Source organism: Lynx canadensis, chromosome A1 (assembly GCF_007474595.2).
Source record: "Lynx canadensis isolate LIC74 chromosome A1, mLynCan4.pri.v2, whole genome shotgun sequence".
Lineage (NCBI taxonomy): Eukaryota > Metazoa > Chordata > Mammalia > Carnivora > Felidae > Lynx > Lynx canadensis.
This window is the reverse complement of record NC_044303.2, coordinates 157,920,314-158,064,492: the sequence shown is the minus strand read 5'-3', so window position 1 is coordinate 158,064,492 and position 144,179 is coordinate 157,920,314. Positions and strand designations below refer to the sequence as shown.

General features: G+C 40.1%; 2 protein-coding genes across 2 annotated transcripts; one reads left to right on the top strand and one right to left on the bottom strand.

Annotated features, from left to right (window-relative positions):
• The first annotated feature begins 21,511 nt into the window (after positions 1-21,511).
• Positions 21,512-29,617, top strand: GLRX (glutaredoxin). Its single transcript, XM_030325204.1, has 3 exons — positions 21,512-21,790; positions 26,187-26,306; positions 28,358-29,617. The coding sequence occupies exons 1-2, from the start codon at positions 21,584-21,586 to the stop codon at positions 26,298-26,300; spliced, it is 321 nt and encodes a 106-aa protein (XP_030181064.1). The 5' UTR covers positions 21,512-21,583; the 3' UTR covers positions 26,301-26,306; positions 28,358-29,617.
• Positions 29,618-53,376: 23,759 nt separating this feature from the next.
• On the bottom strand, positions 53,377-108,427 carry RHOBTB3 (Rho related BTB domain containing 3). Its single transcript, XM_030325191.1, has 12 exons — positions 108,290-108,427; positions 107,884-108,109; positions 102,832-103,018; positions 93,786-93,940; positions 90,161-90,272; positions 86,382-86,747; positions 79,073-79,185; positions 75,988-76,108; positions 71,137-71,310; positions 67,355-67,521; positions 61,790-61,886; positions 53,377-56,295 (listed from the first exon to the last, which is right to left on the bottom strand). Coding segments are annotated over exons 1-12 (1,836 nt in total). The 5' UTR covers positions 108,292-108,427; the 3' UTR covers positions 53,377-56,179.
• Between the last annotated feature and the right edge of the window lie 35,752 nt (positions 108,428-144,179).

Sequence of the window (144,179 nt, the reverse complement as noted above, 5' to 3'; positions counted from 1 at the left end):
CACGTTGAATATTTTATGATGAAAAGAATATATTTGCCTTTTAATTTTTGCATCTTCTGTCTCTCTACAATTTTACACATTATACCAAAACCATCTGGAAGGAGTGAGTGGGGTTCCTCTTTTTACAGACTTTCTCATTGGCATCCCCTCCACCCATCCTAGACTTACCCACTCCACCATTTTAAAGCCCTACATGAGGAACATCTTCTAAGTGGAAATTTATTGCACTTGTTTGCCCGTCTATCCCTTTCCTTGCATCTTAAACTCCTTCTCTTGAAGCATCTGTTGGAGTTGGAGGAACAGTTCCATTGCCTCATTTGGGGAGATTGAATTTTTAGAAATAAACAATCTCTAATAAATGTGATGACTAAGAAAGTTGGCCAAGTTGCATAACGGAGTTTTTAGCTCCAAAGGAGTATGGCCCAAAGTAATGTGATTTTCGCCTCACCAGTGAAAACTGATAAAGAGGCAATTCCAAAAGAGGAGTCCCCAAATTTTAAAGATCAATGACATGCCATTGGAGTAAATGAAGTGCCTCTCAAGATAATTACTTTAATGATAATTATTATATACATCAGTATGTTTGTTGTAAAACTCTGATGCAGCACAAGATATACCTCATATGTACACTGAATTCAAACAGACAGACAACTGCATAGCTTCCCCTCTTGCAAACGCTATGGGTTACAAACCTAAATATAGAGTGCAGAATAAGATTTCATTAGAAAAGAGTTCCATGGCCAAGAAAACAATAAGTACAGGACTGTATTAACTTTGAGACTTTTTACAACACAAGGATTCTAAGATTCGATATTTCAGAAGAGCTTCTGGCAGCCTGACTTATTTTTGAGCTGTGAATTTCCATTGAATCAGCTATATCCTTTCTCCTAATTTCTCTTATAAATGATGATAGTCATTTATAGGCTGGTATTAAGAATCTTGTCACTGAGAACCCTTTCCTTAGACTCATTAACATTGAGCTCTAGGCAATTGAATTAATTAGCTTGGAAAGTATCTTCAACCCCACTTCTCCAGGATGCAAATAACCAAAGAGCTCAAAGAATCGGATTTATTTTCTGCATACAGCTTTTCTAGGAGGAAGTGAAAACTGACAATATTATGACTATTGCTAATACTGCTACTACCAATAACCATAATAATGGCTACTATTTATTGATAAGTACTATTAAGCACTTTATATTTAAGTTTTTTCTTTATTCGATATGTAACATATTATCTGCCAGAATACAAAAGTTATAAAAGAAACAAAGCATCAACAAATTAAATGTGTGTGTGTGTGTGTGTGTGTGTGTGTGTTATGTATGTGTGTGTTTTCTTTCAGTTCCTTTCCTCAGTCCCTTGGTTCCTTTCCCCAGAGACCACCACAATTATTGGTTCATTAGGTATCCTTCCAGGATAACAAAACAAGTATGTATTAATATATTGTAAATCCCACATATATACACATAAATATATATGTGTGTATATAGTATATATGTATGTATGGATTTCTATACATATATATTTTTTCTGTGCTTCCCATGTGAATTGCAACGTTCTATTGATACTGTTCTACATCTTACATCTATCTTTTAATATCTCTTAGTCAGCTCTTTATATAAGCCTCTTTTTTTCAATGGTTACATGGTACATTATTTCTGGAAGTAAAATTTTTTTAAAAAATAAAACCTTAGATGGGATGGCATTTCTTATAGATTTTTTCCCCAATCTGTTACATTTACAGCATTCTATAATAATAACCGGTCTTCATTATGGACACTCATATGTCTTTGGAATCATTCAGGAAAAACTAAAATTATGTTTATGTTTAGTATAACTAGTGTATATAATTTAGTATGCTTATTATAATTTTTCTTTAAAGCATATTCTCAACACAACTGTTTTTACGGATCAAAGATCCCTGAATACTATTTATCTTACTATCCACCCATTGGCAAGATTCCTCAGATTCATTCATCGCACACATTATTCTTCACCACCACTAGGTGGTGCTCACACATTAACGTCTCTACCTGAGCATCTGCCTTTCACCAGGTCCTAGGTTAGTCCCCACACTGGACACGGCCAGATTTTAATGAAACTGCACCATATACCCTATGAAGTATGTTTCTAAGCCCGATAAACTTGACCCAGATCCCCAGAGCGAGGACGATAGTGGTAAGGTACTCTATTCAGAAAAGCAGACATCTACCCACAGTGGTAAGGAAATGACTAAGGCGGGTGGGGTAGAAGTGACTGGCCCGGGCTGTTCTTCCTGGTCATGCTTTCAATAGTAAGTTAATCTCCCACTCCAGGGACTGGCCCAGTGATGCTGAACGGTGAGGCCAGCACCCAGCTCACAAAGAGCTCTTCCATGACCTTCCAACTACCACAGCCTGGCTGGCATGCGCACTAGGGAAAGAAGGTCTAGGCAAAGGACCACTGTGGGAGCCTCCAGTAGGATGGCCCTGCTCTGCCCTGGTATGTGGTCTGGGGTAGAAGCTCAGCCTCTGCCAGGACAGGCGGCTTGCCACAGGAGGCAAAAATCCAGATTGCCCCAATCTGTGAACAAAGCTTCTCTCCCCATTTCCTGGAGTTCTTTCCATTACATTCAGTCTCTCAAGTAACTTCTGAGCCACTTCCTGAAAGAAACACAAGGACATACTAACTTCAAAAAAAGACAGACCTCCATATCTAGGTCAGGGTACAAACATGGGCCACGGTGTGTGTGCTATACTCCCAAATGCTACAGCAACACAGAAAAAGATGTGATCTGCATGGACCAGGGCAAGAAAGAAGTCTCATGGGAGGTGGCACTTAGAATGACAGAAGTGTAATGCTTGGAGCTGGAAAGGCCTTGGCAAACATCTGGGGGGAGGAGGCATCCCAAACAGTCCCTCAGAGTCCTAGGGCTTCGAGGAGTTACCTCAGGAGCCCCCTGGGAAGGCTGAGTTCTGCACAAGCCATGTTTGAAGAACCCTGACGCTTGTTTCTGGTTTTTGTTTGTTTGTTTGTTGTTTGTTTGCTTGCTTTTTAAGCTGGAACCACTGGTCTAATCCAAACTTCTCATTTTACAAATGAGAACACTTAGGATAGGAACCTTCCCTAAGTCACACACAGTAGGGAACATTTTGGATATGATGAAAAAGAGAGAAGAAGGAACAAGAAAGAACCAAATTTCTTCTGACCCACGGGCTAAAAAAGAATATTTTGGGGGGCACCCGGGTGGCTCAGTCGGTTAAGTGTCCGACTTTGGCTCAGGTCATGATCTCACGGTTTGTGAGTTCAAGCCCCACATCGGGTTCTGTGCTGACAGCTCAGAACCTGGAGCCTGCTTCAGATTCTGTGTCTCCTTCTCTCTGCCCCTCCCCAACTTGTGCTTTCTCTATGTCTCTCAAAAAATAAATAAACCTCAAAAAAAATTTAAAAAAAAAGAATATTTGTCAAGCCAGGTGAACCTAAAGGCAGTTTACAGTTGCCTCACAGGTTCAATTAAGATATACATTTTTTCTTAGCAGAGACACAGGCATGGAACCTCAGATGCAACATATATTTCATACTTACTAAACCCAAACACACAGCCATAGAACTTGAAAAGTAACAGAATACTCACGTCCACAGTCCAGATGCATTTTTTTTTTCTTTTTCATCTTTTTCACTTACTTTCTTAAAGCCATTTCCTACTCTTTGTCAAAATACAATGAAGAAAAAGGCAACATTCCTTCCTGGGAGCCTGATCCAAGCTTGATCAAGACCCTGAACCAGGCTTGGCAGTGAATACACTAGCAGACATTGGCAAAAAACAAACAAACAAACAAACAAACAAACAAAACAAAACAAAAAAACAACCTATCTCAGTTTGAATTTTTTTCCTCATTCTCACCAACTTCTGTTTCCCCTTAGTTTGGAAAATGTGAAATTATTTCCAGAGTAGGTTCAAGACTTTAAGTCAAGACATGAGTTTGGAAAACCAAGAATGAGCACAGAAAGATCAACTCTTTAAAAAGGGTGGGAAATCTATTATCTAGGTCGCAAGGAAAAGGACCCTGTTGCTTTTCTATTACCCTTGTGAAAAGAAAACAGAAAGTTCCTCCTAAGTTTCCTGCTATACTTAGGTGAAAGAAGCCCACCTCAAACCAACTTCAGCCAAAAAGAGACTTGATAAGCCCAGGCAATGGAAAGGTTCAGGGTTGGATCATGCTGAACCAGAGGCAGGTGTTCCAATAAGTTTATCAGGTATGTATTTCTCCCTCTCTTGTCTCCACTTCATTCTGGCTGATTTCATCATCACTCAGACTTTCCTGAAGGGAAGGCAAAATGTCAACAGTTGGAGGTATACAAATGTAAAGCCTTCCAGGAACAGAACACCTGTATCCCAATAGCTCCAGGGAGTTGCATCTCATTGGCTCTGGTGGTATCACGTGCCTCACTTTGGACATACTGGTTTGGTTCTGATGGGCCAGCCTGTGTCGCATGCCCACCCCCACAGTGGGATTTGAGAACTCACCAGAGGTCGTGTCCTGCTGGAACCGAGTCTTAAAGGGTAGAACCTAAACCAAGGGCCACTAGTAGGACAGGGGCAGTTCTCCAAAAGGGAAAGATAGGTTCTGCTGCTGGAAGAAGGGACTCCGAGCAAGCAAACACCACAGCTGGCCACTCCCACCACCTGCCCAGCTCTGCTGCTCCCTCTGCTGATTGGATAATACACACCTGATGCCTTTGGCAGTCAACAGAACCATTAGCTAAGCTACCCTGCCCATTCAACTATGCGATCATTAAACAAACGTTTTTTTTTTTTTTGTAGTAAGCGCTGAACTTGGACTGAGCTCATGTGGGGAGGCTTACTTCCAGGATCCACTGTGTCAGGAAGTACCACAGACTGACCAGATCCTCAGGGCCACATTTTGAGCCTTGACTGATTGTCAGCTACTTTTTCTTCCTTCCTATAGGTCCCGGTTCCCAGCTGTTTCGTTTTTCTTTCTGTTTCCTGGGAGTTTTTTCCTCTGCTAATTTTGGGCCTAGGACACATCTTTCCAGCTACCTTTGACACTCTTGAAGATGAGGAGCAAGATTTTCTTCTTCATTAGAACTAGAGATATACTGAGGACTGGGAACTATCAAAGATTCAGAAGTCTTGGGGCGCCTGGGTGGCTGTCAATTGAGCATCTGACTTTGGCTTGGGTCATGATCTCATGGCTCAGAGCCCCCTTTGGAGACCCCGTCTCCCTCTCTCTGCCCCTCCTCACTAGTGCTTTCTCTCTCCCAAAAATAAATAAACAAGCTAAGATTCAGAAGTCTTAGTCTTCTCACGCTCATTATTCCTGATCACCACCCTTTGCAGGTCCCTAAACTTAAGAAGTTCCAGAACCTTCATAACATTTCTGTCTCTTCTTACATGCATGAAAGTGGAACCCCCAGAATCTCTCTCCCACCCTGGATATTAGCAGTACCAGCTACCACTTACTGAGCACTTACTGTGGGCCGGGCACTATGGAAAATACTTCAGTATATTATGTCATGTAATCCTCACCTCTCCTCTGAGGGAGGATCCCATATTGTCCAATCTAATATTGTCCATCAAAGAGGACACTGGGGGCTGGAGAGATGAAGTCACCTGGCTGAATTCACATGACCAGTCAGTGACGGCAAGGGACTGAAACTAGGTATGCCTGACACTCAAACCATGCTCCTGCCCACTATGCACTGTCCTCCATGGATCTCTGCTTCAGAAAGCCCCTTTTCAGCATGGAAGCCTAAAGGCACAGAATGACAAGACCAGACAAGGGTATATTGGAAGACCACTTAGGAGCCCCCAGACTCAAGAACACCATTTGCACCTCCAGTGGTTACAGGGATGAGTGATTTCAATCCCGATGTCTGACAATGTACCCCTCCCCCACAGTCAACATACACAGAAGAGGTTATTATAATAAGGTTACTTTCCACCTGTTACTCCAGCTGATGCCTAGCCAAAATCACCTCTGTTTTATGTAATTGAGAGTTTCTCAACCTTATTGCATTCAAGTGCCCTTCTGATAAGTGCAAAATTCTTACTACCACTGTCCCAAAGTCTGGATTGGTCCCCAGTAGTCTCTTCCCTTCCATCTGTCTTTTGCTTTACCCCAATGTCACCATTGTCATCAGCCAAAGGATTTCACTGAACTTCACTTCCTGTAGTTTGAATTACAAGAGAAATCCCCTTTTCTATTTTCCATCTATAAAACTATTGTGTAAAATTGAATATGATTTTCACAATATGCCCAACTATACCTAAAATATTTAACAGCTCAGATGGCATGGGGCCCAACCAATCAGAACTGCTCCTGGTCCTTACAGCATGCTGATGACTACCACCAGAACATCTGTCCGTCCACCCAGCCAGGAGTCCTGCAGTACTACCTGAGGGCACCGCTCCCACCACCACAAATGGAAACAACTAAAACAGGTCCTAGTGTTTCTGTGAATATAGCCACAGACCTCCACCAAGTAAGGAAGAAAAAAAACTGGAGGTTGCATGATTCTCTTTCTCCTTTCTTTTACATAAAACTTCCTTCCTTAACAATTTCTTCTTGTACGAGGGAATGGAATTTTCCACCATGAGTAACAACAGCCAAGAGGGCTACTGTGTGTCAGAATGAGGACCTACACTCCATTGTGTTTCTATCAGGGGGCATCACCCTGCTACTCATCTCAAAATTCAACTATTAGGAAACTTAGTGGGTTTCTATATAGCATACACCCACTTAGTCCTCCCAAAGGAAGCTTGTGAAGTCATGAGGGGGTGTGCCATTTGGTTTCATAATCCACGAACATTGACCCAGTCCTGAGAGAAGCCAACACCCAAACCTGAGCACTTCTGCTCTTGTATGGATGAAACGAGGAGCTTGGTGACATGGCTGGGACCTTGGCCCCTCCTGTGAACATGCCGGCATTGAGCCTTCAGGTCATGTCAGAAGTGAGGAGCACTGCTCAGTCCAGAGCAGGGGCACCTAGGTGGCTCAGTGGTTGGGTGTCTGACTTCAGCTCAGGTCACGATCTCAGGGTTTGTGAATCTGAGCCCAGCGTCGGGCTCTGTGCTGACAGCTCAGAGCCTGGAGCCTGCTTCGGATTCTGTGTGTCCCTCTCTCTCTGCCCCTCCTCCGCTTGCACTCTGTGTGTGTGTCTCTCTCTCAAAAATAAACATTAAAAAAAAAAAAAAAAAAAGAGCAGAAGGGCTCCAAAGAGGTGGGGCCAGAGTCAGAAGGAAGGTTAAAAACTTTCATGGATACAATGTGGCTGCTGAAAGGATTTATTATTAAGTCCATGTGAAGAACCCTTTGTTGATTCCCAGAAATAACTAGAAGGTCTTCACAAGGACCACTTCTCCACTGGTAGATTCAGAGAAAAAGAAATAAATAAAAACACTAAAACAGATGCTGTATTTTTGTTCACAAAAAATAAGGTATATTTAATGCCATCAAACTGTATGGAGAATCTGTGGGTAAGCGTTCCCGGGAATGTAAAGGCGAGCTCCCTTCCTCGAGATCCAACTACAGGCATGTTAGAGGAAGGTAGTCAAGGTACTTCTGGGATTCTGAGGAAGCAGGAACCTGAACAATCAGCTCTTGAGATCTCTTTAGGATGACGTCAAATCTCCAATTTCTGGGCTTTTGAAAAAGCCCCAAAGTTCCCCAATATTAACAATTCCTGGGTTTAATCTCTCTCAGTCGTCTGACTGCAAGCTCCCGACTCCCCTCCCACTGTGGGTGCAAAACCCCAGCTCCCTTTCAGTTCTGGGAAAGAACACACTCATGTGACCAAGAAATAAAATAACCCAAAAACTCCAACTGTAGGAAAATGGTTACGTGTGTTAGGGTTCATTCATTAAATGGAACTAAGTAGCCTTTACAAAGCTGAGTTGGAGGGACAGAAGTATAGTCTTCCTGACCCAAGCAAGGGCAGAACAGTGAGCTTACTCACAGTCCTATGCTACTGTTTAAGAAAAAAATACATAAACAACTATCTCCAGAAATGTAGTTGCACTTAGAGAGAGGCACTTGAGGCTTGGGGTCAGGAGTAGGAGGAAGCATGTCTTTTTAAATGATTTTTGGTAGCAATGAACGAGAGTTAACTTTGAAACATTTCTAATGAGGAAGAAGGGGAAGCAGCTGCCCACACAAAAGCATTAGGGAACAAGTTGCAACTTCACTGAAGATGTCCTGGAAGAGGCAGAGGAGGGCTCTCCATATCTACACCCTGCAGAAAACTGTAGAGATTTCTGGTCCCACAGTCCCTCTTTGAACACCTGCTATCAGGAGCTCCTCTGCCAGCCTTTCCCAATCACACCGTTAGCTCTGCGGGCTCTGTTCATGCATCCTCCTTTCTCTGCACATCAAACGTCAATTCTACCCCCTCTTTTAAAGCCACAGATGGAAACTTCCTCCCTCAATGACCTACCAGTAAACCAATAAATCTCTGTGCACGGTGGGAATCATCCCACTACCTTAGGGCATAAGAATTGCCACGTCGCTTAGTTTCTCTAATGAAAATGAAATCTGGATGTGCCCCATCCCTCCTTTGGGATCATCAAAGAACTCTAGAGTTCTAAAGTTTCTAGGATCCAGGAACATTGGGCAGGAGCCCTGAGGGCACCATGGTAGCCATCCCCATCTCCCTGCACATTGTCCCAGGCCCTCGGCTCCGTCTGTAGCATCCTCAAATGGGCTCAACACCTCCAGGCCACCTTCCTGCACTTCACACTGGTGTATCACAGCTGAGGATGCTGGATGGTGAGAGGCACACAGGTTCCCAATTCTCAAGACCTGCCACCCTCCCCCTGCCATCAGAGCCAGGCCCCTCCCTTCTTCCCTTCAAAGCCCACTTCCCATCCCCTCCTTTTTCCAGCTTCTAATGTTTCAAAACTAGTACTTCCATCATAAAACCCAATAGAGCATACGCTGACCCCTTCCCAATCCAGGACAAGATAATCCGGAACTCAGAACACAAAGGCCTGATTGTCCTGCCTATAAGGGGGGAAAGGAAGTTAACTGCACCACAGAAAATCTCTCCACGGTGGTTATTAACCCAGTACGCTGGATGAATGTACTCAATCTTTGCTTGATAAAAAGAGGGAAATACTTTCGATAAATAAATAGGGATACTTTCACAAGGAGGTAAGGGCACTTCTTAGCTAGGGTAGCTGAGACCCATTTTCCTGAATTTAGTGCCAATTTACTATTGACTTAAGGGAGAAATTTCCACTGTAAAAAAAGCACCTCACAGGGGAGGTAAGCTTCCCAACGTCTGGCAAGTGAGCCTGAACGCAAAGAGGATTTCCTGCCTCCTGGAAGGGACATATCTCTGAGTCTTCCTCTGAGGAAGGAAGGTCTTGAGTGGGAGCATAAACCCAAGCAGTTCTGATTCAACTAGTCCGGGGTGGGACCCAGGCAGGTATATTTTTAAAGCTCCTCAGGTGCATCTTATGTGCAGACAGACCCATATAAGCCTAAAGCTGTTAATTTCACCAGTGCCATAGATTGGTTTCCTAATCCCAATCTCTATATCCCCCCAGCATATCCTCAAGTAAACATTCTGTGCATGTTCTCCAAGAATTCATGCTCTACACAGTCTCCAGAGCAACACATTTAGATGCCAATGTCCCCTTTTTAGTGTTAGGGCCCTTTTTCCTCCTGTGTCTCCCTTTCAGTACCAGGTGTTGGAAGTGGAGGTCCCAGTCACCCTCATTAGGACTTTAGAGGAAAGCTGAGACCCTTCTGCTTCGGTAGCTAGATAGGACGTGGCAGAGCAGGGCAGTGATGAAATGGCAGAGCAGGGTTGCAGAAAGCTGTGCACTGGGGATCCAGGATCTCGACAACTGAGATGCACACCCTCATCTCCCCAGCTGGCCAGGCCCAGACTTCCCTTCTGTGCTGCACTCCCCACATCCACAGAGACAGATAAGCATGCCAGCTCTCTCCCCTTCCTTCACCAGTTCCGCCAGCTGTGAGTTCTACACCAACTCCCCTGCTGTTGACACGATGTGACTATTTACTCATGAGGCAATGAAGACCTTAGGAAGGGTTTGAAGTCAATCAGGCTTGTGGAGGATGGAGACATCACTCAAGTTGTCCCTCTCTGTTCTACTATAAATGGACAAGGCTTGTCCCTCCCCTAACCTTCCCTAATGACAATGCTCTGCACCAATATTTCTAATCTATGTGCTCTAACAAGCACATTCCCCAGACTTTCAGAAGGGATTCAGAAGACTTCTATGTAGCCCTTTCCAGTTCCCAGCTCTCCGTGTGCCTGAGGGGTCCCAGAAATCCAGTTAGAGTAAGGTGATGCTCACCCTGAGCACAAGAAAGGCCTTGAAGGCTGGGTCTCCAAGCCATTTCATCAGTGCTATTTTTTGAGACCCTTGAGACCAGCCACTCATGCAACATCGTAGTTTGAGCCAAGACTCAGATGTTCCCTCTTGCGGGATGACTTTTTCATTTTCACAAAATACCCTCAGTTTCTGAGCATGTGCTATTTCTATCACACACAAACTGGCCTTTGTTGGCACCTGTCCCTACACTACAGGACCACAGGACAGCCTCATGTTCTGGCTCCAGCACTGCAAAGCCATGGGTGACAATCTGCCTTCTCCAAAAATAGTTCGATTTTTTAGTAATTGAGAGTCCAAAAGAGAATTCTTAAAATTCCATATTCTGAAAACTGTACAGAAATTACTCTTCCACAGTCCTGATAAGGGTGCAGTTGGTTTCTCTTCCTTTCCCCACTGCCCTCTAGCTGCTGAGGGATTCTGACTGTTTGATCCAGACTTTGTCATTTAGCCTCTTCGCAGCTTTCTGGTAGCCTCATAACTGAGGAAGTGAGGGATTTTGGCCTGGGGCATTCCCTGTCCCTTTTATGACCCTCTATTCGTCAGTTCCCACCACAGTCGTGATTAATAAATGTGGGATGTGTCCCCTCATGTCTGTATTATCACCTTTCAGTTCTCCAAGTTCCCAAGAGGGTTTCAAGAGTGATCACACAGTTTTCATTTTTGGTCTTTGTTCTTCCTTATTTTTCTTACATCAGTAAGACATGAAACAAGTTTCAAATAATACAGACATCTACAGAGCAAGGCTGAGGACCTGCGCCATCCTTCCCCTGACCTTCCCCCTCAGAGGCTACTCTACCCACCATTTGCAATGCATCCTACGACCCTCCTTTCTAGGCATTGACATCATACGTAGTGGATGGATCCATGCACCGATATCATTTATTTCTTATATTTTATATACAGATATTATTTTGCATCTTGTAATACTTGATTATGTTTTTCACTCAGAAATCTTTCATGTTAGGATACATAGATATATCTCATTCATATATATGTGTATATATCACACACAAACATATAATACTCCCATAGCCTACACTTTTATATTTGTACAGAAGACACTGTCTTATATATATGATTCTGCCATTGGGTTTTCAGACTCCAGAAAACTCAGCACATACGTAGCTCCCTCTTCATTGTTAACAGCTGCACCCTCTTCCAGCCTATGGATGTGCCAAAATTGACCAGAAGCCCAATGAAGAACGTTCTTATTACAAATAGACTTGCCGTGTATCTTCAGTCAAGCCTCATGTTCTGCGGAGGAAGTCTGAACCCTGCAGGCTGTTGTGTGGGGCAGGATGCAGAGCAGAAGGGGATGACAGGAGGGCCCGCAGGCAAGGAAGGGCCAAGGGGCAGCTGTTTCCTCTTGATTCATCTCCTACCATTCCGGTGATTTTGCTCAATCTTTACTGTCAGCTCAGATCTTTATTTGCCAGTTTTAGCTCCTTTTAGGTTTACCCCAAGCGCCCTGGACGAGTCCTTCCCAATGGCACTCCATACACTTGTGCCCAGCAGTGGCCTCTGCATGGGCGCAGCAGCTGTCCTCCCATTACAGGGGTTCCGGCCCTGTGACTCACTGCCTTTGGGGCTTGTCCCTCAGGGCTCAGGAATGTTTTTCACAACCGGTTAAACCTGAATGTAGCTTCTACAGCTACAGAAGGCAGGTGCTGTACATCTGATAATCCAAAAACATTAATTTAAGATTTTGACGTATTGGTGACTAATTGATCTAGGAGGTTTGCTTTCCTCTAGTACTGCCTCCTTGGTCAAACAGACCTCAGACCTCAGTTCGTTGTAGGGTCATTTTAGCCAAAGAAAAGTGGGTTTCCCAAGAATGGCATGAAACTGCTTTTTTGTTGTTGTTGTTGTTGTTGTTGTTGTTGTTTTTAAATTTTGTTTTGTTTCAGCTACTCATACTTAGTCATGCTTTCAAGTATCGACCAGGTGTCCAGGAGCCAGAATTCCCTGTCACTGAGCATAAACTTCTTTTTTATTTAAATATGATTCTTAATCTCTGCTAACCACAACCAGTTTTTCATCTTCATTTTGCCATTAATTCCTCCCATTCTGCTCCTTCGTGATCTACTGGCTTCACCTGGCTCCTCGACAGCCTGGAGGCCATGGTTCGCTGTTGCAGCCAAGTGTCAGAGTCGAGAGTCCCTGTCTCTTGGGCTCTCACTGTGGTCCCCTGACTTGCCCATTCTTGGCCCCAGAAGCACCCCTCAAGTCGGTCCCTGTCACCCCAGCACTCTCCCTGGAGATGCGCCCCTTCTTCTTGCCAAGGTTAACTCCACTGCCTGCCCTCTGTCCCTGATCCTCAGTTCTGGTCTGTGACCTTGCTCCATCAACCACCCTCTCTTTCACTCATATTTTCCTCCTTCAACTGGTTCCTTCCTCTGCAAAAACAGACAAACAAATGTACTTAATGCTCCCTCATACTAAACACTTTTTCTCAACCCTGCTATTTCCTTAAACTATTGCCCTATTGTCACTTCTCTTTCTGCCAAAGGTCTTGAAAGGTTACTTTGCACTGCCTTTCTTCACTTCCTTACTGCCAATCACTACTTTAAATAAGTAAAAAATTAAACATAAGAACAATACCTTCAGGGGCACCTGGGTGGCTCAGTTGGTTGAGCGTCGGACTTCGGCTCAGGTCATGATCTCGCAGTCTGTGAGTTCGAGCCCCGCATCGGGCTCTGTGCTGGCCGCTCAGAGCCTGGAGCCTGCTTTCGATTCTGTGTCTCCCTCTCTCTCTGCCCCTCCCCTGCTCATGCTCTGTCTCTCTGTCAAAAATAAATAAACATTAAAAATTTTTTTTTTAATAAAAAAAAAAGAACAATACCTTCATACAGTAAAGATTCAATGAAGAAGGTATGGAATGGAAAATAAACAGCCTTTGCCCGGGAGGGAGATGAATAAGCAGAGCATAGAGGATTCTCTGGGCAATGAAACTTCTCTGCATGGTAGACATAAGCGATTATACACCTGTTAAACCACATTCAATGGGTTGAATGTGCAGTACCAAGAGAGAGGCCTAATGTGAACTATGGGCTTTAGGTGATCATAATGTGTTTATGTAGGTTCATCAATTGTAAGAAATGTATTCATCACTCTGGTGGGGGATGTTGATAATGGGGAGGTTATGCATGTGGAAGGGCAGGGAGCATATAAGAAATTTCTGTATCTTCTACCCATTTTTTTTCTGTGGAATTAAAACTGCTCTAAAAAATAAAATATATTTTTAAAAAACATACACTTGAAACTTATATAATGTTACATGTCAATTATCCCTAAAAAATAAACAAACAAACCTGAGGAGGTGTCATAAATAAAGTAGGGTTCATGGTTACCGTGGAGGCAAAAGGCAGAGAAAACAGGCCTTTTTTCCCTTATGGAGGACACAAGGAAACAGCATGAATTCACATACCCACATATACACACTCCACGTGTATGTGTACACACACACATACTGCCCCATCTCTTCCCCGCTGTATGCGCTGAGGATCTTTAGGCTGAATGTTGACCAAACCCTAGGTTAATCCCATGTGAGCAGCTTAGCAGAAGACTTACCCTGACCTGAAAATGATGCTGGAGTCATCTTGGAGACATATTGATGCTGTCCAGTCCCACTCTGGTATGTGGGGTGGGGTGCCTAGACCTCTGTGTTAGTTCTCCATTTCAGTGCAAAAATTCCCCCAAATTTATCCACCTAAAACAACAAACATTTTTTCTTTTATTTCATATAGTTTTTGAGAAGCCAGAAACACTGGGTGGCTCAGAGTCTGTCATGAGATTGCAGTTAAGATGTTGGCTGAGATTTAAGTCATCTGAAGGCTTGACTGGGGCTGGAGGATCTACTTTCAAGATGGCCTCCTCAGTGGTTATTGACTAGAGACCTTGGCTTTACTAGAGACTTATGACCTACTCTCAGAAGTCACATACCTCATCTCCACAACATTCTGTTGGTTCATAAATGTCAACCCTATTCAATGCAAGAGGGAGCCACACAGGACACCCATTCCAGGACCCCAGTATCACTGAGGGCCAGCTTGATAATGGGGAGGTTATACATGTGGAAGGGCAGGGAGTATATAAGAAATTTCTGTATCTTATACCCGTTTTTTTTTCCTGTTCTAAAAAATAAAATCTGTTATTAAAACTGTTCTAAAAAATAAAATCCCTCCCTCAGCTTTACAACTGTACTTCTGTATGGTTCCTAGTGTTCCACCAGTCCTTGCTGATTCTTGGGTGGCATCCTTGCTCTCTCTAGTGGACCTCAAACTGCCAACTCAACAGTCATCACTTGAGACTTTAAATAGTCTTCACACCTCCCTAAGTCTGCTTTCCTACCCGCAAGTGGCAGATACCTACCATAGGGGGATACTCATTGGTTAAATTGTTTTGATAACCTACCTTGGGAAAGGCATAAATGACAGATATGAAACTGCTAAAAACAGTTAGGCCTGGAAGGCATTGCACTCAATCAAAGAAGTAGATAAAACAATCTGTGGAACAAGAGAGACAGCCATGTTTTCTTTCAGTGTTTGACTAAGCAAGATAGTTCCTACTGGTGACTCACTGCTTTTAAGAAGTTTGCCCTGAGAGTTGGTCATGAATACTGTTTGTTGCCTCCCTGACATGCCTTTTCTCCTTCCTTCTTCTAGAGAACTCCAGCTTTCCTAGGGAATCTACTCCTCCTCAACATAGCCCATTCCCTCAGGAGAAGCTAAAACCATCTCCACTCCAGGTGTGGACCAGATCTTCTCCAAAAGTAGAGTTATCCCATTCCTTTTCATAATCTTCAAGTCAGGAGTGATCCTGTGAAGAATTTGGACCAGTAGCACAAGGTGAGGTTTACTGTGGGAACACTTCAGAAGTGACCCTCACTAGCTTCCTCGGAACATTTTTGTTCAGAGATGAGGCATCCCACCATCAGGCTGAGGGCGAACCCATCACATGGATAAGGGCAGCGAAATGGAGAATGGATCAGGGAAAAGCAGACCCCTGCTCTTGGTGGTGAAAGGGGATAGTAGACAATAAAATCAGAGTGCCACATGTGGTACAGAATAAGGTTGACTGACTATCCAACAACCTTACAACCAACTGTGCTGTCTCGTCTTGCTGGCCAAGAGAACTCAGCTATCAAGCACACAGCAATGTGCTTAGGCAAGAGAGACCCTGACTTTGGGGTGGGCATTTGAACCAGTCCCAGCTCAGGAGATATAAGGGAAGTCTGCTGGGGGAAAAGCATGAAAGGAGGAATGCCCTGCCTGTGCCACCCTCTGCCTTCCACCTTCGAACACAGCTGTGTAAAGATGGGTGCTTGCACCTGCTACAGCATGTTCACATGATTCTCTGAAATATCAATCTATGTGCTTTTTCTCAAACTACCCTAGAATTCCTTAGAGGAAATCCAAGTCACAGCCTGAGGGGAGTCCTCAACCTTCCATCCCCTTCCAGCCACATCCATCCCAAAGGAAATAGGCATAATGCTCTATGAGATATCCTACCTTGGTACCAAGGGCTGGGAAAGAAAGAAACCTAATATCACTTCCTTATTGGTTCCCCTAATAAAGAGATTCCTAATAAAAAGCTTGGTGTGGTTTGACATGATTAGGTTGAAGAGATCAGAGGAATAGGGCTTATTCCTTCCCATGAAGCCAATAGCCAGAGTAAGATTACCTGTGGTAAAACACCTGCAAAGGTCAAAGAACCAGTTTTGAACTTAAATGATAATAATAAACCTCAGTGGGACAAGGGGACTCTTCAGTCACCAGTATTAATAGATGATACACTATTAATACTATACAGAGACTGGGCCTGGATCTTAGAAAAAGTGGCAACAAGGGAGACTTTCCAAATATAATATGGTGGAGCCTGTTGGAAAGCAGCCTAGTCTTCTGACCTTGGTTGAACTTCAAGTCCTCCAAGTTGGGGACCATCTCCTTATTCCTCTAGTCATTTGGGATCCAAAAGTATCCAAAGTATCTGCCTTTAAAAGTTGCTGTGAAGATTAGAGATGATGTATGTACAGCCCCTAATGCTGAGCCTGGCACACAGTAGGTACAAAGTAAGTGGTAGCTATCTGTGCTACTGAGTTCAGCACTGAGCAGCCCTGCATAGAGGTGGAAGGTGAAGAAACAATCCAACCAAAGGGACTACAGTTAGAATCAAAGTCAGTGGTCCTTTGTGGTCAAATCTAGAGAGTCCAGAGAGAGAACACCAAACAGGATCAGACTAGACTCTGATAAGGGACACAGCTTCACACCGGAATTTGGATGTGTCTGAGTTTGGAAAGGGCTGCTGGTAACATGGCTCATTCACCTGAACTGCTACAGTGGCACATCACAAGGGCTGAGAGCAGCCATGATTAACCTGGGAAGTCTTGAGAGCAGCTCAGAACCATGGTAGCCTGCTAAGCTGCCCCTTTTCACCACCTCAAGCCCTGGAGAAGCCAGGACTGGTCCCAGGGTGAGCTCTGAGAGACCCTAGAAGGTTTGACTGCTTCAAAGCATTCCTTGGAGCTTTTCTGTAGTCAAACTGCATTCAGGTACCCACTGTGTTACTTGGGAGATATGATATAGTCATTAATTGATCATTTAACTGCAAATCTAGCCATGCTTAAAATACACCTATCATGGCTCTTCACTGCCCATGTGTAAAGTCCTCAATATTTAGCTTGGTAAAGGACACCCATCATCTGCCCATCATCAGCTGCTCTGCAGCTGTCTCCCTCCCTTTCCCCCACCTCACAATCCTTATGCTCTATCCACACACAACTACATTCAATACCAAATGCTATTTATGTCTTTTTTTGCTTTTCCTGCTTCCTCTGCTTGCAACACCCTTTCCTCCCTTGTAGACTCACAAACACCTCATCTCTCAAGATTCAGCCTAGCTCACCTTTGTCAACATTTCCCTAAGCACACTCAAGGCAGGAATAACCACTCTCTTTTGGTCAGTCTCATGCCCATACATACTTCTATTACACAACCTAGAATACTTTACAATACTTGTGTCCATTTATTGTGTCTGTATTCCCTACTGGACTATAAACTCCTAGGGACTGGGGCTGTATGAAATGGATGCTTGTGTCTGGCCCAGAGTAGTTGATTTAAAACATTTGTTGGATGGAGGCATGGGTGAATGGATAAGGGCCAGTGTGGATCTGTTAATCTTCTCAATTAGGGTAATACAAGGATGAAAGCCCTTTCCCTACCCTCAAAGAGCTCACTGCAGATGGTAGAAAAGGGGAACAAAGGACAATGAGAGGAAATTAAGTCAGGGCACAGCATGAGAGCCCAGCTCTGGGGGTTACCAGCTCAGGCTGCGGTAAAGAGGTGGGTGCTCATGGATACTTCCTAACGAAGATAACACATCATCTGGATCCTGTTGGACCAGGGGAGTCAGCCATATAGGGGAGGAGGAGCACTTTAGGCAGAGAGATTAGCAGGTCCAAAGCAATGTGGGTGTGTGCAGCAGAAGTGTGGAAATGGCTCAGTTTCCACAGAGCTTGAATAAAGGAGAAATGTGGGGGAAAGGCAGGGATACAGCTAAAGAGGCAGGGAGGACCAATCACACGGGTCCATAACCCCACTAGGGAATCTGGAGTCTTTCCTAAAGAAAAATGTAAAGCTTCTAAGAAAAAGAGAGAACATGGTAGGATTTGCAAATACAAAGAGCACCCCAGGATCTGTGTGGGGCCAGGCCTTGAGTCGAAGATGGAAATTCTAATAAGATATAGCTGAGAACTGATGAGGGCTGGTCCAAGACAGGGCAGTCAGGATGAAAAGGGTGCTCAGACCAGAGGGGTACAGAGGATGCAAAATTTGTTAGCATTTGGACACTCGGCATAAACAAAAGCAGGAGGTTGGGGGGAAGTAGCAGCACAAATGCCCACGGTTTTCTGCCCTGGTCGACACGGCAGATGATGGTACTCATGGGAGCATGCACAGGTATGGAAAAGAGGAGGGTGGCTCCAATTTTGTTCACACTGAGGCTGACATGCCTTAGGAGCCCCTGGATGGGTCTTCTCAGTAGGCAATGAGCTATCCATTTCTGAGGTTTAGGAGAGGAGTCTGGACAAGAAAAATAAATACAGTACTCATCAGCAAACAAGTAACAGCTGAAGCCACATGGACAGATGAAATCTTTCAAGGAGATTCACTAGTGTGTACCTAGTGAGAAGAGGATCAAGCCCCAGGATACATCACATGAGTGGGCAAAATTCTTGAGAAAGAGTCTGAGACAGAATACCCAGGGATACACGAAGAATTAAAAAAAAAAAAAAAAGAGCAAGCTGCAAATGACCTTTTGAAGCGGAGAGCTTCAAGACAGGGCAGTTTCTTGTGTGGTCAAGTTCTCCAAAGCGGGCAAGTCATGAAAAAGCCTGAAAAATGTTCATTTGTGGCCAAATTTTCCCAGCCCTCATCAGCCTGTGGGTACACATGAAGCCACACTAATAGAACTAGCCACTGTTTCACACACATCACTAGCTTCTTGCCAACCATCTGCATTAGCAGGACTTCTACTCCCTGAATAAAAGTCCTCACTTCCCATTATTTCTGGGAGTGCCTGGGAGTGTGGCGCCCAAGCCCAAGAAACGTGCTCACGTGCTCTTCCATACACACCGCCTCTTGATGTCCAGAGCACTCGAGGACAGGCCTCCCCAGAGCCCCGACACCCACCGCCGAGATGGCCCCGAGGTCCACAGGTTCCATCTCTTCACGTGCCAAAGCTACACACCTTCATGATGCCAACACACAGAGTATTCTATGCTCTTCTTCCCTGAGCTGAAGCCACAGAATTTTCTGAGGAATTAAGAGGACACCCACTCTTTGCCATCTGTTTGTGTTCCATGTCTCACATAGTTCCTCGTGAAAATACCTTCTCCAGCTAGGGGGGCCGTCTGTCCTAAGGCTTCAGACACCAGCTGCTGGGACTGAGCTATGGAGCAGATGACAGAGTCCTCCCCCACCCCACGTACCCCAGTCTCTGCCCTAGGTACCCAACCCCCAGGGGACCCTGTGTACACAGATCTTTGGGAAGATCACTCCACCAATTAACAAAAATTCCACACCCACATTTTTGAGTTAGTCGGTCAGGACACCTGGCCACACAGTGACTTAGCAAAGGAGTTTGAGCAGAATGTCTGATAAGAGTTTGATAAGGAGGTCAGATTGCAAGGACATGAGGAAGGAGTGGGAGGTGGGGAAACTAAAGACAGCAAACATAACAGCAAGTTTCATACAACTTGGCTGTTGAGAAAGGGCAGACGCAAGAGAGTAGGGTCAAAGGAGATGAAAGGTGGTGGTGGTGGTTTTTAACAAGGAGGGACTTGAACAGAATCACACACTGGCGAAAAAGAGCCAGAAGCGAGGGCCAGGCGAATCCCAGACACTGAGAAGACACAGGCTCTGAGGGAATAGCCAGGTACAAGGCCTGCTGATGAACCTTGGGCCCAGGGAACAGAAGGTGGCTGCCCTGAGGTCCCTGAAGAGACCCAGGACCTGAGGGAGGAGGGAGGCCACAGGAGTGGGAGCTAAAGGAAGGGGAAAAACAGAGGTAACCAATTCTGGGTTCTGCCCCTTGCTTATGCAGGAGGGAAGTGAAGGGCTGGGCTGGGCAGTTCCAAGCCCAGAGCAGGACAAGTTCCCTCAGGCCTCTGGAGCCTAAACACATTCTTTTTGTTGACAGAGATCTCACTTATCAGCTCCCTGTCTGTGACTCAAAATCTGGGTTCTTCATTTTGCCATTTAACCTTAGTGATATTTAGAACTGCTTCTAGGAGCCCATCTTCTTCCCTCTGTCAGTCACACGATGTTGGGGATCCCACCAACAAAACAATCAGTGGAGGTGTCCAGCACAGGCCCCAGTCCCACCTCTTGGAAAAACATTTCAGTATAAAACTTCCTAGGGGCACTGGGTGGCTCAGTCAATTGAGCATCTGACTTCGACTTCGGCACGATCTCCCGGTTTGTGAGTTCGAGCCCCACATTGGGCTCACTGAAGTCAGCCTGTCCGCATAGAGCCTACTTCCCATCCTCTGTCCCCCTCTTCCTCCCTCTCCCCAACTTGTGCTCTTCCAAAAGTGAATAAGTATTTTAAAAATAAATAAAATAAGATAATAAATAAATAACTTACTTCCCGGGGAAAAGGATGATTCACCTTCAAAGGTGGCTTTTCCTTGATTTATGTATTTAACTTACTGCACACAGAGGGGTCAGAACTGAACCTAGAACAGAAGACTCCACTCCCCCCCACTAGGGACTGTGGGGTGTGCAAAGAACATCACAACTTCCTGTCTTACAGCCCTTGCTTCATATCTTCGTGTCTTCATATGCTTCAGGTGAAGGTGGTAGGAAGGGTCACAAACAGAGGGTTAAACAGAGAAATACACCCTCATTAAGCCTGCAGTTGAAATCAGGGCGGATGTTGGAATTTGCTTTCATGGAAAACTGATGTTCAAGGGTCACAAAAGCAAATGCTTCTGGCGGTCAAGGAGCTAGCCGTCGGTAGTAAACCAGAGTCCCTATCTGCCCTGTGGGGATGGAACGCAGTTACTCAGCCCCAGCAGCTGCCACAGGTCACTGAGACCAGACTTTTCAGAGAAAGGTTGCAAGTCCAGACTCTTTTGTGAAATCTCTGGATTTCTATGTGTTGGGAACTAATAACCATCAACCAGACCAAGCAAAATGCCCAGGGGAGCAACCTCAAGATGGATGCAATTCACAATTTCAGTTTCACTTCCTCTAAAGTGATTTCACTGTGTTCTGTTTCATGAAAGATTCTGTCTCTGTGTGAGTTTTTGCCATCTCTGGGAGGGAAAACAATGATTTGACTCTAAGGAGTCACTGCTGGCTCGGCCCCCTCCCTGGGGCTGGTCTGCATACTTTATATGCTTCTCCAAAGGGTAATTTGACTGTGCTCTCTGCCAAAGGGCAGGTGCTCCTGAAAGAGCTGAGGTCACACTGCCACCCTGGGCACAGCCACTGATTAAACAGAAGTATGCATTCTTCTCTGCATCTCTAGCTGATGAATCATACGAGACTGACATGACATTGGATCTGTCCCTTTAAAAATCCAGCACGCTGCTGGGCAAACTCCTCCTCCAGGGAGGTTCCTTTAAATAAGCGCCAGCTGGCCAGGCCACCGGTTTACACTCGGAGCATTACCTGCCATTGAGGATTCCTCCCCTGGAGGCGGCTGCCTGTCAGCATGGCTGAAGAGTTTGTGAACTGCAAAATCCAGCCCGGGAAGGTGGTTGTGTTCATCAAGCCCTCCTGCCCCTACTGCAAGAGGACCCAAGAGCTCCTCAGCCAATTGCCCTTCAAACAAGGGGCTTTGGAATTTGTCGATATCACAGCCACCAGTGACACTAGCAAGATTCAAGATTATTTGCAACAGCTCACTGGAGCCAGAACAGTGAGTTCTCAAAGGCTGGGCGAAAGCTCTCAGATTCCTTTATCTTGTGGGGGCTGTGCACAGGATATGCCTGCCTGTGCCTTTCTCTAGGACACCGCTAGGGCTCCGTCACTCAGTCGTCACTCAAGGCGCGGGAGGGCTCTGCGGGGTGGGGGAGGGCGCCAGAGAGAAGACACTGCTCCAGGGACCAGGCAGCTGGACTGCAGCCAAAGGTCCTCGCAGACCCTGTGCTGTGCGTCTGGGAGCGCGGGTCCAGCAGCTGTCTGGGGAGTTGTTGAGCCATCCCGAGTCTTTGTTTCAAGCACTGCCGGGGAAATGACAGTTTTCAGCTTGCAGGGCTGGGGCTAGAAGGTGGGGTGGAGGGGCCGAGTGTGATCCGTACGGTTCTTTTATGAACATGGGAATCGTGTGCGCTCTTTGTTCTGTGTTCACTTGGCCAAGTGGGATTTGCTGTCCTTCAATCTTTTCTCTAAGCTCTCTTTATTACCCAATTAGCTCATTCTTCCATATCTTCTCTAACTCCTCCCACTGGAAAAATCTAAAGGCTCATTATTTGTCCCTTCTTCTGAACTACAGAAGTTTCCAGGCCTGTCCTGGTAGGAAGTTCAGGGGCCAGAGTTTCAGGCTGGCTCTCACAATGGCTTGCTGCGTGACCCTGGGCAAGACCCCACCTCGATGATCCTCAAGGACCTCCCTGGCTGCAAGATCAGTCTAGCGCAAGGCACCTCCAAGTCCCCTTTGCTCTTAGACCGTGAGCCCCACTAAGAACTGCTGTTCTCTACCTCAAAAGGTTTCCTCTTCCTCAGCACCCATGGCTTCTGGTGGGATGGACAGCCAACCAGGTAGCTTCTACCAGTTGTGGTACTGGGTGTGGTAACTGCCTGTCCACCAGCTCACGCCAGCCCTTCTCGGGATGCACGTTCTCAGACACAGCATTTGCAGAAGCACGTACCCTAGTTCCGTTCTAGTTTGACTCAGGATTTTCTCTGGGTTCTGAGTATAAAGCGTTAGAGGCTGTTTCTCCTTTCCTCTCCTGTCAGAAATCAGTATTTTGGTACAGAGGGAGGCTAAACATGTTAGCCTATTGCTTTCAGGGTGCCAGTTGTGAGCTGAGAACTCTTGTCTCTGCAGCGGGAGGGCTCAGTGGTCAGAGACTCTTGCTGCTAGGCTGGACCTCCAGCTGTGCAGGCTGCCTGGAGTCCGAAGAGAAAGTGGTGCCCAGGACCCCGCAGCGATGGGTGGATCCCTCTCAGCCAGTGGTTCCCAAATGTTGCTGCACATGAGAATCACATGAGGAGCTTTTTACAAAATCTAGATGCCCGAGTCGTTCCTCATACATGTTAAATCACATGTCAGAAGAAGCAGCCAGCAATAGTTTTAAATCCCCAGATGAAAGGGTATAAACTCTCGGTCTTAAGACGGGTAAGTTCTGAGGATCTCGTGGACAGCATGCTGACTGCAGTTAAGAATACTGTACTGTGCTCTTGCAATCTGCTGTGGGAGGAGATCTAAAGTGTTTTCACCACACGGATGCAAAAGTTAACTATGTGAGGTGATGGATGTGTTCATCAACTTGATTGTGGTAATCATTGCACAGTGTATATGTATATCAAAACATAATATTGGAGACCTTAAATATGTACACATTTATTTTTCAATCACACCTCAATAAGGCCGGGAGGGGAAAATGTTTGTGATCCTCAGGTAATTCCAAAGTCCAGCAAATCTTGGGAGCTACTTCTCAGCCTGGCATCCTCTATTCTTTAGCAGGAGAAACCTCTTCATTCAACACATTTTTTTTTTCCATTTCTTCATAGAGCAACACTTTTTCATGTGGTCTTAAGTCTATTTTTGAAGTTTTAAAAATACTTCTCACAGGTTCTTGAGTCCTGAATGCATTCCTCCAAGGTAAAGAACAGATCCTTTTAAGGCGTATGCTTCCTGTTCCCTAAGAGTGAAGGGTTTATATGCGAAGAGGCTGGAGACCTGGAAATAGTTGCTATCTTACTTACCCTGTAATGACCTGTAGTGACTGCCCACAGTAAGAGCCGAGCAGGACTTGACTGATGACAGAAACCTAGGTCTTCAATCAGGCCCTGTACCTGAGCAATTGTTTTGGTCTTACTCTGGCCAAAGCTCCTAGATCGGCATCTTGGCTTATTCTTTCTCTAATGCCCTTCTTTACTTTAAGTAGATCCAAGTTCATGAAGTTGATCATTTTCCTTCTCTCTGAAGAACTTCTTTGAACATTTCTTGCAAGGCAGATCTATTGGCAACGCATTTCCTTAATTTTTGCTTGTGTGACCAAGTATCTCTCCGTCACTTTTGAAGGAGAGTTTTGTTGGGTACAGCAATTTTGAAACCACCAACCACATACTAGACACTCTACTAGACATTGGAAAACTGTTGTGAACAGAACAAACGAAAACTGTTGCCTTTGTGGAACTGACATTCTAGTATACGTGAGAAGTAAAACAGTATGGCAGAGGGTGGTCAGTGATAAGTGCTATGGGGAAAAACTAGGTAAGAAAGGGAGATAGACAGTAGGCAGCAAGGGACAGCTTTCAATGGAGTCATCAGGGCCTCACTGATGTTAGTAGATCTCAAAAGGAGGTGAGAGAGCAAGGCATGCAGAAATTCAGCAGTAGAGTATTCCGGGCAGTGGGAACAGCACATGCAGAGGTCCTGTGGTGGCTGCATGCCTGGCAAGCAGGTCTGTGTGTCTGGAGCAGTGTTGAGTTAGTAGGAAAGTAGGAGGAGATGAGGTTGGAGAGGTAATGAGCGACAGGCTGGGAAGGCCTTTTCAAGCTATCATAAGGACTGTGGCTTTTAAAGTGCAATGAGATTCCACTGAAGAGTTGTCAGCAGAAGAATAACCTAATGTTCGTTTTGAAAGGGTCACTGGTGGCTGGGGGGGAAAAGTGACTGTAGGAAGGCCAGCATGAAGGCTGAAGCTGGGAGACATCTGGAGGCTAGAGCAGTTCCTCAGATGAGAAATAATGGTGGCTTGTCCCAGGGACTTAGCCAAGGAGGTGGTGACGAGTTTCGGCAGTTGCCGAGCTGGGTCTGAGCAGCCTGGAGCACAGAGGAGGAGCCGAGCTGGGGCTGGGGCCCCTAGAAAGGTGTGCCAGGAGAGTACAGGCCCCAGTAACAGCAAGCTTGCTTTCATGGTGGCAGTTTACTTTCTGCTCCTTGACGGTAAGAGACTCTCAGGTTCCTGGAAGAGGCGGCTGGGGCCAGGAGGGGTGCGCACAGAGCACGTGCTTCTCCTTCCTCAACTGAATCAACAGATTGTGGTTCTGTCACCACTGCCCCCCACGCTGTCACATGCAGCCTGCAGTCAGCTCTGCGTGTGGGTTCCAGTCAGTCACTGCTGTGCCTCAGGTGGTTTTGTTCTTGCCTAGACGGTGGGTGTAAGGGCAGAGGGGCCTCTCAGCTCTCGGGCAAACCCCCGTCTTTGCCAGATGGTGTGCAAAAACTCCACCCTGGAGACAGCCCGATCATATTTCAGAACCTGTCTCAGGTGGCTGGGGGCTGTTGCTGAGCTTTGGGTTTTCAAAGCCTCACTTACTGGGGAGGAATAAACTGCTCAGTGTCTACCAGTCATTTGCAAATATGATCCCTGAAGCAGAGGAGTCCACATTACCTGGGAACTTGTCAGAAATGCAAATTCTTGCACCCTACCCTAGACCTTCTGTATGAGAAATTTGGGCAGGTGGGGGAAAGGTAGTAGAAACCTATGTTTTAACCAACCCTTCGTCAGTTATGATGCCTTCGATAACTCATATGTGTCAGAGGGATACCAAAACAGGTGAGCTACAGCATTTAAACATCTTATGATAGGCCAGGAATGAAGGGAGAGTCAGATATCACCACCCCTTCACCAGCTGAGGACAGAGCACACAACAGAGAGAAATGACTCTAATATACTGTGAATCTGAACATCAGGGACAGAGATCTAATGCAAATACTTGTCTGGCTGTATTTAGAAAAAACTCCTTCCTGGTTGTCCTGGCTCAGTCTGCATAAGGGCTCAGGTGTGGCGCCAACTGCAGAGAAACCAGCATTCAATCAGGGTGGTCTCCCTGCAGCCAGCTGAAATTCGTTTCCTGAAATGTGTTTATGTGGAGTGAAATTTTTAGGTCATGGGGACGAGCTAGACAAACCTGTGCACAGCATTCTCCAGCTGACAGACTTGTTGGCTTGAAAATAATTGTTTAGTGAATAATTTCATGCTTCTAACCAAGTTCTAACCGGAAAGAATATACATGAGGAGGTTGTAAAGTGATTTTAAAAGCTTTGGGTCATGGGAAATGTTAGAGGAAGGATAAGATGCCATTCTTTCTAACCTAATGATGAAGGGCCTTACCTATCTTGGTTCGTTTGCTTTCTTTAGGTACCTCGGGTCTTTATCGGTAAAGACTGTATAGGTGGATGCACTGACCTAATGGATATGCATCAGAGTGGGGAGCTGCTGAAGCGGCTAAAACAGATTGGAGCTCTACAGTAATTACAGGTGAGTGAAGGGCAGCACGCCCGGCCAGGAACAGTGAGAGATGGTGTAATTCTGCTGTGGTTTTTTTTGAAGTTTATTTATTTATTTTGAGAGAGAGAGAACACCTGTGCATAAGTGGGGAAGGGGCGAAGAGAAGGAAGGACAGAATCCCAAGCAGGCTCTGCACCCTCAGCGCAGATCCCGCCATGCAGCTCAAAGGGACTCAGACCCACAAACCTGGAGATCATGAGCAGAGCCAAGATCTAGAGTCCAATGCTTAACTGACTGAGCTACCCAGGTGCCCCTGCTATGTTTTATTATAATCCAGAAAGACACTTTGGCTAGAGAAAGAGTGATGTGGGGTGATCTCAACAACTGTGATGTTGGGGCACCTGGGTGGCTCCGTCGGTTGAGTATCTGACTTCGGCTCAGGTCATGATCTCACAGTTCCTGGGTTCGAGTCCTATGTCGGGCTCTGTGCTGATAGCTCAGAGCCTGGAGACTGCTTCAGATTCTGTGTCTCCCTTTCTCTCTCTGCCCCTTCCCTGCTTACACTGTCTGTCTCTCTCTCAGAAATAAATAAGCATTAAAAAAAATTAATTAAAAAAAAAGAACTGTGATGTCATTTATGAGCTTCCCATTTTACAAAGAGATTGTGTCAGTGGGAGGAAATGCTTTCACTCGCTCTTCATTTAACAAATACTTATTGAGCACTTACTACATGCCAGACACTGTACTAGGCCCTGGGAATATGGTGACAAACAAAAAGGTAACATGGAACTTACATTCTAGAGAGGTAAACCAACCAAAAACAAGTAAGTAAATAATTCCTGAAACAAATTAATAGAATAATGTGATAGAATGAGGCAGGGGGTAGGGAGCCAATTTAGCTAATAAGCTAAGGGAAGGCCTTTCTCAGCTGGTGGAGCTGAGACCTGGTTGACCAGAAGGGGACAGCCATGTAAATATAAAGCCAAAAAGGTTTTCAGGCAGAGGGAAGAGCAAGTGCAAAGGCCCCTGGGTGACAAGTATGGAATATTCAAGGAGCAGAAAGCAAGCAAGAACAGATTGAGTGAAGTGCATGAGAATGAGTAGCAGCAAGAAATGTGGGTGGGGGCAGGGTGCACAGGCCCTGGTAAGTAATTTGATTATTTTACATGCAATGTGAAAGCAAGGTTGTTTTGCATTGCGTATGTTCGCACTGAAAATCAATTCAATTTAATTGGCTTCCCAAACATCGAAACAAAGCTTTCTACAGCTGTCACCCAAAGGAAATCATTGGCTGAATGGAAAGCCAGAGGGTGATGACCTCCTGAAAAAGGAACCCGGGTACTTGTGGGGTCTGACAAGCTCCTCTTTCCCCCAGCTCTTGTTACTGTTAGCTAGCTGTTAGGTAGGCCACACAGAGAGACTCGGTGGTTTTGATCAGTCAAAGGAGACTTTGACTAATGTATAGTTCTTAGACCAAATATTCTTTGAGGGGTGTTTATTAAAAACTTACATTTGAGCAATGCACATATGTAATTTGTGGTGGTTACTCAAAATAGAAACAATTTTTAAAAAAAAGTCTGAAAAAGTGTAATTGAATACCTTGAAATAAAGTGGCCAATATCAGAAAGCTCCTAATCACAATTCTACTGCATCACCACAGCCAATGAACACTACGTCTGTTTGTGTTAGCCTTCTGGCCTCACCCCGTGTACCAAAGCACTTAAAAGCCAACTAACTGTGGTGCCAAATGTTTCCTACTCCGGAACACTTTTTAGCAATGTAGGCTTAGATTAAAAATAGAAGAAAACTAATGACTTACCTGGAGAGATATGAAAGACCACTGCCCCCACTACGTCTGTGTAGGGGTGGGGATTCGAGTCCCTTTTATTCACAAGGTCTCTTTATTTGCATTGTCCTTCAGCATTATATGATCTCAGCATTTTGGTGCCAACTGTATCTCAAGGCTATCTGTAACAGATGTGCTTAAATAGCAAGAGTAATTGTTCTGGTAATGAAAGAAAAATGAAGGGAATTTACCTTTCCAAGAAAATCCACTTCTTTGTATTTTGTTTTCCCGGCAGGGCAGACGCCAGGATGATACCCCCTTGAGAGCTGGATGGCATTTCAAAGGAGGACCACACTTCCTGGCAGATGGATCTGGGGCTAACGGCCACAGCAACTGTTTACTTAAAATTCTGAAATGTGTTCACCCAAAAAAAGGGGGGGGTGGATTTTTTGGCAAAAACAGCTTTTCCTTCTTTTGACTCAGTATTAAAAGTGGACCAACTTGCCCCAAACCACAGGTTGGAGAAGGTTGATAGACATTTTGGGTTTCTTCTCCATTGGCACTTTGGGTTCCAAAAGACCATGACAAGTTATAGCTTAGGATTGACTCAGTGACCCAAAAGACGTTCTTTCTCTTGGGCACATGTCTCTTATGTTCTCCATATGCTAGGACCCCTCTACCTCTAAGCCAGTGTTTCTCAACCAAGATTACTCCAATCCTCTTTAGGATTAATCTATAATTGGTTTCCTGCTATTGCCTGAAAGTTACTTGGTTGAGTTTAGCTTGATAGAATTTGCATTACAAAAACAATAGGTATTTTGAATGTGCTTTTTCAAGTTATATGTGTCTCCCAGTCATTATCCCCAACCCACCCCATCCTATCTTGGGAATCACTGCTCTGAATCCGTGTTCTAACCTTGACAACTCACAGATCTCATAGGACATGTTCAACAATTCTGTTGAACCAGTACAGAGACTCTGTACTGGGTCTTAAGGACCCAACTTGGGAAACACCACATGAAACGTTAAGCACTGTTGGTCTTCACTTGGTGCCACAGGGATCAGAGGTATCAGTGTAGCTGCTGCAATCACAGGTCTCCTCTGTTATGGAAGATGGTCATCCAGGCAATCCGGAAGAAGAGTGTATTGTTTAGATTATGAACAGAAGTGAAATGCAACATTTAAAATGTTACCACAGGAAATTTACAAACCCCTTCCCCAAAAGTATGTCTGTAAAAGGGGCCAAATTTGAGAAACATGGTCCTAAATGATTGTCTCTCCCTCCTTTGTCCTTCACTCTGAAAACTTAAGAGTTCTTCATTGTGAAGTTTGATCTAGAACTGCAATATTAAGTTAATTTCCTTCTGTGGTCTCTAGTGGGAATGGTTAATTTCTTTTCTAATATCCAGAGATGACAGTGATTTTTGCCTAATTCTTTTCTATGTTCCCAGTATCTTAAGGAATGGTATTGTGAAATACACCAAATTAAAACTTTATTCATGTTTGTTCTCAATCATTATAAATAAAGGCACATGCTATTATCCTTCACTAAGTACAGATGGTTGATGTGATTTTTAGATTTCATATTGAAATGACAAATAGTTTGAATATGTCAACACTAACCTATTGAATAATGTTTAGAATTCAAAAACAGTCTTTTTCATTTCACATTCTATTTTTCCATTTCTTACCTAATACCCTTCAACCAGATTGCTGTCCATGATTGTGCAAGTTACACACTGCACAACACTGTGCCCTCCAGAGGTTGTGCAGTATTCAACCTGCAGTCTGTGATCCACTCCAGACCATTTGCTAACACTTTCTTTCACACTTCATCCTAAGATGCCCTTTCTTCCCCTTTGATTTACTTTCAAACTTCTCCTTCAAGGCCTGATTAACAGACCATCTCCCCTGTACATACCCTCTCTTCTCACTGCCTTTTGACTATAAAAAACTATTGCTCTCTCTTCTGTATCCCAAAGCACTCTGCATATAGGTACTTCAAAATTCTCACTGGGTTGAATTGAAGTTAATCCTCTGTACTGGTCTTGCCACATTCAGAAATACTCAAAGGGAGGAGTCCCAACTTAAATATCTTTGTCCAGACTCTAGCACAGAAGATCTATTTTATCAAAGCAATATATGCATGAGGTTTAAAATCTCAAACAATACTGAAACACTTAGGTGGCTCAGTCGGTTAAGTACCTGACTCTCGATTTCAACTCAGGTCATGATCTCACGGTTCAGGGGATCAAGCCCCACATTGGGCTCTGCACTGACAGTGAGGAGCCGGGTTGGGATTCTCTGTCTCTCTCTCTCTCAAAATAAATAAACTTAAAACAATGTCAATACCTAAAGTACTCCTGACTCCACCCATCACAAAAACCCCTGTCTGACCACATATTTATCTGTTTCATTTAAGCCTATCTAGAAATACTGTAAGACATATTAGACATATATAAGAGTGTATAGAATGCATAGCTCTATTTAAATTACAGCCATGTATCTGCCTCCTAGGTAAAGAAATAAAGCACCTATATAACAGAGTATTTCTAAGGTACTGATAAAGCACCAGAGAGGCCCATGTGCCCCTTCCTAACATATCCCCTTCCTCTCTCCACAGAGGTAATCACTAGCTCACTCTTGTTGTAATCATTCTGATATTTCCCTATGGTTTTACTCCCTAAATATCCCTAAGCGACACATTTTAGTTTTGAAAAGCAGTAACAAACACCAACCCAGCTGAGTAAGGCAAGGACAACATTATCATAATCAGGTGAATGGCCCCAGGAGAAGATAAGCTGAATAGAGGCTCTGGGTCCTAGACTGGCTTCAGCTTCCCTAGGAGTTTACCAAAGGGGCAGCCCCTGAATACTGGGCACCCCATGGTTGGGAAAGCTAGTGTGTGAACAAATACTGGGCATCCTCTAGAAATAGAGTCAATGGAAGGGGGCTGCTCTGCCTTCTCTCCTTCCATGGCCCAACTCCATTTGTCAGGAGCAGGTCAAAGCACACCACTTCTATGTGAGTGTGGCACGCCTGTGCCCTCTCCTAGTCAAGTGTGTGGTCTGAAGAAATGTCATCAGCACAAGGCAAGCTAAGTACAGTTAAGGATCTACTTCAGGCTCATTTGGGTACTCTGTGCTCAAGTTAGGGGAAAAAAAAAGGATACAAACTGGAGAACCACCAAATGGATAATTACACTGCTCTGGTCTGGGCTGGTTGCCCTCTATGTCTGGGCACACCTCTCTTCCCTGTGAAGGAAGGATCTCCTTTGCTGTCATTCTGGGTACTCTGTTTCTCTCCTGGGATGGATCTCCTATTTCCCACTCTCCGTACATATTTGTTACAGCTAAACTGCTTTAACAACGATGTAGTATTATTATAGATAGAAGCTTGTTTCTCTCTCTCATGACACTCAAGAGACAGGCAGGTGGCTTTACTCCACAAAGTCACAATCAGCCAAGGGTTGAATGCACCATTTCTCCTCACATCCCATTGGCCAGAATTGATCTATGGTCCCTGTTAGCTGCAAGGGAGGCCAAACAATGGTGTCCCCAATGGGAACCCCTTGCTCCGCTATAATTCAGAGGTGTCTACACCAAAAGAAAGAAGGGGAGAATGGTTATAAAAAGCAAGTTATCAGATTGTGACTTTCTCTTTTTTCAGTCTTTTTTATTTGGGAAGGCCGAATATCCTCCATGGTTTTTAAGAAAGAGAATGGGAAGTAAAGTTGTAAAACCTTGCTTGGCTAAAAATGCTTTTATCCTACGCTTATATTTGATTGATAGTTCATCTGGCTATAGCTGCTAGTTGGAAATCATTTTCCTCCAAAAGTTTGAAGACACTGATCATTGTCTATTGTTTTCAGTGCTGCTGTTTAGAAGTCTGTTAGGAATCATTTTGATTCCTAAACCTTTATAGATGACCTGCTTGGTTTTCTTACTTGTTTTGTACTGTGGAAGCTTATAGAATCTTCCTTTTAAGACCTGTGCTCTGAAATATTACGGTGATATGCTTTGGTAAGGGTCTATTTATCTTCATTCATTTTGGGGGCTCCTTGAAGGTTTGAAGGGTCCATCCACAGTTTTATTGGATTATTTCATAGATACTTTCCTCCCCTCCATTTTCTCTGTATACTCTTTCTGGAACTCCTAGCAGTCAAACATTGGCTTTCCTGGACTCGTCCTTTAATTTTTGTTATATTTTCTCTTATTCTTTCCCTGAGGGATTTACTCATCTTCATCTTACTTTTCTATTGAGTTTTTAATTTCTAATATTATGTTTTTAATTGCCAACAGCTCTTCAGTATTGTCTGAATGTTTCTTTTTTGTAGAAATGTTTTTGTTTCATGAATGCGATATCTTATCTCTCTGAGGTTATTGTGTTTTTTTTTTTTAACTTTTACTGAACTTTTTCCAACTATGATTTTTTCTTATTTCCCAGAGTTCTTTCTTGTTCTTAGTTGTTTTCATTTTTTCTTTTTCCTCTTGTTCTTGTTTATGAATGCAAATTTTTTTTTTAATCTCTCAAAGATACTAATTATAGTTGTGACTTATTTATTTACTTATTGACAGAGAGTGTGAGCCAGGGAGGAGCAGAAGAAGAGAGAGAGAGAGAGAGAGAGAGAGAGAGAGAGAGAGAGAGAGAGAGAGAATCTTAAGCAGGCTCCATACCCAGAATGGAGCCCGATGTGGGGCTCCATCTTACAACCATGAAATCATGACCTGAGCTGAAATCGAGTTGGACTCTTAATCAACTGAGCCACCCAGGTGCCCCCAGTTAGGGTTTTTTTAAAAAGCTCTCTCCTGATTCTTACATTTTCTCTTTTCCCTCTGAGTCCCTATTTTCCATTTCTGCTTTACATTTGAAGGCCATTCAATGTTCTGCTCTGAACAGGTGACATCTGGCCATCTGTGCATATTTAAGAATGAGGCACCAAAACCTGGTTAGACGATTTGTGTGCACAGATTGGGCTCATCAACTGGTGGCCTTCACCACAGTCTTAGTTCAAATGCTACCTTCTCAACAAGGCCTCCCACAACACCTGACTTAAAATTTCACGTGGCATTCCCTATGCCTCTTCCTTGTTTTGTTTTTCTTTACAGCATTCATCCCCTAATACAATGCATAATTTATTTTGTTTACAGTCTGTATTCACTAAAATATAAGCCCCTTGAGACCAGGATATTGTGTCTGTTGATTTACTGCTCTATCTACAGCATCGAGAAAACTGGCTGCACGTAGTGGGCATTTTGATAAATATCTGTCAGATGTTAGGATAAATACATCAATGAATAAATGACTCAATCAATGAATGAACGATCATGTGCAGATCCCTCAATGGTGAGTTCCTGGGTGTTTTTCTTTTAAGCTGTTCGGTTTCCCCAGTGTCAAAGCTGGGGCATTGGGTCTTGCTGCCAGGTGCTGGCTGCCGAGCAGGGGAAAGGGATTTGGCAGCTTCTGGGCCAGGGTGCAGTCTCTCATGTCCTTTCCTGGTTTCTGTCAGCTCCTGGCCAAATAATTCTCTGTGATACTCAGGGAGAAAAAGGAGTATCATCCAAAGGACACCAAGACATTGGCACAAGGGGTTTGCAAAGAAGGCAACAAGAATAACCAGGCAAAAAAAAAAAAAATCTTAGCCAAAGCTCTACTCCTTCTGTTTACTTTAAAAAGAAAGCGATTCAATCTTCTGCGGGTGTCTCATTTTCATAACGGCCTGCGGTCTGCTGCTTCCAGCCTGGGCCCTGGAGTGGGACACCTAACAGCCATTCCTCCAAATTCCAGGGCTGTCCAAAGATGGTCCTTATGGGGAGACAACTCGCAGGGTGACAGTGTGGTCTGTATGGCCCAGACCACACTATTTATATCCCCAGTGACTATTTTTAGGCCATTATCTTAATATTTGGTTGTAAGAGAAAGCCACACGCCCTAATGCACTGTACCATAGCAATTGTTAGTAGGTCCTGGGATGTATGTTACAGAACCTGGCTCCTGAAATGTTTTAAGTAAAATTTCTTTCTTTTCTTAATAGTCTTTTCTTATTAAATACATTAAACATTTGAAAGAGTAGAATTTAATCTTGCCAATTAATGGGAGAGAATTCTAGCCTGGTCGCTTTAAACACAGATGATATTTAAATTCAGGTCTATATTTATACACAGATTTCTATTTTCTGTCCCCAGGGGACTTTTCTGGTGAGCTGTGCAGAGCTGAGGGGGGAGAGGAGAAGAAGGGGTGTTAGGAGAGCCAATGAAAGTGCGGAGCTTCGTGTCACCCTCTGGGGTTGCCCCTAGTGCACCTGGGGTTTGATTCTTTATGGCTCTTCCTGCCCAGTCAAGGCCCCCTCCCTGCTAGCAGGGCTGACGTAGCCTCCGGGTGCCTGCAGCTGAGCTCACTCAGGGAGAGAGAACTGCCTTCTCGATTTTCTCTTGTGTGCCTCATAAGACTTCAACTACTTTATACATAAAATTACAAGTTGTTTTTAAGGTGGGGTATGAAGGTATTTATTTTTGAGAGAGAGGGAGAGAGCACACAGGCAGGTGAGGGGCAGAGAGACAGGGAGGTACAGAATCTGAATCTGAAGCAGGCTCCAGGCTCTGAGCTATCAGGACAGAGCCTGACGTAGGGCTTGAACCTGTGAGCTGTGAGATCATGACCAGAGCTGAAGTCGGATGCTTAAGCAACTGAGCCATCCAGGCGCACCCCCCCCACCCCGCCCCTTATTCTTTGTTAAAAAAAAAAAATTAATGTTTATTTTTGAGAGAGAGAACGCAAGCAGAGGAGGGGGCAGAGAGAGAGGAAGATAGAAAATCCAAAACAGGCTCCAGGCTCTTTGCTGTCAGCACAGACAGCCCCAACATGGGGCTCGAACCCACAGAGGTGAGATTATGACCCGAGCCAAGCCAGATGTCCAACTGACTTAGCCACCCAGGCACTCTATTTGTCTTTTGCTATTATTCTTCCAAGTCATTCTAAGGATCGGGTATGAATGTTCTTTAAGACAATCTGCCCTGCCTTCTAACCAGAGGTGTCAGACACAGACCAGATGATCCACTCTGGGAAGGAAAAACCAACAACTCCTGGGAAGACCAAATCAGAGACTCTGGCTGGAAGCTGTGGCCACAAGGCCTGTCCCCTAGCATCTAGAATGCAATCCCCCTCTGTGGCAAGAGTGTGCACACAGGGTTGACTCTGATTGCCTTTAACCAGTCACCTGAGTGGAAGATGTCACTCACAAACACAGTCATTGGATGACCAGAGAGTGCAGAGTGTGAGGGAAGAAAAGGATGGATTACAGGCTGCCCTCTCAAAAGAGAAGAATGTGAGTAGCCTGAGACAGAAAAAATGTAAGCTAACCTGAAAGTTGCTGTGGTTCTTTTCCCAACCCAGAAAGCCTGAGACAGGCAGCACCAGAGAAGGGATAAATGTGGCTCTGGGCCATTTTTGATGACAACTTATCCCACTCAGGTATGTCCCAATAGACTGTCCTTAATATAACAAGGAAAACTCCCCTTGTCCAAGTGAGGGTTGGAGGAATGAACATAAAGTGCCCCTTCACGCACACCTGAGCTGGCATAAGAGAAATATCCCTTTGTGAGAATCTGGGGAGTGAGGGCTATGTGCTCCCCATAATGAGATGATCTTTAGTGTGAGGCCTCTTCTCTCCACTGATTATTCTTTGGCTTGTGGAGAGTGGACCCTGTGACCTACAGAAACCTGGCATGGTCTCAGGGCTGTTGACAGGGTCAGAACATCCACAGATGTTCCCATTTTCCACAGGTATATACAAAGACGTACCTTTCTATGTATCTTTTACTACATCTATTTTTTTCTAGTATTTCAAAAAAGGTGAACAATTGGTCTACCTAGTTAGAAGTTTTTCTTGGTTTATTTTCTTGTATGGCAACAGCAGCAGGGAATAAAAGCTAAATTCATTTAAAGGATCACTGCATGTACATAGAATTATCTCTTCAAAATAGTTAATTTACTTAAAAAGAAAAAAAGCATCTCAGCAGTTATAGTAGCTTTTGACCATTACTGTTTTCTCAGTGGCTAAAGCATAACCACTATATGTGGAGAGGCTGTGGTCTGTCCCATCTTTTAATATCGAAAAAATGGGGAGGGGAGTATCCAGAAGTTTGGAAATATCAGAAGCTATTGTCCTATACCAAAGAGATGGCTAACACCTGGTTCTCAACCTTCCTATTTGCACAGATCAGAATCTAGAAAACAGCCACAGACTAAAGGTAGTAGCAAATAATGGTTAACTCCTATCAAAGTCAGTGTATAATGAATTTTATCCCATGTTTCCCAGGCATGGGAAGAGCGTGGGGCAAGCTGAGGGCAAAGTACAGGCTAACAGCACCCCCAACCCCAAGGTGTTATATGTGATGTTCCTCGGACACTCCTGGCTACCCAAGAACATAGGAAAGAGCTTTAAGTGCTTGCCATGGTGATGCAAGAAACAAAAGCAAATGAAAAATTAAATTCCCTTACTGCGAACAGCCCACTGACAAGTCCTTGAAACCAGCAGAGTGACCTCCCTCTAGGAGCTCGTTGTCTTGATAACATTTTGCTAGGGGCAAAAGAGCATCTTGGCTTCACATTATCCCAACCTTGAGCATACTGTAAGTCTACTTTAACATATAAAAATTCCACTGGAAACTTCCTTTATCTCAACTCCCCCAGGGTATATGCTGGCAATCACACTCCAAGCCTATGGCCCCCTGATATACATCTGAAAGTCTCATGACTGAGGTTTTACCAAACTGTAATAAATGGTGCTTCCCTAGCAACAGCTCACCCCCCTCAAGATCCTGGAAACCTCGTTTCCAAAATAGCTTAGAGACCTACTCTATCCCTGACCCCCTCCCAACCTGAGGGCACATAATCAGTTACCCATCATGACCCCAGTGCAGCTCTTTCTGGCCACGGGTCCTGTCCCCATGCTTTAATAAAATCACCTTTTTGGATGTAAAATATCTGCATGCTGAAAACTATAGAAAGCTTATGAAGGAAATTGAAGAAGATATAAAGAAATGGAAAAACATTCCATGCTCACGGATTGGAAGAATAAATATTGTTAAAATGTCAATACTACCCAAAGCTATCTACACATTCAATGCAATCCCAATAAAAATTGCACCAGCATTCTTCTCAAAGCTAGAACAAGCAATCCTAAAATTTGTATAGAACCACAAAAGACCCCGAATAGCCAAAGTAATTTTGAAGAAGAGGACCAAAGCGGGAGGCATCACAATCCCAGACTTTAGCCTCTACTACAAAGCTGTCATCATCAAGACAGCATGGTATTGGCACAAAAACAGACACATAGACCAATGGAATAGAATAGAGACTCCAGAGTTGGACCCACAAAAGTACGGCCAACTGATCTTTGACAAAGCAGGAAAGAATATCCCATGGAAGAAAGACAGTCTGTTTAACAAATGGTGCTGGGAGAACTGGACAGCAACATGCAGAAGATTGAAACTAGACCACTTTCTCACACCATTCACAAAAACAAACTCAAAATGGATAAAGGACCTGAATGTGACACAGGAAACCATCAAAACCCTAGAAGAGAAAGCAGGAAAAAGCCTCTCTGACCTCAGCCGCAGCAATTTCGTACTTGACACATCCCCAAAGGCAAGGGAATTAAAAGCAAAGATGAACTATTGGGACCTCATGAAGATAAAAAGCTTCTGTACTGCAAAGGAAACAATCAACAAAACTAAAAGGCAACCAACGGAATGGGAAAAGATATTTGCAAATGACATATCGGACAAAGGGCTAGTATCCAAAATCTATAAAGAACTCCTCAAACTCCACACCCAAAAAACAAGAAATCCAGTGAAGAAATGGGCAGAAAACATGAATAGACACTTCTCTAAAGAAGACATCTGGATGGCCAACAGGCACATGAAAAGATGCTCAACGTCGCTCCTCATCAGGGAAATACAAATCAAAACCACACTCACATATCACCTCACGCCAGTCAGAGTGGCCAAAATGAACAAATCAGGAGACTATAGATGCTGGAGAGGATGTGGAGAAACGGGAACCCTCTTGCACTGTTGGTGGGAATGCAAATTGTTGCAGCCACGCTGGAACACAGTGTAGAGGTTCCTCAAAAAATTAAAAATAGACCTACCCTATGACCCAGCAATAGCACTGCTAGGAATTTACCCAAGGGATACAGGAGTACTGATGCATAGGGGCACTTGTACCCCAATGTTTATAGCAGCACTCTCAACAATAGCCAAATTATGGAAAGAGCCTAAATGTCCATCAACTGATAAATGGATAAAGAAATTGTGGTTTATATACACAATGGAATACTATGTGACAATGAGAAAGAATGAAATATGGCCTTTTGCAGCAACGTAGATGGAACTGGAGAGTGTGATGCTAAGTGAAATAAGTCATACAGAGAAAGACAGATACCATATGTTTTCACTCTTATGTGGATCCTGAGAAACTTAACAGAAGACTATAGGGGAGGGGAAGGAAAAAAAAAAAGTTAGAGAGGGAGGGAGCCAAAGCATAAGAGACTCTTAAAAACTGAGAACAAACTGAGGGTTGATGGGGGGTGGGAGGGAGGGGAGGGTGGGTGATGGGCATTGAGGAGGGCACCTGTTGGGATGAGCACTGGGTGTTGTATGGAAACCAATTTGACAATAAATTTCATATTAAAATAAAATAAAATCACCTTTTTGTACCAAAGACATCTTCAAGAATTCTTTCTTGGCCATCGGCTCCAGACCACTCCACCATCACCCCAAAACTTCATCACTATCACCATCATTTCTGTTCTAAAGATGCAACACACAGAGAGGTTAAGTAGATTACCCAGGATCTCTCAGCAGAGCCAGGATTTGAGTCCAGCAGGCTTCCAGGAGCACATGTGCACATACTTAGAACCACACTGTCCTTCACTAGGCCTTTCACCGTGAGGAAGACCTACAGGTATTTCCTGGTCCAAAGGAATGACTGAAGGGCCTTCGCAGGCCTCTGGGTGCTGAGCCACAACCACAAGAAATGATCTGATACTTCTCCAGCATGACTGTCTCTTAGCTCAGGGTTTCCCAGAATAGATTCTTCAGAACACTGGCTCCATGCCACATTGATAAATGTTACATGAAAAACTGGGTCTGATGGTCAAATTAGTTTGGGGAATGCTGGGCTGCACAACTGGCTGGCTGCAGGAGTTGCACTCATTTTCAAAGTCTATGCATTTTATCTGATAAACATTAAGAATTTACGCACTTGAGGACTTCCAGCGTCCAATTCAATATGTAAGAAGCCTAGAAGTTGACACTCCACTTTAACAAGTGAAAAGCTGAATAAACCGAAACATTAACGGTGTTTCTTAGATCCGTAAGAGAAATGAAGTCACAGGTTAAACCACTGCCCTCCACATTGGAGAGACTGACAGGCAGATACAGAGAATCACAACTGACCAGAGCAGGGAGCTCCATGAGGATTAGTGTCGGTGCAGGGAGACCTGAACTATAATCGGTGATTTGCTGGAGGCCTAGTGTGGACAATCTAAGAGTTAAAAACTCCAGGGAGCCCCCACTTTTTGTGAGGTATGCTTCCTATTTTTCTAAAGAGATTCTCACAGTGAATATTGGAGAAAAGTCCCCTCATGCTTCCAGCAGGGGGAGGGGAGAAAAACAAAAACAAAAACAAAAACAACTTTGACACGTGCCACTGTCAGTGCCACATGAACACTGTTTTTCTTAACAAGGTCTATTCTCTCGGGAGTTAACTCTTTAATTTGGGCCTAAACTGCTGGGCTTTTATCAGAAACTAACTGACCTGGGGGAGGCGAAAACCCACCTGTACTCCCTGTAGTCTTCGACAAAGGAAAAAGGAAATGCCTATCTCCATCCTAGCCGTCCTATTGTACCCGGCTAGGGGAGGGGGGATGACGTGTGAACCTTACAGTCCAGAAGCACAGGCTCACTAAAAACTGACACCTACCAAAAGGACTGTGGAAGGCTTCCCCTCCCCCCACACATCATATAACCACATTATTGAAGTCTCATTTACAACATTTACCCAGGACCTCGTGAAAAATGATAAGGTGTATTAAAAGGCAAAAAGCACAGCTGGAAGAGAGAGAGAGAAATCCTCAGAACCAGATTTAGATATGGCAGGGATGTGGGATTATCAGGCTGGGAATTTGGAACAACTATGATTAATATGCTAAGGGTTTTAGTAGATAAAGTAGACAGCACACAAGAACAAATGGCAATGTACACAATGAGTTGGAAATTCCAAGAAAGAAACAAAAAGAAATGCTAGAGATAAAAAACACTGTAACAAAAATAAAGAATGCCTTTGATGGGCTCATTAGTAGACTGACATTTGCTATGGTCTCAATGACCCTATCCCCCAAATGTACATGTAGGAATTCTTGTACCCAATGTGAAGGTGTTAGAAGGTGGGGCTTTGGGGAGGTTATTAGGTCATGGGAGTGGAGTCCTCATGAGTGGGATTAGTGCTCTTATAAAAGAACCCACAGAGCTCACTAACCCCTTCCACCATGTAAGGACACAGTGAGAAGCCAGGACCAAGGAACAAGGCATCTTGACCTTTCTAGCCTCCAGAAATGTGAGATACAAATCTCACTGTTATTGATAAGATACTCAGTCTATGGTAATTTGTTAAGCAGTTCAAACAAACTAAGATGGAGGAAAGAATCTCTGAGTTTGAGAATATCTCAAAGGGAACTTCCCAAGCTGAAAAGCAAAGAAATAAAAGACAGGGGGAAAAAAATAGAGAGCAGGATATCAAAAAACTATGGGACAATTATAAAAAATGAAATATATGCAAAATGGGAACAACAGAAAGAGAAGAAAAAGGAACAAAAGAAATACTGGAAACAATAAGGACTAAGAATTTCCCAAAATTAATATCAGACACCAAGCCACAGATCCAGGAAGCTCAGAGAACATCAAGCAAGGTAAATGCCAAAAAACTGTCTCTAGGCGTATAATTTCGAACTACAGAAATATAAGATAAAGAGAAAACCCTGTAAGAAGGCAGAGGAAAAAAATATCTAACCTATAGAAGAACAAACATAAAAATTACATCTGACTTCTTTTCATAACCCATGCAAAGCAGTAGGCTGAAATACTTAAAATGTTGAGAGAAAAATCCCACCAAGTTAGAATTCTGTGCCCTGTAAAGTTACCTTTCAAAAGTGAAAGAGAAATAAAGATTTCCTCAGACACACAAAAATGGAAGGAATTTGTTGCCAGTATTCATAACTGAACCAAGAGATAGCAATTTATCCAAAATAAAAATAGCAACAATGTATTTGATTGCACGTGCTTAGGTATATAGTATATGGACATACGTAGGCTTATGTGTAAGTGAAACAAGTGACAGCAATGATACAAGGGAGGGAAGGGAGAATGAGGATTTGTTTGTTACTTATGTGTGAAGCAATACAGTGTTCTTTGAAAGTGGATTTGGATTAGTTGTGAAATGCATACTCAAACTCTAACACAACCACTAGAAAAGGTAAGAAAAAAAATTGATATGCTATGAAAGGAGAAAAAACTAAATCTTATAAAATGCTCAATTAAAACTACAACAAACAAACAAAACAACAACAGAAAAAGAATGGAAGACAAAAAAATAGTAACAAAGAACTGGGCAAAAAATAAAAAGTAGTAACAAATCCAAGTATACCAGTAATCACTTTGAATGTCGATGGTCAAAATGCACTGATTTAAAGACATTGTCAAAGTGGATCAAAAAACAAGGCATATATTTAAAATGTAAAGATACATACGTTAAAACTAAATGGATGGAGAAAGATATGTCATGCTAACACTAATCAAAAGAAAACAGATAAAAGCTATACTAATTTTAGGCAGAGCAGACTTCAAAGACAAGAAAGTTACCAAGGATAAAAAAGGGCATTACATAAGTATAAGGGGTCAATTCTCCAAGAAGACACAACAGTCTTTAACATATAGATAGATAGAACAACAATTAGATAAAGCTACCATTATTTTTTTAAGTTTATTTATTTAGATAGAGAGGGAGAGCACGAGTGGGAGAGCAGCAGAGAGAGAGGGAGAGAGAGAGAATTTCAAGCAGGCTCCACGCTCTGTGCTGAGCCCAATTTGGGGTTCAGTCTCATAACCATAAGATCATGATCTGAGCCGAAATCAAGAGTCAGACACTTAACCAACTTAACCATGCAGAAACCCCAATAAATCTACTACTATAATTGAAGAATTCAATACCCCTCTACCAGAAATAGATCCAGTTGGCAAAAAGTCAGTAAGGACATAGTTTAACTCAAATCACATTCAAGCAACTGGATATAATCAACATCTATAGACTACATTCAAAACAGCAGAATACATATTCTTCTCAAGTTTACATGAAGCATTCATGAAGATAAACCATAAAACACACTTTAACAAACTTAAAAGAATAGAAATCATAAAATATCTGCTCTCATACCAAAGTGGAATTAAATTAGAAATCAATAACAGAGGGGTACCTGGGTGGTTTAGTCAGTTGAGTGTCCGACTTTGGCTCTGATAATGATCTCACGGTTCATGAGTTTGAGCCCCAAGTCGGGCTCTGTGCTGGCAGCTCAGGGCCTAGAGCCTGCTTCAGATTCTGTGTCTCCCTCTCTCTCTGCCCCTCTCCTGCTCACACTCTGTCTCTCTTTCCCTCAAAATAAATAAACATTAAAAAAAAAAAAGAAATCAATAAAAGATACCTAGATAATTTCAAAATACATGGGGATTAAACAACACACTTCCCAATAACACATCATTCAAAGAAGAAATCTCAAGAGAAACTTAAAATATTTTTGACATATATAAAAATAAAAAAGAAAAATGATTCATCAAAACTTGTGGGATGCAGCAAAAATGGTATTTAGAGGCAAATTTATAGCATTGAATATATATGTATATATATATATATATATATATATATATATATATATATATATATAAAGAGGCAAAGATCTAAAACCCATCATCTAAGCTTCTATCTTAGGAAACTAGAAAAGATGAGGAAATTAAAGCCAAATAAAGCAGAAGATAAGAACAATACAAATAAGAGCAGAAACCAATGACACTGAAAATAAAATCAATAGACAAAATCAACAAAATCAGAAGTCTGTTCTGTGAAAGATTTGTAAAATCAGTAAGCCTCTAGCCAATCTGCCCATGAAAAAGAGAGGACACAAATTACTAATATCAGAAATGAAAGACAGTACATTACTACAGAGCCCATAAATGAATACTATGAGCAACTCTATGCCTGCACCTTTGATAATCTAGATGAAATGGGCCAATTCCTTAAAAGACACAATTTGCCAAAATTGACACAAGAAGAAATGGACAATCTGAATAGGCCTATATCTGTTTCAGAAACTGAATCAATAATTAATAACCTTCAAAACAGAAAGCATCAGGCCCACATGGGTTCACTGGTGAATTCTACCAAACAAGTTTCTACAATCTCTTTGAGCATAAAAACTGAGGGAATATACTTCCTAACTCATTCTATGAGGCCAGAATTACCCTAATAACAACAAATACATCATAAGAAAACTACAGGTCAATATCATTCATGAACACAAATGCAAAAGTCCTCAACAAATTATTGGCAAATCAAGTCCAACAGCGCATAAAAAGAATTATATACTTTGACCAAGTGGATTTATCTATCCCAGGTATGCAAGGCTGATTCAACATCTGAAAGTCAATTAACATAATCAATCACATTTACAAGCTAAAAGAGAAATCACATGATCATATCAATAAATTCAGAAAAAGCATCTGGCAAAATCCAGCATCAATTCATGATAAAAACTCTCAGTAAACTAAGGATACAGGTGAACCTCCTCAACTTGATAAAGTATATGCACAAAAAGCCCACAGTTAACATCATACTTAATGGTGACAAACTTGAAACTTTCCCACTAAGATCAAGTACAAGACAAGGATGTCCCCTCTCACTACTCCTTTTCAACATCTTCCTAGAAATTCAATAAGACATGAAAAGAAATTGAAAGTATACACATTGGGAGACCCAAAAAGTCCTGAAATTAATAAGCAATTATAGCAAATTTGCAGGATACAAGATTAAAATACAAAAGTCAATCACTTTCCTATATACCAGCGATGAACAAAAGGAATTTGAAATTAAAAACACAATACTATTTATATTAGCACCCCTCAAAAATACTTATGTATACGTGTCACAAAATATGTAAAAATCTACATGAGGAAAACTATAAAAGTCTGATTAAAAAAAAAAAACAAGAAGAACTAAACAAATGGAGAGATATTCTATGTTCATGGATAGAAAGATTCAATATTGTCAAGGTGTCATTTCTTCCCAACTTCATATATGGATTCAATGCAATCCAGTCAAAATCCCAGCAAATTTCTTCTTGGATATCAACAAACTCATTCTAAAAGTTTATGCAGAGAGGCAAAAGATTCAGAATACTGAATAAAATATTGAAGAACAAAGCTGGAGGACTGACACCATTTGACTTCAAGGCTTACTTACAAAGCAATAGTAATCAAGATGGTATTGTTAAAAGAATAGACAAATAGATTAATGGAACACAACAGACAGCCCAGAAATTGACCCACATAAATGTAGACAACTGATTTTTGACAAAGGAGCAAAGGCAATGAAATGGAACAAAAACTGTCTTTTAAGCAGATGGTTATGGGACAACTGGACCTTGTTTTGCACATGCAAAACAAAGAATCTCGACACAAACTTTGTAATCCTCACAAAACTTAACTCAGAATGGCTCACAGGCCTAGATGCAAAATACAAAATTATAAAACTCCTAGAAGATAACATGGTAGAAAACTAGATGACCCTGGGTTTGGGTATGACTTTTTATTTTTTTATTTTTTCATCTTTGTGATGGGAGGAGATGACTTCAGATACAACACCAAAGGCACAACCTATAGGGGAAAAAGTGATAAGCAGGACTTAATTAAAATTAAAAATTCTGTTCTGTGAAAGACACTGTCAAAAGAATGAAAAAGCAAGCCACAGACTGGGAGAAAATATTAGCAAACAATGTATCTGATAAAAGATTGTTACCCAAAATATATAAAGAACTCTTAAAACTCAATGTTCAGAAAACAATCTGATTTTTAAATGTTCCAAAGAACTTAACAAATACCTCACCAAAGAAAATATACAAATGGGAAATATGCATATGAAATGCTTCTTCACATCATCTGTGATCAGGACAATACAAATCAAAATTAGATACAACTACACACCCATTAGAATGGCCCAAATCCAGAAAGCCGATACCACCAAATGCAGGTAAGGATATGGAGCAAGAACCCTCATTCATTGCTGGTGGGAATGCAAAATGGCCTAGTCACTTTGGAAGACAGTTTGGTGGCATCTGACAAAACTAAATATACTTGTAACATATAATCCAGTAATTGCACTCCTTGGTATTTACCCAAAGAAGTTGAAAACTGATGTCCACACAAAACCTGCACATGAATGTTTATGGCAGCTTTATTCATAACTGCCAAAATTTGAAAGCAATCAAGATGTCCTTCAGTAGGTGGTAGTGAAACTAAACTGTGGTATATATAGACAATGGAATATTACTCATTGCTAAAAAGAAACGAGCTATCAAGTCATGAAAAGACAGAGGAACTTTAGAAGCATAATACTAAGGAAAAGAAGCCAATATGAAAAGGCTACATACTATAGGATTCCAAATATATGACATTCTGGAAAAGGTAAAACTATGAGGCAGTAAAAATATCAGTAGTTGCCAGGGGTTGCAAAAGAGGGATGAATAGGCAAAGTGCAGAGAACTTTTAGAGCAGTGAAACGATTCTGTATGATACTATAATAATGGATGCATATTATATTTGTACCAACCCACAGCAAGTACAATACCAAGAGTGAGCCCTAATATAAACTATGGACTTTGCGTGATTATAACATATCAATGTAGGTTCATCAACTGTAACAAATGCACCACTCTGGTGAGGGATATTGATAATGGGGAAGGTTGTCTATGTGTGAAAGCAGGAGTATATGGGAAATCTCTGTCCCTTCTGCTCAATTTTACTGTGAACCTAAAACTGCTCTAAAAAATAAAGTGTATTTAAAAAAAATATGCTCTTAGCCTCACCAAATCCTACCTACATACAAACTTACAACGTCTCTCCCTTTGCCAAGCTATAGGAAGGGGACAACAAAGGATAAATGGTAGGGAAACAGCCTCCCTGAAAGGCATCTCCAGCTTGGAGGATATGGGGTAGGTCACTTAGGGTCCTAAGTAGGTGGGCTCAACCACACTCTAAACCCAGTCTGACACCCTGGACCATCCAGATGTACTAGATCAGCATCTGTGACGTGTTAGATGTGGAAGTTTGATTTGTCCTGCGCATTAGCAGCAGAGCAGCGGCAATAACATGGAAAGAAAGGCTCTCAGGCTATCAAATCTCTCCAAGAGACACCCATACAGACACCCATACAGACTCTGCCAGCCCTTAAGGCCTGGCAGTTTTACCTCAGAACTTGTCAGAGCCTTTAATATACCAATGTACATTTTGAATTTCCAAAGTAATAATAAAGTACTCATTACTTCTCAAAGCTTTTAACCAGCAGTCCTTTCCTCAAGAAGCACCTCTCAGAATTTAAGTCACAAGCATTGAGAATGCTGATTTATTACCCTTTCACTTATCCTCCCCTGATTTTGCCAATTCTCATGTGCTTTTCTGTGCATTGCACGTAAAGGATGCTCAACTGGTACATCACGTCAATGATATCTTCCATGTTAGTGTCCTCTAACCTATTTATGCCTTTACGGATAAATGGCATAAATCCTGAAGTTCTCAATAGTGAAACAAAATCCATCAAAATCCTCATCTGCTAGAGCAATTCAAGCATCATTGTAACTCAGTCTGTGCCGAGAGTTGTTAGACCCTATGATAGCTGATTTATCAACATAGTCTTAGGCATTAGCAACTGTATAAATGGCATCGTTAAGGCTGAAATCTTTCAGATTTCTGTTAACTGCAGCAAGCATGCCACTACCAAACATACACACACACACACACACACACACACACACACACACACAGGTGTTTATGATTTTTCTTCATGGAATGTAAAACACCCTGGTCACAAGGCTGTGTTGCAGGTATGACATGGAAGGGAGGGTTAATAACTTCACTAGGGGCATGGAAATCATTTCTCCAGAAACAAAATTTTTCTGTTTTTATCCAGTTTTGCTGCTCTTCACTGAACTCATGTCACAGGTTTACAGTGGTTACTGAACCAGTTGGAAAACATTTTTCTAGCTACTCATGTTTTATTTTCTTTCCTTCCTTCCTTCTTCCTCCCCTCTCTCCATTCCCAACTTAACTTCTTTTCTGCCTTTCTTTCTATCTTTCTTCCTTCCTTTCTTGTTTTTTATTTATATGACTTTATTCAGGCATATATTATAGGCCATGTAATTCATCCACTTCACTTGTATAGTTCAGTAAAAGATTGTTCATCAAAGCTGTATAGCTCCTGGGGCACCAGGGTGGCTCAGTTGGTTAAACGTCCGACTCTATATTGGCTAAGGTCATGATCTCTAACTTGTGGCATACAGCCCCACATGGGGCTCTGCACTGACATCTCTGAGAACGGCTTGGGGTTCTCTCTCTTCTTCTCTCTCTGTCCCTCTACCATTCGTTCTCTCTCTCTCTCTCTCCCTCAAAATGAATACACATTTTTAAAAAATGCTATAAATTTTATGAAAACTGACTGAGAAAACTGGTTATTTTTATCCAGCTTTAAACTTATTAAAGTAAAAGTAAAAATAAGACTTCCAATCAGGAGGAGGAAGGGAAAAGCATGAAGTCCAAAGTAAGCCCACGTGAAGGGGACAGTTGGTTACTCAGTAACTCCCTGCCACCTGTGGTAAAAATTCCTGAGGCCCATAAAACTGGTTTAACCAAACTTTGTCCTTCTAGGACCTTCAGTTTAAAGTAGATTATTTGTGATTATGCTCTAATGCTGTTTCCAATTCTTACAGGACAACTGAATTTTTTTTTTTTAAATCAGAAGATAACAAAAAGGTAGGTAATTTTCAGGAAAAAATGCATACTGTGAGACTAGCAAAATCTGTCATTGTAAACAAAATAGATCTAGGGACTCACATTTCCTACTTAAACTCTCTCAAGAGTACACATACAGACTGTCTAAGGCTTTCTGAAAGTTAATTTTACTTTAAATCATTGAGAAGTCAGAGCCCTGCATCACCTCTTGGGCAAGAGAGTCAAAGGTCCAGCACACAGCATCAGCCCAGGGAAACCTCAAGCTCAAGAGGAGACTGGAAGGCCAACAGTCGTGTGAAATGAGGCCTGCAGGAGGCTTAGTGGGTGACCCTGAGTGTCTGAGTCCAGCCTCCCTCCCCTGACTCACCACCCTCAAACTCTCCCACCCGCACTAGGCAGAAATAGTCCTAGGAGTCTCTGCTCTGCCTGGCTGCCCCATAGGCCGAGGCTTAGGGGGAAACTCTTGGCTTTTGGACAAACTCTTGTGAAGCAAAAACAGAAAATGAGGAAATGGTGAAAGAGCTAGAAAAACTATCAAGGAGACAGGGGAGGGACTTGGGTCTAGAGGTCAACGTTCAAACTGAAAAAGGAAGGGGAGGGGATAGGCTCTCAAGTAGTCAGGTGCTTCAGATCCAAGAGAAATGAATTGTTTAATGGGTTCTCAAAGCATGTTCTGTGGACCAGCAGTATCAGCATCACCTAGGAACTTGTTTCAGATGGAAATTCTCAGGCCCCAACCAAGACCAGCAAAGTCAGAACTTTGGGGCTGAGGCCTAGCATTTTGCTTTTAAAAGCCCTTCAGGTAATTCTGGTAACTGCTACAGTTTGAGAACAACTGGTTTAATGAACTACTGAGTTAAAGGTACTGGACTCTACTCAACCCCCCCCTTAAATGGTTTTGAGAACAAAGGATGTAATTCATGACACCTTTGTATGAAGGAAAAGGGTATATTAGTTTCCTACTGCTGCTGTAACAAATGAGCACAAACTTAGTGGCTTAAAGTGACACAAATTTATTTTCTTATAGTTCTGGAGGTCAGAAGTTCAAAATCAGTCTGACGGGGCTGAAGTTGTCAGCAGGGCTGTTGCCCTCTGAAGGCTCAGGGGAAAATCCATTTCCTTGCCTTTTTCAGCTTCTAGCGACTACCCTTCTTCCTTGGCGCGTGACCCCTTCATCTTCAAATCCTTCCTCTCTACCTTGCCTCCTGTTGTAACTCTTACTGTACTGCCTCCCTCTCATAAGGGCACTTGAGGTTATAAGGGACCCATTCAGGGTAATCTTTCCATCTCAAGATCTTTAACTTAATCATTACCTGCAAAATCCCTTTGCTGTGGAAAGTAACATTCTCAGGTTCTAGGGATAAGAATGTGGATATTTTGGAGGCAGGGGGGCATTATTCTGTCTACCACAGGAGGAAAATGAGAATGTACATTTTCATTGCTCATATTCACATAAGTAAACACTGTAATGACACCTAAGAAACTAATGTAAATGATTACCTATGGGGAATGTGGGAAATAGGGCAAAGGGAAAGAGATGGGAGCAAGGCCTCTTTTCCCAGAGTATACTCTATGTTGTTTTGAACTTTCAGCCCCACAGACATATTACCTATTAGAAAAAGTTAACACTAAACAACAAAAAGAATGAGAAACTTTTTAAAAACTCTTGGCCGTTGAAATGTTCTACTTGAACATGGGACATCAGAGACTAAACCATGGCAACTCTGTAATCACAGAAGTTGTAAGTATTAAAAGAAAAGTGTTCTAATGGTGATGTGGTTACTAGAGGAAAAGGAATTAAGATATCAGAACACCCATTCTTGGGAACAAAAACAAGACAGGCATGAAGAAATAGATGAGGGGCTAAGCTCAGCCTTTAAGAACATCAAGCTCTGACAGTTAAGCAGGGCAACCAAGAGTTTGAGAACACAGCTTCACATGCCAGGAAAATCACTTACATGCAGTTATAGGATCATTCGCATACAAACATGCGCAACACTGGGAGCTGCTTCCCCTCTGTTATTCACAACAGAAACCCTTTCTGCTGACCTCCAATGGCAACTCCCGGGCAGGACCATTGTGTGTATGTTCTGCATCCCCCTCAATGGTCCAGTACTTCTCTCTCTTCCATTTTGTTCATCAAGTCCCCAGAGAGTCAACCACCATGGTCACTCCAAGTCCCACATGCCAGCTGACTCTGCCTACTCCTGGACAAACAAAGCCTCAAGTGTGAGGGTACTACTCACTTGCAATAACAAGTTTTTGATTATTGTTCCAACAGAAGCAATTTGGCCTTCTCAAGGGCCATTTATTATATAGAGTCTATGTCAGTCCCATGCTTGTTGGAGGGTTTGGGAAGGGGTCACAAAGATAAATCAAGACATGGTCCTTGTTCTTAAGTTCTAGCCAAGTTTAAGCCACCAATATATTAATATCTAAAATGCAATAAGTGCCATAAAAAAGGTATGAGTAAAGAGCTATGGAAAGACACATGTAGAAGCAATTACTTCTTACTCACATGCAGAAGCAATTCTCAAGTCCTAGAAAGCAAAAGAGATATGATGTGTAAGTGGGGTTTTACAGGATCTGCAGAAGTCTGCACAATAGGGAATGGCAACCCAATCCAAGCCATGAGAAGAGTATGAGCTGTGTAAGTACACAGGTGATGTGGATGGATTCCACGTGTCCAGGCAGGACAATGGGGCTGGTTATGAAAGGCCATGATGGCAGTAAAAACTGTGGAAGTTCTTCTATAGGTAGTACGGGTCCTCTGGAAGAGAGTGTTGCCAGGTCAGGTTTGTGGTAGGACCATAATTCCAAGGGAATTGTAGAAGCCTTTATTTGTTTAGACTTCACTGGCAATTTAGTAACCTGGGGAGGGACTGTATTATATAACACACACTCCATTTTCATGTTATGATTGCCTCATCTTTCTCCTCCTCCTATCTGACCTCCTCAGCCCTGAAAAGTTCCACACTCTTTTTCTTTTTCATTTTTTTTTTAATTTACATCGAAATTAGCATATTGTGCAACAATGATTTCAGGAGATTCCTTAATGCCCCTTACCCATTTGGCCCATCCTCCCCCACAACCCCTCCAGTAACCCTCAGTTTGTTCTCCATATTTATGAGTCTCTTCTGTTTTGTCCCCCTCCCTGTTTTTATATTATTTTTGTTTCCCTTCCCTTATGTTCATCTGTTTTGTCTCTTAAAGTCCTCATATAAGTGAAGTTATGATTTTTGTCTTTCTCTAATTGCACTTAGCATAATACCCTCCAGTTCCATCCACGTAGTTGCAAATGGCAAGACTTCATTCTTTTGAATTGCTGAGTAATACTCCATTGTGTGTGTGTGTGTGTGTGTGTGTGTGTGTGTGTGTGTGTGTGTATATATATATATATATATATATATATATATATATACCACAACTTCTTTATCCATTCATCCATCAATGGACATTTGGGCTCTTTCCATACTTTGGCTATTGTTGATAGTGCTGCTATCAACATGGGGGTGCACGTGTCCCTTCGAAACATCACACCTGTATCCCTTGGATAAATGCCTAGTAGTGCAACTGCTGGGTCATAGGGTAGTTATATTTTTAGTTTTTTTGAGGAACCTCCATACCGTTTTCCAGAGTGGCTGAACCAGCTTGCATTCCCATCTTTTTCTTTTTTAAATTGAGATATAGCTGACATGTAACATCCTGTTAGTGTCAGGTATACAAATAACGATTCAGTATTTGTATACATTATGAAATGATCACCACAGTAAGTCTAGTTACCATGCATCACCACATAGTCGTAATTTTTTTTCTTATGATGAGACCTTTTAAGATCTATTCTCTTAGTAACTTTCAGAGAATACAGTATTAACTAGCCACCATACTGTGCATTACATCTGATGATGACATGTTATAACTAGAAGTTTATATCTTTGGGCTTCCCTTTACCCATTTCACCCATCCCCAGTCCCCAACCTCCCTCTGGTAAACACCAGTCTGTTATATGTATCTACGAGCTTGGTGGCTTCTGTTGTTAAGATTCAACATATAAGTGAGATCGCGTCATATTTGTCCTTCTCAGTCCGACTTGTTTCGATTAATGTAATGCCCTTAAGGTCTATCCATATTGTCACAAATGGCAAGATTTCATACTTTTTATGGCTGAATAATATTCCACTGTGTATATACAACATTATTTTCTTTATCCATTCATTCACTGACACTTAGGTTGTTTCCATGTCTTGGCTGTTGTAAATAATGCTGCAGTGAACATGGAGGTACAGATATCTTTTCAAGTTGCTATTTTCCTTCTTTTCTTTCAGATAAATACCCAAATATGGAATTGCAACATCATATGGTAGTTCTATTTTTAATTTTTTTAGGAACCTCTACACTGTTTTCCACAGTGGCCGCACCAATCTACATTCCCACCAGCACCACATGAGGGTTACCTTTTCTCCACATCCTCACCAATATTAGTTATCTCATCTTTTTGATAATAGTCATTCTGACAGGTGTGAGGTGATACTTCATTGTGGTTTTGTTTGCATTTCTCTGATGATGAGTGATGCTGAGCATCTTATCATGTTCCTGTTGACCATCTCTATGTCTTCTTTGGAAAAAAAAATCTCTATTTAGATTCTCTGCCCATTTTTCAATCACATTGTTTTATTTTGTTTTGTTGCTATTAAGACATAGGAGTTCTTTACATATTTTGGATATTAACTCATAAGATAAATGATTTGCAAATATTTTCTCCCATTCAGTGGCTTGCCTTTTCATTTTGTTGGAAAGTTCCAATTTCTTAACCCTATATTATGCAGAACGGCTTCATATTTCTCAAAAGTATTGGCCTCAGCCAACACTCAAGCCACAGGGCTTACTTCTATGCTAAATAATTATCAAAGCATTTTTCTAAATAAAGGCAGTTATTTTGGTAAGAGAAATGCCAGTAGCAGCTGTTAAAGGGAAATATAAATTTCTTTATCTCATCATAGGCATCAGCAACATCAGCAATATTCTAAGTATCTTCTATGTAATGGAAATTATCTGTGAAACATAATTATGCGTGAGAAACACAGGCAGTATTCCCAAATTTATTTCAGCATTTCAACATCCAAGGTAAAATAATTGCAGGACGCTATGTTAAACTTGTTTTAAAAAAAGTTTATTTGTTACAAAATGTTAAATACTAAAACTAAAAACATATAAATCCAGGTCAGGCTATATTAAAATACACACATACCCTTCTTAGCAAAATTATTAAAGATTGAATTAAACAGATGCTTTAAATAAAATAAAGTACTCTTGAGGAAATTTTTTTTCTAATTAACTATGTCAGTGTAGTGTAGTTTTTAAAATTACAATTGAAAAGTTCAGCTGTCTTAGAAGTTAAATTTATCCAATTCTTCAGTTTTCTGTTACTGTCCAATATGAAGCCACCATGCTGGCTTGGACAGGGTGAATTTCAGTTATGTTACTGAAACGTCTATTTTACAAGCCTACTCTCTTATAATATGAACAGAGAGTGGTCAGAAGTATACAAAGGGTTATATAAGGTGAAAACTTGGCCCATAAAGAAAAGGCCTTAGTTCTACCACACAGTATCTTCTCTAATTAAAATGATTGGTAAATATACTGAAGCAGAGATGTGCACAAAGCATACATTCATCTAGAAATAATCTTTCAATTTAAAAAAAATTCAAAAAGAGCACTCATTTCTCCAAGATAGTTGATATTTTTAAATTTCCTGTTATTTTAAATTGAGTTAATTCAAAGGTATTGAAGAGTCTAGGTTTAAAAACTAATTTGATTACTGTTCTGACTAGTTCTGAAGAGCCATGACATCAGTGTGTCTGAGTCACTCACACAGGTGGTAAAGCACTTTCATAATAAAAACTACATGCTCAACACTAACAGAGCACCAGCTTCCAAACCTAACTTCCACTCAGGTCAAACAACCTAAAATAGTATCTATGGTCTAGGTAAATGTTAGATTTACAAGTATTTTCAAGAAATACTTTCTTTTGCTTTAGAACTTAATGTTTTTTCAATTTCCTAGATTAAAAGTTACTGATTTAGAACATTAAGTGCTGTAATTCACACAGGGTAAGACTACGCTTAGGAAGAACATAAGACTATTGTGTTTTAAAAGACCTTAAATATGATGAATTTCTAGAAATCTACTGTAGTATTTATTCTTTACAATGCTTATCCTTGTCAAGTGGGATTTGCCAATAGTTGATGAACCCAAGTGATTAACATACAAAAAACATAAAATGCATTCCAGTAACCTTCATCAATACAATCTAATTAAAAATATATATAGGGCATTTTTACTGTCTTACTCTAACAGTGCTGATATACCTCCAAGGACTAACTATATAGTACTTTGTCTAATACTATGGTATAAAACCATTTAATTAAACCTTTGAATAGCTGGAAAAATTAGGTGTCCTCGAAAGTCCTTAGAAATTAAAAGAAAATTATATCCCAATACTGAATTACAAATGAAAATGATGTTAACAATAAATAGTAATCTGATCTTCCATCGCTCGGCTTGTGAGCTTCTAATGTAATTATTTCTGTTGACATTTGATACAAGAGACACTATAATTCTATCCTAGTACCATTTTCTCTACATGTAATGAGTCTCTGATTTATATCCTTTCTTTTAACTTACTGGGTTATCTTGAAGGTCAAAATTCATGCTACTCCTCATTAAATAACCTTGCGGTCCTCAGAATTCAAACAATTCAAGCTGCTGACATCCTAAGCTTAGTAAGTTACTAAACAAAAAACTCTTGAGCCTTTGCTTACAAATTCTCCAGAAAGCATCTCTTCCTATGAACATCTTTATAAATGATGCATTAAAGTCACACTGGTCAGTCACTTTTATTAACATCCTGGTCTCACAATGATCAAGAAAGCATTTGTTCACCTGTTATGGAACCAGAGCTATGAGCGTCCTAATGCTGAGACACCACAAGGCACATCTCCCTTGCCTGAGGAGGTGGCAGCAGAGGCAGGAGAGACTTCCCCAAGGATGGGAAACCCCATGTGATTTCTTCCTTCCAGCATGCCTCCTTCTCTTCCCTTGATGTCAATGACTCTTTTTTGCTTTCAGAGAGAATGATGTTTGAGCGATGAAATACAGTACATATCCTGCCAGGAGATACACATAATTTGGGGGCCCCAGTACAAAGTGAAAATGCAGGGCCTTTCTTTAAATATTATGAAGAATATCAAGATGGCAATGGCAGAGCATTGAACCAAGCATGGGCCCCTGTGTTAACACACGTTACATGGCCTTAAAGCCAGCTCTGTTTAGATCTCCTGCCCAGTCAGAATCCAGAGAAGAGACAAGGTGGCACAGTTGGGTTGTCCACATAAAAAAATAATTTTTTTTCATGATGGTTTAAACATTGTCACTGATTTGAATCCATGTGGCATTTCACTTTCAAAATTCCATGCAAATTTCTATTCCTTAAAATTTCAGACTGATCAGCTCTACCTTAGATTTTTTCATTATTGAAATAGTCATACCAGGTCTTTAAAATGCCCATTATTTTAATAGAGCAATTAATCAGACATGATGAAATTTTAAAATTAATCCTACATGATTTTTTTCTTAATTTAAACATTTCTTAACTGGGAGGGGTACTAGTATCACTAAAGCAACAGGGCATCTTAAAGGGAAAAAATAGCTGTATAACAACTTTATATATTAGGATGGTGACGCCTTAGTTTTAGCCTATGGTATATTTTGTTCCCTTTTAAGATCACAATAGTAGTTTTTTGTTTGTTTGTTTGTTTGGTTTGTTTGTTTTCCAAAGGACTAACAAACACATTAAGCTGTATGATAATTCTTTTTAACGCCCATATTGGTTTCAGTCACAGAATTTTACTGGAACACAGAGGTATCCCATTCTTCATAATAATAATAATAATAACAATAATAATAATAATAATAATAATAAAAAGTGTATGTATATAAAAGCTCTGGGTTACATTACTAAGCAACGACACTTCCGGGAGTGAATATACTTCCTGTATTCTGCAAGCTGCTTCAAGTACATATTCGATGGCCATCTGTGCTTTTCAACAAAACTGCGTTCTTCCACTAAAATTTTTAGAAAAAACAATGTTAATTGCAAATATTTTATTTTGGATCAAGTTTAGACATTAACTATTGATTCCTTATTTAACAGATGGGATCCAAGCTCTGCTCTGTATCCTCGGCCCTTCACTCAATGCTTCCAAAATTGTTTAACATAATTTTGGTCAAATCAGTCATCAGGATTTATATTACATAATTTACGATAATATACATCTTGCCCACTTCTTCATCAAGTAGTATTTATGTTCTTTTTGTTTTTCTCCCAAATAAGACTTATTTTTCTTGGAGATGACAACAGACTTGCTTTTCATTTAATTAGTTTTCTTTATAGCTGACTTATTCTTCCAAACTCTTTAACATCCTCTCAATTCCATTCTCCACCCAACCACAGTCACCGGATAATCTAACTACTCTGGTAGCAGCTGCCGGTCTTGTCATGGCCCTGGAGACGTCCCTTCCTCAGAGCCCTGTACCCTCTTGCTTTCTAGGCCTGCTTCATTCTTTTGTGTTGGATCCCTCCACTTGTAGACTCTAGGTCCTTCACTCAGTTTCTTTTCTAGTTTTAGTGAAGCACAACCTTTATTAGCTCCCTGAAAAAGGGGGTACATATGAAGTACTTTTGAGACCATGCTTGTGATGAAACATCTTTATCCTCTTTACACACAATTGTAATTTGGTTTGGTACCAAATTCGAGGTTGAAAACTTCCCTCAAGATGTCGAAGACAGAATTCCACTGCATTCTAGTTTCCAAAGTTATTGAAAACTCTGTTACCATTAAGATTCATAGTTCTTGGCAAGTGATCTGTGTTCTTTTAAAACTTTTAGATTTTTCTATTTGTAGTCAGTGTTCTTGCATGTCCCAGTGATGGACCTTGTTCATTCATAAAGCTGAGCACTTAGTAGATCCTTTCAATCTGAAGACTTGGGTCCACTGGTACTAGGAAAACTTCGTGTATTACTTCTTTGCTAATTTCCTCTCTCCAATTTTATTCTGTATTAACTTCTATTACTCAGATACTTCATCTCCTGGACTGAGCCCCCAGTTTTTTAAAAATCTTTCTCTCTTGTCTCTTTAGCTGTTTGTCTTCCTTTTTATGAGATGTCCTTATCTTTATTTTTCAACTCTTATGTAGTTGTTTCAACTCCTTTATTTACTTAGGGTTTTTTGTTTTGTTTTTACTATCATATTTGTAATTTCCAAGAACTATTTCTTGTTCCTGTATTGTTTTAAATTTATGGTAAAACACAGCATAAAATTTATTATCTTAACGATTTTTAGGTATATAGTTAAGCACATTCACATTGTTGTGCAACCAATCTCCAGAACTCTTTTCATCTTGCAAAACTAAAACTCTATTAACTATTGTTTTTTTTTATAACTATCCTGCTTTATAGGATATGGATATATATATGGATTTATATCTCTTATTCTTTCAAGATATTAATTTACAATTTTTAAAGTTTTTTCCCTATTTTTTGTGCCTCTAAATTCTTTCTCTTGTGTGTTTATTAATTTTATTTTGGTTTTGGTTTCTGTCTTCCATGTTGGACACTGCCTCAAGTAATTGCAGATCCCTGGTTATCTCCTTACATTTAAGAGTGAGACACTAGAAAGTTACTTGGATATCTTGTGGTCATGGGTAGGACTTACTGACTGGTAGAATAACTGAGCAGATACTTGTTGGGTTCACTGAAAGAATTCCCAAATGAATGCACCTATATATTTTTTTTTCTCTGAGGCCAGAGAAAGATGCTTCAATTTCATGCCCAGAGTATGGGAGCCAGGCAAACACCTGGCTGCCACAAATCCTAGAAGGAGCCTGGAGGCTAAATATACAACATGCACAATTTCACATGACCCCTAAGTTTTCAGTCCAGCTCCTTAACCCATTCTCAGCTATACCTGGAGTTTGTGCTTCTATAACATTTTTGGTTTAATTTCTCCAGTAATAAACCTCCCATTCCAGGATGATGAGGGAGAAGGAGTTGTCTGCCTGGGTGGGATGGAGTGCAGCAAAAGCTTCTTCATCAACTTTCAACTAAGTACTGCTTTCAGCCCCAACCCTTATTCTGCTTTCTGAAATACCTGGTCCCTCAGGTTTCTAAGGCTTCTTGGTATTCTGCTGGCTGAATCAGCTTGTTTCTCATAGTACTCCCTTCTGTGGGTACTTAGGTTTCTTTCTGCTAAGTCAGTTCCCACTTCTCCATCTACTGTTTGACCTCATATATTATAATTCAGATTAATGAGGACCTGATCCAGGCTGCAGGACACAGATATAAAGAAACAATCTAGCAGCTCAAGGAAGTTAGCTGTAGTTTCATTAGGAAGAAAAGGTGACCTAAGACTACTCCCTTGGTTAAGATTTAAAAAAATAGAAAAGTTATCACAGGTGAGCTCTGGCAGCCAACAAAAACCAAAACAAGACAAAAAAAAACTTCGCAGTATATAATATGTAACACAATATTGGGCCAAATTAAACTGTGGGAATAATGAATCCATAAATGCCAAGGGTAACTCATATTCCTGTGTAGTGCTATTTGTTTTCAAAACAGTCCAGCATATAAAATGTATCTAACATTTAAAAGCTATTTAACTAAGTTCTGTTGCATCAATGCCAGCATTAACATGACATCTTGTCTATTCTCACCTTTCAATTTCTTTTTTTTTAATGTTTATTTACTTTTGAAGGAGAGAGAGACAGTGTTGAGTGGGGGAGGGGCAGAGAGAGAAACACACGCACGCGCACACACACACACACACACACACACACACACAGAATCTGAAGCAGGGTCCAGGCTCTGAGCTGTCAGCACAGAGCCCAACGCCGATGTGGGGCTCGAACTCATGAACCGCGAGATCATAAGCTGAGCCAAAGTTGGATGCTCAACCAACTGAGCCACCCAGGCGCCCCTCACCTTTCAATTTCTAAACACGCTCAAAGAAGAATTTTTAGTCGAGAGAAAACAGTTCACATAATTCCAATAATAATTTGATAATATCTGAAACCGAAAATGGGAAATTATTTAAGGGAGCTGTAAATTGATGGTGACAAGAACCCTTCCAACTTCAAGTGACACTGTGAAGTACGTCCAGTATAAGGCAACAGGGAGGAGGAGAGGTGACTAGGATACTCTGGAGGGGACACGGTCCTTTAAAAGGGCAGCTACTTGCTCAGTTCCAGGTTGCTGCCATGTGGGAAGAGGGGCTGAGAGTAACCAGGTCTTCCAACTTTTCAAAAGAAGACAGAAATGGAAACTGTTACAATTTTTACATGATGACCACTAAAAAAAAGTAATACCACGTGGTCCAAATAAGACACTTGGCAGACTATATTCAGCTACATTCAACCCACAGATTTCCAGTTTGTGACTACTAAGTTAGATTAGCAAATTCTCCCTTATCCACCAGGGGCTTTTTTCACTGCCTACAATGACACACCACAGCAGGTCCTAAACATAAACAGGTACCAGTGAATCAGAACATTCGTGATACCTTAACTCCCATCCAAGGAACATAAGACAGTCACTGACATTGCCTCATCTTCTCACCTGCCTTCTTAAAGCACACCCTGGAGTCCTGCTTCTCACTCTGCCAGGCAGTCATAACATACTTCACAGTCAATTGTATAAGTGATAAAATAAAATAAAAATTTATAACCCAACAGATTTATAGAGCACCTTTCTCCTAAGGTTGTTAATAGTACTCCCTTGTGTGGCATACTTCTATACAAGATAGTAAGTGGAAAATAATCTTATCCTTTTTTTTTTTTTTTACAAATGAAGGGGACCTAAGGCAGAATAATGAAGATGGTTCTAAAATCACAATGTTCACTCGTTTCATTTTGAAAGAACTTCTTAAAGAATAACTATAAGAATGTCCCCACTAACAGCAAGAAGCAGGCTTTATCTTTATGAATGGAAGGGGTTTCTTTTTTGCACAAAGTATATGGTTAGTAAATCTCTATATTCTGCTTTAATTTATTATGTTGCCCCACTGCACTAATAGTTAAATTACATGTAAGAAGGCTCCCAATAGGTATACAGTGTTTGTCACCTAACTGAATACAGCTGCCAAAAATAGACTATGTGTTTCCTAGTTTCCTATACTGTGCAAGAAGCTGAAAGAAACCAGAGATTTTCAAACCTGTTAGCAGCAAATTATCTTTTACAAGTAAAACTTTATGGAAAACTCTAAGATATAAAAGCAGGGGCATCCAAGAAGTACAAATTCCAGCCTTCTCTTCTTCCTTCCCTCTTCCCTCAGCTACTTCCAGGTCTCTGCCCCCACTTCAGGAAACCTTCAGGCATCTCAAGGACACGTCCCTGTTTAGAGTTTGAAACTACTTAACTAGGTGATCTTTAATTCCCTTTGCCTTTTAACTTGATTATTCCTTGAGCCTATTCTAGGTAACATGAGCAAACCATTGGATCTAAACTGTCTACTCTGATGACTGTTCTGTTCTCATTTTCTTTTTTCTTATGCAGTACTCAGAAACTCACACTGTGATTGGTTTTAAAGTTTATAATTTATCTTACAGATCACATTATGTATACTCTCTGTTCAGTAAGTTTTGCAACATTTATCAACAAAAAACCCTGTTATTCCCAAGTAATATAATGGATTCCTATATAGATATACTTAAATATAGATATCAGAACAATAGAACTGATATAAACAGTAAATGATAGTTTCAATTCTTTCACAAGAAAAATTTTTGAAATCTGTACTATTTAAATTTTGCTTCTGACTTAGGTGATTAAAACCAAGATCTCGTTTATCACAACCAAATACCACCTGAGGTCACCTTATCTCTCTACTTCAGGAAAAAAGGTGCATTTAAAAATGGATGGAGCTATAAAACAATCATTAGAGTGAAACCATATAACAGGAACCGATGGGGGAGGGGAAGGAAAAAAAAAAAAAAAGAGGTTAGAGTGGGAGAGAGCCAAAGCATAAGAGACTGTTAAAAACTGAGAACAAACTGAGGATTGATGGGGGGTGGGAGGGAGGGGAGGGTGGGTGATGGGTATTGAGGAGGGCACCTTTTGGGATGAGCACTGGGTGTTGTATGGAAACCAATTTGTCAATAAATTTCATAAAAAAAAAAAAAAAAAAAAACAATCATTAGAAAACTTCTTGTGTAACACAGGTCAAGCTACTTATATAGCCAGCTGATTCTAAGTTAGAGAGTCCTCAATTACCACACTGTGTTTTTGTTTTGTTTTTTTTTTCTAAATAGGCTTACACCCAGCGCAGAGCCCAACATGTGGCTTGAACCCACCGCCCTGTGATCAAGACCTGAGCTGAGATCAAGAGTCAGACGCTTTACCAACTGAGCCACCCAGGAGCCCCTGCACCGCATATTTAGAGGACTATATGAGGCTGACTTATTTTTTTTAACTTTTTGTTTTTTAACAGCTACAATTCCTACACGTTATGTCTCAAATCTAAGAACAAAAACAGTTTTCTTTTCAAAACAGTAATTAGCAACCTACCTGAAAGATCCTGAAACTCAGGCTTTTGGCTGAAGATGAGGTAGTTCGTGGCGATGAAATGGAGCAGCCAGGTTGAGAGGCACTCGGAGTGGTGAAACTGCAAGAGAAATGGAGCGTGAAACCATGCAGGGACCATGCACGGACACCAGGCGGGGAGCGCAGTCTGCGACGAGAACCCCACTGGGAGCTCACTGTGTCCATGTTTCCGCCTACTCTGAGAGCAGAAAGGAAAGGGGGGGAATTGCCAACGTGTAACCATAAAGTTATAGCAGTGAAGACACCAAATCAAATGAACAACAAGCTCCAGTTGCTGGAGCGGCTAAACGTCTGAAGCAGGGGCACCTGCACCAGGAGTTAACAAGACTGGCTGAGGTTCCTGAGGATTTGGTTTAAGCTTTTAATCTAAGGTCACGGCCTTCACCAATTGCACTTCTGTCTGGGTTGCAGAGATAAGATTCTGGTTAGCAAAGGTACACACTTGGCCAAATATGAACCCGTGCACCTGAGGAGCAAACCAAAAAATAGTTTGTGAAGGAAATGTCATCAACCTAAAGTATGAGTTTCAACGTGTACATATGTCTCTGAGAAGGTTCTATCTGAACAGTTGCTTCAAACTAGGATATACTGTAACAGTGAGCAGGATTTCCAGCATATTTCTCACTCTGAGTTTCAACAGCTAATGGAAGGGAAACTCGGAGCAACACAGCTATGACATCATCACCTTTGTGCCAGTCCAGTGAGATCCATCTAACCACTCAATTCAGATTACAGTAACTTGCTGGCAGACAGCTTCGATACAGGAGTATAGTTCTGTTTGTTATTACTGCAGTAAAATATACGTAACATAAAATTTACCATTTTAACCTTCTTTAAGGAAACCAGAGGCATTAAGTGCATTCATGTTACTCTGCAACCGTCACCACTATCTGTTTCCAGAATGTTTTTACCATCCCAAACTGAAACTCTGTACTCAGTAAATAGTAACTCCCCTTTTACCCCTGCCCCTAGTCCCTGGTAACCACTACTCTATTTTCTATGAATTTGACTATTCTAGGTACCTCATAAGCACTGAATTAGACAGTAGTTATGCTTTCTCTGTTTATTTTACTTAGAATAATGTCCTCAAGGTTCATCTATGTTGCAGCATGGATTAAAATTTCATACCTTTTTAAAGCTGAGTAATATTCCACCGTATGTCCATGCCACATTTTATTTATTCACTCATCTATTGATGGGCATTTAGGTTGTTCCCACCTTTATGCTAAATATAGCTCTTAAAAGGGAAGCTCAGGGGCGCCTGGGTGGCTCAGTCGGTTGAGCTTCCGACTTCGGCTCAGGTCATGATCTCACCGTCTGTGAGTTTGAGCCCCGCGTCGGGCTCTGTGCTAACAGCTCAGAGCCTGGAGCCTGCTTCAGATTCTGTATCTCCCTCTCTCTCTAACCCTCCCCTGCTCATGCTCTGTCTCTCTCTGTCTCAAAAATAAAATAAAAAACATAAAAAAAAAATAAAAAAAAGGGAAGCTCAAAAATATAAGCAATAAGTAATGAGAAATTGAAGAAAAATTTATAATCTCAAATCTTAAGGAGGAAACTCCAGTATTGCTCTTCTAAAAAGTTATAACGTGGGAATATTTTCACATGTAAACCCACAGGTCCCTCTGATTTTCATTATACAAAATCACAAATTCTGACACTTTGTGCAAGACACTTTAATTCATCTATGATGTCACATTTTAACAATTTTTATTCACCTTATCTTTTAGCAAATGTGAGTGATCTCAAGGAGATAGAATAAGAATGTGCAGCTATTTTAACAGAAGCCAGCAGACTATCAGATGATTAACCCTGAGAAGATAACTCACAAATAAAGGTTCAGAAAATGACCTAAGGGCTATGACTTTAATTTTTTTTTTTTAACGTTTATTTATTTTTGGGACAGAGAGAGACAGAGCATGAACGGGGGAGGGGCAGAGAGAGAGGGAGACACAGAATTGGAAACAGGCTCCAGGCTCCAAGCCATCAGCCCAGAGCCTGACGCGGGGCTCGAACTCACGGACCGCGAGATCGTGACCTGGCTGAAGTCGGACGCTTAACCGACTGCGCCACCCAGGCGCCCCAGGGCTGTGACTTTAAATAGAATGAAGATCACTGAAATGAATAGCTGGCTATAAAAACATGGTTATAATGCAGAATTTTATTTTTGACCAAGATTTAAGATGTCACAATTGTAGGCTTTTAGCCAGAGACAGAATGCATTTCACTGTAAGAACTACTTTTCTGGAAAAATATGTGCTAGGTTTAAACTGAAATAAATAACAGAATAAAAATACTATAAATCAAATGCTATAGCATTTAATAGTTCTGTGAAGAATAATAATGGTGGAGAAAACACCCAGAAACTCACAAGGAAAAGGCCAGAAACCAAACTGGTGGCCTAAAGCAGCCGAATATTAATGCATAGATCATAAGTAAGATAAGGAGTTTAAAACTTTAAGATGAGAGTTAACAGGACTTCACAGGAATCACCAATGTTTGGCTAGATAGGATTTCCTTCAACGTTTATTTATTTTTGGGACAGAGAGAGACAGAGCGTGAACGGGGGAGGGGCAGAGAGAGAGGGAGACACAGAATCGGAAACAGGCTCCAGGCTCTGAGCCATCAGCCCAGAGCCTGACGCGGGGCTCGAACTCACGGACCGCGAGATCGTGACCTGGCTGAAGTCGGACGCTTAACCGACTGCGCCACCCAGGCGCCCCTGGCTAGATAGGATTTAAAAGGGAGTAGGGCTAAGGAGATCTTTACTTCAATTCAGAGAAATTAATCTGATTTAGGGAAAGAAGCTTCTTTTGTATTTTAGAGTCCAACTTGATGGACAGATACTAACCTGAAGGTAGAATCATGGTAACGAACCCAGAAAGGTTAGAGAAGGCCAAGTAACAGAACACCAAACTGCTCCACCACATGGAAGGTATGAAGGACGCTTTCCTGATAAACACTACAAAACTAGCAGAGAGGATAACAGAGTGATCGGAAACCTTGCTTATTCAGAAAGCTACTCAAAGTCTAATTCTGCTAAAAGACAGTTTCCCCTTCTATTAGAGAAACAATGAAGCAAAGTTTAACTAAATTTTGACCAACAGTATGAACTGGTTGGTGAACTAAAGCCTCAAACTAGGAACTTCAAAGACAACTGAGCAAGAAAATTATCCTATTACCTTGGATTTGTAAATCGCCAAGTTAGGGACCAGAATAGAATAGACTAGAATAAAGGAAGACTGGTAAATGGAGACTTAATCCTAGAAAATAGAATAGTCTTCAGAAACAAAGAATAGAATTCCAAAGGAGTTGGTATCTTACACTTTTATTTTTATTTTCATTCTTTTTAACGTTTATTCATTTTTGAGAGACAGAGAGACAGTGTGAGTTGGGGAAGGGCAGAGAGAGGGAGACACAGAATCCAAATCGGGCTCCAGACTCTGGGCAGTCAGCTCAGCGCCTGATGAGGGGCTCGAACCCACAAACTGTGAGATCATGGCCTGAGCTGAAGTCAGACGCTTAACCGACTGAGCCACTCAGGCACCTCTGGTATCTTACACTTTTAAAACTGAAGAGAAATAAGTAAAGATAATTACATAATCAAAACCACACAGTCAGGGAAAAAATGTCTGACAAAACAATCATCAATGACACTGGTGAGGAAACATATACGTATGTGCATGTGTGCATGTGTTTGTGTGTGTTTGGGGGACGGAGGCACCTAAAAAATCCATGCAAGCATACAAGAAGTTCTTTGAACTAACAGGATACTACAAGATAAGGAAAGAGAAGCTCATGAGCATGTTTTTTGTCTCACAGACTTCTTAGAATAGTATGAAAATGACACACCAGAAATGAACTGAGGTTGTGAAAATACTAAAAAGGACAAAAGAGAATTTTTAAACTAAATCTAGAGGGTAGCTATTTATCCCACACTCAGTGTAAAGATTATTACAAAGATCAAAGTTACTCGGTGTTGTGGGGTTTTTTTCTTTTCTTTTTGTTTTGTTCTCTTTTACTTGCAATAGGAATTACTACCGAAGTCTACTCACTGGGCTAGAGACCCTTGCGGTGTTGGCAAGACTTGCCCTCACGCAGCATACAGCACTTGTGCATGCATCGGCCAGCCAACAGCCTCGGCCCCAAGCTCCAACCATGTGCAAAAGGTTACTCGGTTTCGTAAATTCGTTTTTATTTTTAAAATTAACTACATACAATGTTGAGATTTGATTATGAAAGAAATGAACCCCCAAATCATTAAGGAGACAGTAAGATGCTTTAAATGAATTCCATCTATACCCAGAAATATATACGTTGCTTAAATGAATTCATCCCAACCTGGAGGCAAGCGTTTAGCTGTCAGTCTGTCCTTGGCCCCATTATGTGGCTCCATTTTAGCAACCTGAAAACAAAGTGATTATATTTTTCTAATTTTGGATATCAAAACTGATAGGGATAGCCAATATGTTGTATGCCAGATAATATTTTACAAAGTCCTGATAGTCTCCAAAGATGGGTCAGATATATTCCTGTAAAAGAGACCAGAAGGTTCAGCTCACTGTAAGTTCAATATATACCATTATATCCCATGACTGCTGTAAGCCCTAAAAATCTCATAAAACAGGGGATAGAATGGTAGAATAACCAAGGGTAGGTTGACATGTCTGGATACATTTCTTACTCCTAGGAATAAAAGAGTTGCAATGAGGAAACAGCAGATTTCTGACTGTAACAGTATCTCCAAGTTCCAGAAGGAGATTTCAAAAAGGCAGACTGAGTTTATTTATAGATCTGAGTTTATTTATAGATCACATTGTAGGATCTTTGTACCTGCAGTTATTCATAATTAGCTTAACTATGTAAACTCTGTTCCCTAGAATGTGTAGGAATACAGTCCTTAAAAACAAAATGGCTCTAAGCTTAGAAGAAGCCAGAAAGTACAGTGTGCTGGAGTGACTGTCAACTGAAACATTTTTACTGAATATATTCATGATACCACGAGCCAGATCAACAAAAGGCATTTGCAAAGATTAATGAAGTAAACCAATACTTCCTACAAACAACTGGGAACTTCAAAACATGTCCATGAAGTGGAAGGATGGATGAATGAACAAATAAATGAGTTTAGCCTAACTATCTCTATCAGTGTGTACAGACCAATTCTATCATTTGTCTTTCATGAACCCTAAGATGTGATTGGGGGAAATGCAATGTAAATTCCATTTCCTATAATGCCTATATGGCATAGTAAAGCAACACATTTAAATGACTCTAATAGAGGCTGCCATTCAGTTGAAACATTTCCTATCAGCAAATTCGACCTCCTTAGAAAAGGACTGTGCAAAAATCGTATGCTTCAAAATTGTCTAGCCACAGAAACTGCTGTGAGGGCACTTTACCCTCATTTCACCAAACTTCCAGACTAAGACAAACACTAATAAATCTCTCCATAAGCAGAAACATTTTTTAAGTATAATTTTTAGAAGATTTTTTTTTTAAACCAACAACCAGATGCATAGGGCCAATTACCTTGGCTTTCTTGAGCAGGTCAACTATATCCAGGTTCATGGATGCCAGTTCCCTGCTTGGCATGCTCTGCAGCTGTGTGATGATGAACAGCTCACAGATGTGCTGCAGTCTGGACACCTGATACATCTCAGCACAGATCAGAAGACACATAGCCTGAAAAATGCCAGCTGATGTGGGAAGGGAAATAAGAGAAAATGGACAATAAAGCCATTTCTTTTATGACCTGAAACAAAATAACAACAACAGGCAAACCACCACCACCAACAAAAAAATGCTGACCGTATCATCCAATGCACAATAGAATGCACAGAAAAGCTTTGAGGGAGTGAGTCTGCATTATACACTATTATGCCATTTTATTTATTTATTTTTTTAATTTTAAGATTTTGTTTTTAAGTAATCTCTACGCCCAACACGGCTTGAACTCACAACACTGAGATCAAGAGTCCCACTCTCCACCCACTGAGAGCCAGGCACCCCTATTAGACTGTTTAAAAAAAAAAAAATTAATTTAAACCTTTACACTCCAGAGTGAATCTTTTCGATGTTTTTTTTGTTTGTTTTAAGTTTATTTATTTATTTTGAGAGAGAGCACAGGCAGGAGAAGGGCAGAGAGAGAGGGAGAGAGAGAATCCCAAACAGGCTTCACACTGTCAGCGCAGAGCCCCCACAGGGCTCTATCTCAAGAACTGTGAGATCATGATCTGAGCCGAAATCAAGAGTTAGAAGCTTAACTGAATGAGCCATCCAGGCGCCCCCATTGTTTTTTCGTTTTTTGTTTTTGTTTGTTTTTTTTTAATTCTTCAGAGAAGGGGAATCTACAATTGCCCTTAATAACCAATTCACAGGCTACTGTGTAATTCCTTCTGCTAGCTAAACTAAATCCTTGCAAATTTTTCCTCTCTTGCCTTTACTCCCAGGTTTGTTTGTTTATATTGTGGTAAAACAAACATATCATAAAATTTATCATTAACCATTTTAAAGTGTACGGCTCAGTGGCATTGAAGTACATCCACATTGTTATCTAACCATCATCATCATCCTTCTCTAGAACCTTGTTCTTCCCAAACCAAAACTCCACACCCATTAAGCAATAACTCCCCATTTCCCCCTTCCCTTAGCCCCTGGAAATCACTCAAGTTATGCTATTTTAATTAATTATTAAAAAAAATTTTTTAATGTTTTTTTTTTATTTTTGAGAGAGACACAGAGACAGAGTACGAGCAGGGGAGAGGCAGAGAGAGAAAGGGAAACAGAATCCAAAGCAGGCTCCAGGCCCTGAGCTGTCAGCACAGAGCCCGACATGGGGCTTGAACTCAGGAAAACAAACCATGAGACCATGACCCTAGGTGAAGTCAGCACTTAACCAACTGAGCCACCTAGGCGCCTCTTGTTATTATTGTTGTTTTTTAAACTCTTCCTTCTAAGTGATTTTTCAGGTAATTCTCTTTCTAATCCCTCCTTAAATTCCTCACATTGTTTTGTAGCTAGGAAACAAGAACACTGTGTATGATCAATACTTAACTTAGATTACCTTTCTTTCCCAATGCAAACATTTTAGTATCTGATCGACTTTTTGACTGTTCATTTTGACTCACTTTCTCCCCACACCTTTTACCGACTTTTAAAGTGCTTTGTCCTATAGTTATTCGCACTTCTCTGAGCATTTTTGTAATTAGTAAGAGAAAACCTAAAATTTGAAGCTTCAATTACTCTAGTGGGAGGATGGTTGAGAAACGAACTTTTCTTTTTTTTATTTATTTATTTTTAAATTTTTTCTTTTATAACGTTTATTTATTTTTGAGACAGAGAGAGACAGAGCATGAACGGGGGAGGGTCAGAGAGAGAGAGGGAGACACAGAATGTGAAACAGGCTCCAGGCTCTGGGCGGTCAGCACAAAGCCCGACGCAGGGCTAGAACTCACGGACCATGAGATCATGACCTGAGCCGAAGTCGGCCACGTAACCGACTGAGCCACCCAGGCGCCCCAAAACGAACTTTTCTTATTTTAAATGTGGGTCCAAGTTTTTATTTAATATACAAATTTGCCAGTACTAAAATAATGAAGTAAACAATAACACACATTCTGATGAGAGTTGATCTTTCCTTTTTATCAAGCAAAAATGCTAAGCCAGTCTTTAACACTGACAGTAGCAACTATAACTGGCTCCAAAGTACTGTACAGCTCGCTGCAAGACCAGAATTAATTCAGTTAAAAAAAGGAATTTTCTGGGGCGCCTGGGTGGCTCAGTCGGGTGAACACTGGACTTCGGCTCAGGTCATAGTCTCAAGGTTTGTGAGCTGGATTCCCGTGTCGGGTTCTGGCCTGACAGCTCAGAGCCTGGAGTCTGCCTCAGATTCTGTGTCTCCCTCTCTCTCTCTCTCTCTCTCTGCCCCTCCTCCACTTGTTCTCTCTAAAAAATAAACAAACATTAAAAAATTTTTTTTTCTTTTTAAAAAAGGAATTTTCTTTTTTTTTATCTTCTAAACCTTTCACTAGAGGGCTCATGACTTGTTTAAAACTTAAGAGATTTTAATAACACACTGGGAAATCTTCCCAAATCTAAAAATGAAAGCAATAAATCTGAAGAGAGGGATGGTCTGAAATGTGTGTTTTCTTTTTTTTTTTTTTTTTAATTTTTTTTTCAACGTTTTTATTTATTTTTGGGACAGAGAGAGACAGAGCATGAACGGGGGAGGGGCAGAGAGAGAGGGAGACACAGAATCGGAAACAGGCTGCAGGCTCCGAGCCATCCGCCCAGAGCCCGACGCGGGGCTCGAACTCACGGACCGCGAGATCATGACCTGGCTGAAGTCGGACGCTCAACCGACTGCGCCACCCAGGCGCCCCTGTGTTTTCTTTTTATCTTCGCTAGGCCAGGTTCTGTTATCAAGGTCACGGGCTCCTGAATGAAGTAAACCACCAGAGATTTACTCTAGTCCTGTTTGTGGTGGGAGCCATCTGGTGGCCAGAGGACGAAGACTAATTAAAGGGGCTTCCTGCATCCCAAGGCTCTAGGCTTTTTGAAAGGATTTTGCAATTTCTCCAAGGACCCCCTCCCCTCTGCTTCCCCACCACCACCACCACCACTGCAGCTGGAAAAAACCTACAAGATCTGTTCCAACCTGCAGCTGCCAAAGATGATTAGTTCTTAGACAAATATAGTCTTAAGTCAGTGAGTAGGGAAATAAATCCTATAGTCCACTAGGCATCCTAAACATCTTAGATAAAGTTTTTGGACAAGTTAGCTTAAGGAGAATATGACTTTAAAAGTCAGAAGAAGGCCTTAAAAAAAAACCCACATTCTCTGGGCCACAGATAACTAAGGGGGTGGGGGGGGGTCTCAGAATATCCAAAGTCCTTGAAAGTGCCTCAATCAGAAGTTAGAGCCATAAAAGCAACTACCTAACCCTCTTCTCTTTATGGAAGGACAGTCTCCAAGGAGCTCTCTGTCCCAATCTATAGAATTAGAGTGGTCACTGGGGACCATCAGACACCTCCATTTCTAGGGTGCCCACAGAATCACCACACTATTGGTGCTGGCTGGGACTTATGCCTGAGTCTGAAAGCCTGAAAGAGGTATCCAACCACTGCTCCTCCACCTGAGCTGACTGAAAACTCACTGTTATCCCAACACCACTTCCACCTGATTAGCACATGCCATGATGTCAACTCTGATAAGTCTTACACAAAAACAAATTTCACAGAATGCAATTTATCAAAATGAGTGACAAGGAAATAAAGAATTAGGAGATATGACTCAATATTTATACTGCTCACCTGGGCAACAGGAGTCTGTGTATAGATATTCTAAGAATGACAAGAAAGTCTCTTTGGAAACTCCATAAACTGGAATCAGAACACTCTTTGCTTCCATGTAATTCCCATTAAACATAGCTGCCATCACTTCACAACGGGCCACCAGGATAGCCCTGTGGGCTGGCACTGTTGTACCTGCAAGGTTCAAAGGGGAAACAAAGTTAAGTTACATAAACTTGCAGAATTCTTAGTCTAGCAATTGTCTTTTGATGACAGTGGTATTGCATTCAGCACAGCTAAGCTGATGTCAGAAAGCAAATTTTGGGGAGATGACCAGCATTAACCAGAAACGTTTTAGTTTTTATTTGAAAAACAAAGAGTTCAAAAATGACTTTGAAACCAACAATTAGAAGACAGGAAATTAAGACTGGCAATTATTTGCTACTTCGTTCATATTTTCTGAAGACAGAAACACTGACATGAAATATTTTGCTTCCTATTTTTATAATGAAACATGTATCCTTTGCAATTGGCTTGAAATACCATCACCCATTCTTACCCATGTGCCTCCCAAGAAAACACTGCCATTGCCCGTCTTGGACACACTCAAAGAGCAGGTCCTGGCCAGGCTTCCTCTTATCAGAAACAAGAAACTGTAGAAAGTGAACTATCCCTCGGCTTAAGCAGTCCATGTGTTACATACAGCAAATATGGTGAGGGCATCTTTTATGGAGTCAAGGGGAGCATTTCAGACCTTCTGGAAGATGGGAATGACCTAGTCCCCAGGTGTCTCCCCAGGGTACCACCTCCTCAGGGAAGAGTGCTGCTTCTGGGAGAACTGGAGCTCCTTTAACTTTTAAAGGCCCCTCAGCCCATACCCTTCACTGAAACTCAGGAGACTACACCGGCTCTCTAGCGAAAGCCTGCTAAGGTCTGCAGCTACTGTGCCACCACACCAAGGCAGCACCAGATGGCACGTGGGTGGAGAAGCACTTGTCACCACTCCCACCACCTTAGAAGACCACGAATCCACAGCAGCCTTCAGTTCAGTCTAGATCAGCTTCACACACCATTTCTGAGCAGCCACCATGAGCCAATCACCGTGTTAAGTATTAAAGATACAAAGATGAGGAAGACAAAACTACCCTGCTTTCAGGCAGTCAAGCTTTTAGTTTGGTGCAAGACACCACAGCCGGTGTGAATGAGAAAGACTTCGAAAAAGTATGAGCCAAACCACTCCACTCTGCCCAAGAGTTTTCGCCTATACGTCCTTAAAGTCTCCTACCTCTCAGGAGCATATATTCTTCTCTAAAATATTTATAATGATTGGATTACTCAGCCTCTTCAGGTCCAAGCAAAACACCTTCAGGTTCAGAAAAGAAGGGAAGAGTTCCACCTAAGCCCAGTGACTTTCTCCAAAGTCAGTACGATTCACAAACAATGAATGCCCACCATTGCCAATTCTGAGCTCAGTGCTTAGAGCTATGATTTGCACAAATGCACCTCCCACAGGAGCAGGGAGAAGAGGCTACATAATAGCGAGCATTGCTACCGGGCCATCACACACCTGCTAGCAGGCATCATCCCCTCTTTGCTCCTTCCCTTCCCTGCCCTTTTGCCATTAGGTGGCCTGTGTCCACCGATGGGTGGTTTCCATGATTAAACATGCTGGAGAGCTCTGTACACAGCAATTGACAAAGAATTCAAACAGGTAATACAATTGCACTTGTAATTCTAAGGTTTAAAAATATTAAGTAGTGAACTATTGAAGAAAAAGAGAAGGAAAATGAGAAGTATTGCTTAATTTTATAATATTTGGGTTGAGAGGAGGGATTTAAGATTGACCAAAAATGCCAAGTGGACAGGAGATGGGGAAAGAATTTGATAAGTAACCTTGTAATTTTAACAGAAATTTTCCATTGATAGTATAGTTCCAACAGAGTTACAAAACTAGCAACAAAACACTCATTAAAGCATTTTCAGCCCATTTCAAGCTTGGAATTTGGTTTGGAAAACTGTTATATCTCCAGTTAAGAAAACCACAACTTCTGTTTCTCACCTTTTCAAACTACTGTTCGGTATTATAAATTGTTCTACTGTGAAACTGTAACACTATACCTCAGTACAGTCACATTTTTCAACATAGTATATAAACTGTATAAATATAGAAACACTGTATAAAATATGCTGAATGAACACAATCCAGGGCTTTTATACCAACCAGCAGTAAGATAAAGCTGAACAATTAAAGGAGAAAAAAAGCATCAATTTTCTAGTTAAAAGATAAACATGTTCTTTGAAAATATCAAGGCCTAAAGTAACTTTCCTTTTGTAGTATTTAATTTCTGTTAGTTTTAGACTTAAAAAAACCTTTTTTTAATGTTTATTTATTTTGAGCACGAGTAGGGGAGGGGCAGAGAGAGAGGGAGACACAGAATCTGAAGAAGGCTCCAGGCTCTGAACTGTCAGCACAGAGCCGGACTCGGGGCTCAAATTCATGAACCGTCAGATCATGACCTGAGCCAAAGTAGGACACTCAATCAACTGAACCACCCAGGATCCCCAAAACTTTTTTTTAAGAAAGAATGTTTAAGACTGAAATAAAATTTAAAATCCCAAGTTTTCTAATAACGCAGATTATCAAAGATCTTTGTTTTTATTATTTATTAAAGTAAAATCCTACATTTGTCATACCTTCTTCACATTACTTTCCAGGTTTCAAAAATCAAATTTTTAGAATGTTTCTGTTTTACTATGAAAACACGAAACTTGCCTAGGACAAGAGAGACTTAGAGTATGTACCATCAGGCCTTTAAATATACCTTTATAATAATGCACCATCTCAATCCTCATGACTGCTGTACCAGGTAGAAATGAGTATCCCCATGTTATAGGCAAGGAAACAAGAGACCAGATATAAAGTAAAGCAGCCACACCAATATGGCAAATATGCACCCATGCAAGATCCCAACCGGGTCTTTCTAGTCCTGACCACTACCCCCTCCACAAGCTTAACACTAAAAATGACCTTTTAGAACCTTATGGTTTACCTTCATCACTCTGGAAACGAAAAGACTTAACGATGCAAGCCACGTTAAGTGACTGCCCTAAGAACACACTCTTGTGGGAATGCAGAGCCAAGGCTAAAGCTCGAGTTGCAGACCTCAGGTTCAGCCTTTCTCCAGAGGGGACAACACTGCTCCCTTCTGCATGCTAGAGCTCCCCTCCTCAAACTCTTCAGAAGCTAAGCTTGCCTCTCCTCCCACAGGTGGCCAGATGGCAGAGAAGCTGTTGCTAGACCCTGCTTCCACTCATGCCTGCTTGTTCTCAGCTCCTGACTCCTTGGGAGGCCTTGGTTTTTGAGCTGATGAGAGACAAAGGACAGCCCAGGAGCTGAGCATCAGCACAGCCCACAGTGGGCCCTCCTGCACCCAGCCTCCACATAGGCAGGGGCCATGGGCAGATGCCCACAAAAGGGTTAGGAGGTAGAATTGTGAGAGAAAAGCAAGAGACTATAAGCAGAAAGAATTCTCCACATCATTGCTTTTCTTTTCTCTTTTTTTAAATTTAAAAAAAAATTTTTTTTTTCAACGTTTATTTATTTTTGGGACAGAGAGAGACAGAGCATGAACGGGGGAGGGGCAGAGAGAGAGGGAGACACAGAATCAGAAACAGGCTCCAGGCTCTGAGCCGTCAGCCCAGAGCCTGACTCGGGGCTCGAACTCACGGACCGTGAGATCGTGACCTGGCTGAAGTCGGACGCTTAACCGACTGCGCCACCCAGGCGCCCCTTTTCTTTTCTCTTAACATATGTTTTCATATGTTGCATATTCCCTTCGAACATCTTTTCAGTGGGTTACATTAACATGATATTTGGTGTGAAGGCTTCCTAGGCAAATTATAAGTAAATGCGGTCTCTTGTTAGCTTCCTCCCCCCCAAATCATTCTTTATGTATTTCAAGGTCACTCTTATTGTCCCATTCTCAATGTCTCATCTCACATTTCAAACAGCACTGACTGTAGCTTATCTGAAGGCACTTGGGAAAGTTTCCAATTCTGTCTTGGCCAGTGGCCAAAGTTAAAATGAATCTTTCTGGGGGAAAATTTTAAAAGGCAAGTGACTATTAGCTGCCATCCATTTCTATCATAAAATTAGCATCATATCTTGCTTTTAGTAATAGCCCACCTGAAGTTCTATTTAATACATCTGGAAACAACCCCTAGCCTTCTTGCACAGTTAAAGGTACCTGACTCTTCATTTTTATGATTATGCTTTTAATCTACTCAAGTGGCAAAATCATCCAAGCGAATAATAATAATGGGCATTAAAACAGCTTACCGTTATTAAAATTAGGCAGCATTACTTTCCTACAGAGATAAAAAGCAACTCTCAGTTGCTCTGGTGATAATTCTCAGAGTACTGTGACGAATAAGTGTAGCAATATCTACCAATGCCTAATGTAAGCCGGGCATGACCCTCAATGCACAGTTAGTTCCTTTTGCTCAAATAAAAAGAACCGAACCAGTTACAGGTAATACAATGTAAAGGGGGCTGGTTTCAGGTGACTCAAGAAGTAGCATCTTAAAGAAATACACAGACAAAAATACACAATGAGGTGATATTACAATTCATTCCATTGCACACTGGTCCCTAAAAGTTAATGAAGCATATGTTAAGGGTAAAAAAAAGTAGGAAAATATAATTTTCTTTCACTTCCCTAGATTCTGCTGCAATTCAAACAGTACTAATCTATATCTGCATTACAGAATAGTCATTTCTTCATCTAAAATATTCAAAGCTGAAATAGAGAGTTAGGTAAGAAAATAAGGAATAAAAACAAGTAATGAACTTTGCAAAAAAATTAACCATACCTTGTATTTCAAAGACAACATCAGCAAGCATTGGTTTATTAAGGAAAAACTTCAGGGAAGTGTTATAAAACCACAGAGGTTTTCTGGCTTGATAAGTTTTGCAATTCCTTAGACAATTTATCTATAAAGGAAGACAAAAAAAAAAAAAAAGGAAATGTACAATATGCTTTGGTAATATATATAGGTTGGTTAGAGAGTCTGGAAAACTGTACTGAAATGTCTGAAGAAATAAGGATTACCTAGTCTACGGCATCTCTGATCATAGCTGTCAGGGGAACTTGCCCTCAAGTATGGCATGTGCTACATGAGAATAAGCCCTGTGCAGTATTCTCAGCAGTGAGTGAACCGGCTAAATGAAAACTCACTTCGCTGGCTGAGACACGTGGGGTCCCAAATCCATGCAGGCCTCTCTTACCTGGGAAACAGACAACAGTCCAACCTCCTATGAATGCCTAGTAAAATATGTTTACATACAACCTGTGTGTTTGTTCACTTTAAGAAGGTACATACACAAAAATTTGTTTGTAATTTAAAAGAATACACATTTCCCCCATCAAATCATGTCCTACTAGGATCAACATTAAAATACCTGAGAGTAATGAATAGGTTCATCTCCATCTTAATGTATAATCTTATAATCCTAAGTGTCTTTCTACCCACAGCTGGGACTCCTGGAATCTATAAAAGGTTGCCTGGATCTCCTATCCAGAGTTCCAGAGAACCTCTTCCATGACTACACCTATCTGCACTCTCACATCTGCTTGCTCTAGATGGTGGCCTCCAATAATAGTGGTCGTGTGACTTAGCAGTCTCCAACCCGTCTCTAGCCTCCACCTAGGATTTAGCACTTGGTTTATCCTTTCTGTAATCTTTCAGACATTTCTTTGTTCCAACCCCAGAATTCGAGAGCCAGCCCCTCTCCCCTCACCCTCCACCCATTTTCCTTGCTGAATCTCAGAACCTCTGCTTGGCTATCTAGGGAATACAGAAAGCTTTATCCCTAAGAAATAACCAAGCATACAACTGGAACAATAAGAATAAATGATACCTAGTCTCCATTCTGGATTAATCCACTATGGTGGGAAGTTAAAATCTTTGGTAAGAGGAAAACAAAAATATTATCCTTACTCACAAGGAGAAAGAAAACACACTCCAGAATGATTTCCACTAGCAAGGCAGAGAAGCAAAACAGGATCATACAAATCCTAGTCTTATAAAGTCTATTCTCAGATTCTACATACAACATACCTTAATACATATCTAAGGAATTGGTGGAGAGGATTCAGGGAGAGCCACACACAAAGCAGAGCAAGTCAGAGAGCATCAAAGAATTTGGTAACTAGCAAGGGCTTTAAAAATCATAATTTATCCCTCATTGTAAGAAAGTCCTGAGGAGACATGCTTAAAGCCAGGGACAATTTATGGCCAACTCACAATTTAAATGTACATTTCCTGATTCCTAATTCTGGAATATATTTCTGTGTTGTACTCAGTTAATAAGAGAGACCCTGACCCCGGGAAAGCACAAGAAGAAAGCATAGAACTCCTCTCTCCTCCTGTGCAAAGGAGAAAATTTAGCTCAATATCATGGAATCCCATAGTCCCCAGCCTCCTCTTCCCCAACAATTTTTTTTTTTTTTTTTTACCTCAATACTCAAAGCAATGACTGTGTTCAGAATCACACCCAAGGAAAGGCTTGGGTTTAGAACAAAAGGCAACACTTCTGTCCTAACCATTCATATAAAGATTATAAGTCTATATATCATAAATAATATGTAGATGTATATTATATATGGATGGATGGAGATAGATAACAGATAGATAGATAATCTTATAAACAGATTCCTGTGTGATCAATGCCTTGAATTTGAAGAAAAAAATATTGAAGGATAGTTGTTTGGACAGAACACTGATAAACGTATTATACATTTTCACTAGTCTATAAACAAGTAATCTAGAGAAATTTTGAAAAACAGAATATAGCTTTATGCGCACATTTCTACAAAAGCGTTAGTTGGGTTAGACTGCAAGAGCTACCACTCTGCCATACCCTTGTAGAATTGGACAGCTTCTGTATACCAGCTTCAGTGTGTTATTGAAACAAGAAAAGTCTTGCTCCTTAATTCCATGTTACTTCATTTACAAATTTTTTTCCCCAACTCAATAAGCCAGGAATCTTCATTAAAAGCTAGTACAGTTTTAAAATCTTAACTTAAAAAATAAAATATTAACTTAAAACATCATTAACTTAGGTTATAGAATTGACAGTCATCTGTATAAAAAAAATTAAAGGAATAATATTTTTTCTTACATTTTTTTCTTATATTTTCTTACATTTCTTACATTTACATGTCTATATTCTGCTAGGCATTGCACATACTTACCTTTTTATCTACTGTAGCCAATTTGTTTATCACAGAATCTGAAATAAGAATACACTGGCTAAATTGTATAATGTAGTTGTCTTAAAATAAATTTATTTTTGAAGCCCTTCAGACTCTTTACAGTCTAAGTGACTGGAGTTTTAACATGCACATGTTTATGACTTGTTACAAAGTCTCCATTTTACAACCTTTGACTTAACTTACAATTTTAAACCTGTACAAGATGAGAAACAAATCCCTAACTGTCCACCTGATGAAAGAGGTTTCTTAGGACTCTTGAAAAGGGTACACAAAGAAACAGCCTTGCTCCAGAAAACTATCTGGACTTAAATTCTGAGAAGTGAGAAAGCATTCCCTTTAACAAGCTTAACCGTAACCGGACAAATTCAACAGCGCTTCATTCTTGACATAGATTGCATATTCCTGGAGCTCTAGGGAAATGTTTCAGAGGATGGAATTCACAAGTCAACATTTTAAAGACATGACTCACACATATTCTAATTCTTATATGAATTAAAATCTGAGATAGTGAGAAATAATACAAGTTTGTGTTTAAAATATTTAATGGCAAAAACAGATTCAAGAAAAACTTATTTATAAGTTATTGACTCTTCTAATGACTCAATATTATATTATCATAGTATATCTGTTAAAATTCAGAGAACATCAAGGTAAACTGATTTGCAATAAAGTAGTTTTACCTTTCCTGGTGTTTTCAAAATGCATTTAACTTTCTCGATTACATTTGAAACATCCCCAGAATCTTTCAATTTCTTCCTGATATCTTCTTCCAATTCTTCCCACTGAAAAGCACCTATAAACAAATTAATATATGATGGATTTTTAGGTAAAAACAGGAAGTACAGAAAGTAAATCTCTTATTAGATATCAATATGCCTTCTTTATTTAGTATTTTCTTTTAATTTTTCTTTGCCAAATATATATCCTTGTAATTACACTAATACATTTAAACAGTTCTCACATTAAAAAAAAAAAAAAATCAGTTTGCCTTCCCCTAAAGTATTTCTCCAAACCTGAAGTCTTCCTTCCTAAACAGATGCCACCTCTTTGTAATAGACAGTCAGCTAAAAATGACAGTAATGGCCAGAATATCATTTTCCATCACAAGTAGTCCTTCCTACACTCAAATTATTTACTTGCTCTAAGTAAGAAAGCAGATGTGTTTTGTTTTTTTCCAAGATTGAATTAAATCATACTAATCATGGACAGCAGTGACTACCATCAGGTAGAAGAATAAGCAGTAGGAACAGAATGCATTCAAAAGGTCTCACACATTGTCAGGGTCAGATAAGGATGTTCTATAGCCAACTCTACAGAACCAACCTGAAGAAGGGAGGTAAATAATGACCTGATGAGCTATATGACCACGGCAATGGAGCAAAATCACTGCACTTGGTCCCTCCTCCCCTTGTCCTCATCCCAACCCACTTCCAAGCTATCTCTCCCTAGGCTCATTTCACATCTGTCTCACACTGTTAGCCCCTTTCCTCTGTATGTTACAAAACTCCTGTGTGATGGTCAGTGAAAGTTCACCTTTCTCTAAGCACCCTCTTGCTTGGCTTATAGCAGCCTCCTATCCAGCCTACCTACTCCTCCGTGGCTTTGTCCACATTGAATTGATCCCAATACTCAATGACCATAAGTTTCTAAAAGTATGATTCTGATGATGATATCTGAAGAGATTACTCCCATCTATCCCTGACTTACAGAAAGTCCTAACTCCTTAAAATATAGTTCACCCAGGTGTAGTGAGGGTGTGCATAGTTGGGAGACTCAGGCTCCGGTTCTCTCTCTGCCATTACTGGTGTGACTTTAAGCAACTCATTTCACATATAAGTAACTCAAAACCCTTTTCTATCAGTTCTCAATCTATTTCTTCTGATGTTTCCCTTTATGTATCCAGAACTTCTCCAGATGCCTTCATAGACATTAGGGATGGGGAGAGCACATGATAGACATTTATTGAAGCAGTGAGATTGGGCAATTGCAGCCAGCCTGAACAACCAGATCCAAGCTGCTCTGAAGAGTCAATTGGTAGTCTGGTGGCTCCCAGGTGTCACTGCAGTCGACCTCTGTGGCACTTGGCACTCTTGAGTATCTTTAAACTTCTCCTCACCTGACCCTCAGCATCACTACAGTGTATCCTGAGGAGAGGGGAAGGGGGAAGGAGAGCCCTGATCAGGGCCTTCCGCTACCTCTGTGGTGTAAAGACTCCTATCATGGCCACACTCAAGCCACCAACATGGAATCACAGAGCACGGAGCTGGGAATAAACATAATCGGCTCTCACGAGCTGGTGCCAGCCAGCTCCAGCTCATCACTGCTTCTTCCTACCTTTCATATTCTTTTTCTGACTTCACTGTCAGCTCCCCTTCCTCCTCAGATTCCCAAAGGTGTGCTGTCTAGAAAAGCCCATGTTTTTTTGTTTTAATTTTTCTGCACTAAGGATTTTTAAATTTAAGGTCACATACTCTTTCAAAATCTGATAAATTCTTTGGACTATCTCTCTAGAAAATTTCCCATGCACACATAAAAATTACAATCCACCTTAAAATGTTAGAAGAAGAAGAACCTGTGAGAAGCCAACGGACCCCACTTTAGAATGATTTACTCTATGCCAGTGATTCTCAACTATAGCTGTGTATTACATTTACCTGGAGATCTTTCATAAAATATCATTGAGGAAGTCTCATTCCCAGACCAATTAAATTAGAATTTCTGGGGCTGGGGCCCAGATATCTTAAGAGCGCCCCAGGTGATTTTAAGGTGCACTGAGCGCGGGCCGTCACTATCTCTTCCTTTAAACATTTCATTCATTACTAAAACCCAGGATCAGTGGTATGCAGAAACAGTGGGTAAGTTTTACTGTCTACACGCGTGCATGCTAAAGGAGAACACACATATTATCTCTTAAAAATAAACTGTATTAACTAATGAATACCTACACAGTGTCTCCATTCAGAATATTATCTGAGAGAAGGCAAGAATAAGTCTAACTATATGGGGTTATTAGTAGGTAAATCCCTATAGGCAACTCATTTGTCTAAGAATAGACACAGAAGGATCCAATAACTAAAAATGAAAGTAATAGTTCACAGGGCACTCTAAAGATTGGGCTGTTCTTACAATTAGAAATGCTAATCAAGTCACTTTTGACACGTTTTTGTTCAAATAAAGCAATAATCCTTATACTGGGAGTTTTCTTTGCTTTTTTTTAATTGTGGTGAAAACACTTAATGTATCTATCCTTTTGACAGAATTTTAAGTGTACAGTATTGTTAACAATAGCCATGATATTGTACAGCAGAGATCTAGAAACTATTCATCTTGCAGAACTGACTGGGATTTTCTATTTAGTTGACCTCTCAGAGCACTGATTGACTTAGGTTCTTAGAGAGCATGATCTACTCGTGCATACAAGCTGTGTTTTTAGGCAGTGCAGAAAAGAGCATACCACGGAAGAATTCCAAGAGCTAGGATACCAGGCAAACTGAAGATGAAAGCTTGTTTCCACACGTTCATTTTCTCTGGCAGCATTTCAGTAAGTGATGTGAAATTCTAAGGGCCATCTGTGGTACGAAGAGCTCAAAGCAAAATTCTTGAGGTCCTTACATATATTTCAATTCCTAACCACCTGAAACTGCGTGAGTCAGGACTTTGCAAGCATAAAGACTATCAAGTATTGTAAGAATGTCAGAACTGTATGCCAATACAGGATTCTGGGTCGATGAAGACCCAGAAACCGCTGACCTCGCTCCTTCTCTTTGAGTATTAGTCTTTCAGTACTTATCCAGAGTTAGCTGTTATCCAACAAAAAATTAACATCTGCAAAACACATACTTTTACTGTGTCTATTTATTTAAAAATCTGATTAGAATAAACCGAAGCCTTCTGTTAACCAGACTATTAAACAGATCCCTCCTAAATAGAGGACCCAAATGTCCGTGGTGACACAACACATACAAAATTTCAAATTCCTAAAGATTAAAAAGAAGTGTGTCATTTAGAGAAAAGGCATTCTTTGTAATTTTGTTTCTTAAAAACAAAAGAAGCAGGAGATAGATTTAATACGGTTTTTCAGTCCTTGTTTACTCAGGGCAAATATTCCTGAGCTGTCTGTGTCACGGAGTTCTGCCTCTGTGTTAGCAACCCAACAGACACACGTACAAACGGCTGCTGTCTTCACTGTCCACCCAACAGAACTAGCGGGTAGGCCAGGGCTTCTGTGAGGAAACCATTGCCTAACTGGGTCATAAAACTTGTGATCGGTTCCAAAGTTTTAAAATGCTCAACAACAGGGGCGCCTGGGTGGCTCAGTCGGTCGAGCGGCCGACTTCGGCTCAGGTCATGATTTCGCGGTCTGTGAGTTCAAGCCCCGCATCAGGCTCTGTGCTGACAGCTCAGAGCCTGGAGCCTGTTTCGGATTCTGTGTCTCCCTCTCTCTGACCCTCCCCCGTTCATGCTCTGTCTCTCTCTGTCTCAAAAATAAATAAACGTTTAAAAAAAATTTTAAAAAAATGCTCAACAACAGCAAGAAAAACAAGCAAAACAAAAAACCCCATAAGCCTGTCCTCTTTACTGAAGTCTCAAAAAAAAAAAAAAAAAGTAGTCTTAAACTTTTTCTTTGATTTGCTAAAAAATATTTTCTAGGGGCGCCTGGGTGGCTCAGTTGGTTGAGAGACCGACTTTGGCTCAGGTCGTGATCTCATGGTTTGTGACTTCGAGCCCCGCGTCGGGCTCTGTGCTGACAGCTCAGAGCCTGGAGCCTGCTTCTGATTCTGTGTCTCCCTCTCTCTCTGCCCCTCCCTCACTCATGCTCTGTCTCTCTCTGTCTCAGAAATAAACATTAAAAAAAAAAATTTTTTTTAAATAAAAATAAAAAAAATATTTTCTAAATAAACGGTAAAATATGCACAAAGGCCAGAGGATGAAACAAAACACCAGGGTTTAGACATTTGAAATAGGAATTTGGTTGATTTTTTTCTCTTAACAAGTGTTCTCCATTTTTCAAAATTGTCTTTACAAATACAGCCTTAATGTCTTTTTAAACATAATTTAAACATAATGTAACTTTTGCTTGAGTCGGAGGTTATATTCTATAAATAAAGAATAGGTCACAGGCACCTGCTGAAGCATTTAGTTTTGCTTCTCCTCAAAGCATCAGGATCTCCCTGCAGCCCCAGGTCAATGGTCTGTGGCCCAGCTCTTACCTGACAGCACCTCTTCTCTGAGCCTTGACATACAAGGAGAGAACAGAGCAGAAATGCAACATGTTGGTGTCAGGTTAGGAGGCCTGTGCACTGACTGGGTCGAGGGCTTCTAGCTTAGCAAGCTCTCCCCGCCACAGCTAAGGGCAAGGGCTACAACACGGCACTGACAGCTCCAGCTCTGAAGAGCTCACATCAGTCAGTGCGCCTGACCCCATTTTGACTTGGTGCCCTCAGACTGATAACTGGGCTCCTCCCCTGGGCCCTGGACTGAATGCCAGGCTCTTAGCCCCTGGCTGTGGCCGGCACTCAGTTCTTCCAAGAGCAGGTGTTGCAGCTGCTTAGAGTCCAAAGCACTAGCACTACCTGGGAGACTGTGTGAAACGCAGAATCTCATGCCTCACCCTCTGGGCCTACTGAATCAGAATAGACGCATGAACAAGATCCCCAGCTGACCTGCATGCATATTAAGTTTGAAAAGCACTGTTCAAGTGATAGATAGGCACCAACCACATAATATCAGAGTTAATGACCTTCCTGAGGTTGATCTCCAGAGCAATGGAGCTTCTTTACTAAACTCCTGTCTAGCCTGCTCTATTCCATCTCTATCACCAGAGATGAGTTTGCCCAAACCCACTCTGATCATGCTTAAAATTCTAGAACAGCTTCTACAGGCAGCTTCCACCTAGCTTGCCAGCCTCGTCTCCTGCAAACCTTCACCTCGTACGCTATGCTCCAGCCATAGGAAACTGTGTGTGGTTCCTGGAAAATAGCAGTTTCTAAAGATTACATTTTCCTTAATGCGTATTTCCCAACACATTAATTTATCTCAAACAGCATCAGAGTGAATACATAAGGGGACTGAGGGATGGAAGAAACTTTTTTCTTTCCCTTTTTTTTTTCATCTTCATGTATTAATTTTGCAATTTAAAAAAACAAGTAGGTTCTGTCACTGGAGACACAACAAGCCCTCTTACTGCTACCTTATCAAAGAGGATATAACTGACTTCAAAGTATTAATGTGCCTTCAAAAGTATTCCATAGATACTGTAGTAAACTTGCTGAATAATTCAACAGTAACATCATCGAAAAGCAAAGCCAAACACTTCCTTCATAGTTTTCTAAACATCATTAAAGACATTTTTTTTTTCTTTTACCATGTAAACATTTTGGATTTTCAGAATTAGCCTTAAATTCTGAACTGTGAGACTCAAAGTTTAAACATAAAAGTCTGTAGTAGTAAATGACATCTTTAGTCTGGTTTATCCATGTGATGCTTCACAAGCCACTAGAGTCTACTCATTAATTCACCCAACACATACCCCGCCACACTGAAGGCACTGGGCTCTGTAGGAGTGGTTATTTACACCTTTGCCAAGCCAATATTCACTAAACAATGGATTTAATTAAGACCTATCATTACCATTCTACTCCTAGGTAGTATATGCATATACATATATGAAGATTTTTAAAAACTTTTATATTATTTTTTTTAAGTTTATTTTTGAGAGAGAGAGAGAGAGAGAGAGAGAGAGAGAGAGAGAGAGAGAGAAAGAGCATGAGTGGAGAAGGGGCAGAGAAAGAGAGGGAGACACGGAATCTGAAGCAGGCTCCAGGCTCCAAGCTGTCACCACAGAGCCCAATGCAGGGCTCTAATTCACAAACTGTGCAATCATGACCTGAGCCTAAGTCAGACACTTAACCTACTGAGGCACCCAGGTGCCCCAAAACTTTTTAAAACAGTAATCTCTACACCCAACGTGGGACTTAAACTCGTGACCCTAAGATCAAGAGTCACATACTCTACTGACATTCAGCCAGCCAGCCACCACCATATATGTACATTTTAATCCACTTAAATCTTCATGCTACAACTGTACTTTTCAAAACCATTGATTTTTATTTTAACTTAGAAAATTATACAACCACAGCCCAAATGAAAAAAGTAAAATCTTATTTTAACATCAATTATTTTACATCAATTCTTTTCCATTCTTATATGGGATATTTAGATACGACACCTTCAATTCATTGACTAAAATGACTCAAATAAAACTTCTATTTTTTAAAAATATAGTTGCTACAGCATTTAAGAGGAGAAGAAAAATAATTGATAAGCTCAATCCTAAAAAGATTAAGTGCACAGAAGAAAAAGTAAAACCTAACATAGTCAAAGTTGGGGCTCCTGGCTGGCTCAGTCGGTGAAGGATGTGACTTTTGATGTTGGGGTTGTGAGTTCAAGCCCCACATTGGGTGTAGAGATTACTTAAAAATAAAATAGTTAAAGTTGATCAGATCTCAGCTTTAACTTTAGATACTGTTTCCAGTTCCTAAACTGAATGTAAGGACCTTGCTAATTTCTCTCAGTGCCCTCCAAAATCTAACAGTAAAACAGAAAAGGGAATTAACAGTCAGGTTTTAAGATGCTGAGATTTATTTCCATTCATACTTTGAAAATTTTATTTCTTTAAATTTAAACTAGATAAAAAACTCTTGTATTTTCACATTTTAGATATTAAAAAAAAATACTACCATACCTGCTCAGTAGGAAAAGAAATTACTATTTTCACAAGTAGATTTAAAACCAAGGCAAGTAAACTTATAAGGAAGATGGAAAGTGTGGACCAATTCCTGTATATAAAGTAGATACTCTTTTATGTATAATCCTTACCTCAGATGGTAGAAAGAAGAGAAATGTGAAACTAACCAATACACCTGAGGACCACAGGCACACTTCATTTCAAATCTTACAAGAATGTACCAGAACCACTTAACAAGGTACCTGAATAAATGAAGCGCAGAATGTCCGATAAACAAGAACAGAAGAGGGCGTCTTTAACGATGACACGTAATGGTGGGTTGCCTGGAGAATCCTGGCTAGCACCTGGAAATGCAGTATCTCTGTTTATGGCAAAGAGGTCCTGGGTGGTACGGATGATACTGGAATCCTGAATGTCAGCGGGACTCTTCACATTGAAAAGCAGCATGAAAACATGGCTTACGGCACAGAGAACAATCTTGTGGGCCTCGGCAACTTCCTTTAAATCTGGGTTGTAAAATACCACGTCCACACACTGGCAGCAGAACAGCAAATTATTTAAATCAGAGTTATAATGCGATGCTTCAGCCTTTAAGACAGGCATTTTTTCTATTTCAAAAAAGAAAACAAATATGATAAATTATTCTTTAGGTCTATAGACCCAAACATCTCAGGTTCCTTTTAAACACAACAAAAGAATTCTTTTTAATATTATTAAGTTGAACCATATGAAATTGCCAACATATGGCCATTTTTGACCTATGAAAACAGCAATTGTATTTAACTTAACCTAATTATAAATATATATAAATTAATTATTCTGAGTTAATAGTCACAGAAATATCGTAATTTTTATAGTGCAAGTGAAAATTGTACTAAATGCCATAAACAACAATAAAATAGTACTTCTCACTATTTGTGTGTCCCCAAATAAGCTATTTCAACAAATACTGAATTTTAGTATGTTGGTAGTTAATCTTTACTTTATCCAAATAAAAAATTCAAACAAATTACTGAGTAAGTTCTGAAGAACCTAACCCACATTTAAAGTCATTTTCCTCTCGTGGTTGGAAATGGAAGGAAAGGAAATTGTTCAACTTAAAATGTCAACCTCTCAAGGCCAAAGCTCAGAGTCTTAGACTCCATTGTCTGAAACTATCGTGACCATTTTATTTTGATCCTAAAATTAAATATTTTTTTCTTTCTGGTAAAACGAGAACCAGCTTTTTCCTCTCAGCACACCTGAGGTAAAGTGCTGGCTAGACTTCCCAATTTCCAAAAAAAAGGATGTAATCTTCCATTTCCTAGTCTGATCACTAACAAAGATTAGCCCTCAGTCAATTCAGAATACCCCTACAGAGGATCACACCCTAGGCCCTCATCACAGACTCAAACTATAGAATGTCTGCTGTCTAGCTTTTATCCAAAGCTGAGCCAAGGAAAGTGGTATCTGGAAAGTGTTGCCTGAAGGATATGCAGTCTTCTCAATCAGAATTCAAACTTCTTTAGTAATGAAAATTTTTTCCTCTAAAGCAAAGCTCCAGTCTATAAAACAGATAATAACAAGGTAATTTGGTGGCTAGGCTCTTCCTGAACTATACCCCACTCATCCTTCTCTCCACTGCCTAAGGCACCTTCACAGACCTTTCGTGGCTAAGAGCAATCTGAAAGCCACTTGCCCCAGAGCCCAGGATCAATCCTTAGAACAAGTCAGCATCAGAAGGAATGCTCACGGTGATTGATACCTAACAGAAGGGCACAGGGACAGCTGAGGCTGCATTTACAGACACTTCTGAAGGCCCTGTCTACTACGTCACCTACTGCCCCCAGCACTGCCCCCAGCGGAGACCCACATGAGAAATTTCTTTTAGTGCTAAATGGCATGAAATGCTTTGCTTTCTCAGAGGAACTTTGCTTTTCTCAGAGGATCTGCTTTGAATAATAAGAATGAAGAAATCATCTATCTATCTACATTGTTTATTTGGCTATTCCCCACCCATCCTCTCATCCAGAAAGTATTTAAAGCAGCAAGCTTGCTACATAACAATGTCTCCTCTCACTTTGCACACCAGGAAGTTCAAAGCAAATGTGTATCACTCATGATTTATATATCTGCATGTGTGTAAAAACCCAGAATTGACTTCCTGTACTAATTTATTATTTTCTTGATTTTTAATTTATATTGATTTATTTAACAAATACTTACCAAGTACCTGCTTTTTAAAACAATATCCATAACAAATTCATCTCACAGAGTACTATTATTTTATTTCTATCACAAAATTAGGCAAAAAATTTGGGGCATCTGGGTGGCTCAGGCAGTTAAGCATCTGACTCTTGATTTCAGCTGAGGTCATGGTCTCACAGTCTGTGAGTTTGAGCCCCACACTGAGTTCTGCACTGACAGTGGAGAGCCTGACTGGGATTCTCTCTCTCTACCTCTCACTCTCTCTCTGCCCCCCCCCCCACCCCTGCTTGGTGCTCATGCACACTCTCATGCCCGTGATCTCTCTCCTCTCAAAATAAATAAATAAACATTAAAAACAATAGGCAAACATTTTAATAAAACTTAATTTTGATAAAAACTGTATTTATTTATTTTTAACTGTATTTTCCTCTAACCTTGTGTTATTAACACTTTCAGACATTCAAAAGAGTTGAAAGAATGATACATAAGCACACACATGTCCTTCACTTAGAATCTGCAATTATTGATATTTTGTCATGTTTGGGGTGCCTGGGTGGCTCAGTCAGTTAAGCCTCTGACTCTTGGTTTTGATTCAGGTCATGATCTCACAGTTTTGTGAGTCCAAGCCCCGCATCAGGCTCTGCGCTGGCAGCATGGAGCCTGCTTGGGATTCTCTCTCCTTTCTCTACCCCTTTCCTGCTTGCGCTCTCTCTCAAATAAATAAACTTAAGGGAAAAATTTTTTTGTCATGTTTGCCTTATCTCTAGATAGGCACACACTTACACATTCCTATTGCTGAACCACTTAAGAGTAAGTCGTGATCATCAGGATACTCTAGCTCTAAATACTCTCATATTCATTTCCAAAAAATAAGGACATTCTTCCATTAATCACAGGACCATTACCTTACATATGAAAATTAACAATAATTCCATCATGTCATCTAATTTCTAGTCCATATTAAAATTTTACCCAACTGTCCAAAGAGTCTTTTAGAGGTTTCTATTGAACTAGTATCCAATCAAGGTTCATGCACTGCATTTGGTTGTTATTTCTCTTAGATTTTTTTTTTTAATTTTAATGTTTATTTATTTACTTTTGATAGAGCACAAGCGGTGGAAGGAAAGAGAGAGAGAGAGAGAGAGAGAGAGAGAGAGAGACACGGAATCTGAAGCAGGCTCCAGGCTCTGAGATGTCAGCGCAGAGCCCGACGTGGGGTTTGAACCCACAAACTCAGAGATCATGACCTGAGCTGAAGTCAGACAGTTAACCAACTGAGCCACCCAGGCGCCCCTCTTAGATTTTAATCTAGAACAGCTCTTCACCACATACATTATTTTTTAAAGAATCTACAGATTCAAGTTAAAGACTATTCCTCAAAATGTGGTCCAAGTGCCACCTGTTTCAGAATCACCTGGAAACTTATTTTAAAAGCAGATTCTAGGCCCCATCCCAGGTTTACTGAATAAGAATACCAGGTGAGTCATCAACATACTCAAATTTGGCAACAGTTGCTCTAAGACTTGTGAAGTGATCGATAATAAATATCAATCGAGGGGCGCCTGGGTGGCGCAGTCGGTTAAGCGTCCGACTTCAGCCAGGTCACGATCTCGCGGTCTGTGAGTTTGAGCCCCGCGTCGGGCTCTGGGCTGATGGCTCAGAGCCTGGAGCCTGTTTCTGATTCTGTGTCTCCCTCTCTCTCTGCCCCTCCCCCATTCATGCTCTGTCTCTCTCTGTCCCAAAAATAAATAAACGTTGAAAAAAAAAATTTTTTTTTAAATAAATAAATAAATAAATATCAATCGAATGTGCAGACATTGGTTAGTAAATGCACCTGGTTGTTCAAGCTGAGGTGGTCTAACTCCATGAAACGAGTTGCTCATTTTCCTTTTCTTCATTTTTTCACTTGTCTTCTGATTTAAGGCTTGAATCATAAAATACTCCAACTAAAACATGAACCAAATTTTAAGTAAAGCGTCAACAAAATTATGTATCTGACATGATTATTTGTACCCCAAATCACATTTGCCAAATGTTCAAATGCTGGTACCATGTACAAGTACGGTTTAGCAAACACTTGTAAACAAGTTTTTCATTTAAAGACAAAAAAATGTATCAAGTAGAACAGACTGTGCCTTGTCTAAGCATAAATAAACTATCCATTCAAGAAGGAACTGTTCATTCTCTTGAATAATCAAGAAGGCCCAGCAGTACAACTGTGGGACTGTGAATAACTGTCTCGTGCGCAACCACAGCAGTTAATACTAGAGCCATTCAAAGCAGGGCAGATCTGGCTCTATGTCACAGATGCTCATATCAGCTAGGGATGTTTTCATATGTTCTATTCTTTTCTTGAATAAATTACTTTGAAATACATCCTTTATATGGGAAATTACAAATCCTAAGCACATACACACGCACAGCTCCAGGCCTATGCCTTGACACTGTGAGACTTGGGGCAAAAATACAAACAGAGATCCATGTACCACATACACAAATATTTAAACGTCATAAATAAAGAACTATTACGTAGAAAATATTCTATCCTACTTTGACAGAGGTATCATCATAAAAGCCGAGAAGGCCAAGTTTAGATTTAAATTCTCAGACGACTCAGAGCTTCATGTAGCACAAGGAACTGTCCTGTAACTCCTGGGCCCGGAGGCTGTCCTTTCTTCTCACTCTCCGCTCCATCCCACACCTCGAGGAGCTTTATGTATGCAAGTAGACATCCATGACTACACCCCCAAAGTCTGCCTCCCCTCCCCCATTCCTCATAAGCAGTCACCCTTCGGCCACCTTTCAGAACTAAGGACATACACACTAGCAATGCAGTCCACCTTCAGGATGACGGACACAGGAAAAAGGCCTGCACAGGCCTTGGAAACAGACTGAGTGCACTGCTAAGAGAATTCTGGGGTCCTCGGTTTTGGAACATGGTCACAACACTGTATAACAGAACCTTCTGCTCTGTGTTGATGGAAATGCTCTGTAATATCTGTGCTATTCGACACAGTAGCCACTAGCTGTACTGAGGACCTGAAATGTGGACAGTACACCTGAGGAACTGAATTTTCTTTAATTAATTTAAATATAAATAGCCACATGTGGCTAGTGGCTACCATATTGGATGGTGCAGGTCTAGAAGGGGCTACTAGCTGCAGTGGGCAAATGAGCTTGGCTCCATCATCTCGTGCCATATGTGGGAGCAGGGATGGGGTGCAACTGGAGGAGGGTCAGATGGGGCTCCCTAAAGCTCAAGGGCATGTAGTCTTCTTCCCAGGTTTTCATCCTCGACTCTCAAACACAAGAGTTGCTCTTTTTTTTTCTTTTTTAATATAATTAATTATCAAGTTAGCTAACATATAGTGTATACAGTGTGCTCTTGGTTTTGGAGGTAGATTCCCATCATTCATCGCTTACATACAACACACAGTGCTCATCCCAACAAGTGCCCTCCTCAATGCCCATCACCCACTTACCCCTCCTTCCTGCCCCCCCATCAACCCTCAGTTTGTTCTCTGTATTGAAGAGTCTTTTATGGTTTGCTTCCCTCTCTGTTTGAAAGTATTTTTTCAAACACAAGATTTCACTCTGACATTATCATCTCCATCTATATTCCTGCAAATGCCACTATTTCTTACACTCAAGATCGCAGCTATACTTCACTACTCAAGAATCTGAAAAGGGTCACTCTGATCTTATTTCCATATTCTCACTAAGTCTTAGGGAAAAAAGAAACTGTCATGTCTTTTCTCCCAACCTTGACCACATCTTCAATCCTTATCATGCCTCCAACCCTAATTGCAACACTAGGTGTTAGGAACAAAGACAAACAAGGAGGAGGAAGAGAAAGAGAGCAGAGAACATGGGAGGTGGCAGGTGGGAAGTGTGACCATGAGAGTTTCAGGTTCGGGAGGTGGAGCAGAACACAAGGAGACCTACATACCCCAAGAGAACCAGGCCCCCCCCCCAACAAAAGAAACCAAACTATCATTTTCCCCCAGTTTCCTAGGTATTTCAGGGAAATACAAGATTCTTAGACTAAGACTTTTTTTAATCCACTACAATATTAGATTTGAGTCCTGTCTATCTTTCTAACCCTTTCTACTTTTTGTCACTGTAAATAAATTTAAAAAGTTTCTCACAGTCATTGATAATATGAATATTATGAGTATATCTTTCTTAATGCAGCCATATTATTGTTTCTCTACATTACTGAGTTAAAAATAGCCACTTACACGTGATAGAAATGAGGACCATTTATATTTGGTTCCAAGTTTAACATTGGTTGTTATTTGGAGTTTAGTAACTTCACAACAAATGAAATTTCTACAGTCATCTGTGGAGACCTCAACATTTGGACACAAATCTACATAATGAATAATCTGGCATACTGGAAAGAGTACTTGATGAAGAGCTGGGGAACTAACAGAGAAGTCTAAAGTGCTTCTGCTCAATGAAGGGTTTACACTGGTTTAAACCTCTTATCCGTGTTTACCAAATTTGTCTGCTGAAAGGAGTCACCTGTTGGGGAGTTGAAACGATAGTTTCAAAGGCAGTTTTAAATGGCATGACTCCACAGTATTCTCCAAGCACCATGCAGTCCTAATATTGTAGGGTAGATTCTGTGGGCTAAGAAGGGCCTCCAAATGCCTGCAAGACCCAACAAATGCCATTGCAACAGAGCAAACAAATCCCAACTTCTCACATATCCAACAACAAGCTATTTGTAGAAGTAGTTTCTATGGATATCTTTGAGCTGCATCACTTAGGAGTATGTGAAATATTGCCGAAGCACACACAGAGGAAGAAAAATCATTATTTTCAAATAGTAGATAGAAATAAAAACCTTTCAGAGCCCAGTGATCAGGTTCTGAGGCTCACTGAACTGTGTGAAGATTACTAATAAAATTGACGTAACAGGCTTGTGTGAGTAAACATGCTTTTGATATATACAACAAAAACCAATAAAGTGTCACCAAGTGGAAAATTCCAAAATATTTTATTAGATGATAGAAAATGTTTAATTTGGAGAGAAAAATAAAATTGTAATTTGACTCTGACAAAACCTTTCTTCTACTCTCATTTTATTTCTCAAAGTTAAAACCAATCATGTTTTTAAAACTAAAGTTCTAGGGGCGCCTGGGTGGCTCAGTCGGTTGGGCGGCCGACTTCGGCTCAGGTCATGATCTCGCTGTCCGTGAGTTCGAGCCCCGCGTCGGGCTCTGTGCTGACAGCTCAGAGCCTGGAGCCTGTTTCGGATTCTGTGTCTCCTTCTCTCTGACCCTCCCCCATTCATGCTCTGTCTCTCTCTATCTCAAAAATAAATAAACGTTAAAAAAAAAAACTAAAAAAAAAAAAAAAAAAAACTAAAGTTCTAACTGAGGTTCTAGAAAATACCTTCCCAGCCAACCTGACAAAGGACCTTAATTTACATAACAGGGATTACCACTTACCACTCCTCCAAAATACTTTCCTATGTAGAAGTCATCAAGGCTGTGTAGTTCAAGATAGGTGGCTCCTAGTTCTTTAGCAAGTTGGATCCCTTCGGTTGTACTGACACAGCTCCCTCTGTCTGAGGTACACAGTGGGCATGTACACGGTAATTCTTCTGAGAACATAAATACAAGTAACAAAGAGCTTTGAAATTAAATAGGAAAAAATATACACAGACAATCTGAACATTAAACAACAAAGTAAGAGCTCATACGAGAACCACAGTTCAGGGACAGTTAGTACACCCACCATCTATCCACTAGATTCTGAATAAAAAGCATCAATGTTAATATAAAGCTCCCCAAAGTAAACAAGCTTTAAGTGAAAGAAGAAACCATATTTTAGAAAAGAATTTAAAAATAAGTGAATATACATTACCAAGGCTATTATAGTAATTAAGCCAATCAGCTAGTAATGGAGGACATGTTTCCTTTTATACAATCCTGACATCCTGAGTATCAGTACAAATTTAACAATTTAATTGCCATGGGTTGAGTCTTTGTTCTTTTCTCTTTCTTTCTTTCTTTCTTTCTTTCTTTCTTTCTTTCTTTTTTTTTTGTGATAAACTTGAAATGTATTCACCAAGTTGACTAGATCTGAATCTTCAAGGCTACAAAACGGCCACTCTCTTTGGAGAGTTCACATAAAGTACATTCTTATTAATCCAAACATCTTAATTATTAGACTCTAAAGTATTCAACTACAAAGACCAAATTCAACCACTTATCTTTCTCTTCAAGATTAAAAAATCATAAACTAAAAGAATAAAAACGTTTTTATTAAAAATGTGAACTATCTCAAGAGTCATGGTTGCACCATGTACAGATCTATGACTGGGAAGGTGGTAGATCAAGCATCTATAAGAATACTTCTTAGTAAAGCTAAAAAGGTATGTTCATCTGTGAATTCATCAGCTAGCTTTGTTTTGTTTCATGACACATCAGATATGTCATTGTATAAAAGACAGCCAAGTCAAAGGGGGATAAATCCATTTCTAGAAATGCATTTTGTTATAGATTAGCTTCCCTAGAGAATCAGACTCTGAGATGGAGACTGGTGTGCAGGAGGTTTATTGGGGAGGGAGGTGCTCTTGGGAGCAAACGGTTTCAGGGGTGAGGGAAGTGGGGCTGGGCAGAGAAAAAATTTGAACTGCAATATAGCTACAACAAAGATCTCAGCAGATCCTACTGGGAAGTCTGAAGCTCAGATGGCCCTTTAGAATGAATGGTTCCTCATTTGGGGGAAAGAGAGCTGGGCCTTTGTGTCCCTGTATCAAATAAGATAATGAATAATTAGATGAGGGCTGCCATGGGTGAGGCAGAACCTTGGGTAGGCAGCTTCTACCAGCACAAGGTAATTCCCAGTCCCTGGGAGGAGATTCAGCTGTGAATCAGCAGCCAGCAGTTCAGTACCTGAGGGAGGAAGTATGGTGGCCCTCAAAGGGCATTTGGGCAACTTACCACAGCATACACAGCAAAGTCCTTACCAAGCACCTACATATAGATAGAGCATGTATATATACATATGGAGTATACTCTAAGGAGGTTTAGTGCATGTGCCTGCTATGTACATAACTATGTAATAATTTCAGCTTCACTGAAAGCATTTTAGAGCTCAGAGACCAGGAATTTACATTCTCCTTCTGCAGAGGAGGAAAGTGAGGGTCAGGGAAGATGAGTGCCCTGGACAAGTCTCCTGGTGTGTCAGAAATGGAAAACAATGATACAACTGTTACTTGCTCTATCTGGTAAGTAAAGTGAAACAAAAGATAGGATAAAAATTTAGTCTGAGTGAAGAATTACTGAGTAAAGATACAGTGATTTAAAAGTTAAGTGTGGGTTCTCAAAATTAAGCCATGAATTCTGAATTTTTGCTTTAATTTTAGTAAAAGATCATTTTAGTTCTGGAGCACATAAAGTTTTTATACAGAATTTAGCCTATCTTGAAAAATAACACAATGGTATTTCACATTCTTTACAAAGATTGATAAACAGTGCCTTTGATTTTCTGAAGACAGAAGCCTTCTTATGTCTACAAAGCTCTCCTTATATTGATGGAATGGGGTGAGTAGGCAGACCATCTTATTAAACTGTATTTCTGAACAAAAATAAAGCCAAGTGCTTCAAGTGGAAAATTAAGTGAATGTAATGTAAAAAATTTTTAACAAGTAATCTTGATTTGAAGGAAAATACAACTAATTTCAGGTTTAACCCAGCTGAGAAAGGTTTTCCGCTGTGTGTAGCCATTACCCTTACTGACACACATGCCTAGAAAACCCCTCTTCACATCTAATCTTCACAATCTCCGTGTGTCACAGAACACCTCTTTTTGTTCATATGCACCCGGAAGGAAAAAAATGTCTCATCGTTATGTGTTGGATATAGCAGGAAAGCCAGTAAAACATTTATGGAATAAATAAACCTATATTAAGCATTTCATTAGGAACAATCAGAGGACCCAAATAATTTTAAATTGTGGTGTTTTCTTCAGATCACTCTGTGAGCCTACCTCAGGGTCACAGGGACTCTGTGAATCAGTGTTAGACTTCTCATTAACACTGTAGTCTTTTTTACTCCTCTTACATGATAATCTTTAAGGTGTTATCAGAAATGTCTATTTTTTTTTTTTATTTTTTAAATTTTTTTTTTTTTCAACGTTTATTTATTTTTGGGACAGAGAGAGACAGAGCATGAATGGGGGAGGGGCAGAGAGAGAGGGAGATACAGAATCGGAAACAGGCTCCAGGCTCCGAGCCATCAGCCCAGAGCCCGACGCGGGGCTCGAACTGACGGACCGCGAGATCGTGACCTGGCTGAAGTCGGACGCTTAACCGACTGCGCCACCCAGGCGCCCCAGAAATGTCTATTTTTTAAAGCAAACACAAAGTAACTCTGGAATTCAAATGAACTGCGTCTCTTTCAAAGCAGCAGCTTTCAGAATCTGAAGGGTGATTCTTACAATGTTGCCAGTGCCTGAAAGCTTCAGAAAGAACTTTTAAGAACTCTAGCTTAGCGATGTACTCAGCTCTATCAGAACTTCAAAATGAAAAGAAGACAGGATGCCCATTTGGGGGAGCTCAAGGCTATGAATACCCTGAGGCATGTTCAGAAAAAAAAAAAAAATTCTCTTTCAGAGATAGATTCAATATTTAGTAAAAAGCCAAAAATTTTTTCAAAGCCAAATGTGATGAAGACATACATAGTCAAGCTTGTCAAAACACGTGTAACAAAGGAAAATAGTAAGACTGATTGTTTTTGCTGAACTATTTCTAAAAAGAACTCAAGAGAGGAATTACCAGAACACCCAACACAGCTACATGTATCGCAAGGGACTCGGGGAGGGAAGCAATACAAGTCCTTGGGTTGAATATCAGATTTAGCTTGGTAATTAATTATTTTGCAATCACATGTCTATGTGAAATTAATTTCATCTTAAGACCACTCATTCACTAATTGAACAAATGTTTACTGAACACCTACCACATATCAAACAAGAAATACAAAGATACACAGACAAAAGCTCAGAGTCAACTGGGCCAACAGAGACAGGACTGCACAGAATTATAATATAATAAATATAATAAATACTAAAATAAAGGTGTACAAAATCACCATGGGAACATAAGAGAGTAAATTAACTCTGCCTGAGGGATTGTGGAAGGCTTCACAAAGGAGGCACTGGTTTACTAGACAAGGATGAATTTGCCATACAGATGTCAGGAATTGTGCAGAAGGGCACTCCAGTCAGGGGTGGGGAGCATATGCAAGGTCTGGATGTGAGGAAAAAACACAACATGTTAGCTTCCAGTTTCAAAATGGAAAGCTAAGCTCACATTGCAATCTACTCTCCCAGAGAAATCACAGAAATGATTAAATAAAGGGGAGGGAGAGGAGAGGGGGACGAAGCGAGAAAGGAGGGAAGGAACAAAGGGAGGGGTTGGGGAAGGAGGAAGGGAGATGTGCATATACAGCCACACTCAAAAATTAAGAGGAGAGAATCTCATCAGCCCAGAAACTGGGAGCACCTGAAAGGCTGAAGGCAGACAGCATACGACCAAAGAGGGAAGCTGAGGCTCAGGGGACAGGTGGGAAGTCTTGCACTGGAGAACATTAAGAGTACTCAGTGCTCACTGATGGGGGCACAACAAGGAGGCCCAAGGGCAACTGAGTGGAGATTAGTTGGAGACCTCAGTGGAAGCAGCTAGGCTTGCAGATCTCATATGAGCTCTCACTCCTACCCTGACCCCAGAGAGCAACTGGACAGAGGAGGAGAAAGGCGTTAATCCAACAGAGAATCTAAACTGCAAAATGAGGCAAATTAAGAATTATCCAGGGGCGCTTGGGTTGCTCAGGTGGTTGAGCACCCGACTCTTGATTTTGGCTCAGGCCATCATCCCAGGGTCATGGGATCAAGCCCCCAGTCGGACTCCATGCTGAGTATGGAGACTGCTTGTGATTCTCTCTCCCTCTTCCTCTGCCCCTCCCCTCCTCATGTGTGTGCACACACATATCAGCCCACTCTCAAAGTCAATAAATAAACTTAAAAAAAAGAAAAAACTATCCAAAGTTTAAAGAGCATCCATACCATGAAATAAAATCTCATCAGATGAAAGGACTTAGAATGCCCCCCCTCAAAACAAGACTTAATAGAGCAATCAAAACAAAATCTTAAAGTAAATATAATTAATTGAGAGAGGTTTTCTTCTTAAAGTATTTACATTCTTAACACATGAAAAAGAAAATCAACCAATTAGAGATCTTGGATGTGAGAAACTGTTGAAATAAAAAAAAAAAAGTAATAATGTAAAAGAGCAGGAGAGACCCAGTAGAAGTAATTTGTGAGCTAGGAAAAAAGACCAAAGAATTCTCCCATAATACAACACAGAGAAATAAAGGGTTCGGAAATACAAAAGAAAGATAAAAGTAACAGAGGAGACATCCATAAGTCTCATCATCAGTCTAATAAGAGAACAAAAAGGACAGAGTAAAGAAAATGTAGGGAAGGTGGTATCTGAAGAAATCATGAAGTTGAGACTTTCCCAGATCTAAAGAAAGACCTTAAGTTCATCAAGCAGTTCTGTGCAACAGGTACATAAGACACAAAAGATTACACTCTACAAGGCTGAAGAAGCAGTCAGGAGCTATATCATGAAGGATCCTGCATTTTAGATAAGACTTTACAAGAGAAAATTATTGAAGTGAGATCCAAATACTGGATGAAAATAATGGAATCAGTAGGAACCCATGATTAAAAGAAATACATGGTTCTATCCAATGAAAGGGTCTTGAAGCAATGACACTTAAAGTTATGAGCACCCCTAAAGTCCAGATCTTGGTTTCTAAATATCATTGCTCACCAAATGGAACCCGGGCTCCCTGAAGAAATGACTGATTTCCAGGGCTGGAGCAGGCAGAATAAGGTGAGCCTAGAACATCTTATGTCAGAAAATAAGGAAGGACTCAAACATTAATCAGAACTAGCTTGAAAAGCCTTCCTTCATGCAAATTTGGGGTAATACAAACAACAGAAAGAATACGAAGAAAACATTATAAAATATGCAATTTAAAAAACAAAGCCATGAATCATAATGATTCTAAAAAATGTGGGAGCAGAGAGAAGGGAAAGCTCTATTTAGAGAAGAATACCAACTAATAAGTGTAGGAGGAATGACAGAAAATCACTATTTTGCAATCACGATCACAACTGAAGGAATTATGCAAAATAATGGGCTCAGATTCTCTAAAAATGTCAATGTTATGAAAGATAAAAAAAAAAAGGATGGGGAACTGTTCTGGATTTTAAAAGACTAGACAGACATAACAATTAAATGCAATGAGTAGTCCTTAATGACATTCTGGATTAAAAAAAAAAAAACAGCTTTGCAACAACGGAAAATGTGAATATGGATTGTATTTAAAATAATAATACAATAGATAATAGTATGTCACATTTCTTGAATGATGGTTGCATTATGGTTGATAGAAGAATGGCACTGTCTTACATAACACATGCTGAATTAATTAGGATTGAAGAAATCCCATAATTTTATAATTTACTCCCAAATGAAAAAGAAAGAGAGAGGATGTGTGTGCATGTGTGTATTTGTAATCTCTGGGATTCACTGTTCTATTCTGGTCAATTTTCTTAGGTTTGAAATTTTGCAAATAAAAGGAAAAAAGAAGAGAGTTTCTAAGGAACATTAAAGCAATGGCTATCATGATCTGACTTGTATTCTAGGATGATTATTCTGAGAGGATTTATTTCAGGAAGAAGCAAGGCAAGAACAGAAGGACCAGAGGCCAATTTACCATAAAGCCGATGAACCCTTATCTTGTGGGTCCCTTCCAAAGCCCTGGGAGAAACCTAAGCAATAGATGGTTAACATCATCATTTGCTTTTGTAAAATTTGCAAAATAAGATATTCTAACTATGCTTGGTTAAGACCACTGTCTCTTTTCCATTCCAACTCCCTTCACCTTCCGTCAGGCAGCTCTGAAGTAATGACAGGCATTTTGGGGATCCTGCTAATGGGACTTGAAATTTAGGTTTAGTGGGATATTATCTGTGGTTTGTAGTCACTTCCTTGTACAGTTAAATGTTTGAGAACTGTCTTGGTACACGAATAGCCTTCCGGAATGCTTCTGTCACCCAATGTGCAGACTTTTTTGGTGTCTTGAAGACAAAGATGCCAAGCTGAAAGAGGAACACAACACAAACTATAATGCCCAGCACCAAAAAGATGTGAAGAGCAAAGAAATACGCTGGAAGAAAAACTAATTCTCATATTCTTCTCTACATAGAAAATAACAAAAGCAGTTACCTTAGGAAAAAGTGATCAAAGACTACACAGCCAAAAAACATAAGGAAAATTAAAGAAATGTCAAGCTGTTAAATAGTAGAAATGTTTTTTAAATGTCTGTGGTATTTGACAGCTTTTTAGATTTGCAACTCACCATGCTTCCTTTTCTCATTCTAAATATTCATGAGTGTGCGTGTGTGTATTTGTAATGTTGTAGTTTTTTTCCCAACAAGGACCTCTGAAATTATTTAAGTTTCAGGTCCTACAAAATCAGGAACTACCCCTTGAGACCAAAAAGAAGGCCACTATGACAGATAATTACATGACTAAGATCTGAAATCCAATGAAGAAAAAGACAACGCGTGGAGTTTGAGGTTTATTTGAAATGTAAAACCAAAAGGGCTTCTTAGTCAACTGGATATGGGAAATGGGAGGAAAGCTGGGTTGGATGATTCTAGTTTGGGTGAATGAATGGGTTTGACATCATTCACCAAGGCAGCGAACTCAGCAGAAAGAGGAAGATTCTGTGGAGATACTGGCCAGGAGAGAAACTAGAGCCAGAGAAACAGACTGGGTATTCATCAGTGTCTATACAGGGAAAGGTAAAGCAACAGATTAACAAATTCAAGGTCAGAGTAAACAGCAAGAAGTGAAGCCAAAGGATGAAACCCTGGGAAACAACTAGTGCTGTGTTGGTTCAATATGTGTACAGGGGTGGGGGGTGGTGTTGACCAGTAAGAAGACAGAGAATTAAAACAACCAAGAAACAAAGAATAGCTTTTTTAATTGAAGGGAGAGATGTGTTTGAATAACTTCAAAGGATGAATTGTTATTAAAATATAAATCAAATTAAAGGGTAAATGTAAATGGATGTCAAATTTGTCAATAAGCATTCAACTGGTAACCATGGGTGAGAACAAATGCAGTATAATTGCGAAAGTCAAAGTCAGACTGTAGTGGACTGAAGAATAAATGGGAAGTCAGGAAGTGGACTCAGGAAGTGTGGATGACTCTTTCAAGAATTGAGGCCTGCAATAAAAAGAAACTTAGGGAAGTAGAGGGGATGTGCGGTCAAGGAAGGGTCAAACCTACTTTGTGTCTTCTAATGCTAAACATACACCTACCCTACCACTATGACCCCAAATCCTACTCCTAGGAAACTTAAGCATCATTAAAAGGAGAGTGAATAAATAAATCACAGCACATTCACACAACTGAAAATACACACCAAAATAACAAAATATAGTTAAGTGCAACATGGATATATGCCCAGAATATTAAGCTAACTGAAATTAGACACAAGGTACTACATACGGAATAATTCCTTTTGTATGAAGTTCTAGAATAAGTAGAACTAATCTATACTGTTAGAAGTCAGAATAGCAGTTATCTCCAGGGAGGGGTGCTACTAACTAGGAGGAGGCATAAGAGAGCCCTCCAAAGTGAGGCAAATGTTCTCAATCTTGACCTGTGAGGCGGCTGCATAGATATATGTACATGTAGGAAGGCATTAAGTTGCACTCTGGGATTAGGGAACTTTACATCCCTTACTTTGCTCTACCTTAATGAAAAGGAAAAATAATAAATGAATAAAATTTTAAAGCCAGCCTCACTGAGGAAATACCACTAAGATGGAACTATCAAAATACCACCAAATCAAAGTGAATTCCAAGTTGGCCCTAGGAGATCTGACAATGATATGCATAGCAGCGAATGCTGGCACGGCTGAACCAAAAGAATCCAGCAGCCTTGGAGTCAACGCTTCCTCTCCCTCAGGCGGTGTCGCCAGTGTATTCAGTTTGCTCCTTACTAGCTACCTGAAAACCCTGCACCTAAGCCCAATTCCTTCTGCGGACAATCTATCCTTCCCACTGGATAGACCTTCAGAATGTCAGAAAGAATTTTCCAGGGCTCAATGCCAGCCTCATACCTTTCCCGTATCAAAAGAACACAAGTACTGACTTCCTTCACTACTGTATAACAATTTAGAAGACAAATCTGTACCCATCAAAATCACAGCAGTAGTCCGTGACACTTTACTTTGATGTCTCACTATCATACCATGTGATGAAGAGATTAACAGCTGGCATTTGAATGCAGTGATTTTATTCCCAAAAAAAGCCCCATATTAATCATGAATAAACTTAGCACTATTTAAAATTAACATGGTACCTGCATTCTCATCATAAAAAAAATTAAATACTTACCATTTTGTCTGGTGCCAACAGCAGCAATGATTACTGGAACTGAATTTAATGCCCTTTTAATCACTGGAATATAATTATCCTTTACTTCGTGGAATGAAAACTTGTCATTTACGTTGTATTTGATCACAATGATGTCAGCACTCCCAATTAGATTTCTAGAGGTATACCAATCACTGTCAAAAATGTCCTAAACCAAAATGCAAAGAGCACTCTTTAGTCTACTTGTCTTCAAATGAATCATGAAATAAAACGTAACACATTAAATTTTTTCCTATAATTTTTGTAATTCATAAAAAGAATTTATTTTTAAATAAGTAACTATCTAAAATTAAAAATGTTTAAAGCCTACCAACTCTTCAATTTTTATGTATTCATTTAGCCTATTCAGCAGTGTAGTTGTTGTACTCTGAGACAGATCTAGGGAATCACTGTCTGTGTGATGAAATACGCAATTTCTTTCAATATGTGCACTTAAAAATAAGCACTTTGTTTTAAAATTATGCCATACTTTTATCACCTAATAAATTTGAAAATGTTAACACTACGGCAGTAGATGCCAGCCCATCAGTATGAGTAAAGAAGCTTCAGAGGATTTTCTGTGACCCAATTAGACACTGCAGGAGTGTTCAAGTGGTTTAAATGGCAATGCACTGTGAATTCTGTGGAGTTCCATGTATTTTATACATATTTTCAAAATTTATACATACCTTTCAACTTAATCCATCCTTTGGACGGTACAGTATAAATATATATAATGTATGTGTGTATATAGGGACGTATGACTTATAAAAAGATACTATGTATTATAAAGTGTCAACATGGTAAAGAATAGATTTTCAATTCCTGTTTTTAGCTTATATAAATTAAAAATTCAGGATAAACCTTTCAATCTTGAAATTTTTACTTTTGGACTACAGTTAATAATTACCACTATATAGAATCAGGGCCAAAAGTAATTTATTATGAACTCTACTCCTTAAAAGCTTTGATACTTCAAAAGTATTTTTCAAAGGCTTTATGTGAATAGTAGCATAAGAAAAATATGTTTATATATCTTAATACCACAGCTAAGTATGCATTAGTGGCTTTTTTCCTCATATTCTAGTTAACTATTAATCATTATTTGTCCTTTCCTGTGGCCTTTAGTATGTATTTCCAGGATATAATATGGCTAGATTAAGAAAATAGTTAGATGTGGCTAACAGATCCAAAAACTGTTGAGCTATGAAAGTTTGCACTTTAAAATATGAGCCCCAAATAGGGTAATAATGCTGAAATCAATCAGTCAAGATCCATGTGACAGAGCTTTCATCCTATGATGGAAAATTCTGGAGAAGTGTTACACAGCAATGCCCTTTAGAAGAGAGAGCTGCTTCTCACCAGGACCTCCACCATCCCCAGCAAGGCCTCCCCCAATTCCCTGCACCCACCCCAACCCACCTACTTCCTATGAGTACACTCAGAGTAATGAGAACTGCAAAATGTTTGGACATGGATTTTTTGAAATGTTTGGACATGAATTTATTGAAAGTGGGAGCACTGAAAAAGGAAGATTAAAAAAACCAACAAAGAAAAGTAGACAAACTATGGGGACATAAACAGCAAAGGCAAAGTCTTAAGCTTGGAGGAGGGTGGAAGAGGCGGGGAGAAGGGAAGTGGGACACAGATCAAGAAAATGTGAAGGCTTCCCAGCAGAGCTCCACACTCATGCTCTTTTCCAAATCCCAAACCACAAACCCATTCAGTTCCAAATGTATCTGCTATAGTATCCAAGTTCAAAGTAAACAAGCATAACAGGGTATATAAGCACAACAAAGAAAGAGAACAAAGTCAGATGAATGGGATTAAAAAAAAAACAAACAACTAGAAATAGGTGGACCAAATGAAACAGCTATTTAACTCTGACAGAACAAATCAAAAGTAACTGCTCTTTGCATTCCAAATAGTTTAAAATTCCAGAGTTACTGGAGAGGTGTACTAGGAAAAAAAGGAAACATTGAGAGGGAAGTGTCAGGAGAAAATGGGTTTTGGCATCATTACCACGGATGTATTGAGGATATAAACACTGTAAATAATTGTATTTTTAAAACATCAGTTTCAAATCCTGCACAAGAAAAGTGTGCATGTGTTACCTCATTGCTTTTTGTGGAATATCTCTGGTAAACAGGAAAAGATCTAGAAATAAAATAACGTAACCGCACACACAAAAAAAAGAGGATGGGTTTGAGAGAGACATCCTAAATAATGAACTACATAAAATGAATATGAAATGCATTAAAAGTGCCAAATATATATACCGCAAGGATCCAGAGTAAGGCCATGGATCTACAGAAAAAACAAGAGAAGTACAAACTGTCTCATTCCAATTCCAAGGAAATAACACCACATTCCTAGTCAAACTGTGTCAAAGAGAAAATGCTCCCCTGGTTTCTAGAAATATGAAGGAAATCAAATTCTCCCACCCCTTGTAAATCACTTCCAGGATTTCCTCTAGGAGGTTATGCAATGCAAAGCTTGGAGCCACATTGGGAGAATGGAAATCATTTTTTTTTAAATAATCTAAATTTTTGCAGCAAAACAACTGTATTCTACTTGACTATGGGGCTGCAAAGTACTGTTTTGTACTTTGCACTTAGTACTAAGTACTAATACCACTGCCTCAGTGTGGTGGCAAATTCACTACATTTGTGTGAACCTTGAATGATGTATAGGAAAACTTCTGCTTAGTGTGACACATGGCTATATTGAAGTCGTAATAAACACATTATAGGAGCTACCACCTACTGAGTGCCTACTACACGTCTGCTTCTACACTAAGAACTTTACACGTGCTCCCTCATTTACTCTTCAGCACAGCTCTAGGAGGCAGGGATTATTTTCCTTTTATACATAGGAAAAATGAGGCTAAGAGAGGATCGCTGACTTAACCAAGGAAAAATCTCTAAGTAGCAATGTGGGGATCTGAAAGCAGGTCCTTCTGCTGTCAAAACCTGTGCTCTATCTGCTCTGCTATATTGAGTATTATGTTTCAGTACATGTCAAGTATCAGCTGATAAATACAATCCACCTGAATATCTCTGATGGACTTTTACTTACCACCAAAAAAAGAAAAGCACCTGAGAAGAGAAACTCTATAAATATATTCCCTCATGTTTGAAGATCATTATAACCCCCAAAGTGTACCTGGTTACCAACTCAATGCCTTAAACAGGACCAGAGTCTAAACAAACAAAAGGTTAAGATTAACACAATAAAACGCAACAATCAGTATATGGCAAAAATCTAGACTACAGACGCTTATTCTAATCCATTCACTAACTACAACACATGATCACAAGTACTGTTTTTTGCTAAATTATCAACATAAACAGGAAAGAGCTAACAGCTCAAAGAAAAAACAGGAAATGTAAAACCTAACATCCAAATTCAGCTTATTTTCCCTACATTTATTTACTCTACTCACTCAACATCTGTTCCACTGACTGTAGTAAAACCAGTAAGTTTTGGGGCGCCTGGGTGGCGCAGTCGGTTAAGCGTCCGACTTCAGCCAGGTCACGATCTCGCGGTCTGTGAGTTCGAGCCCCGCGTCAGGCTCTGGGCTGATGGCTCGGAGCCTGGAGCCTGTTTCTGATTCTGTGTCTCCCTCTCTCTCTGCCCCTCCCCCGTTCATGCTCTGTCTCTCTCTGTCCCAAAAATAAATAAAAAACATTGAAAAAAAAAATTAAAAAAAAAAAAAAAACCAGTAAGTTTTTAGACTGTACTATCTTTCACAATGAAATGGCCAAAGTGAAGAAAAAAAAATGTTTCATTTGCTTGCATAGACTCCAGCAAGTTCCTGATCAATGCTTCTTATGACTAGCATCATCACTGTCATAAATGGGAATTCAATACCACCCAGTAATGGAAAAACTGTTTTGCATTTATTTTAGCCCATTAATGTAAATATCCTTTAACTGAAAATTTGTTTGGGCTATAGTGATCCTTTCTTGCCATAATTTGCATAAGACATTTTTTATGTACATTCCATACATTCCTTTAGAAAGGTGTATCAGTTCCCCATAGCACCTGATCTAGATTTTTTAAATTGCTATTTAAACATACAGTCTCACATAATGAGAATTTGTATCTTCTTTTTCAGACACTCAGCTTTCTTCTGTTATAAAATACAATCTTGAGCTTTAGTTATAATATTATAACTCCAATACCAGTAAAGAATAAGAAATTTCCAAATAAGTTTAAATGAAAACATTAAAATTATTACTCTTATTGCATACCTCAGTATTACATTATTGTGTACTAAAAATATTTATGTCACAGAGTAGATTCCTTTCTCCTTTATCAAGTACTCAAGAATCAGACTGAATTTTATCGACTTTATTACAATTTCTTCTAATTATTGCAAATTTTAAAGCTTTTTGAAAATTCCAAGCAGTATTATTATTTCCGATTTATGAGTCACTGAAAACAAATGGCTAATATATCGAGTATCTGCATTATTAAAATTAAAAACATGAATTAAAATTTTCAAAAGTGGATAGTGTTGCAAATGAGTGGTTTAAAATTAATTCTCAGTCCCTGTCTCTTCCCCTCCTTTCCAGGGGTCCTATTTCTGAACTGCCCCAGTGAAATTTATTTTTGCTTGTGTTGAGCTTTCAGAGGACTTTATTTTTAGAACACTAATATTACACTATCACCAACAGGGTAGGCATGAAAAAACATTGCTCTCTGCGGGTGACACTTGGTGACCCCGTCCCTTGGGGTTGTCACATTCAACTGCCAGCTACCAAGGGACAACCTACAGTCGTGAATTGTAGGAGTAAGCGCTCCAAGTTCCCACTGGGGCTTTTTTTTGCCTTCTAAGAGTGTTCTCTGACCAGGCTGCCCCCCGCCCGGTGAAACAAAGGAAAACGAAGCTTTTCCCAAAAATGTTTTAAAACTCTACCCAGGTGACCCGGACGGTCCACATCCGTGAAAAGGGAAAAAGGGGGAGGAGGAAAACAAATGAAAGAAAAGCTCCGTCAGCCTCGGCACTGAGCAGCGGCCGCCCCTTACCCAGACGGGGCAGTCGTGGACCACCAGCTTGACATTCCCAAACGCGCTGGCCTGATACTCGGTGAACACGGGACGTGCGACCGTACTGGTGGCGTTCAGCAACAAGCTGCTTTCGTCCCCCGAGACCAGCGGGCTTCTCCCCAGGTAAGTGCGGATGAGCCCCGACGGCCGATTGTCCTGGTGAAACGCGTCCCCCTCGTTCCCGAGCGCCACGATGTGAATGGACCTACACGACAGGGAGGGGGTGAGGGGGGAGAAGAGGCGCGTAGTCAGCGCGAGGATCTCTTTAATCAGAACAGGAAGTGCGGGGGGCAGCGCGCGGCGAGGATGAGCGAAAGCCCCTCGCGCTGGGGCGCACGACACGCGTTGGGGTAGAGACAATAGCAGGACCGCGACGCGTACGTACATGATCTCAAATCCAAGGGCAGGGCGGCGACTCGGAGAAAAGCGGCTCCTCGCGGCCTCTCGGGGCCAGGCGGCGGCGTATTCACCCGCAATCAGCTCATCCCCGGCCGCGTCTCCTTCGCGCGCCTCCACCGCGGTGCGGCCGACGCAGAGCGGGCCCGCGCGAGCAGGCGAGCGAGCGACCAGGGGGCCGGAGACGTGCGAGTCGGGCCGTGTGCGCGCTGCCAGCCAGTCAGGAAGTGCCCGGGAACATCCCGAGCGGCCCGCCGCTCCCCGCCTCCCCGGCCGCCGCCGCCGCCGCCAAGAGTGGCCCGGCGCCCGGGCGCTGCAGCCCCCTCTCTGCCGCGCTCCCCGGGCCGGGCAGCTGTCGCCTTCTGCTGCCGCGGCTCCTCCTTCTGGCCGAGAGTGAGTTAGGAGAAAAGCCGGGGCCTCCGCCCCCTCGGCGGGCCGGGCGGGCGGGTGCAGCACGTGCTGGCCTTGGGGGTCGAGCGGACGCGGGGGGCGCGCTCCCCGCCGGGGCCCCGGGCCCGGGCAGCGGCTGCCGGATACAAAGGAGCGGCCCGCGCAAGGGCCCCGCGGAATATAAATTAATAAATACAACGCCCAAGCCGGAGAGCTCCTGATCGCCAATCCGCCTGCAGCAAGTTTGTTCAACTCGAAAGGCTGTAACCAGAGCCAGGGAAAGGGGGGTGGGGCGGTGAGGCCCCCGCTCCCTAAAGACTGGGGAAAAAGGAGGCTGGGGAAGCTAGGCATTCAAGCCTGCTGGCCGCTCCAGCAGCCCAATTTTTTTCCCCTTTTGGCCTTGACCGAAAGTGTTTTACCACGTCTCCCGCTTTGTCATTTGTCAACATGCACTACAGCTGTTTTCTAAAATCATACTTGGGAGAAAAAAATAAAGGCAACATTCATGCTGGGGCAGAAAGAGTTCTTTGTTCACACAGCAATTAATTTGCTAATATCGCTTTTGAGGTATTATTTACTATTTCAAGCTATATTTGGCATAGTTTACCAAAAACTGCAGCTTTTCTTTTTTTTTGAGTGCTGGGGTTCTTATTGTGATAATGTTAAGAAGTTACGTGTGAGGTGTTTAACATACGGATAAGCTAAATGCTAGTTTGCTTGGAGATTTTCCAGTGCACATTAAGGCTACCTATTTAATAACTCCTTGGACCAACTGAAAAAAATAACGATCATGCTAATAATGCAAGGATACTTCAGATTCCTTCATGATAACTCACTGAAGTAAAGGTTATGACTGCCTCTAAAGGGCCTCGAACTATCCCAATGCAAATGAACACGCGAGTCCACTAATACCAAGAAGGGCCAGAGGTTACTGTGGGACTCAGCTTCTCCATAAACATGAAAATTCTCACAAGTGCTCTGTGTTGAAAGAGTTATTTCTCCCTTTCCTTATTTATTCATTTTGCCCTACTTTAAAATATCTTTTCTCAAGGGAGCTATTTTGAGGGTATGAGGTACTGAGGAGGGACTGAGGTACTGAGTAGGGGAGTGAAAAGACTAGGATAAGAGGCCTTTGGAATGTGAACAGCTTTTGATTATGGGCCCTTGTTGCTCAGTTGGAAGCAGTATAATATAGTTTCTCATGCTCATAAGGTATAGCAAGAGGCATTATTCATGTAGTCACTGATTTTTCTTTTTACAATTTTTTTTAATGTTTATTCATTTTTGAGAGAGAGAGAGACAGAGAGAGAAAGAGGGAAGCAGAGTGTGAGCAGGCGAGGGGCAGAGAGAGGAAGACACAGAATGTGAAGCAGCCTCGGGCTCTGAGCTGTCAGCACAGAGCCTGATGAGGGGCCAAACCCATGAACCATAAGATCATGACCTGAGCCGAAGTCAAAACGCTTAGCTGACTGAGCCACCCAGGCGCCCTATCACTGATTTTTTTTTTTTTTTAAATCTAGTTTCCCTTGCACTAAGTATAATTTCCCTTAGTCTTTAGAACCTAAACCATCCTGAAATATCTAAGAGTATAGGATCACCTTTTCTCTTGGGTCAATAGAAAATATATTTTGTCAATCCCTTCTGGTAACCACAGGTCAAAAACAAAGACACTAGAATGGATGAATGCAGAAAGAAATTGTGGTATGTACCTGCAATGAAATATTATTTGGGATTAAAAAAGAAGGAAATCCTGTCATCTGTTACAATATGAATGAATCTTGAGGGTGTTATGCTAAATGAAATAAACCAGTCACAGAAAGACAACTACTGCATTATTCCATTTATGTCCGGTATCTAAGGTAGTCAGACTCTTAGAAACAGAAAGTAGAATGGTGGTTACCAGGGGCTGAGGGTAGGAGGAAATAGAGAGTTGTTCAACAAGGAGAGTTTCAGTTTTGCAAGATGAAAAAAACTCCAGAGATCTAATGCAAACAAGGTGCATATAGTTAACACTACTGTAATGTATACTTTAAAATGGTGAAGATGGTAAATTTCATGTTATATTTTTATGTTTTGTCACAATACAAAAAAGGGGGGTGGGGATTGGGAAGTGGCAGGAAGAAGCATGCATTTTATCCTCCATTATTGAGTATGGGAGCCAGGCCCATGGTAGGTAGTATGGGAGATACGAAGATACATAAGACTCAGGTGTTACCCTTGAGAAACCAAGTCTATAATTAATGGTTGCTACATTGTGAATATTAATGCACCCAATCCTTTGAAAACATACTGGTTGCTTAAATAATTATAATACAAGCTTATGCATTCAGCAGCAGAGGTAGGTACAAAGTACAAGGTTAAAATTCAGTGAACATTAAGAAGAGACTGTGCCTGTCTGTCACCAGAGAAAAGTTCACAGAGGAAGTAAACAGTGGCTTGGGTCCTAACAGATGAGAAGGAATTGCTAATATGAAGAGGAGGGAGGTGGGAAGGGAGAGAGTTTTAGAAGGAATAGACAGACATTATATGAAAATCACATACAAAGGTGTAGAGACATGGAAGATCATGGTTTGTTCAGGAAACAGAGCTGAAATTAACACTGGTGTGCAGATTCCTTTATTACAGCAGACAAAAAAAGAGAGTGGTAGAGGCTTTCCAAGAGATTTCAAAAGTCAGACCTGGGAATACTAACTATAGATTAGGGGTCCCTCTGTATATACCAGAGAGCTCAGCTAGATGCTTACCAAACCCATCTTCTTTTCCAGGACCCATAGCTGAACTACATTTTCCAAAGCTTTTACATGTAGTTAAGGCCATATCATTAATTCTAGGTAGCAGAATATAATCCCTACTGAGCTGTTAAGAAAAGTGTGCCTTCTCTATTCTCTTTTATCCCTCTCTACTAACTGGGTGAAGCCAGGTCAATGTTGAAGCCATTGTTTGAATCTGTTGGTCTGCTGCATGGAGGAAGATGGGGTTCCTGAATGAATGGTTAGAGCAGAGCTGCTTCACAGCATGCATTGTACTGAGACATGAGTGAGAAAATAGATCTTTATTGAGTTAAGCCAAACATTTTAGGGTCAATTATTATAGCAGCTAGTGTTACTTATCTTGGCTAATACAAGATCACAGATGGTCTATTTCTTGATATCGTAAAGATTCTTTTTATAATTATCTTAGGCCTACTTTTTTTAATAATTATTTTCCTCTTATTTACAATTTTTATTTGGTTTATATATTTGTAGTTTCCCTCAGTAGCATTTAATTAAAAATTTACTTTTACTGGGGTATAACAAATTGGATTATCATTAGTCCTCCAGTCTCAAGGTCATGGGGAACACACAAGCAAGCACCTCCCACCCAAACAACATGCTTCCCTATTTTTGCAGTGGAAATGCCACCATTTTCTATTCATTCTAATAGATGCTCTTATCTCCAGATACAATGTAGCCACATAAAAGCGTTAAAGTATGTGTGAGGTAACTCAGAGTTATTAACTGGTTCCCAGATCATGAATATTAATATACCAGTCTTTGAAAAATATGCTGATTCCTTAATGACTAGAGAGGAAGCAAGTGTTACTACGCGTAGGTCTGAAGAATTAGGCTTGGCATTAAGATTTTTCCAACTGTGTTTCAAAGGAACTAGTTTTCCATCTGAGGAGGTGGGGGAGAAAGATACCTAGAGAGGTCTGAGCACCACCTTCTCCCATCTCATAGTCAATCAGAGCAGTGTTATTGTCATCTAATTTTATGTTTTTTTTTTTTTCAGTTTATTTATTTTGAGAGAGAGAGAGAGAGAGCAAGCGCACAGATCATGACTTGAGCCAAAACCAAGAGTTGGACGCTCAACTGACTGAACCACCCAGGAGCCCCTGAAAGAATATATTAGAGTTTCAAGTTTATTTTCAGTAAAAAGAGGGTATTTCTAACATTAAGAGGAATAAAATTTTAAGACTGTCTAGAGCAAGGGTCTCTAAAGTGGGGTACAGAGGATGAACCTGAACCTGAAATTTGAGAATAAAGTATTTGGACTTCTATGTGCAAACACATATACTTTTATCAAAATAAAGGGAAAGAAGTCAAGCTTTAATAATATTGAATGTGAGGACTGGCAGCAGCACCCCCACATGGTCCATAGGTGGACAGGCACCTGGGGTGCTCTGGGGAGAGGGTGGGAGCACAGCAGCACACAGAACAGAAGGGGAGGGCTCTCTCCATTGTTCGCTTTCAACATATTGCCACATGTTGCAGTTTCTGTCTCACTAAGTGGATTTATGTAGGATATTTAAATGAACTGTTACAGCATGGACCAATGGAGATAGTGTTAATAATGCAAGAATAAGCAAACACAGTTGGCTGCGTTGACATTTCTGATGTCCTTTGGAAGCCACATTGCAAAGTAAAAAATGAATGACTTAATCGGATCTGACAAGTTGGCCATAATCATTGAAATAATAAAGAACATTTGTTTTAAGTATGAATTTACATATACTTTTGCTAACTGACTTCACCCGGTGTGTATCATAGTTAATAGATAATGATATTCTGAACTGATTACAATTAGCTAGCCATTTAAAAATTACGCATTCAAACATGAAGGCAAAACTCGGCATCTCCAGCATATTGAGTAATGTACTATTCATGCCAATAGTTTAAACAAAATTCATATATTACAAATGCTAAAAAGCTTTGTCTGAGCTTTCATAACAATGAATGTCAAAAAGCAACATAAGATAGGGAAAATAGTTTTTTTTCTTGCCAAGATGATAATCCCTGAAATTATACATGGAACACAAATGGAAAAAAACAACTTCATTTCTTTGACAGTGAATACCTTGAGAATATGCATATGAAACACTGCTAAAGACCCAAAGACACAAGTATTGGAACAAGTTACACAATGTGGGAAGTTTACCATAAAGTTAAACTGAAAGCACAGATGTTTTTAATATGTCTCACGTTATGGTGGATAGATTCTGTTATGATAGATTCTGTTTCAGTGTGGTATTTACTACACTATGTTTTGATAATGAAATACATTTTAAAATGACATTTTTTGTGTGTGAGCCACTAAAGAAAAACTATAGTAGAGAAGATATTCTTTCTTAACTACATCTTGAAATGATGTTTTAAATAATAGTTGAATTTGTAAAAATAAAAACTGTTTTATACAAAACTTGTGTAGTGTAATCATCGATGGATTCATTGTTTTGACTAAAACTTTTTAAAAAAATGAAGGGGAGGATTCCAAGCTAAAGTTATATGAGAGCATTCATGTGAAATTCATTCATGGTACATTTTATAGGAAGTTATTCCAGCAAAGAAGTTGGGGCCAGAATACACAGCACTATAAGATGTTAACAATGCAGTTAATTTTGTGCAAATGAGACTTGTAGAGAGTTTTTAAAATTTTTTCTTCATTGTGAAGTATAACACCTGTACACAGAAAATTGCATAAAAATCATCACAAATTAATAATTATAAAATAAACTTTCCTAAACATCTCCCAAGTCAGAAAATAGGGTATTATGAACATTCATGCAAGGGTACAGGCATGTGCAGACACACACACACACACACACACACACACACACACACCTGGTGCCCGCCCCCTTCCCCCCCGCCCCCAGTTACAGTTATCTTTTCTTCCTTAGAGATAATCATCACCTGACTTTTGTGATGATTATTTATTTTTCTATGTAGTTTTACTACATGTGCATCCCTAAGCAAACATTTTAATTTTGCTTCTTTTTGAACTTTTTATAAGTGGCATCACACTGTATATACTCTTTTGTGTCTTGATTCTTATGATCATCATCATTTGTCAGATTCATTCATGTGAATGTAGCTATGGTTTGTTCCTTTCATTCATTTTTATTGCTGAATAACATCCAATGGATATATACACAACCATTTACTTTTCCATCCCATTGTAGATGCATATGTGGGTTATTTGTAGTTTTTGCCTATTACAAACAAAGCCTCAAGGACCACTCTTATTAAATATAGTGGGTATGCTACGTCACAGGGTATGTGTATGTCCAACTTTAATAGATAATACCCAACTGATTTCAAAAATCATTTTAATTATTACACTCTTAACTTCAGGGCATGAGAATTCTCCCCTTAATCCTTTATATACTTGAATATACTTACTATATGTCAGATATGATAGTAAGTGTTTTACTATTATTGACTTATTTACTACTTATTAATATTTAATATCCGCCCTGTTGAGTACATGTCTTACTATCCTAATTTACAGGAGAGAAAATTGAGGCACAGAAAGAGGCTAAGTAACTTGCCCACAGTTATACAAACAATGAGTTGGGTTTCCAACTTAGTAGACTGGCTCCAGAGTCTATGCCCTTACCCACTACACTGTGTTGATATATGAAAATACTTCCTTCATTATGTAATTTTTGTGAAGGAAAACATTGCATGCAACCTATAAAAATGCATATATTATAGGCTTTTTTAACCTAGCTAAACATTTTCCAAATAAAATTTCCGTGGGTTTTGAAGCCATTTGTTAAAAATATAAACATTTACAACATCTTCTGATTAGAGTGTAGAAACAAATGAGTAACATTAGGCAAGTTGGAAATGTATGTATCTAATATCATTAGATATTAACAAAAATCTTTACATAAAAAGTGGGGCTGAAAAATAAGCATTATGATTTAGTAACTCAGCTAAGGAAGCAGTTCTTCCATTCAAATTCATTTATCTTCATGAGATCTTTTCAGAGAAACTTGAAGTAAACAAAACGTAAAAGCAGACATCTACATTGCTGTATCACAAAGAGTTAAACTAAGAGTTAAGAAAAATACTGAATTATTGTTCTCTCTAAAAAGCTCTAACAGTAACATTTCAAAGAAAATGTATTTTGTGTTATTGTTAATACAGTTTAAAATTATTTAAAATATAATTTGCTTCATCTTTATTTCATCTATTGATATCTTTATTTCTGTATGTTTTATTGTATTCACTATATATTAACAGAAATATATGCATGTAATTTATAAAGATATTGAGAGTGTGTTCAAAATTCTTTCTTATCGGGTACTCAGTCAAAAAAGTTTGTAGACTACAGATCTGGTAGCTAGGGCTGTGCTCTAGAGAGCAAGCTTAGGAAAACACCATAGTGGAGTCCTGTGCTGTTGAATAGGGCATCAGGGCTGACTGCTGGGGTGATAGAGGTGGGGAGAGAGGAAAGAAAGAGGAGATAGGAGGAGGCAACACAGATAAACTGTCGACCTACGTGCCTAGAAACCTGCCTGGTAAAAAACGTATTTATATTGTATTAACTTATCTAATGAGAGATAAAGCTTGCAAATTCACACAAAAATCATAAAATTCAAGATTAGCATCTTTTTGTTTTTACAACAAGAGCATGCATGTACTTCACATAGAATAACCTAAGCAGAGTCACATGCCAAGGTCAGTAACCATACAGTCAGTCATGAGGAAAGTTGACTTTATTCATTTTATTACTTGGGTAATTCTTCCCAGAGAAGTAGCTGACAGTTTATTACTTCTTTCTTCTAGTGGATTTCTTCTAGTGGATTTCTTCTAAACTGCAAGGCTGCAATGCTGTCAATTCTGTTTGGAGAAGCCAAGGTGAAAATCCAGAATCTAACTACCGTAAACTCTTTCAGAAAAGGTGTAAAATGTGCATTTGTTTGTTTGAATTTATATTAGCCACCACCTCTATCATTGTGTGCAATCGTGTTTTTCAAACAATCGTTCTGCTTTCCAGTTAAAATGTTACTTAAAAATACCAGAACATATGTTCCTTTGAACCAGGACTGCTTGTTGCTACCATCATTTTTCAAAGGATTGAACTTCAAAGAAATCAGGTTGTTCAGCCTTCAATATGCTTGCTCTGTTATTTAGTCCTTGAAAAATATATATACAAGTATCTTTATCAAACATTATTGATTGTATCATTTACTTATGCATAATATTTGTGAATATTTCCATTTGTAGCTATACAGAAATATATCTAATATAAATATTAGATTTCAATGGTGTAATACTCTGCTGATAGACCTTTGTGAAAATCTTAAATACATGAAAAGATAGATTTTTTTCAATATTACTATAATCTGGCTCTACTGTTAACTGTACTAAAAGTTGTGCCATTTACAATGGTAGATTCCTCGTAAGTGTTCCCCATCTCTTATATTCCTTCTACTTGCCATCTCTGCTATGCATCTGTGCTACGACCATCCATTGGGCATTATCCCAACTGGGCATTTTACAAGGCTGCTTTGAAATGTTCTCTTTTTTGTTTTCTCTTTTATGTTTACTTTGAGACCCAGGGAGAGAATGTACAGTGTTGGTGGGGGAGGGGCAGAGATAAAGGGAGAGAGAGAACCCCAAGCAGACTCCGTGGTGCAGAGCCTGATGAGGGGCTCGTTCCCAGGAACCCCAAGCTCATGACCTGAACCAAAATCAAGAGTTGGAGGCTTAACTGACTGAGCCACCCAGGTGCCCCCTCCTTTTTCATTTAATGGCAAGAACAAACCAATTCACCTCACTTCTGCCTTCATACGATACTTCTGATCCTTATTTTTCTCACCTTGCTTTTTACTTTTCACACCCAACTCTATAATCTTGTCTGCAATGAAAAACTATTTTACAGTGAACAATTGAAATTTTCTTAGAAGCTTTTTTTTTTTCTCTAAGAAATGCCCAGCTGGTTAACAGCTTGTATCCTTGGGGAATAGTCCTTTGGCATTCAAACATCACCTAACTCAGGCATTTAAAACTTTCAGTTTATCTTAAGGACATTTTTTTTTCTCTTCCTTTTGTTTTTCACCTTATCCTGAGATCTCCTGGGCATATTCTTACTGACAGTGATCTCTATGGTCCTCTTTAGAGCCCATTCAATGTTTTAAATCTTAATCTGAGACTTCAGTATTATTATTTTTTATTGCTATTCTCACTACTCATCTTTAAATTAAAATATCTGGACTTGCATAGTTATTATTATCTTTCCAGTTATACTACCAGTTTCTTTCCCTGCTATAGCCAGATCCAAACTCCATTCCCAACTGGTAACTTTCCCCTACTCCTAACAGGGCCGATACTATTTCTGCTAATGAAGGGGCTTGTCCAGTGTTCTTTCTCAAGATGTTCGGTGTAACAAGCTCCTTACAGTTTTAGGACCAGGGTGGGACAAGAGCAATTCAATCTACATTAAAAGATTCAGCATCTTGGGGCGCCTGGGTGGCGCAGTCGGTTAAGCGTCCGACTTCAGCCAGGTCACGATCTCGCGGTCCGTGAGTTCGAGCCCTGCGTCAGGCTCTGGGCGGATGGCTCGGAGCCTGGAGCCTGTTTCCGATTCTGTGACTCCCTCTCTCTCTGCCCCTCCCCCGTTCATGCTCTGTCTCTCTCTGTCCCAAAAATAAATAAAAACACGTTGAGAAAAAAAAAAAAAAAGATTCAGCATCTTCATTCAAAAGTGTCTAGACTTTTCTCAGTGAAGTGGTAAGTAGCAGAAACAAAGCAAAGATGCTTCTGGACTCATCCCGGTGTCAATTAGATCTTCTCAAAGTTTCCACTGAAATATTCCCCTAAAGAGAGGAACTTGAGCAATACCCCTTACCACGCCCACACCTAAATCCCCATCCAGGCTGCAGCATAAGTTCCCCACTGCAAGCCCAGGGCTTTAAGTTCTCAAGTTTTGTCTTTTCAGTCATAGCATATTCTTGCTGATTTAGTATAAAAATAAAGATTAAATTACTTACCAGCAGGTAAAATTAAAGGGTGTGCATATTTATACTGTGATGTTCCCCCCCCACCACATATTTTGCTTTACTACCAAATTGGCAAATCATAAGAACTCATGAAATTCTGAAAGGCAAGAAAACTCTTCTTTCTAGTGAAATCTAGCAAGACATGACATTTTACTGAACTGGTTAGTTAGCAACTACCTTTTTATAGGTGAACAGAAACGAAAGGATCGTCGGTATTTGTTATTGGAATGGTTGCCATGTCGGACAAAAATCCTGTTTTTACTGGTCATTATGTCCAACTCTTCAGAGTAGTGGGAAAAGTTTATGATTCTGTGAACAAGAAGAATGAGACACTCAGAAATGTGCAACTCTGCCATAACACAAGAAGCAATGAAGTAGAGAATACAAACAAAACAAAGCAGACACACACAAAAAAAGCAGTTTGCTTTGTTTTGTTTTGTTTTGTTTTGTTTTGTTACAAGCATTTTAGTACTCACTAGCTGTAGCCTTAAATGGAACAGTCTGTTACTAGGTCACTACCCATGGACAGTCACAAATTATATACACTGTTAATAACTCCCCACGCTAGACTCTAGAATTAGGAGACACCTTCAGCCACTGGGTTTTATTAACTCACTATGATTTCTAATACATGACTTAGTCCTGTTGCATTAACTGTGATTACAAGGATGTTTTGCTTACAACTCAGTCATGGTCTCAAAGCTTTTTATTGCAGGAGCTAAAAATGATGTAAATACAGTTGCTGTTCTAAACAACTGAGTTAGAAGTGTCACAGGGAGAGGCCAGCTGGGCTGCTCAGGCTGGCCTCAGGATGACATTGCCTCAGTCAAGTCACATTTTCCAGAGCTCATTCCTCAGTTTTGCAAGTCCAGAAACTTAATTTTGTCAGGGTGCCCAGAGCTGATCCTACTCAATGGATGAGTTTGTGCTAACTCAGTGCACAAGAAGCCAGTGTATAACCTAGATTTGCTCATTTATAATGAGAAGGGTAACTATTAAAGGGCCCAGAAACTTATGATATGTGGCCAACACCTTCTTTTCCCTGTAGGGAAGTCTACATGGGAAGCCCACTATTATCCTTTCAGTTCAACAAACGTTTTGTTTTGTTTTTTAAGAGAGAGAGAGAGAGCAGGGCAGAGGGGCAGAGGGGGAGAGAGAGAAAGAGAGAGAAAGAAAGAGAGAATCTTAAGCTAGCTCCATGCCCAGTGCAGAGCCTGACACTGGGCTCGATCTCAGGACCCTCGGATCAAGACTGATCCAAAATCAAGAGTAAGACACTCAACCAACTGAACTACCCAGGTGCCTCTCAACAAGCATTTATTAGGCATCTAAGGTATAGGTCATTTTGATCCCAAGGATGTTTTGCATATATAAATAAATGGTTAATTGGAATTAAGCCAGCAAGTGGAATTTTGTGCCAATTTAAAACTTGCTCAATCTTCTACAGTTCTGTCTTCTGATTGGCAGATTCAGGCTTAGGAAAGACTAAGGTCTATCTACATGATGGGATTAGCCACAAAGATCATCCAACGGCCACATTTACAAAGCCATCTTCTAAATATGGTTCTTAACCTAGAGCTTCAAAGGAATCTAATAGCCCACGGAACAAGTATGCAAACAACTGTACTAAATGCACTTGTGTTCTTTACTTCTAGATTCTCATATCAGGGAAAACTTGGTATCTTCTAAACTTCTAAAACTTAGAATCTTCCAGAGCCAACCTGGGCAATCGGGACTATCAATACCACCTGCTAATCAATATTAGGGCATTTCTAGAGTGAATTCTTCCTGAATTTTACAGCCACTTTAACCTGATATCCTCCTTGCTACAGGCCCAGCTATAATGTATCCTGGTCACCTAGATTTGCCCATGCATTTTTCCTGCAAAACTTTTCTAGTTTACCTTCTATAATTCCAATTGGAGTAGAGGGGAGAACCAGACCATTATTCCTTTATCCTCCTGAAGAACTGTTCTTCTGATCCAAAGAGCCATTTGCTATACTTCCTTCTATCTTTCCTTTTGCTGTCATTTAGCAACCTCCCACTCAACCACCAACCTCCACTTCATACATTGTTCATTATTTTTCTCTCTGCTCCAAATATGTTCATGATCCTCCATGATGTCGATGTCCACATGAATTACTCTTTCAACTTCTTAGCCTCTCTTCTTTGGTGACCTTCACCTCCACTCCACTTTATCCCTCCTTTTCAATGTCCTGTCCCTAGGCATTATCACTACCCACAACTGCTCCACACCTACAACAACACATTCAGATATTCCACAACCTGGACACGCAACCTTCATCCTTCCATTTCCATCATTCAGTTGCTCCCTGCTCATGCTCTCATACAATATCCAAACCCTTGACCCTTCCATGTTCTCCTTCTCTGATAGCCCTCTTCTGTATTTCCCACCCTATCCATTTGAAATCCCATGGTGCATCTCTTTGTGTTTAGCCTCACATCCCTTGTTCTGTAGTCCTTCAGTCCAAAACTCCAACCCTGGATCAATCCAGCTGTCTGATTTTTTCTACACCCATATTTTGATGGCTAAATCTTACTATAGAAAGTCATCATGCAGATTGGTGGTGCTACAAATTCACAGTCTCCAACTTCAATTGAACACTGGGTATTTCTTGCCAAATGTGGTTATTGCTCTTATTCTCCGGAGTGGTTCAAGCCTTCTCACTGTCTTCTGTCTCAGACTTTGACATCTCCTCCCTCCTTATCTTCCCTAATGTTTTCTGTCCCAGAGAAAAAGGAAGCATCATGGGGTGCCTGGGTGGCTCAGTCGGTTAACTGTTGAACTCTTGATTTTGGCTCAGGTCATGATCTCACAGTCATGAAACTGAGCCTTGAAATTGGGCTCCACACTGGGCATGGAGCCTGCTTAAAATTCTCTCTCTCCCTCTCCCTCTTCCCCTCCCCTGCTTGTGCTCTTTCTCTCTCAAAAGAAAGAGAAAAGAAAAGAAAGAAGAAAAGAGAAGAAAAGGGAGGAAAGGAAAGGAAAGGGGAAAGGGAAAGGGAAAGGGAAAGAAAAGAAAAGAAAAGAAAAGAAAAGAAAAGAAAAGAAAAAAGAAAAGAAAAGACAAGACAAAGGAAGCATCAGATGGGGAACTACCCTCAGCTTCCCACTACTAAGCCAACAAATTTACATGTCACCACATACATCCTTTTCTTTGCCCTTCAGTTACCGTGCAATAGATTCCCTCATCTTATTTAAGGCTGGTATACCAGCCTCTGGTAGTGCTGTGTGTGCTTCCCCTTTTGACACTGGAGGAACTGCACTCCATCTGTTTCCCCTTTCTTCTCTGGTGTCTTCGACATTTACCTCTCTGCTATTCAATACTGTCAGTATTTAAACATGTCTGAGTCTCTAGTTACTATTTTTTCTTCCCCATTTGGCTCAAAGCAACTTTTTTTTTTTCAACGTTTTTTTTTTTTTTTTTTTATTTATTTATTTTTGGGACAGAGAGAGACAGAGCATGAACGGGTGAGGGGCAGAGAGAGAGGGAGACACAGAATCGGAAACAGGCTCCAGGCTCCGAGCCATCAGCCCAGAGCCTGACGCGGGGCTCGAACTCACAGACCGCGAGATCGTGACCTGGCTGAAGTCGGACGCTTAACCGACTGCGCCACCCAGGCGCCCCAACTTTTTTTTTTTTAAAGAAAATATCTTTTAGTCCTGAGTTATTTAATTACTTCACTTGCCAGGACTTGTATGCTTATCTATAGCAAATTTCTAGTGTTTTCAACAGACCATTTTATTTTATTTTTTATTTTTAAAAAAAATTTTTTTTTCAACGTTTATTTATTTTTGGGACAGAGAGAGACAGAGCATGAACGGGGGAGGGGCAGAGAGAGAGGGAGACACAGAATCAGAAACAGGCTCCAGGCTCTGAGCCATCAGCCCAAAGCCTGACGCGGGGCTCAAACTCACGGACCGCGAGATCGTGACCTGGCTGAAGTCGGACGCTTAACCGACTCCGCCACCCAGGCACCCCTCAACAGACCATTTTAAATGCTGCAAACTTGCTTACCTGGAAAATGGTTAGGACTTAAAACTCAAGTATTATACAAGTTTTTATTATTGTAAATTATGAAATATACAACAGCACATGTTTTAATGAATAATTATAAAACAAATACCCATTTAACCATCATTCAGGTGAGGAAATACCCCAACCTATGCATCCCTTCTAGATACTTTCTCACACTTCTACAGGTGACCACCAATCTGAATTTTATGGTAACAGTTTCCCAGCTTTTCCTTATAAAGTTTAACTCTTTCTTTGCCTGCTCAGGCCCACTCTTCTCACTTCTCCACCCTGCTCTATATACAGGGAAGCTAGCTTGTATGAACTGTATCAACAAGCTCTATTGGCCTCTGGCTTCCACTTGCATTTATCAACAGGGAGATCAGATGGAGTGGAATGAAATAGGATATTTTCCTCCCCTGCCTCCTCTCCTGGAGAGTCTCCCCAAGGGCTAGCTGGGTTGGTTTTATTACTAACTGTGTTCACCAGGGTTAGGCAGAGAAACAGAATCAACATGGGTGTGTGTGTGTGTGTGTGTGTGTGTGTGTGTTTATATATATAATAGTGTTATACATCCTGAACTGACATAAATGTCATATATATATGTCATATATATGTATGTATATATGTCATATATATGTATGTATATATGACATACATATATATGAGGGAGAAGGAGAGAGAGAGGGAGATTTGTTTTAAAGAATTGGCCCATACAATTGTGGAGGTTTGGTGAATCAAAAATCTGTGTGGTAGGTCAGCAGGCTGGAGACCTGGGGAAGAGTTGCAGTTCAAGCCCAAAGACTGCTGGCAGAATTCCTTCTTGCTTGAGGGAAGTCAGTCTGTTCTATTAAGGCCTTCAATTGATTGGATGAGGCCTACCCATATTATGGAGGTATTCTGCTTTACTCAAAATGCACTTATATAAATGTTAATCTAGAATGAATAAGTCACGGGAGTAAAAGGCACAGCATAGGGAATATAGTCAATGATATTATAATTGTGTTGTATGGTGACGGATGGTAACTACACTTGTGGTGAACATAACATAACATAGAAAAGATGAATCACTATGCTGTACACCTGAAACTAATGTAACATTGTGTGTCAACTGTACTAAAAAATGTGTTTAATAAATGTTAATTACATATTTTAAAACACCCTCACAGAAATCTAGAATAAGTTTGACAAATGTCTGGACACCATGGCCCAGTCCAGTTGGTATACAAAATTAAACATCACAACAACCAAAGGTCATTGTTCCTGTGAAACTTAACTCTTCATGCAACTCTCTCCCTCTGCGTTCAATCTGCTTACCCCTTGCCATCTAAGGATAGTTATGCCTCCTGCTCTTATTGGACTAGTACACTGTACCATTCCTTATAGCTTTTCCCAAACCCTTCCCACACCTTTTATTAAACAATCTTCACTTGCCTAGCTTGAGAATATCAATACACTACCCAAGTGTGTAATCCTAGAAAATAGAGTTTCCTGCTTTAGAACTTGATGGTGTGTGTATTCTGTTGTGTCATGCTTCCTTTGTTCAATGGTATTTACAGAAGTTTCACCCATATTGTTACATATGACAACAGTTCATTTATTTTCAGTACTGTATAGAGTTCGAATACATGAATGTATCAGTATTTATATATCCATTCTAGGGTTAATGAATTTATGCATTGTTTCCAGTTTGGGGCTATCATAAACAATACTGCTATGACTATTCTTTACATATGTCTCTTTCCCTGTCCCTCTGCCCCTCCTCCCCCCATGCACCTGCATATGCTCCCACTCTCTCAAAAACTAAAAAAATAATAAAAATAAATAAAAGTAAGTCCTTTAAGTTCTTTTTTTTTAAATTTTTTTTAACGTTTATTTATTTTTTGAGACAGAGAGAGACAGAGTATGAATAGGGGAGGGGCAGAGAGAGAAGGAGACACAGAATCTGAAACAGGCTCCAGGCTCTGAGCTGTCAGCACAGAGCCCGACGCGGGGCTTGAACTCACGGACCGTGAGATCATGACCTGAGCCGAAGTCCGACGCTTAACCGACCAAGCCACCCAGGCGCGCCTAAGTTCTTTAAAACCTTTAAAGGTCAGCTGGTAATAATGTTTGTGAAGTAAATTTCTCTAATATAATTTCACAAAGGAAAATTAATTTCTGCTTTAAACAGGCTATGTTTCCACTAAAAGAATTTATACATTTTATAATATGCAAGCATGTAAAAATATTGCATTCAGGGGTTGCAAATGAAGAAAAAAAAAAAGAACTGAGCAATTTAGAGAATAATGAATGCTATTTCCAAGACTAAAACATTCAGATCTCTGCCAAAGTCTTTCACTTCTACAAAAGTAAGTTTTAGTAAGACTGTGTATCTCTGTGTGTGTTTCTGTGGTGTGGTGTGTTTATGTGTATCTATTGTGTGAGAGACTGTCTTGTGTCCGTGTGTCTGTGTTTCTGTGTGCATGTCTGTCTGTGCGTGTTTATGTATCTGTGGTATCTTGGGGCCAGGATAGAGAAGGTGGGATTTTAGTGGTATAAAAGAAAGGAAGGAATCCATTTCTGTTGGAACCCATCTTCCATTGGATAAGAAAAGAATAAAATACATTTATTTTTATTACCAAAAAACCCTTGACAATAGGTGAAATAATTGAATAATTTTATGTCTGTAAGTTTTAGACACTTTAATAAAACTTTATCACAAAAGAAATCCATGTCCATTGTTGTATAAGTTTCACATAAACACATCTGACCACCCATTGATAACCACTTTATATCCTTCCAGATATTTTGATGTATATATACATACATATTTTTGCAAAATGGGATTACTGTCAATAAACCTTTTCTTAGCAATATGACATGAAGTCAACAAATACTTGTTAATTCTATTCCTAAACCATAGCAGAGTACAGGATATATGGAAAAAATTAAGAAAATATCTGTTAAATAAATGGATGAATCCTTTATGGTTGTCTTTGGTAATATTTTTCCCGTTGGCACGTTTATATATTTATGAATTCCATGTGAAGTGAGGATTTTAGGCCTTTGTTTTTTATGTAACAAATGCTGTTTCCCCCTATTTACACTTAATTTTAATTTTCCTCTTCCAAAAGAATAGAAAGTAACATTTGAACATATAGCTTAATCTCACTGAATAAAAAAGTCACCTGATTTAAATCAAATGGGGCTTCACTGCAACTTTTAAAGAAATAAATGAAGCAAATGCAACAGATGAGAGCAAAGTGCTGACTGCTCCTCACTAGAGGTTCTGCTCTATTTAAATAAAGATATGGGAGTGATTTGTAGATAGTAGTGCAGAATATGCCAAAAAGCAGTACATTTTTGAGTCAGAATGTCTTGGTTCTTATCCCACTTGTGCCCTTCAGCAGCTGGGTGATAAGGGAAAAATCACTTAATGCCTCTAAGTATCTGTAAGCAAATGGTCTCTAAGTAGTATCCCATCCCTTAAAGATTACTTCCAGAATAGATACTTATTCTTAAATATGAAACAAAATATATCTAAACCCCCAAATCAGGCTCAGTTCCTCTGCCATAAATTTGATGGTAACATGAGAATATATATATGTATATTATCCTGTTTTATTTTTGCCATAATTATTTTTAAATACCTGGGTTTTTTGAGTTATGTTTAATACTTCTTGCAGAGAAGGTTTTGTTTTGTTTTCTTTTCTTTTCTTTTCTTTTCTTTTTCTCTCTGTTGGCAGAGTTGGTAGAGAGTCAACTCTGTTGACTAAAAGCAAATATTTTGTGTTCTTAATTTCTCCCTTGAGAGAATCTTGGTATCACGAAATGGAACTATTAGTACAGTTGTAAATGGAACAAGCTACTGAATGATCTTTTAAATATACTCCATTAACTTTAGTTCAGTAAAAGTAACATCATGGGGTATTTTAGTCCACTGTGTTTTGTTGTTGTTTTTTTTTTTAAACTAGGATATTATTAAATTAGAAACCTAATTTTACTATAGGCATTATTTATCTCCATTTTATAGATGAGGAAACCCAGAGTCTAGGAGATTAACAATGTGTCCCGTTTTTTAAAGTAGGAGAGCTGAGACATGAACACAGGTTAGCCTGGCTCCAATCACTCTGAAAACACCATTCTCCTAAATATATATACATCCTGTCCATTCATGGAAACGTGCCCAGCTGAACCTCAGCCTGGCAAAAATAAATGCTCAATAGTTATTGTAACCACTTTATTACAGGAGAACTCCATGGTGTGCAAGCTGAAAGTAACAACCTCCTTTCTCCAGCTGTCCTTCAAATTTGCACTGTTCCAACTCTCTGTGCTCCACCTTCACTATCTTGAAATCCCAGGTAGATTTTATAGTTCTGTGCTGGCTCTCATGTAATAAATGAAGTTTTAATACCTAGAGTCCAGCCTGGGGTAATAATCCAAACACTAATCTCATTCCATTTAAAACTTTCCTTTCCTAGTTGAGTTTTGCTGGGGGTTGGAGGGTGGGGGCGGAAAGCTCTTACTTAACTATGTGGTTGTGACTAGCTTTGGTGCCCTCGGGAACCACAAATAGTCAAAGGTGACTGTGCTATATGGAACCCTACTGGTAACCTCCTATTGCACTTCTATCTGGTTTACCATTCTGAGAAGCCCATGGGCTTCTAGCAGCCTTCCTCCCTCACACTGCCCCTTCAGGTGGAGTCTATTTTGTGGAGATGTTAGGCTGGGTCCCTCCACAGGTGCCGATATCTAATCCACAGCTTGCTCCCAAATAGCCTTCCCTTTCTTTCCTCTTGAATAGAACGTGCCCATTTCATTCCAGCTCCACTGGTTTTGCCTGCTTGCCTTTCCCACCTTTCTTCCTCTCTGTCAATTGAAATATAATTCCAGCTAATCTCAACACACACCCTTCCCCATGAAGCTTTTCCAGATTTACCTATTCCTACAATGGTTTTCCCAGTTTGAAGTCCTGAGCACTACAGTCTGTCCAAAAAAAAAAAAAAAAGAAAGAAAAAAAAAAGGCAATTTTACCTAAGAATGTCTTGGATGAAGCAATAAAAATGATCAATTTTATTAAATATTGACCCTTGGGGGGGCGCCTGGGTGGCGCAGTCGGTTGAGCATCCGACTTCAGCCAGGTCACGATCTCGTGGTCCGTGAGTTCGAGCCCCGCGTCGGGCTCTGGGCTGATGGCTCAGAGCCTGGAGCCTGTTTCCGATTCTGTGTCTCCCTCTCTCTCTGCCCCTCCCCCGTTCATGCTCTGTCTCTCTCTGTCCCCCAAAAAATAAATAAACGTTGAAAAAAAATTAAAAAAATAAATAAATAAATATTGACCCTTGGATATATGTCATTTTAATATCGTGTGTGAGTTAACAGGAAGTATGCATAAAGCCCTTCTGCTGCATACTGAAATACATGATTTCCTCAAGGAAAAACTAATAGTATACTTGTCCTGACCTGTGACTTGAATTAGTGACTTTTTCCATGGAATATAATTTTCTACTTGAAAGAACACCTGACAGAAACCATGGTTATATAGCATTGAGTGTTTGCCAGGATATTTTCTAAAAAATGAAAGAAGGTTGTCATTTCAAGGAAAACAAGTGACAGTGTTTAATGCCAATGATAAATTTAGAACAAAAATTAGAATTTGGGAAAACTTACATCTGGCACCATAAGTTTGACAACTTGTGGTGGTTATGTAGCTATGTCCCAATATTCTTTGATCCAGTTCTCCTCAAGAGGCAGGGCTTAGTTTCCCAACCATTGATTGTGGGCTCAGCCATTTCTACTAAATAGAATATGGCTGAAGTGATGAGCTGTCATATTGAGATTAGGTTATAAAATGACTATGCTTCTGTCTTAGTGAGCTCTTTTATATTCATATTCTCTCTCTCTCTCTGTCTCTCATCACTCATCTAGGACAAGCTGTCAGGTTGTGAGGTAGCCCTGGGAGAAGAAAGCCAACTGCTACACCTTGAAAACACTCAAGCAGCCTATGGAAAGGTTCACTTGGCAAGGAACTGAGGCTTGCAAGCAACCATGTGAGTCAACTTGGAAGTGGATCCTCTGAAGCCTGCCAAATGGCACATGAGTCAGTTTGGAAGTAGTCTGTCTCTCAGTTTAGCCTTGAAATGACTGCAGCACAGCCAACAGCTTGATTGCAACCTTTTGAAAGACCCTGAACTGGAACCACTCAGCTAAGCCACTCTGGATTCCTGACCCACAGAAACTGTGAAATAGTTAAAATTTATTGTTCTAAGTTGCTAAGTTTGAGTAATTTGCTATGCAATAATAGATGATACTATAGCTTCCCCAAACTTAAAGACTTTTCTGATAAGAGCAGTGGTAATATTAACAAAGAGGGTTTTTTTGGGGGGGGGAGAGGGGAGAATAGAGGAATACCGGGAAATTGTTGAATGATGAAACATGTCAATGGAAGGTCTACATAAATCAGAGGACCAATATTATCCAAATGATCAATGCATGATGCTACGAAATCATGCATTAATAAAAGATCCAGTCAAAGCACACAACAGACCAATAAATTTAAATGTAACAGAGTATATGATTTCTATGTTGCAACTAACCCTTAGGAAACTACCACCTATTGAATGCTGATACAGGATCAAAGAAGACTGTCCACACTTATCAGCAAAGAGTATTAACACACTCCTTCCTTATACAACTACATATCTGTCTAAGGCTGAAATTTCCTCATGTATTTCAACCAAAATAGTGTACTGTAACAGATTAAATTCAGAGGCAGATTTGAGAAGCCAGATGTTTTCCATAAAATTAGACATGTGAGAGATTTGCAAAAACATAAACAATATCACTCATCTCACTACGTGTTTTATTTTGAAAAATATAGTGATTTTTCATGAAAAGATTGTTATTGTTATTTTAAAAGAAACTGTATTAGTTGTATACTGCTGTATCACAAGTCGTGCCAAAATTTAGTGGCTTCACAGTATTTATTTCTTATCTCACCATTTCTGTGTGTCAGGAATCTAGGTGCAGCTTCTTTGGGTTCCTCTGGCTCAAGGTCTCTCCCAAAGTTACCTACATTCAAGGTGTCCGCAGAGCTGCAGTCATCTTAAGGCCTGCCTGGGGCAGGATTAGCTGCTCAGCACACTTACATGGCTGTCAGCAGGACCCAGTTCCACACTGCTGTCGATCAGAGACATCAGTTCCTTGCTATATCGGTCTCTCCACAGGAAAGTCACAACATGGCAGCTGGCTTCCCTCAAAGAGAGAGAGAGAGAGAGAGGAGCCACAGTCTTTCTGTAACCCAATCTTGAAAGTGGCATCCCATCATTTTGGCCGTGTCCTTCAAAAAAAAAAAAAATCAATTAATCCAGCACATGCTCAAGGGGAGGGGATTACACAAGGGCATGAATACCACCAGGTAAGAATCATTGGGGGCCATCATAAAGACTGCCTACCATATGAATTAACAAGTATTTTCTAAATTTCTCAGCATTAATTTCTAATAAGTTATTAATAGATACAAATCACATAAACAAAAATTTGGGGTTCTCAATAATTTGTAAGAGTGCAAACAGCTTTTGAGACCAAAAAGTTGAGAATTGCTATTCTAGTAATACAAACATTGGCTTTCCACATGGTAAAGATGCAGGGCATTTTTTCAAGAGCTGATAATTCATGTCTTACTTTTATTATTATTCATAACTATAAACCCTTTTCCCCAAAATGATAGTATTTATAATAGCATTATAAGATACACAAGTACATAGTGAAATACAGTAATGTTTGCCAGAAGTACATATACAGTGGGTATAGTATCAAGACTTATAAGTACTATATATACCATATATTTATCACATATCTGAGGATACTGCATTAAAAATTTTTAATAATATTTATTCAGTATACTAACTGCTTACATTGATGCCACCAATAATTGGTGATTTTATTATAATTTTGTTCAGCAAATATTTGGAAAACTCTGGACAAAGAATAGTATTAGAGATTTATAAAGTTTCTAAAATAATTTAAGGCAATATTCAGATGTGATTTCCATGAAACAGAATTTAATGATAAAATGAATGAAGTGCAAGACTTTGGGGTGTGGAGAAAGGAGAGGAAGGAGGAAGAGAAGACATAGAGAATAGCCAGAAATAAAACACAAACTTATCTTACGAAAGAAAAAGAAGGTTATGTTAAGAAGTATAGGATATTGCTAGCATCAGATACTTATAAAATTCAAAAAGAATGAAGACTGAAAAAATTTTAGATTTGGTGATAGGACTTTAACACACACACACACACACATACACATACACACACACACACACACACACACACACACACACACACACACCCAAAAAAAAAAAAAAAAAAAAACCCGCACAGGGCCAGAATCAAAACTAAGTAGGAAGTAAGAAAGCTGAGACCACAAAGGGAAGAGAAAACTTTGGTCAGTAACAAAGTAACAAAAGAAGGTTGTGAGATCTAAGGAACAGAAGATCTAAATATGTACCTTCCTACTGTTCTTTAAGAACCAAAGAACTGACAGCATTTACTCTTTATACAAGCCAATAAGGGTCAATTTTGAATTGTATTCAATTACATTAAACCAAATGGTTTGATAAACTAAATTTTAGGGCTGCCTGGGTGGCTCAGTCAGTTAAACATCTGACTTTGGGTCAGGTCACTATCTCACCATTTGTGGGTTCGAGCCCGGTGTCTGGCTCTGTGCTGACAACTCAGAGCCTGGAACCCACGCTATGTCCCCCTCTCTCTCTCTGCCCCTCCCCTGCTTGTGCTCGGTCTCTCTCTGTCCCTCAAAAATAAATAAAAAACGTTAATAAAAAAATTTAATAAACTAAATTTTAGAGATACTGCTTTGACTAAGAATTTTTCTATTTTTTTTCTTGCCAGTATGCTCGAAGTCTATCCTTGATTTTTTCCCTGTACTAAGCGTTCCTAATATCTGGTTTGATCCTGGCAAAACTACAGTTACAAAAATTTGCATGACTATCTGTGATAATTTGACCTTTGCTAAGGTCAAAAAAATTTTTAAGAGCTCTGTTTCAACTCCCTTACTTTACTGATCAATAAATTTGAGGCAAGGGAATGTAGTTCCTACAGGTGGCCACATCAAGCCTGGCACTAATATCCCAGGTCTCTTAACTTCTAATCCTGGGGTCCCTTATTGGCATCACATTATGCAACATTACTTTTGATGATATTTTCCAAAATTACTGCTGGTGTAATTTTAACAAAAACTTGATACTTTGGGAGAAAGGGTTTGAGGGCGAATAAACCTCTGAAAAATAAGGGACACTGAATTGACAAGAATTGAAAGGTGTTAGCTTTTAGGATTAAATATTTCTGCTCCCTGGTACTATTTTTGGGCTTCCTAAATCCATCATTCCTTTTCTTCAAAATGATGTATGGCAGGACCTTGTCTCTTGAGCCTTCGTTTTCATCACAAATAAATCAACCACATTCTGCCCCATTTACTCTTCTCCACAGACTGAACTCCAAACCTCTGGGGCCAGAGGATCTCCAATTTAAGCTAGGAGCGCAGTTCTCTGGGTCCGCATTTAATTTTTTTTTTTTAACGTTTATTTATTTTTGAGACAGAGAGAGACACAGCATGAACGGGGGAGGGTCAGAGAGAGGGAGACACAGAACCTGAAACAGGCTCCAGGCTCCGAGCTGTCAGCACAGAGCCCGACGCGGGGCTCGAACTCACAGACCGCGAGATCATGACCTGAGCCGAAGTCGGCCGCTTAACCGACTGAGCCACCCAGGTGCCCCTCTGGGTCCGCATTTAAATCTCAGTTGCTAGGGCCAGAAGCACTCCCAAAATTGAGGGATGAGTTGTAGGAGATGGCAAGAAAACCCCTCGGAGCCTGCGCCACATCCCGGGGCCTTTGAGAGGTCCTGAGTGTTACAATACCACACACGCAATTCAGGACCCACCTTCGTGCGCCTGGAGACCAATGTCTGTCCCAGGCTCCAACTGGCGTGGCTCTGCCCTGTGCGTGACGTATGACGTCACGCGTTTGGCACGTGCCACCAGATCTGCAAGGACTATCCCAGAGGCTCGTGGTTACACGTGTTTGGAAGTGGGAGGAGGTGGGCCTTACGCTATTGGTTTTTCATTTCCAAGTGGGAGGCTGCTGGTGGAGGGCAGAGGCTGCAGCCTTCTGGTCTGGGCGGGCCTGGGACAGATGCGTTAGTAGCGGCCGAGCTCGAGCTCCCAGGGCAAGGAGGCAGCCTGCACCTGGCACCTGCACCAGCACCTGCACGGAGCGCACCGCACCCTCTTTCGGACGGCGCACTTCCAGGAGAGCTGACCTAGGTGAGGACAGCCCTCAGTGCCATCAGCACCTTGTCGCCGCTACCCCAGGCTACCTTCTGCTGAGAACAGCTCTGTTTATTGAAAGGAGAGGGTTCTTTCATCTTTATTTTTTCAACTGGGTGATGATGAAACTTCAACCAAGAGATTTTGAGCTTTAGCGAAATGACACCATTACCTGAAAGTAAAGTAAACTTTATGTAGACTATAAAGGTACTTAGTTTTTAAAAACATACTGATTTTCCCCCAAAGGCTAAACAATAACTATTTAAAATGGTATACATCCCTGACGTCTCAGTCTTCCTCATTTTTTCACGGGAGTTCTTCCTTGACATGTCAATTGATAGTGACCCAGTCTTCTCTGTATGTTGATCTATTTCATTCCAGTATCACATGGGATGACCTCGTTTATTTGCTTGTTTATAGTGTCTTCTATAATGCAAGTTCAAGGAGAGCTATGATCCGGTCTGTTTTATTTATCTGCTCCAGCTTCTGGCACAGTGCCTAATGTTTGTTGATTAGATGAAATGTTTTCTGACTCTGGCCACCCAAAGCTGGCACCCTTGCTCTTGCTTGCATAGGTGACAACATCCTCTGTATGTCAGTGTTCTTGTATTCATAATATTTTATTGTAATTGTCGCTGAATATGTCTGTGCTACACTACGTGCTCCTTTATTTAGAGTAAGGACTTTTATTCATTTTTGTCTCCCATGTGCCTGGCATACAGTGGACACTCAGATTTTTGTTGAAAAGGTGGAAGTTATCCAAAATAAAATTTTTAATAATCTGTATCTTTTCTAAACTTTAGACTATCTGAGAGTATTTCTCCTCTTTTTGGTATTTTTTTCCCCTTGATACTGAAAGCCACTCACTCCAACTAAGAGAGGTAATAATATGTGTGGTGAAAATAATTCAAAATTTTGAATAGAGAATCTAGATAAGAGTCTCCGTTCTGCTATTTTCTGGTTTGGAGATACTCTAAATTTTTCAGAGCCTGGCTCACCATTTGTAGATAGAGATAATAATACTTACATATGGTCTATGTAACCATTCTATTTCTTTAGATAGAATCCTAAAAAAAAAAAAAAAAGCCAAACAAAACACAACAAAAGTGGCTTAATACACTCTTTTAAAAGAAAAAAAATAAAGATTCTCCATTCTCCCATCTTCTGCTTAGATAACACATATTAGACATATTTAGTTTTGAGTTTGATTGAAACTTATTCATGTACAAATGTGTAAAAACCACAAATTAGGCAGATACAATTTAAATCATTGGTCAGAAACACTTTATTTTAAATAAAAGGCATTGTTTTTTACATAAATGTTACATATAATCTTTACAATTTAGGACTGTAGGTTATTTATTAGTCTTTTAACATATAAAAATTGTGTATAAAATAATTTAGAAATACCTAAGAGGATTGGTTGGTACTGGCTGAAAATAAATGTAATCTCATGACAAGTTGAGATAAATTCACACCTAGTTAATTAAGTCTTGTCAGTGCTCCACGTCAAAGAGGTGTCATTGACTTGCTGTTAACGTGTTTGGTGGAAATAAAGAACGGGATCCATCATTCAATGTATTCATTTTTGCCACTGTTGAATGAACATAATTTTCTTTTTTGATAATTATGTAGAATTACATGGAATAACTAGTTTTCTTTTTCATTGTGCTTGAATATTATTGGTTTGACAGGAGAGATACTTAAGTATTTGGGTAATTAAGTTATACATTCTGTGACCCTAAGTGAAGGGACCAAAATACACAATCTGTATTAGTTCCTGCAAAGGTTATTGCAGAAGTGGATAAATTTAAGACTTCTAACCAAAGGCTGTAAGAAATGTGGACTATGAAAACTTAAGTGTATTTAATATGTATTTATTTGCTTTACTGGACATGCTTCAATTTAGATTGCTTGTTTCCTAGGTGGAAGAATCTATCAAGATATGCAGCTGCTCAAAAACCCTTATTGGACAATGATAACTACAGATTTGATGAACGATATGTAAGAAAAGAATGATTTTAATTTAAAATGTAAATTTATAGCAAAATTTTCTAATACTAAAATAAGATCTATTTTTCAATCACAGGTGTATATATAATATATGTATTATGTATATGGCATATATATATATATACACACACCATATATATATATATATGTATATATATATATATATATATATATATATATATATAACGTAGTTTAAATTCACCATAAAACCTGAACAAGTTACTAGTAAAAGAAATGGCTTCTCTTGGTTCATAGAAAATAGCAATAAGGAGTTGATTCTGTCCCACTGGATGTAAGCTCCAATAGAATAAGGGTTTTGTTTATTTTGTTATTTTGTTCACTCAGTGCTGAACAGTGAGGGCACATAGTAGCTGCTCAATAAATACTGAATAAATGAGAGAAGCCTCCTCCCTGTTATTACTGGAATAGCCACTAATGATAATTTTGTCACAAAAGTCATTATAGGAATTTGCTCTCCAGGTTTTTATTGTCTTATTGTTTTTATTAAATATTAGGAAATCACATATATTTATAAATCGTTGCAAGACATAAATAACTATAGTACATTGACATTTGTGCACACGATTAAGTTTTAGAAAAAAGTAGGGTAATATTACCTTGGAAATTGTTGTGTGCGCTTGGACAAATCCTGTGTCTTAGTCTCACCCTCTGAGATAGCAACCAGTACACTGAATTTTGTTTATTGTTCCCTTTCTTTTTCTATAGTTTTACTACACATAGGTGTACTCCTAATATATTGCTTAGTTTTGAATATTTTTGAACTTCATATAAATGAGATCTTGCTATTTTTTCTGCATCTTTTCCTCATTCAATATTATTACATTCCTGAGATTTATTCATGATGTTGCGTGTAGCTATATTTTTTCATTTTTACTGCTGTGTAATTAACTATTATGGATATATTATAATTTGTTAACTCTGTAGTTAATAGATGTTTGAGTTGCTTACATTTTTTTCCTATTACAGTTAGAGCAGCAGTGAACATTTTAGTCCATGTATCCTGGTGCCAGAGGGGATTTGTCCAGAATTGAAATTGGTGGTCACAGCTATGCATATTTTCACTGGTACTTCATAATACTGTTTTTCGAAGTCATCATGCCAATTTACATTCTTATTACCACTGAATGAGAATTTGTGAGCTCTACGTTACTGCTAGCACTTGGTACAAGATGAAAGCAATGAGAATTGCAAGGAAAACTTGAATATAATTTATGGAAGATTTGAACATTGTTTTACAGTGACAGAGCTAATAGGCAGAAATTAGTGGGCTATATAAGAATTGAATAATATAATCAATAAGCTGAGTTTTTTCATAATGTAAATGTACTTATACATCTTTTGACTGAAGAATATATGGTTCCTTTGTATGCTTTAGGACATTTATAAAAAATTAGTCATGTACTTGTTCACAAAAGAAACATTAAAATCAGGAAAGTAGATATTTTATGGGCAATATTCTCTGATCTAAAAGCCAATCAAGGGGCGCCTGGGTGGCGCAGTCGGTTAAGCGTCCGACTTCAGCCAGGTCACGATCTCGCGGTCTGTGAGTTCGAGCCCCGCGTCAGGCTCTGGGCTGATGGCTCGGAGCCTGGAGCCTGTTTCCGATTCTGTGTCTCCCTCTCTCTCTGCCCCTCCCCCGTTCATGCTCTGTCTCTCTCTGTCCCAAAAATAAATAAACGTTGAAAAAAAAAAAATTAAAAGCCAATCAAGTAGAAACAATAATAGAGTATCAAATCTTAATGACTTGGAAATTATAAAATATAATTAAGATTGTTATTGGAGCAAAGAGGAAATCACAGGAAGTATTATAAAGAACTCTTTAAAAAATTTATGGGATAAAGTAAAAGATTTATTTAAAGTACTTTCATTATTGAAGAAGAAAGACTAAAATAAGTAAATTTTGTACTTAAATTCTTTCTGAGTATGAATTAAAGAAGAAATAAAGAGGAATGTATAAGATGAGAAATAATATAGATACAGAAGATTAAAATAATTACATTCAGCTCAGTGACAACATACTTGAAAATCTTATATAAGAGGATTTCCTAATGAGACATAAATTATTAAAATGGCCCAAGAAGAAGAAAATTTTAATATATAAATTAACATATATGAAATGTAAAAGTTGGTAAATCTAATTTTTAAAACAATAATCAAGACTAAATACTTCCACAATGGAATTATAGCTAGCATTAAAAAAAAGCAAGGGGGGAATTTTATTGTATATAAAATAAACTTCTGGGTTTTTTTTTAAGATTTTTTTTTCAGGGGCGCCTGGGTGGCTCGGTCGGTTAAGCGTCCGACTTCAGCTCAGGTCATGATCTCACGGTCCGTGAGTTCGAGCCCTGCATCAGGCTCTGTGCTGACAGCTCAGAGCCTGGAGCCTGTTTCAGATTCTGTGTCTCCCTCTCTCTCTGCCCCTCCCCTGTTCATGCTCTGTCTCTCTCTGTCTCAAAAATAAAATAAACGTTAAAAAAAAAAATTAAAAAAAAAAAGATTTTTTTTCAATATATGAAATTTATTGTCAAATTGGTTTCCATAAAACATCCAGTGCTCATCCCAAAAGGTGCCCTCCTCAATACCCATCACCCACCCCCCCCTCCCTCCCATCCCCCATCAACCCTCAGTTTGTTCTCAGTTTTAAAGAGTCTCTTATGCTTTGGCTCTCTCCCACTCTAACCTCTTTTTTTTTTTTCCTTCCCCTCCCCCATAGGTTTCTGTTAAGTTTCTCAGGATCCACATAAGAGTGAAAATATATGGTATCTGTCTTTCTCTGTATGACTTATTTCACTTAGCATAACACTCTCCAGTTCCATCCACATTGCTACAAAGGGCCATATTTCATTCTTTCTCATTGCCACGTAGTACTCCATTGTGTATATAAACCACAATTTCTTTATCCATTCATCAGTTGATGGACATTTAGGCTCTTTCCATAATTTCGCTATTGTTGAGAGTGCTGCTATAAGCATTGGGGTACAAGTGCCCCTATGCATCAGTACTCCTTGTATCCCTTGGGTAAATTCCTAGCAGTGCTATTGCTGGGTCATAGGGTAGATCTATTTTTAATTTTTTGAGGAACCTCCACACTGTTTTCCAGAGCGGCTGTACCAGTTTGCATTCCCACCAACAGTGCAAGAGGGTTCCCGTTTCTCCACATCCTCTCCAGCATCTATAGTCTCCTGATTTGTTCATTTTGGCCATTCTGACTGGCATGAGGTCATATCTGAGTGTGGTTTTGATTTGTATTTCCCTGATGAGGAGTGACGTTGAACATCTTTTCATGTGCCTGTTGGCCATCCGGATGTCTTCTTTAGAGAAGTGTCTATTCATGTTTTCTTCCCATTTCTTCACTGGGTTATTTGTTTTTTGGGTGTGGAGTTTGGTGAGCTCTTTATAGATTTTGGATACTAGCCCTTTGTCTGATATGTCATTTGCAAATATCTTTTCCCATTCCATTGGTTGCCTTTTAGTTTTGTTGGTTGTTTCCTTTGCTGTGCAGAAGCGTTTTATCTTCATAAGGTCCCAGTAGTTCATTTTTGCTTTTAATTCCCTTGCCTTTGGGGATGTGTCAAGTAAGAAACTGCTACGGCTGAGGTCGGAGAGGTTTTTTCCTGCTTTCTCCTCTAGAGTTTTGATGGTTTCCTGTCTCACATTCAGGTCCTTTATCCATTTTGAGTTTATTTTTGTGAATGGTGTGAGAAAGTGGTCTAGTTTCAATCTTCTGCATGTTGCTGTCCAGTTCTCCCAGCACCATTTGTTAAAGAGACTGTCTTTTTTCCATTGGATGTTCTTTTTAAGATTTGTTTTAAATCTTTTAAATCTTGTTAAGATTTTAGAGAGAGAGAGAGAGCGTGCAAGTGCAAACAGGGTAGGGGCAGAGAGAAAGGAAGACAGAGGATCCAAGGCAGGCTATGTGCTGACAGCAGAGATGCAGTCCTGATGCATGGCTCATACTCATGAACCATGAGATTGTGACATGAGCTGAAGTTGGACACATAACCAACTGAGCCACCCAGATGCCCCTATACCTCTGTTTTAAAAAAGGAAAAAGAAAGGAAAAGGGATACTAAATACTCTGAAAGATACAAGCCTTCTCAGTTCGTAGTCACATACATTTAGGACTCACCTGTTTGTACAGAAAAGAAAGCCAAGGACAAATCTCACTTAGGAATATAGTTACAAAAACTATATATGAAATATGAGCAAGTGAATCTAGCAAAATATCAAAGCAATAATATACTATCATCAGGTACACATTATTTTCCAGGAATGCAAAGATGCTTGCAATATCAGGAAAGCTAATACAGAATTTATTATATGAACACATTGAGAGGAACAAAAAAGAAGTGATCACATCTATAGATTATGAAATGGAAGTTGATAAAATTCACAACCATTCCTAATAATAATGAACAAAACCAGAATGGGCATAGAGGGAAAGTAAATATGGTTTAGATAGTTTAGAATAACATTTTCTGTTGTTTTTTTGGTAAAAAATTGAAATAAAATATTGAAGCTGTTTTCATTGAAAACAATCATAATTACTCAACATTGTGTTTTAAATACATTGGTGAATGTATTTAAATAAGATAATAAAATAATTGATATGGACATGGGAAAAAGTAAGATGAAATTATCTTTTTCCCCCTTTGATGTCAGTGAATACATAGAAAATCTAAGAGATTAGTGGAAACACCAAGTTGAGGGGCAGGGGTAGGGAATACCACTAGACACAATGAATGAAAAAGAAGATCAGCAGATGCTTTCCTTAACAGAAAATAAAACATACTATAAAGTCACTGTCGTCAAATCAGTATTATAATGACAGAAATAGATCTGTGAACCAGAATAGAAAGTCCAGAAATAGTTCACATATATGTGTGTGTGATAATAGTGGCATTTCATATCAATGAGAACAATAGTTTATTAATCAGTAGTACTAAAACAATTTGATATTCAGATGGAAGGAAATAGCAACCTATTAAAAATGAAGAAGCATAGATGGATTAAAAATTTTTAAATAGGGGTGCCTGGGTGGCTAGACAGTTGACCTCCGTCTTCGGCTCAGGTCATGATCTCACAGTTCGTGAGTTCAAGCTCCACGTGGGCTCTGTGCTGACAGCTCGGAGCCTGGGTCCTGCTTCGGATTCTGTGTCTCCCTCTCTCTCCACCCCTCCTCCGCTCACGTGCGCTCTCTCTCTCTCTCTCTCTCTCTGTCTCTCTCTCTCTGTCTCTCTCAAAAATAAACATTAAGGGGCGCCTGGGTGGCTCAATCGGTTAAGCGTCCGACCGGCTCAGGTCACGATCTCATTGTCTGTGAGTTCAAGCCCCGCGTCAGGCTCTATGCTGACTGCTCGGAGCCTGGAGCCTGTTTCAGATTCTGTGTCTCCCTCTCTCTCTGACCCTCCCCCGTTCATGCTCTGTCTCTCCCTGTCTCAAAAATAAATAAAACGTTAAAAAAATTTTCAAAAATAAACATTAAAAATTATTTAAAATTTTTTTATTTTTTTAAAAAAAATTGTTTTCAGCATTTATTATTGAGAGAGAGAGAGAGACACAGAGCATTGAGAGAGAGAGAGCCCACAGAGGAGAGGGGCAGAGAGAGGGGGAGACACAGAATCCGAAGCAGGCTCCAGGCTCCGAGCTGTCAGCACAGAGCCTGACGTGGGGCTCGAACTCACAAACTGCAAGATCATGACCTGAGCCGAAGTCGGTCGCTCAACCAACTGAGCCACCCAGGCGCCCCTATTAAAAAAATTTTTTTTTTTTTATAAAAAGTTATTTTTTAGAGAAAGAAAACCTAAGAAAATTTAGGAGACTGAATGTTTAACTTAGGGCCTGGATAAATTTTATTAACAGAAAAAACCAGAAGCTTTAGAAAGAAAATATAGTTTAATTTGACTGTGTGAATATTTAAAAATTTAAAAATGCCTTTCCGGTTTTTTACATAAATATAATTTTTTAAGACAATGCACTTTTCAAAAATTTTTTTGAAGTTTTTTATTTACTTATTTTGAGAGACAGAAAGAGCAAGCAGGGCAGGGGTAGAGAGAGAGGGAGAGAGAGTGTGTGTCAGTGTGGAGTCTGATGTGGGGCTTGAGCCTAATAACTGTGAGATCATGACGTGAGCCCCAACCAAGAGTTCCTAGTTTATCATAGTGGGGAATGATATTGAAGCCCAGAATGTAAGTAGTAAGAGTGTTCTTTACGGGGCTAGCAATGTTTCTGGCCATTCCAGTCTGTACAGCTAGACAAAAAATGCATGCTTAAAAATCATTTTCAATTCTCTTTAACATTACAATGTTTTATTTTGTTCTTTTATTTCCTGAGTAGGTCTATTTTTTCTCTTATACTGAAATTTTGATTCTTAACATTATTAACTAAAACGTGTTTATCTTGCACTGTAAGAAACATAATTTCAAATAACAAAACTAATATTAAAACTACCAAGAAAATGACTGAAGGAAATTTAAAAGGTCGTTGTAGTTCTTTTTGTCCTTGTGGTGTTCTGAGCTGTGTTCTTATTTTTTTAAATGTTTATTTGTTTATTGAGAGAGATAGTGAGAGAGAGAAAGAGAGAGAGAGAGGAAGCAGGGGAAGGGCAGAGAGAGAGAAGGAGAGAGAGAATCCCAAGCAGGTAGAGCCTGATTTGGGGCTTGAACTTATGAACTGTGAGATCATGACCTGAGCCAAAATCAAAAGTTGGATACTTAACCAACTGAGCCACCCAGGTGCCCCTGAGCTGTGTTCTAAAGTCACTGGATTTAAATCATTTTTAGGTGTTGCAAGAAATTTTAATATACAGCTATTTTTTAAAATTTCTTTGTTTTAGGGATTAGTTCTTAAAAGTACCTATTTTGAAAGTTTTTACATATGTATGCTTTTTATCTCTGTTGCATTACATATTTTCATTTACTTTACTCATGTTTATCAATACTATACATATTAACTTGCTACACTTTTATTTTATATTTTCAGATATACAGAATAATAGACGGTCTGCAGTGAATATACCCAGAATTATTTACCAAATAAAAAAGCAGAAAGGGAAATCAAAGACAAATGTTCTTGTTGTATCTGTTTTCAAGTTCTTATTGATTGAGCTCATAATGAGTTAATTATATCAGTTAATTAATTAGGACATGTCGCATGAGTTAGTATTCACTATGATGGGTAAAGTAAATAAAAATAAAGTGCTTCATATGTAGGGGAAAAGTTTTCTTCCCATAATGTGTGATAAACATTGTATGTATGTGTGTGTATGTATGTATTTATGTATGTAATGTGTCTTATGTGTTCTGTAGTTACATATCAGTTGGTTGACTCCATGACGGATTTGTTAATGGTAAAATTTTTCATTCCATCTGAAATATAAGTAATATACTTGATTATATTCATTCAGGAAATATTTTGTAATATTGTAAAATTATAAAAGCACTGTCCAGGTTTTGGGAATACAGCCTTGAGTGAACCAAGACCCTGAACTCATGGAGCTTATATTGTGTTGTGGGAAACAGCCAACAAAAAGTCTGACCTCGTCAGCTTTCTACCATCTAACCAACCTCCGCAATTCCTACAATTGGGTGGTAGTGCTAACATTGCAATTTCTGTCTCCTATACGTCCTGCCGTTTTACTGTAACTATTTGAAGACTTCCATTGGGCTTTCCAAGTCTACTCAATATTAATGGTACCCTACTGAAATTATAGAAGAGAATTATTAAAGAATTTTTCAGAGGAAACAAAATGTTATAAATATATCTGTTTTGAAATATTTTTGAAAAATGTATATTTATAAGATATATAGCAGATATTTAGTTGGGTATTAAAAAGATGATTTTTTGCCTTGAAGAAGAATTTTATTTATGGTTACTTTTATTTTTTATTTATTTTTACATATATTTTTAAATATTTTTAGTATTTTTAATATTTAAACATATTTTTAAATATTATATATTTATTTTGAGAGAGAAAGAGAGAGTGGGAGTGGAAGAAGAGCAGAGAGAGAGGGTGGGAGAGAAAATCTCAAGCAGGCTCTGTGGGGTCAGTGCAGAGCTCACAAACCCTAAGATCATGACCTGAGCCCAAATCAAGAGTCGGAAGCTTAACCAACTGAGCTACCCAGCCTCCCCTCTAGGGTTACTTTTACAAAATAAGTTCCCCTAATATTTTTCAAATGATTTAAACTTAACAGGAACCCATGGGGGAGGGGAAGGAAAAAAAAAAAAAAAAGAGAGGTTAGAGTGGGAGAGAGCCAAAGCATAAGAGACTGTTAAAAACTGAGAACAAACTGAGGGTTGATGGGGGGTGGGAGGGAGGGGAGGGTGGGTGATGGGTATTGAGGAGGACACCTTTTGGGATGAGCACTGGGTGTTGTATGGAAACCAACTTGTCAATAAATTTCATATATATAAAAAAAAATAAAAATAAATAAATAAATAAATAAATAAATAGATTATACTAACCTAAAAAAAAAAAAAAAAAAGAAATATCCTGTTGACACACAAGCTGTCTCTAATTCTTACTATAATGAGAAGGTCTGTATATTTTCTCTTGTGACCCAGGATTTCCCAAGCTTGGTCAACTTATGATTGTAAGTAGGATCACAAGAATAACAATAACCTATACTTCAGTGGCTTTGCCCCACCTGCAGAACTTCAAATCTGTACAAAGGCTTGAATCTTCTCCCTTTCCTGCAAATATTTTTGGGAATTCCCGAAGTGTCTAATTATTAAGAACAAATCTGGTCAGCTGCCTTGCAAGTAGCATCTGCTTGGCATTTGTGACTACTTCTATGGATACTACTATGTCTCCCTCGGGCAGTTTTGGCTCTTTTCTGGACACTGCATCCTCACAATGCACTCCCACACTAATGTGATGACACTTTCAGAGAGCCAAGATCTTTGGAAAAGTCCTGAAAATGCTTCCTTTCCCTTTTTCTTTTACTTTCTGTGGGGGATACCCTAATTGTATAGCTAATTTGTGCTCACTGCCTTAAGAAAGCTTAAAAGACTGTTTACGGCCTCTCTTTCCTTCCATCTACTCCGAATCCCTACTGGAGGGATCTGAATGACATACAGCAGCCTGTGCTCAGAATCACTCTTCTCCCAAGATAATTAAGGCATCGTTACTAGACTGTCTTTGCTAGAGCTGACCCTTGTACTTAAATCTGTGTTCTCTCCAGAAGGATCCTGTAGTCTAGTGTATATACATAGGCTTTTATCAGTCTGCCCCGTCAGTTCTCCAACATCAGGACCTGTCTGAGCCTTTAACAGTAGTTGTGGAGACGTCTCCTACACACTAAATTTATTGATATAAAAT

Bases quoted from the DNA above. Each gene is read 5' to 3' on its own strand.
- GLRX (XM_030325204.1), top strand. From the start codon at position 21,584: ATGGCTGAAGAGTTTGTGAACTGCAAAATCCAGCCCGGGAAGGTGGTT. The intron at 21,791-26,186 runs GTGAGTTCTCAA...TGCTTTCTTTAG, and splicing joins AGCTCACTGGAGCCAGAACA to GTACCTCGGGTCTTTATCGG.
- RHOBTB3 (XM_030325191.1), bottom strand. The intron at 79,186-86,381 runs GTACCTTGTTAA...ATTTGTTTATAG, and splicing joins TCTGCGCTTCATTTATTCAG to GTGCTTTTCAGTGGGAAGAA. The intron at 61,887-67,354 runs GTAATTGGCCCT...TTTCTCTTGCAG, and splicing joins ACCTGCTCAAGAAAGCCAAG to TTTCACCACTCCGAGTGCCT.